The sequence below is a fragment of the Patiria miniata genome, unplaced genomic scaffold (assembly GCF_015706575.1).
Source record: "Patiria miniata isolate m_02_andy unplaced genomic scaffold, ASM1570657v1 HiC_scaffold_7, whole genome shotgun sequence".
In the NCBI taxonomy this organism is placed as follows: Eukaryota; Metazoa; Echinodermata; class Asteroidea; order Valvatida; family Asterinidae; genus Patiria; species Patiria miniata.
The window spans coordinates 6,124,763-6,255,751 of record NW_024037074.1 but is presented as its reverse complement, the minus strand read 5'-3'; the positions used below and the strand labels follow the sequence as shown (position 1 = coordinate 6,255,751).

Here is a 130,989-nt window from a genome sequence, read left to right as displayed (position 1 = left end):
CAATGTTATTTTGGACTTTTTTTTCTTGGTGAAATATAATTTTTTGTTTGAAAATTCTACACATTTTCTAGTACAATCTGCAAGGAGCAAATAGCAATTGGAAACTGAAAAGTAACCTGAATTGCATTTAAAAGAAGAGCTTTGCAGAATAAGTAAATTTGCCATGCACCAAAAAAGCAGAAACACGAACTGTCCCCCCCCCCCCCCCCCGGCAGATCGGGAGGGGGGGGCCAACGGGGGCCATGCCCCCCCCCAAGAAAAAAAGAACCAAATTTTTTAAGTGACGTGACACCACCATCTTTTCCTCAAAAGTTAATTTGGTTAAGTTGCCACAGATCGCACCACAGAGCATCTAGAATCCCAAAAAATTCGGGGCCAAACCCCTTGCTGTAATTTGACCCACTTTTGGGGGTTGGCCCCCCCCCAAAAAAAATGTGTTCTGGATCCGCCCGTATGCTCCCCTCCTCCCCCCCCCCCCCCAGGCTTCCCCACCAAAAGTTGTACAACTTATTCCCCCATGGCCATACCCCCAACAACGTACAGTCATTGTTACAATGTTTTCCTGCTAAGAGATGATGTAACATCGTATGATTAAATAGGATTCACTGTTGTGTTATAAGCCTAGGTCTTTATGGTAAGTCCACCAGGCGACTTGCAAATTTTTAGGGAAAGATATCTTTCGAGATGGCACATCACTACCATAACTAGGGTCAAAACTCTAGGGGCTCCTGGGGGTGCGCAGATTTTTTCAAGGGGACACTAAGGCCAACAAAAAAAGTCTCCGGTTTCTGGTATGCGCGCGCGTCGCCGTAGCCATGCGCGTCGGCAAAATGAAAAAAAAAAAATTTCAATGAAAGATGATGTCTCAAAACCGCCAAACCCACTGTTTTGACTGGAATCCTGCTGCTGCACCATTTTAACGTGTTTTTAGATTGGGTTACGGTCGAGAATAAGCTTTATGTGGCCTCTCTGGACTCCCATATATTTGCACTAAGTTTAGTCGGGCACCATTTGCAGTCATCAGCCGACATTTGAAGCAAAAAAAATCAGGTAAAAAAAAAAAAAAAGCCGCGTCGCCGCACCACTTTTTGGGCAAGCTCCATACCAGAAACCGGAGACTTTTTTTGGGGGGGGGGCCTAAGAGCAACTTTTATATATTTCCGCTCATATTTATTTATTTCTGACATCCAGTGGGTGGATGGGGTCGGGGGGGGGGTGCCCAAAACCCCTTGCTAAGGACGTCTTTCAGAAATATATCACAGAAAACGTCTTTTGAAATACAGTTTCAGGGGAAAGACATATTCCCATGTTGATGTTGATCTCTTAAACTACGAAAGCCTTTTATCTGATTATCCCGCCTAAAACTCGTGGAATCTTTCCTCAAATAACATAAACAATGCTGGCCAAAAGAGGGCGCTGTGCTACAAGTCCGTAAACTTTTTTGACACTTGACAGATTTCTGTGCACGTGTTTGATTTGATCATGCACTGTCATGAGAACGTCGGCGAAGTTTGGATGTCTTTCGCTTCAATATCAACTTCAAGTATTAAAAGCAACTGTTCCCTTCTACCTATAAGTATAAGGTAAGCTATTGCTGCCAAGTTAAAATGGTTTATCAACTGAAATAATGTTTGTCAGATGAAATGATGGTTATTATGACATTGTTGACAAGCAACGAAGTGAAGCAGTGCCTGTCATGCCTGTGTGGTGGTTCACATAAAACATGCGTACACAATGGAGCATAAACCAGCTCCACGTGCATGCTGCTATCGCTAACGAAGTGGCTATCGTTACGGCACTCGTTGTTTAGCGCCCTCTACGATATTTTTTTGAAACGCACGCAGGTATATAATTATTTGTTTCCCCATGTTTTGTCTAGCAGTGCGCCAGCTCAGCCGATAGAGGGTAGGATTTTGCACCGCGAGGTTGCGGGTTCGAATCTCAGTTTTGCACTCGAATTTTTTTCCTTTTCTAACCTGAGGCTTTGGAGGATTTTTTTTAAAAGGGAAATAAAGTCCGAATTTCATAAAGTTCAAATTCACTTTTTTCCTTCTAATTTTATATTTTCTTGTCATGTTTTTTTATAAAAGTTGCCAGGTTGCAGTCTACCGTAACGATAGAAAATGGGAAATGCGTTACGGCTGCCGTAACAATAGCCACTGCGTATCGCTAAAGGCAGTATACGCGCGGGTAAGGCAAATTTAAAGGGAATATACATCATTTGCTTTTGCTGTAATTTTCAGATATGGATGGAATTGGGGGGTTAGAAATATAAAGCAAATATACAGTCAATTGACCGGTTCCGCAATTTGACCAGTTCCGCAATTTCGGAAAACTAGCTCTCGTTTTCAGGAAGACAAAAACGCCAAAGACTTAAACTTTGGTACCGATGGAAAGGTTATTCAATCTACTTTTCAAAAATGGTTTTAGTTTTAGGATACTCACTTACATTTAAAAATAAATCCCCTACGACCGTCACTTGCCGTTAACGAACTGCCGAAATGGAACGCGCACGGAAGCGTGATTTCATGTTTGTCGGCCTGCTACACGATTGTTCAGGGGAATTAAATCATGGCAATAGATGCAACTTGTTCGGAAATTATTCATTATTCCACCATACAAATATAAGATTTGAAGTCTTTGAATTTTTTTTTCTATACCCACCAGAGTAACTGCTGGTCGTTTGGCCGGTTCCGCAAACGCATTCATACTGCCTATACAATACACTGGCCATGGTGTGACTGTATTAACCAGTGCTGCTATTGACAAGTATTGTTGATGACGGCCCCCTAGCGCAGCGCACTTTATTTATTTTGCCATGAATCTTTTTTTTTTTTACAACTTACAAAGAAATTGAGAATTTCTATTAATCCTTGTTTAAAAATGTCGAATTTGATGATCATTTCTGGGTGTTTAGTGCAAAATTGAAAACAAAATTGAAACAAAATGATTTTTGTTTCTGTCCAGCTTCCGGATAGCACTGTAGGTTTTGGATAAAAAAAAAATCGGACTTCAAAATTTAAAATACAAAAATCTTTCTTAGTGAGCAAAATTCCCACTAAACATTTTTCCTTTGCTCTAAAAAAATTCACCCCATACTTGGTGTTGAAGCGGTTGTGCCTCAGGGGTTTGGATTCATTCTAGAGTTACAACTCTCCACATCCAGGGTGCATGATTCAGCCCAGGCTAGGAGGTGAGGTTTGTGGGGAACAATTAAAAATAGTGCATAATAATATGGAAAATAAAACGCAGGTGTGTTTCTAACCCAAAGGACATTTCCAGTAATTTAGTAAATTTAAAATTATCATTTTTTTCGGTGGGTTCTAACCTTACTCTTTACTCTTTTAAACAAAAAGAAAAATAGGTACACTAATATTTCATAATGAAGACCAGTCTCTCGTCAGTACAGAGACACAAATTTTGATTGTTTTCTTGGAGCACAAAATTTGTCAAAAACTATAAACCATTACTCAATTTTTGTCTCAACTTGGTCATAAACTAAATGAGTTATATAAAATTTCTGTTTCATACAGACAATGCCAAAGACAAAGAAGAAGATTACGCCAGCCTCCTGATAGGCCATGAAGAGGCCATCAGCACATCTTTTTCAGTTTTACCTGTGAAGGTCAAGAAGAAGTTGAATATTATAGTGAAAGTACATGTAGCTGTGTGTCTTCATCACCATTCCTTTGAATTAATTTATTTATGTGACAAGTTCTTTTTTTGTATACTATAGTGCTAGCTTCTGGAGTGCTTAAATTATTTGTGTATAACAATTAAACAGACATGCAGGTGTCATAAAGGCAATAAATTTAAAGGCGTTACATACATTTTTATTAACCAGTACATGTAAAAGAGAAGTGAGGTGTTTGAAAACTATGCTACTTTGCATGAAAAACCCACAGAACATGTCTATTTCTGTGATTCATCACCATTTATTTATATGACAGGTATATTTTTGGATTTAAAGGGGTAGCTTCTTGAGTGCTTTAGTTTTGTATTACATTTACATTTTACACACGATTATGCAGGTATCACATGTCAATATATTGAAAGGGTTATCGGGATGTACGTGATGAATGTGTTGACATTTTCTTTTAAGAGCATCACCGAACGGTAGATGAGGTTTGCTAATACAGTTGCCCAAGCATGATACACGTACAGAGTTAATATGTGCAACAACGTATGAGGAGTAACTGAACCCTCTCTTTAACTTTCCAACGACATTATAATTAGAAATTGCAATTGCTATGAAACAGCCATAGGATTTATGACATTTTTAACAATTTGTTTCAATTTGTATGTGAAATTTAATTTGAATGTGAAACAATATGTATGTGGCCTGTATGTATCTGGCCTGCTGAGGCCTGTTCCCCCTCCCCTCCCGGCCCCCAGGTTCCCCCTACTGGATGTTGGTGCACACAAAATTAAGCATATTGTGTTTTTACCCCGAAGAAATTGAAACACTCCCCCCCCCCCCCCCCACAAAAAAATTAAAATGAAAAAAAGGGGAGGGTATAAAAAAAAGTAAATAAATAATAATAATTAAATAAACAAATAATATTAATAAACAGTGCTCCCCTGCAGACAATGATTCAGTTCCAATTCATCCAGCCATGCAGTCACTTCCTTTAAGTGTCATAGGAATTAAAATGATCCTGGAGAAAATATTAATTCAAATTCATAAATAGCTGGTCTGTGCTTATGTGAGAAAAAAAAACAACCAACTAGAGCAATTTGGTACAAGGTTTGTGTCTGGTTCTAATTTCTATCCAAAGTCAGAGTGTGTCTAATTAAATAAGAATAAGACAACAAAAAAGAAAAATATTAGTGATTGCAAGATGATTGACAGAATGCACAAAAAGCAAGAAAGCCATTTAATTGGATTATTATTATTATTATTATTAATCATTTCTGGTAATGAAACCAAGGATTCCTCAAAAGCGCCCTAGGCACTGTAGCTCGCAAGCCTGAAGAAACCTGTGGAGAGAAGACAATGAGAAGAAGTTAGGCTACAGATTGAAGCAAGTCAAATAATTATAACCTGATAACGTAGAAAAAGATCCAACAAACCATAACAACTTCATGGAGTTACATTTTGTAAATTTGGACGCATTATAATGTGCAGACCTTGGCTCATGTACAGGGAAATATAATCCACATCTTTTCTTGGCTGGTTTGGGAGCAAAAACGATCTAGATTTGGCCAGTAAACAAGGAATATTTTCAGTCCAGGCTCACAGAGGGCGTCGTTTGCGAAACCGGAAAACTTTTGCGAAACCGGTCAAAGCACCGACCTCTACAAAATGTCCTGGCAAATTTCTCTTTCAAACGATCGCAGAAAACTATTCATATCATGAAGTAGGTGAGTAATTTGCGCATATTTATAGATACGTAGCTTCCTGTGAAAGCGCGTTTTTTCGCCACAAGACGCTTCAGACGATTTGCGATTGCGGAACCGGTCAAACGACTGTAGTTACACTGACTTTTTGGAGGTTTTGGGTTCGAAAATGCTATAAAAACCAAGAAAAACGATCGTTTTCCTGTAGTCTGGTTCCCTGACTCCATATAAGAAGAAACAGAGCAGTTAACATACATTGGGGAATTGTAAGGTCAGGGAACCAGTCTAGCTGGCTCGTACCCGTTCATGGGTTTGTAATCGATTGCAAACAAGTGCAATGGTCAATTGGGGCCAGTATTTGAAAAAAAGCCAGTTGTTTCCAACGCTGATCGGCCGATCAGCGTTGGAAATTGATACAAAAATACCACTTTTCTTGAAAATGACAGTATACCAGGTGCCATAATTTTACAGGATGCTTTAGACTGTCATTTACCAACATCCTATTAAGGTATTTCGCAAAAACTTGGTAGTTTTATTTTTCGATGTTTGCAAATGTTGTATATTCCCTTTAAGGTCGAAAAAAAGGAGTCCCAGTGGTTTCTCGTGAAAAAATGTTCGAACCTGACGCCACTTTTTTCTTCATATATCATCTCAATGAAGGTCATTGTTAAAATGATGATATAAGACATGAATCTGGGGCTGAAAAACATTTCCAATTTTGTTGGGAAATAATTTGAAAATTTTCTTGAATCTCCATGGCATAGACTTTGTTTGTAATTGTACACAACCGCTGAAGTGGCATCAGGTTGCAACACTTTTTCCTTTTATCATTCCAAAATGGCTTTTTCAAACGAAAGCAGACTAATCTTAACTCTCATGACATCATTTGTTTGTTATTTTGAACAGTTTCTTGTGGTAAAAACTGCTATTTTCTTACATGTTTTACGGTTGGTGTCATGCGAATCAACGCTAGCGTGTCCACTGTGCATCACGGTAACTGCCGTCTTTATTTTCATGTTGCCATCTTTATTTTTTGTATTATATTTTGTTGTCTTCATCGTTGCTTTTCCAAAAATTACCTTAAAAAAATTAAAACCCTGCCCTCTATCAACGCATTAATAATACCTGTAGGTTTTTAATGTCTCTAATTTTGGTAAGTCAGATAACCTCTAACCATGGAGGAATGCTCTAACTAAGTGGATTTTTGTTCTTCACATTTACCGTGCTACATGTATGATGTAGTCTCGTAAAATGTCTCAATTAGGCCTACTACTGGTCTTCCTCTCTGTTGACTGGGTTTGCATCGGGTACAAATTTAATTTCACGCTTGTCTAGTTACCCTGTTATTTTCAGAAGAAATTTGAAGAGATTGTCCAAAACGCCTGCAGGGTTTTACCTTTTGAACTGCCCCTGTTATTTGCAAGTTTAAAATGGGTCATATAACAACAGTCAAGGTCAACATTCTTTTTGAGTTTGGGCAAAGTTAAAAATAGACTTTCCTTTCAGTTATACCAGTCCAAAAATGTGGGACTCTCATACTGTGTTACAGTAACACCCTTTAGTACTGCATCAGTCAACTGACTCAACTGTGTCAAAAGTAACAACTGAAAAGTTTATTTTCAAAAAATAAACTCTTCAGTTTTGTTCCCTTATTACATTCATGCTCTCCCCTGGCTGCCCAAAAGCAATTTCAACGGCTGTTATAAACGTAGACAAAGAGGCCAGAATGATGGCACTGTCTTAAATATATCATTTTTTCGTTTTATAAAAAAAAAAAGGGAGGTGGCCTCCAAAAAGGAAGCAGCGTGGACGCTGAACATGGTTTTTTTTTTATTTGCCTTATGTGGCAAAAGTGCTTACTGATTTCTTAGGATGCCCTTTGTCAAGGTCTTGTTTTTGCTCAGCCATTCATAAAATAGTCCTGGATTATGCTTGAAATCCTCCGTACTGCTCCAGGATGTCACTGGCCAAGCCGCAACATATTGACGGTCACTGCCTTATGTGGCAAAAGTGCTTACTGATTTCTTAGGATGCCCTTTGTCAACAAGGTCTTGTTTTTGCTCAGCCATTCATAAAATAGTCCTGGATTATGCTTGAAATCCTCCGTACTGCTCCAGGATGTCACTGGCCAAGCCGCAACATATTGACGGTCACTGCCTTATGTGGCAAAAGTGCTTACTGATTTCTTAGGATGCCCTTTGTCAACAAGGTCTTGTTTTTGCTCAGCCATTCATAAATATAGGCCTGGATTATGCTTGAAATCCTCCATACTGCTCCAGGATGTCACTGGCCAAGCCTCAACATATTGATAGTCATTGCCGCAGTGGTCACCCCTAAGGACCATATTCAACTTGATTGATCTTCTTTTCTTTGTTTTATGTACATCATGCAGTTTTATTTTTTGTGTTCATTTTATTTAATTCCTAGGCCAGGACCACTATATGAGAAACTGTCCTTTGGCCCTGGGTTTGACTATAGAGAAACTCATTTCTCTTTGGTTTGACTGTCCACCTACCAACTTTTGAAAAATTAATCAAACTCCAGGCTGGAGGCATGTTTAGATACTTTGTTTGCAGCTCATTATTATTCATTAGGTTTTCTTATAGTTATTTATTTTTATCACCATGTCTGTTTATGTATAATCCCTGTGTGGTTTCTCAGAAATGTAAGGCACAGCCAAACATCCTGTGGTTTAGCAATGGCCATGGTTTAGCTTAGCTTTGTATTATTATTGGAGTCAGTTTTGTTTTAGCAACCATCCAGAACACATGTTATAAAGTCTTATTGTTGAAGAAAGTTTTTACAGCACTGGCTGCGCACAACTGCCATGCGGCCGCTGAAGAAATAAAGAAAAGAATTCTTCATCTCCAAACTTGAAGAGCCTGTTCTCCCAGATCAGACTTATACACAATTTTGTAATTATTTCATTAATTTTGCACATAAAATAGTCGGCATGTCTGGGTTTGTTTGGGTGTAGGATGTGTTTCCCTGGATTTGAGTGGGTCAGTTGTCACTGTATATGTCTGCAATCTTCTTGTCAAATTCTTACGTATTATAATGTGTCATTTCATTAAAAAAAAAAAAATGGGGGGGGGGGGTTTGATTTAACCAGTGAGAATAATAATAATCTTTAATTGAAGTAAAAAAATCTCAAAAATGTGGATATATATGTGATTTTTGTTTTTCATACAAATCAGTGTACCATAGATGTTAAAATATGAGATAAAAAAATCTAATACTTCGGACAATAAACAACAAAATTGGTATTGAAAAGTTTTGTCATTCCTCGGCAAAGTTAAAAAAAAAATGTACTGTAAGCTAAGCTCCCCCTTCCCCCTCCCAGACAAAAATAAAATGTCATACCCCCAAAATTTGCCTTTTTTGGGGTGGTCAGGTTGGCGACCCATTTTTTATTGCCCCTGTCTTGGACTTGACCTAGCTGTTTGACCCATTACATTTGGGATTAGGACTTGTGTTGGGGGGGGGGGGGCATTCTCACTACTGAAATTACCCTCATGGTAATTTGGTACTAAGATTCAATTTATTATTTCTACTTGTTTAATAAAAGTTGTCCATTCTTTCTATAACTTTGTTTATTTTTTGAGGATTATTTCTTATTTAGGTTGATAATTCATCTGTATTATTCAACGTTATTCACAGAGTACTTGTGATTTTATTATTGAGATGATATATCATCAATTCTTAACTTGATAATAATTATGTAGTCATAGTATGTTTATCTGGTCTATACTGACTTTTGGTCTTTACCATCAAAAAGACACAATAAGATACAGGGTTTACTATTAATTGAGAAGTATGTGGGGGTTTTTTCCCCTCACAATTTCATTGAAAACTTCTTCAGCATAATCATTTCATTTGACTGATAATATTCTGTAACCGGGAGAATTCTAAACATAGGGAGTAAGAAGTAAGGCAAGTGACCAGTACAGTTCATATGCATTTCTTTAGCAATATATAAAAGTAAAGACAAATAAAGGGAACTAGTGTGATAGACCTTATACTTTAGAGTTAGTCTGGTCTGTAGAGAGGTCATGTTAATTCCCAAAAGAGGCAACTAACTGCTGTTCTTGAAGGATAGTTGATCCATTTCAAGGTTGATGTGAAATTCCTTTCACTTTGGTTCTTGGCTGTGTGGGCAATTTGCCAAAACACTCTTTGTTTTTCTGAAGATTTTTGGTTGTTTTCGGTACACCGAAAGAGCTGTTGCTAATGTTAATTTTGTTAGTTTTTTTCTCGTCTGTTTTCCCTTTTTTTTTCTTTTTCAGACTCCTTTCCATAGGTTTTGTATGTACATTTTTATACACATTGGCAAAATCCGATTCACTGATTACATAACGTCTGGTGTCAAGTTACATAAATGTACATCATCACATTAGGTGCATTTATTGGCCATAGACTTCGTACACATTCGAAGGCATGGTAAGGTCATTATGCTGAGGGGAACAGGTCTGACCACAAGGTTCCCAAGAGGCCTTGGTCTCAATGGTCATAAAGTTAATTCCCAAAAGAGGGAGGCAACTATAATAGCTCTAAATTACTATTAGAGCCATTCATGGTTGATTTGATATCACTTTACTTTGGCCTTATACTCATTAATATGATTGAATTGATCCAATTTCCTTTATTTTAATGGACACTTTTTTGTTGGGGAGCTAGTTCTTTGCTATATGTACAGTAGTTCTTCAAGTATAGGCCTCAGTGAAGTGACTTTTGATTGAACTGAAGGCATTGGTATTACTTTCATTTTGGTTTACTTATAAAAATAAGATAATTTGGTAGGTTTAGTTTTCTCTTATAGTTAGTGAATATTTTATCTTCTTTTTTTTTTTGGGGGGGGTAATTTTTAGCTTCCTCTCTTTCACCTTGTTCTTGGATGGGCCCTGCCCTGTGTGACATGTGAGTGTCCACTATTACATACTGTGTTGGTTTAAGGTTTCAGTCTTTTATGTGGTCATTGGTCTTCGGTCTTATCAATTTGCTGTTTCAGTTTTAAGTCCTTGGTCCTTTTAATTGAAGTTTTAGTTTGGATTTTGGCTTCAATTGGTCTTTCATATTGAGTTTAGTGCTGGTTTTGGTTATTGCTATAGTTTCTTCATCTAGTCTTGAATTTTTGTAAATAAATTCTTTTTCCCCCTTTTTTTGTTGGAAATCCAGAATGTGGTGTCTTGTCTCTATTATTAATTCAATTTCCTCACAACTGTTCTCTTAAAAGATCCCAAGATTAGTCTAGTTTGATTAGAAAAATCCCTATCTGAGTCAATACAAGTCTACCTCCATGGTCTATTTAGTGCAAGTTCCCCCATATTGTGTTGTTTTTCCGGGTTGCATAAGCTTGGCCCTCCCCCCCCCCCCAAAAAAAAAAAAAAAAAACCAATAATAATAATAAAAAGATTTGCAAATTCTACATGTATGTTTTTCCACAAGAAAGGAAAATATTAAGTGAGGGTCATTTTCATAAAGATAATGAACAAGATGAAATAGTAGGAGTGACTGATACCTAGGTGGTTGGAAAAGTGTTTATCAGGATACCTTTGTACATGTTACCATGGAGGGATAAGTTACCATGACACATTCCAGACTTCAGGACAGGTGTTCTCTATTTACACCTGTGCAACCTGCAAGTGGTGATTGTAGTAAGTGGTGCTCCATCATGCATGTAATGCAATGTGTGTCCAAGGTCATGCAGTTGTATGCAGGGAACAGTGGTATGCAGCACATTCACACAAGTCCCTACTGCTGCACAATGAAAGCATTGTGTGTGGTGGTTCAAAGTTATATTGTAGCTATGGTTAAAGGGAATATACAACATTTGCAATCATCGAAAAAAACAAAACTACAACATTTTTACAAAATGCCGTACTAGGATGTCGGTAAATGACAGTCTAAAGCATCCTGTAAAATTATGACACCTGGTGTGAAGCCATTTTCTAGAAAAAAGGTATTTTTGTATAAATTTCCAACGGTGGTCGGCCGACCACCGTTGGAAAAACCTAACTATTTTCCAACTACTGCTCCAAATTTACCCTTTTTTCAGTCCAAATTCTGATTGCTATTGGCTACATGTTCATGACCGGGTGCAGGCCAGCTAGACTGGTTCCCTTACCTTACAATTTTCCGGCATCTATAAATTGATCCATTTCATCTTTAGTGGAGTCGGGGAACCAGACTACTTGAACAGTTTTGTTTTCTTGGTTTTTCCAGCATTTTCGAAAACAAACCTTCAAACTTGTCAGTGTAACAATAATTTGATCTATTATACTAACCCCTCAAATAGTTCATTTCTGAAAATTTAAGCATAAGCCAATGATGTACATTCCCTTTAAGTTTTCTGTAAGTATTGTTAAGGACCCTTTTGAGTCATATTTTGTATGCCACAGGCATTCAAGTTTTCCACGAAGCAGCTAGCTGATCCTCTTTTTTTCACTTCATATTAAATTTCAAATTGAAAACTACTGTATAATAAACACTGCAGTGTCTGGAAGGGCCTGTCAGTGAATTAACACAGTGTTATACAATGTAGTACAGTTGCTAATCAGTCGGATAAACTCTTAGACTGTAAAGCTGGGATTGTCCTTTGTTTTGTTACTTTCCTGTTGTGTGTCATATAATATAACCAGACAGAAACTTGAGAACTAAAAGGTATTAGCAAAGGCCAACCCTTTTTTGAAGTTACATGTTAGCTATAAGTGATGGATTAATTTAATTGCCTCCAATGTCTTCAAAGTCTTTGCCTTTAATAAGCAACAAATCTCAGTGAAAAAAAAGTTACATACATAATTGGTTTACCCCATCATAATATTATTTTCTTTACAGCGGACATTGTCAACATTCTTGGACTGAAGTCTCCAGGTAAACCAGCATGGCATCTGAGATACAATCCCAGGCCTTGCAAGTCTCTCAAGATGGTCCCTCCCACATACAGATGCTCCCCTCAGAAGTGTGGCTACAGGGGCAGGACTACGGGACAGACTTCCCAGAACGTCATGCAGGATTGGAGACCGAGCAAATACAGCTGAGGTACCCTTCCCCAATGAGATGGCAGACAGATGCTCTGCCGGGTGATACGGAGGACACAGGTTTAGGGGATTCGGTGTCAGCAGGTGGGATGTGTCAAAGACCATATCCTGTCTTGCTCATCAGAGCCAATCCTGTCTCTGATTCTGATGATGAATTGGAAACTCCCTCATTGATGCCATCGAGTGACATTCTCCAAAATCAGGATGTTGTTGAGGAAGCCGGCCACATCTCTCCCAGTTCTGGATCAGCATCACCTGGCAATTTGGCAGTTTACATAAACTGTAAGCCGGCCTTGCTTTCTTCCTTAAAAGACCCTACCTTGGAAACCACATCTGAGACAGAAAGACAACAGGCAGAGTCTAATACTCTCTCAGTGCAACACACTGAGGCTTTATCAACCTTGGAGTTTTCCTCCCATTTGCAGGGTCATTCAGCTTCCCCAAACCAGAGTATTGCCTACCCTACCTACCAGTACCTTATGACTAATGAGCCTCTGACGATGCCTCCAATCTCACCTGAAACCTGTGACGATTTATCCACAACCTCACCTCAGGCATCCAGGCAGACAATTGCTGGCATCTTTCAAGACACGTTGCAGTCTCTCAGAGCGAGATCTGCATCAGCAGAGATGGCTTCCGTAGCTGAATCACACCCCTTTACTTTTCTCAGGGACAGCATCTCTAACAAATCTGAAATGGGCTTTCCTAGGACAGCATCAATGGGCTTCTCGAGTGAACCAACTCTATCCAACAAAAGAACGATCTATGATATTAATGACAACCTGTTGCCTTCTAGTGAATCTCATATCTCAAAACAGTTCTGCTCGGAAACCAGGGAGGCTGTTGACAGGCACCAGCACAATTATGTCCAGAGTATGAAGCTGCCAAGGTCTGAGCCACAACTGTCACCAAGCCCTAATCATCACCTCAATTTTCAGACAAGAAATGCGACACAAAGAATAGGTTCCTGTCACCCTCAAGAGATCCAATTTCAAATGTGTAACTCTATCAGTCTTGCCAACAAGTTTAAGCTTCCCTCGCCAGAAAACGCAAACACTCCTACCTACTCATCAGGTATCCATGCACGTGCTGTTTCAACTGAAAAAATGCCTCGGTCTCCCATTCCATACTTCTCAAATGTTGCATATGGTGGAACAAGCACAGTTGTTCCCTCCCTCAAACACTTGACAAATCATCATCCTCATTCTTGTGTCTCATCACTGCCAAGACCGAAATCTCTGGATGCCCAACGTTTTCCATATCTGACCTCTGAAATCCCAACTCCATTCTGCCTTCCATCACCTTCATCACGAGTGCCAGGTGCTCTTCCAGCCAGAGAGACTCTACAAATGTCACCTTTGCATCACACACCTAATGAGCATGTATCTGTAGGTGCAGTACAATCACCTGGTCTTGCTACAGATGTTCCTTCGCCCATAGCTGTCTTCCCTTTTGATGCAACACCTGTGCCTTGGCCTTCATTGCCACCTGTGAACTCCAAAGGTTCAGCTATTGGTTCAGCTGCAGCTCGTGCACCTGCTATGGTATCACCTTTGCACGAACCTGCAAATCTGCCAACGCAACCCTTTCAACCCAGTCTTCCTTATCTGGCAAGAGTTCCTAATGCTGCGCCTGACCATGTTCCATTTACAAATCATTGGTCTCCCATTGACATCCTTGGTGCAGATAAACCTGTGGCACCCAGCAGTAGACCACAGTTTCGTTTCTTTCCTGTGAGTGGACATATGGATCATTCATTCTGTCCCCCACCTGCAGTTAGTTTGCCATCCATGACATCAGTTGCAATGCCTGTGAGCTCATCACCCATGCACTGGCCACCTGCTACCCCCTCTCCCACAGGTACCTTCCAAAAGTGTGTTCCAAGCTTTCAATCATCTACAGTACAGTGGTTGTCTGTACCAACATCAAAAGCTTGGCGACCTGCAAACATTTCTAGATCTTCTCATCTGCCGTCATTTGGTAACTTTTCCCTGCAATCACCTGAAATGATGCCACAGACTTCATCTGTGGGACCTGCTGGATTGTCCTACACAGATCTCTTCCGAAATGGAGATACTCTTCAACCTTCAACGCCTTATCAAAGGAAGCCTCCGCCACCATATCCAGGGGAAAGGCCTACCCAGCCTGTCCAAGATTCGTATCCCTACACAGAAAGTTTGAAAAAATACCAGATTCCAACCCAGAAGTTATCTCCAGTGAATGAGCCTGTTCATCCTTACTTATTAAAGGAGCTTCTGGTAAATCCTCCACTTGTAAACCCCTTCCAGCATCCTGCCATGAATACCTACCCTCATGTCCATTGTTCCTCCAAGTACACTCCTGGAGCAGCTACTCAAGAAAATGTTCCTCCAGAGCATGTTTCAAAACGATCGAGGAGTAAAGCTCGTAGGCAGAACAAAGCTCTTAAAAAACGTGCAGCTTCAAAGACTTCTAGTTCCCAGCAAAGTACTTCATCTGATACAATGGGCAGTTGGGTAAGCAAGTTTATTCAAACCTCGTTCGACTTTCTTCGAGAAACGTCCCTGCAAAACCCTACACCAACTTTATGTTCTGAGAAATGCCTTCCAGCATCACACCAAGGTGAGGAAGTCCGCTTGGCCTCTCAACCAGGTGCAACATCAAAGGAAGGTGATGGTTTGCCTAAAGCTAGCCCAGTGGTTCAAACAGCAGAGCTTCCAAGTACAGTACCAGAATCTGCAAGAAGTTTTCCATTGCCACACCGACAAGAAGTTCCATTGAGATCTTTTCAACAGAACCTGAGTTTCGAGGTGAAGGAACCCCAGACAAAGCCAGCTAATGAGTTCCTTAAAGTGTTTCTGGCCTGGAGAGCCAACATAAGAAAATGCTCTGAGCAGACTAAAGATAATACCATTTCAACAACAGCAGAAGTGGATGCAAGCACTGTACCATTTTCAGACAGTGTACAGAGTCTTCATAACTCTCATGGGAATGACAGTTCGAGCAACGAAGTATCTCAAGCTCCAACAAAAGAACTCACTGGGCATGGATTATGTGACTCTGTTGAAAGCCTTCCACAATCAGATCAAAGTTTCAAACCTGCATCAACTCAAGATGCCATGCCAGCTTCATTGGGAGAGGTCACTGCACATGGATTATCTCACTCTACTGAAAGCCTCCTACATGTACACGTAGACCCAAAGTCCAAGGCTTCAACAACAACCCACGAAGATCTAAACGCAGGACAGAGGTCGCAATACATGGGACCATTTCAGGAGCACTCATCACCTGGCAGAGCAGCCAATAAAGTACCCGATGAATCTCCATTGCGAGAACTCATTGGGCAGGGATCATCTAACTGTGCTGAAAACCTCCAACAAATTAACCCAAGCTCCAATGCTTCTACTGAAAGCCTCCAAAAGGTAGACCAAAGGTCCAATGCTTCCACAGAAATCCAAGGAGTTGCCAACCAAGCACAGACATTGCATATGATGCAGCCTTCCGAGGAGCACTTATCACCACTGGGCAGAGCAGCTGAAGAGAAGGTAACTCTTGGATCCTCTACACAAGGATAAACGACTCATCTGAGCTTGTGTACCAAGTGCACGGAACGGTTTGTCAAGAAGCGTGATAACGGCCTGTGGGCGTATAGAACATACAATGCGCGCGCATACGCGAGACTCGGCGCGCATGCCCTACATGAAACCCAATCGCGGGAGACTTGACAGAAATTCAACTGCAGCCGCGTGCCGACTCTAGTCTCGTGCACCGGCATTGAATGTTCTATACGCACACAGGCCGTGATCACGCCTCTAACCAGACATTTTGGAAGTAGTTCATCCTTGTGTAGAGGATCAGTGGGTAAATGTTGCGTCATTATTTGTTGCCATAAGAGTCTGTTTCAGGCTTACGCATGTCTTGGTCTCAAGTGTGTATGTAGTCTATGACTTGGAATTCCCTCAGAGTCGGTGGAGTGTCAATGTCAATGCAAGCATGGGCCATATCGGAATCCCTTGGTTATGGCTGGACGTAACGCATGCGCCTTGTATAGGCTAACTTTCCTATACCAGGCCATAAATAGCAAGGTAGCTTTCCAGGAAGATAAACTACCCAAAACATCCAATAGATCAACTAGGAGCTGCACACCAAACTCTACGTTTATCCCACTAATCATACCAAAAAGGACTGTTACAAATATTCCCTCATCCCACGTACAATCCCAGAGTGGAACCTTCTTCCACTCTCCATACAGGAAGCCACTTCTGCTGACACCTTCCAATCCGACCTGTTAGCCTTGGACGTCAAAGACCTCTTAAACCGCGCTCACCCTCTAAACTAGTTTCTCTTGCTACCAGCACTACGCTTGCATGTTAATACATGTAACTCTCTAGAGGGTGTTTACGCAGTACTGAAGCAGAAGCAGAAGCACCTACATCGTATGGAAGCCATAGGCTAGCGGCTGCAGCCCCTTCCCATAGACTCGTGTCATATTGCCAGCCATAGCAAAGTGTTTCTAACACCAACTTCAAACACCTATGGTTTTAAATAATGAAAGGTTTGCGGAAACACCATGTACAAATAATTTCTCAACTAAGAGAATGGTTCTGAAAGGAACCAGAGGTATAAACTCGACGTTCCGGTCAGTATGCTCTGACCGTCTTCAGGAGAGTGCCTAAACTATGGTTTTGATACACTCAACCAAAAAAGAAAGTCCCCCTTCCAATACTTTTTTGTGTAACTCAAAAACTACTGAGCTTCTCTCACTCAAATAATGACTAATCAATACAGAAATTCCTTAGCAATCCAGCCTTACTCTTTATTTGGCCCAAAACAGTGATATATGTACAAATTCGTGTAATTTATGACAAATGATACCGAAAACAGTTGTCATTTTGTATACGTGCAAGTTGTGGTTCACACTCACCTTGCATGTACACAAAAGTGCAACTTTTTTTCTGTACCATTTGTCATAAATTGCATAATTGTGTACACATTATCACTGTTTTGGGACAAACAAAGAGTATGGATGGATTGCTAAGGAATTTCTGTATTGATCTGTCTTAATTTGAGCAAGATATGCCCAGCAGTTTTTGAGTTAGAGGCTTAGACAAAAAAAGTATTAAGGGAGGACTTTCTTTTTGGTGGAGTGTACTTGAAAGGTCCTTTCCAGATTTGTAAATAGTTTGTAAGTAGCATTAACACAATAAATTGCACTAAATTAAACAAATAAATGCTAAATTATATTTTTACCAAACAGGTATTGGGTAATATCTTCAGGTGCATAAACTGCAATCAAGTCACTGCGTACATCCGAATCAACCAGCTTACTCGTTGCGATACTGAAGTCTTGGCAAAGCTGAACTTGTTCATTGGTGAGAAGCCTGAGAAAATGTCAGGACTTCTCATGTGCGAGTCCTGTTTAAACTCTCTTCGCCTTATCGGCCTCGATCAGCAGAAACTTGAAAGAGCCAGGGCCGATTTCAGGCGAGAAATCTGCAAGGATACCTTCCTCATGACGTGGGTTTCGCACTCGCTGAGGAAGAACTACTGCGTGCATTGCGGCTGCACCTTGCTCCCGCACCCCCACCGGACGGACATCTTCCGTGAGACAAGTGATGGTTGGGTTCCGGCTGACGTCATCATCTCGGAACTGAGCGTTCTGAGTCCCATGAGGGATAGACACGAGTTGTATCTGTGCATGCCATGTTTCCGAGACTTGGCATCGATTCGCGAAGCCCTGACGTTGATGAAAATAGACATGGCTAAGTTCTTGGAGAAGATGTCACAAGAGAGCGTCATGTACTTTTATTGTTGCAAAAAAGTTGTTAAAATATCGTAGTACAAAATTGTTGACAGTATTTTAGTTGTGCTGCAGAACACATTCAAGTGTATTAGAAGGATAAAAGAATGTGTTAGGCCAAAAAAAAAAAAATTCGGTCTCTGGTCAGACCAAAGTTCCGGAATTGATGCGGCGATGCGTTTTTTGGGGGGTTTTTTTGGCCTTTTTTTTTTTTTGGAAGCTTGGATTGTACAGAAAAGGTGGGTACTATTTTGCTTTTGTTGTGTCCTCATATACATTGGGGACGTCCATAATTTGCCTTGGTGCAATTTGCCCATTCCTTGGTACAAAAATTTGAGGAGGTGCGGCAATAGAGGGCGCTGCTGTAGCTACCGCGGACAAAAAAAAAAGGTTGACGCGCATGATTAAAATCGACACGCGCGCTGACCAGAGACCGACTTATTTAGTTTTTTGGCCTTATGCTTGTTTGATTTGAAATTTATAAAGAAAAACTACACTTGTGAGACATGTACTGTTGAAGGTTGAGCAAACACTGTAGATCATGAGTGTGTACATTGCAAATCACTTGACAAAATGTCAACAATGTACAGTCGACTCTCGTTTTTAGTACAAACTCTGTTAATACAATATTCTGGTTATAACAAACATAAAGCCTTGGTCCCGACTGTGCATTTATGTGCACAATGAATGGGACTGATGTTCCTCTTAATACAAAATTCTGATATAACAAACAATTTGGCTAGGTCCGAACGAGTTTGTTATAACGAGAGTCGACTGTAATTGTTAAAAAACGTACTCAGTACTGTTAAAGGGAATATACAACATTTGCCTTTGCTGTAATTTTCAAAAATGGATATATTTGAGGGGTTAGTATTACATAGTTTATATCGATACACTCACTTGTTTGACCTTTATGGGTTCGCAGATGCTGGAAAATTCAAGAAAAAACAATCGCGTTCTTGTAGACTGGTTCCCTGACCTACCTTATGATGGAACGGAGCAATTTATAGATGTCAGGAAATTGTAAGGTCAGGTAACTAGACCAGCTGGCTTGTACCCATTTATAGGTGTGCAATGGATTGCAAACAAAATGCGGACTAGCTAAATTTGATAAAGTGGGAGCAGTATTTGCACACAAAAAAACAAACAGTTTTTCCCAATGCTGTTCAGCTGGCCAGCTTTGGAAAAAATACAAAAATGCCACTTTTCTTGAAAATGTCAGCACACCAGGTGCCATTATTAAACAGGATGCGTTAGATTTTCATTCACTAACATTCCAGTAAGGTGTATTTGATAATTTGGTAGTTTTGTTTTTTGGTGTTTGCAAATGTTGTATATGCCCTTTATAAACAATTTGTTTGATTCAACATGTTTATTCTGGACCTTGATTACAGAACAATTGACTAAAAGATTCTCAAACATCCAAATAAGCACTGACTTAAGTAGAAAATGGTGTGAATGTTGAGGCAAAGGATGTGTAAACATTCCTTCCCACGAAAAAAAGTATCCCATTTTCTTCTCTCAAGAAGGAAATCATCAGCTTGAGACGTGTTTCTGTTTAGGAGTTTGCTGTTAAATCGTGTTCCCTTTTCTGAATTTTAAAGATATCTCCTTCAAAGTGGTTATAGGTTTTTTTCAGCTCCCCGTTTTCGGGCCTTTATCATCTTCAAAATTTTCGTGACGTTTCCTAAAAGAACTCCTGAAGAAAGTAGAAATTGATATCATTGAAAGTGAAATATATTCTAGCTTCTGATGCCTAAATCTGAATTTTTATAATTGTTTTGTACAATGTATTATATATCGTTTCGGTTTGCGGTAACACCATGTGGTAATAACTACTGCTTAGAAGATATTAGTTCTGAAAAGAACTTGTCCTGCTTATTATCAACTTTGCTAAGTAGTTTTTTTGTTCTGATAAGAACGGTCCTGCTGTAAGTTCTAAACGAACTTGTCTTTGGTCTCAACGTTTCGACTAGCCTGCTCTAGTCATCGTCAGGAGACTGAAGATAGTTGGAGATGCTACTCCTTAAGTAGGATGTGTTAGGATTAGAAGTGCTTGCTGGGCATGCCCTGCTCGCTCGGGTGTGTCAGTTGGTTGTGAGCCATGGGCATTGTGTTGAGGGATGCCCGCTGTACTTCTTATCAGAACAAAAAAAAACTACTTAGCAAAGTTGATAATAAGCAGGACAAGTTCTTTTCAGAAGTAATATCTTCCAAGCAGTAGTTATTGCCACATGGTGTTACCGCAAACCGAAACGATACCAATACTCCACCATGCAAAACCTCAAATCTTGTAATGTATTAAATGCTGTAGATCAAAATACGGCTGTGTTACTTCGGACTGGTTTTGTGCTGGTGGGGCCGCAAATGTCAAACTTCAAAGTTCATCTTGGGAAGAATTTTGTTCACCACGACTGAAATGGGTGTGAGAGTTAAAAAAAAAAGGATTCGAAGTTTTATTCTTGCCATCAACTACAGAACGTAGATGTACTGTGCAGCTACTTATTGCAGAATTTTGATACATGTCTTTCTACTTGAACTTGAAGTGCATGTAACATTTCTTTTCTTAGATTTCCTTTTCTATCCCTTTGTGTAGCACGTGAGTGGCCCTTTGGGTCTTGTGATGGTAACTCATAAAAGGAAATACAAAAATATTGCCAGTTATTGAACTTTTTTATAATATGACACAGGTGCTGCAGTATGATGTGCCAAAAGTAAAAACTCAACATTTTAGGTTAAGAAATGACAAGTGTAATGACACTTAATCATAAATCTAAAAATTAATGTGGCCTGACGTTGCGAACTTAGCAAGTTCTTCTTCAGAGGCTAAAACAGAAATGACAGAGGTACATACATTAACATGGGGGTGCACACAAACATGCAGGGCTGAAAGAAGAAACACAAAAAGGAGGATTAGGGGTGAAAGGTGTGGAAAGATGCAGGGGAGGGTGGATGAGAGAACAAAGAAACAAAGGGAGATGGCAAACCACAAGGGGTCTGGTATGAACAGGGGAGGGACCAGAAAGGGGAAGGATCAAAGGTCATGTACGTTTTGACCGTGATATTGGAAAAAAGTACTTTTATCTTTGTGTTTTCATACCCCTAGCATTATGTAGCCTTTTATTTTTAGTTGTTTTCACATCAGAACTACAGTTTTTGTGTTGCAGAGGCCATAGTAAGTAGCGTAAAGCTCACGTTCATTCAAAGTTATTTAAAATATTCTTTTGATTCATACCATTTTGCTGTAGTTACTGGCCTGTACTCATTTGCACATTTTTTTTAATTTTTTTTTTTTATTTTTTTTTTTACATTTAATGACTTTTTAACATTATACCCATTTCTTTCACAAAACTAAATAGCCAAGTTTTGCCTCCTAAAAAAACAGGTTTTATGTATTTTTTTGTATAATTTATATTAGCTCATACCAGTTGAAACAGATTATAGAAAGTTGTTCTTGATTAAAATGCAAAGTTAACCTTCCACCGGAGGAAAATATGTCTCTTAAATTGTTGTTTTATTTTGGGGTAAAAATTTTGACCAAAAAATTTAATTCCTTGAAACTTGCTAGAAAGATGCCTACGGGACCCCAGAACACATTCCAAATCCATTTGTAGAAAGATATGCTTTTCTAAAGAAAAAAATTGGACAAGGGGAAAATAAGTCAAAAATATTAATTTATTTCTCACAAAATCGAAGGTTTTTGCCCAAATCTTCCAAATATTGGGTGTTTGAGTATTGTTTGGTGCTCCTCTGACTTCCAAAGGAAGTTCTGCATTGTTTTGAGAAAAGTCAATTTTTTGGCCAAATTTTGATAAAAATGCAAGGCTAGCCCCTTGCATTTTTTTTCAATTTTGACCAAAAAATTAAATTCCTTGAAACTTGCTAGAAAGATGCCTCAGAGACCCTAGAACACATTCCAACACAATTTGGAGAGAGATATGGTTTTCAAAAGGAAAAATTTGACGAAAATATGGGTTAAAATCTATCAAATATGTTAATTTATTTTTCACAAAACCGATGGTTTTTGCCCAAATCTTCCAAATATTGGGTGTTTTGAGTATTGATTGGTGCTCCTCTGACTTCCAAAGGAAGTTCTGCATTGTTTGGAGAAAAGTCAATTTTTGGCCAAATTTTGATTAAACTGTAAGGCTAACCCCTGCATTCTTTTCAATTTTGACCCCAAAAAATAAAATTCCTTGAAACTTGCTAGAAAGATGCCTAAGGGACCCTACAACACATTCCAACTCCATTTGTAGAGAGATATGTTTTTCAAAAGAAAAAATTGGACAAAATATAATGGGGAAAAATCTGTCAAAAATGTTAATTTATTTTTCACAAAATCGATGGTTTTTGCCCAAATCTTCAAAATATTGGGTGTGTTAGTATTGATTGGTGCTCCTCTGACTTCCCATGGAAGTTCTGCATTGTTTGGAGAAAAGTCCATTTTTGGCCAAATTCTGATAAAAATGTAAGGCTAACCCCTTGCATTTTTTTTCAAATTTGACAAAAAAATGAAATTCCTTGAAACTTGCTAGAAAGATGCCTAAGGGACCCTAGAACACATTCCAACTCCATTTGTAGAAAGATATGCTTTTTATCAGAAAAAAATAGACGAAAATAGGGGGTAAAATCCGTCAAAAATATCGTAATTTATTTCTCACAAAATCGGAGGCTTTTGCCCAAAGCTTCAAAATATTGGGTGTTTGAGTATTGATTGGTGCTCCTCTGACTTCCAAAGGAAGTTCTGCATTGTTTGGAGAAAAGTCAATTTTTGGCCAAATTCTGATAAAAATGTAAGGCTAACCCCTTGCATTTTTTTTCAATTTTGACCAAAAAATGAAATTCCTTGAAACTTGCTAGAAAGATACCTAAGAGACCCTAGAACACATTCCAACTCCATTTGTAGAGAGATATGGTTTTCAAAAGAAAAAATTGGACGAGAATATGGGGTAAAATCTGTCAAAAATGTTAATTTATTTTTCACAAAACCGATGGTTTTTGCCCAAATCTTCCAAATATTGGGTGTTTGAGTATTGATTGGTGCTCCTCTGACTTCCAAAGGAAGTTCTGCATTGTTTGGAGAAAAGTCCATTTTTGGCCAAATTTTGATAAAAATATAAGGCTAACCCCTTGCATTTTTTTTCAAATTTGACCAAAAAATTAAATTCCTTGAAACTTGCTAGAAAGATGCCTACGGGACCCTACATTCCAACTCCATTTGTAGAAATATATGCTTTTCTAAAGAAAAAATTGGACAAGGGGAAAATCAGTCAATAATGTTAATTTATTTCTCACAAAATCGAAGGTTTTTGCCCAAATCTTCCAAATATTGGGTGTTTGAGTATTGACTGGTGCTCCTCTGACTTCCAAAGGAAGTTCTGCATTGTTTGGAGAAAAGTCCATTTTTGGCCAAATTTTGATAAAAATGTAAGGCTAACCCCTTGCATTTTTTTTTCAAATTTGACCAAAACATGAAATTCCTCGAAACTTGCTAGAAAGATGCCTAAGGGACCCTAGAACACATTCCAACTCCATTTGTAGAAAGATATGCTTTTTATAAGAAAAAAAATAGACGAAAATAGGGGGTAAAATCTGTCAAAAATATTAATTTATTTCTCACAAAATCGAAGGCTTTTGCCCAAATCTTCCAAATATTGGGTGTTTGAGTATTGATTGGTGCTCCTCTGACTTCCAAAGGAAGTTCTGCATTGTTTTGAGAAAAGTCAATTTTTGGCCAAATTCTGATAAAAATGTAAGGCTAACCCCTTGCATTTTTTTTTCAAATTTGACCAAAACATGAAATTCCTCGAAACTTGCTAGAAAGATGCCTAAGGGACCCTAGAACACATTCCAACTCCATTTGTAGAAAGATATGCTTTTTATAAGAAAAAAAATAGACGAAAATAGGGGGTAAAATCTGTCAAAAATATTAATTTATTTCTCACAAAATCGAAGGCTTTTGCCCAAATCTTCCAAATATTGGGTGTTTGAGTATTGATTGGTGCTCCTCTGACTTCCAAAGGAAGTTCTGCATTGTTTGGAGAAAAGTCAATTTTTGGCCAAATAATGATAAAAATGTAAGGCTAACCCCTCGCATTTTTTTTCAATTTTGACCAAAAAATGAAATTCCTTGAAACTTGCTAGAAAGATACCTAAGAGACCCTAGAACACATTCCAACTCCATTTGTAGAGAGATATGGTTTTCAAAAGAAAAAATTGGACGAGAATATGGGGTAAAATCTGTCAAAAATGTTAATTTATTTTTCACAAAATCGATGGTTTTTGCCCAAATCTTCCAAATATTGGGTGTTTGAGTATTGATTGGTGCTCCTCTGACTTCCAAAGGAAGTTCTGCATTGTTTGGAGAAAAGTCAATTTTTGGCAAAATTTTGATAAAAATGTAAGGCTAACCCCTTGCATTTTTTTTCAATTTTGACCAAAAAATGAAATTCCTTGAAACTTGCTAGAAAGATGCCTACGGGACCCTAGAACACATTCCAACTCCATTTGTAGAAAGATATGCTTTTTATAAGAAAAAAAATAGACGAAAATAGGGGGTAAAATCTGTCAAAAATATTAATTTATTTTTTCACAAAATCGAAGGCTTTTGCCCAAATCTTCCAAATATTGGGTGTTTATAAGTATTGATTGGTGCTCCTCTGACTTCCAAAGGAAGTTCTGCATTGTTTGGAGAAAAGTCAATTTTTGGCCAAATAATGATAAAAATGTAAGGCTAACCCCTTGCATTTTTTTTCAATTTTGACCAAAAAATGAAATTCCTTGAAACTTGCTAGAAAGATGCCTAAGAGACCTTAGAACACATTCCAACTCCATTTGTAGAGAGATATGGTTTTCAAAAGAAAAAATTGGACGAAAATATGGGGTAAAATCTATCAAAAATGTTAATTTATTTTTCACAAAATCGATGGACTTTGCCCAAATCTTCCAAATATTGGGTGTTTGAGTATTGATTGGTGCTCCTCTGACTTCCAAAGGAAGTTCTGCATTGTTTGGAGAAAAGTCAATTTTTGGCCAAATTCTGATAAAAATGTAAGGCTAACCCCTTGCATTTTTTTTTCAAATTTGACCAAAACATGAAATTCCTCGAAACTTGCTAGAAAGATGCCTAAGGGACCCTAGAACACATTCCAACTCCATTTGTAGAAAGATATGCTTTTTATAAGAAAAAAAATAGACGAAAATAGGGGGTAAAATCTGTCAAAAATATTAATTTATTTCTCACAAAATCGAAGGCTTTTGCCCAAATCTTCCAAATATTGGGTGTTTGAGTATTGATTGGTGCTCCTCTGACTTCCAAAGGAAGTTCTGCATTGTTTTGAGAAAAGTCAATTTTTGGCCAAATTCTGATAAAAATGTAAGGCTAACCCCTTGCATTTTTTTTTCAAATTTGACCAAAACATGAAATTCCTCGAAACTTGCTAGAAAGATGCCTAAGGGACCCTAGAACACATTCCAACTCCATTTGTAGAAAGATATGCTTTTTATAAGAAAAACAATAGACGAAAATAGGGGGTAAAATCTGTCAAAAATATTAATTTATTTCTCACAAAATCGAAGGCTTTTGCCCAAATCTTCCAAATATTGGGTGTTTGAGTATTGATTGGTGCTCCTCTGACTTCCAAAGGAAGTTCTGCATTGTTTGGAGAAAAGTCAATTTTTGGCCAAATAATGATAAAAATGTAAGGCTAACCCCTCGCATTTTTTTTCAATTTTGACCAAAAAATGAAATTCCTTGAAACTTGCTAGAAAGATACCTAAGAGACCCTAGAACACATTCCAACTCCATTTGTAGAGAGATATGGTTTTCAAAAGAAAAAATTGGACGAGAATATGGGGTAAAATCTGTCAAAAATGTTAATTTATTTTTCACAAAATCGATGGTTTTTGCCCAAATCTTCCAAATATTGGGTGTTTGAGTATTGATTGGTGCTCCTCTGACTTCCAAAGGAAGTTCTGCATTGTTTGGAGAAAAGTCAATTTTTGGCAAAATTTTGATAAAAATGTAAGGCTAACCCCTTGCATTTTTTTTCAATTTTGACCAAAAAATGAAATTCCTTGAAACTTGCTAGAAAGATGCCTACGGGACCCTAGAACACATTCCAACTCCATTTGTAGAAAGATATGCTTTTTATAAGAAAAAAAATAGACGAAAATAGGGGGTAAAATCTGTCAAAAATATTAATTTATTTTTTCACAAAATCGAAGGCTTTTGCCCAAATCTTCCAAATATTGGGTGTTTATAAGTATTGATTGGTGCTCCTCTGACTTCCAAAGGAAGTTCTGCATTGTTTGGAGAAAAGTCAATTTTTGGCCAAATTCTGATAAAAATGTAAGGCTAACCCCTTGCATTTTTTTTCAATTTTGACCAAAAAATGAAATTCCTTGAAACTTGCTAGAAAGATACCTAAGAGACCCTAGAACACATTCCAACTCCATTTGTAGAGAGATATGGTTTTCAAAAGAAAAAATTGGACGAGAATATGGGGTAAAATCTGTCAAAAATGTTAATTTATTTTTCACAAAATCGATGGTTTTTGCCCAAATCTTCCAAATATTGGGTGTTTGAGTATTGATTGGTGCTCCTCTGACTTCCAAAGGAAGTCCTGCATTGTTTGGAGAAAAGTCAATTTTTGGCCAAATTCTGATAAAAATGTAACCCCTTGCATTTTTTTTCAATTTTGACAAAAAAATTAAATTCCTTGAAACTTGCTAGAAAGATGCCTACGGGACCCTAGAACACATTCCAACTCCATTTGTAGAAAGATATGCTTTTTATAAGAAAAATTGGACAAGGGGAAAATAAGTCAAAAATATTAATTTATTTCTCACAAAATCGATGGTGTTTGCCCAAATCTTCAAAGTATTGGGTGTTTGAGTATTGATTGGTGCTCCTCTGACTTCCAAAGGAAGTTCTGCATTGTTTGGAGAAAAGTCAATTTTTGGCCAAATTTTGATAAAAATGTAAGGCTAACCCCTTGCATTTTTTTCAATTTTGACCAAAAAATGAAATTCCTTGAACTTGCTAGAAAGATGCCTAAGAGACCTTAGAACACATTCCAACTCCATTTGTAGAGAGATATGGTTTTCAAAAGAAAAAATTGGACGAAAATATGGGGTAAAATCTATCAAAAATATTAATTTCTTTTTTTCACAAAATCGAAGGCTTTTGCCCAAATCTTCAAAATATTGGGTGTTTATAAGTATTGATTGGTGCTCCTCTGACTTCCAAAGGAAGTTCTGCATTGTTTGGAGAAAAGTCAATTTTTGGCCAAATTTTGATAAAAATGTAAACCCCTTGAATTTTTTTTCAATTTTGACCAAAACATTTAATTCCTTGAAACTTGCTAGAAAGATGCCTACGGGACCCTAGAACACATTCCAACTCCATTTGTAGAAAGATATGCTTTTTGTAAGAAAAAAAATAGACGAAAATAGGGGGTAAAATCTGTCAAAAATATTAATTTATTTTTTTCACAAAATCGAAGGCTTTTGCCCAAATCTTCCAAATATAGGGTGTTTATAAGTATTGATTGGTGCTCCTCTGACTTTCAAAGGAAGTTCTGCATTGTTTGGAGAAAAGTCAATTTTTGGCCAAATTCTGATAAAAATGTATTTTTGCATTTTTTTCCAATTTTGGCCAAAAAATGAAATTCCTTGAAACTTGCTAGAAAGATGCCTAAGGGGCCATTCAGAATTTTCAGTGTTTTAAAATTTCGATCTTTTTTCCAAATTGTGGGTGGGTGGGTCAAGCTAAATAATTGAAAATCGAAATGCACTTTCCATGGAAAAAAAAGATAAAAAAAACAAAGAAAGATAGATCTTTTGACTTGCCTGAACTACGCGCAAACGTTCCGATATCACGATGCGTGTTTCTTTTCCAACTTCATCATCCCCTGTATGTACTGTCAGTGGCATAGCCAGGAATTTTTCAGTGGTGTGTATGGGGGGGGGGGGGGGGGGCTTGAACATTTCATGGGGGGGGGGCGTCATGTAGATCAATGATAATTTTTTTCGAAACTCAAAATCTCAGTGGGGGTGGCGACTGGGGGGTGGGCGACAAGGTTTCATGGGGGGGGGGAAGCGCCTCCCACCCCCCCCCCCCCCCCCCCCCCCGTGGCTACGCCACTGCAGGTCATACAGTTAAAGTTTATGTAAACTTGTATCATTGTATGAAAAGTCAAAGAAAAGTAACTCTCATGATCTATTTGACACCAAGTTTGTGTTAACTTGCCGGTAACGCCCTAAAAAAAATTATCCAGACAAATATGTTTATTTTGTAACATTTTATGTTCGTCTGTCGGTCTTCTATGCTGTTATGTTTACTTTTAGGTACCTTCAATGGTACTATGTTTAATTAACCTGTTCATTTGTTTAATAAACTAATAACGCACATATAGTTGCCAAATATGGCACTAACAAGTTTGAGGTCGGCAATTTCGTCTTTACAAATCTTGGTACGTCGGGTTACCGTACACACCATTGTCCTGGAAACAACAGTACCAAAGTACAGAAAGTCGTACGCAAGAGCTCCCCAGCAAGTATCGCTGACGCAATTAGGCCTATGATTCCAAAAATTTTCACTGTGTCACACAGTGAAATAACTAAGAAGCGTCGTTGTATTGTGGACACATAAAGCATTCAAGTCGCGTTCTTGCACACTTTCTGCAGGTCGACTGGATATCCTTGAACCACTGCCCCTGCTTTGCATAACAAGTGCACATGAATGAACGATTCGACTTTTATTCAAAGAAATTTCTATGTACAGTCACCAGACTCTATTCAGTAAAGTCCCCGTCAAAACGAAAGTAAACAATCCACGTGCATAACGCACGGCTACACCATCGTACAGTGTGGCAGGGACACCAACAAGTAAAACAACAATTAAACATTTAAAAAAAAAAAAAGGATAAATATTCTGATTGAATTTCGTTAAAAGATACTTGTTGGTGAGGTATCACATATTTTATCACATAAAAGAGGATGACCAACAACTTCACGCCGTCACTGAACTAGACACACATATACATGGTGTTCAAGTACATGTACATGCAAGTGCATGTACATGTACAGTCATGTTCAGTTTTTTATTAATCGAAATTAGGGGTGGGTGGGTGGGTCAAAATAATTTGGAAAAAAAGTCGAAATTTTAAAACATTGAAAATTCTGAATGACCCCTAAGGGACCCTAGAACACATTCCAACTCCATTTGTAGAGAGATATGGTTTTCAAAAGAAAAAATTGGACAAAATATGATGGGGTAGCAAAATCGAAGGTTTTTGCCCAAATCTTCCAAATATTGGGTGTTTGAGTTTTGATTGGTGCTCCTCTGACTTCCAAAGTAAGTTCTGCATTGTTTGGAGAAAAGTCAATTTTTGGCCAAATTCTGATAAAAATGTAACCCCTTGCATTTTTTTTCAATTTTGACCAAAAAATGAAATTCCTTGAAACTTGCTAGAAAGATGCCTACGGGACCCTGGAACACATTCCAACTCCATTTGTAGAAAGATATGCTTTTCTAAAGAAAAAATTGGACAAGGGGAAAATCAGTCAATAATGTTAATTTATTTCTCACAAAATCGAAGGTTTTTGCCCAAATCTTCCAAATATTGGGTGTTTGAGTATTGATTGGTGCTCCTCTGACTTCCAAAGGAAGTTCTGCATTGTTTGGAGAAAAGTCAATTTTTGGCCAAATTCTGATAAAAATGTAAGGCTAACTCCTTGCATTTTTTTCAAATTTGACCCAAAAAAATGAAATTCCTTGAAACTTGCTAGAAAGATGCCTACGGGACCCTACAACACATTCCAACTCCATTTGTAGAAAGATATGCTTTTCTAAAGAAAAATTTGGACAAAAATATGGGGTAATCAGTCAAAAATGTTAATTTATTTCTCACAAATTCGATATCACAGTCTAAAAATATGATTAAATAAACTTTTCTGTTACGGCGAGACTTCAATTTTTTATCTCATATAAACATCAATAATTCTGTTGACATTTTGTAAATAACGAATTAAAACTTTACAAAGTTTGAAATGAAAAATTACTTTCCTATTACAAAAATAGATTATGCAAATTTTAAATTCAGAATTTTTTAAAGTTTATTATTGTGCAACTGAATACATACAAATTTACCATATAATATATTAATTACTTAAAATATGATCCGCTATAGAAAAATATAAGGGACAATTAAATGTGCGCAAAACTCATCTCAGAAAACGGGTGCAACAATACAACTGTCATAACTAATTTTCTTTTTCTAACAAGTAACAAATAAGATACAATGAAAGATGGGAATGATTTAAAGGGAATGTACATCATTGGCTTTTGCTGTAATTTTTAGAAATGAACTATTTGAGGGGTTAGTATAATAGATCAAATATTGTTACACTAACTTGTTTGAAGTTTTGTGTTCGAAAATGCTGGAAAAACCAAGAAAAACAAAAATGTTTAAGCAGTCTGGTTCCCTGACTCCACTCAAGATGAAATAGATCAATATTTATAGATGCCGAAAAATGGTAAGGTAAGGGAACCAGTCTAGCCTACCTGCACCCATTCATAAAAATGCAACCAATAGCAAACAAAATTTGGACTGAAAAAATGGTAAATTTAGATCAGTAGTTGAAAAATAGTCAGGTTTTTCCAACGGTGGTCGGCCGACCACCGTTGGAAATTTATACAAAAATACCATTTTCTTGAAAATGACTTCACACCAGGTGCCATAATTTTACAGGATGCTTTAGACTGTCATTAACCAACATCCTAGTAAGGTATTTCGTAAAATCTTGGTAGTTTTATTTTTCGATGTTTGCAAATGTTGTATATTCCCTTTAAGACTTTTGGCATGTACATGAACATGCCATATTTTAAATTAAATATACACTGCATAGAAATGAAATGACAGATTATTTCCATCACAGTTAATTGAACTACCGGATTTGGCCATAAGCTTGTAACTAGTGCACGTATAAAATACTAAGTTACTACCTGCCCATTGAACGCTTCACACAAACGTACTGTTTAGAAGTAAAACAATTTGCAAGCCCTACTCTAAAATTAATTTACAAACTTAAATAATCTCAGGAAATTTTGAGATTTCGTTTGCCCTGCAACAATGTGACTTTTAAAGGAGCACTGTTAATTCAGTGCTTTGTGACAGCTTACAAGAATAGTTCACTAGTTTACTCTGGGTGGGACTCGAACCCAAGACCTGCTTTTAAATCAAATTAGGTTTTGCCCTTCACCGACGTATAAACACTGTATACTCAGTGTGTTACCTCCCGAGTGAAAAATGGAAAAATTGAAAAAATTCCATTTTATGAATAACCTGCTTTGAAGTCATCCCATTATTGTTGCACGTCCCATGCCATTTTCAATTTTCATCACAAATAGATTCCATTCTTACATCACTATTTGTGGGGTTAAACCACTCCGCGCGAGGCAGAATAACTGTTGGACCACAAGTAATTTGAAATTTGTAAAGTATTAATTAACTAACTAAACACAGAGTGATTTTTTTTCCGTCGATGGCTCATTCAGAAGTGAATAACGTTATTAATATTCCTGGAAAAATTGCAATTTAGAAAAGGATTTTTTTTTTCTGGATGAAACTTGAAGATAGCACAGGTAATGCAATTTTAAGAGAAAATAATAAAACTTGTTGAACGCATCTGGGATAAGTTGATGACAAGTTTATCCGTAATAGACCCGTTGTATCAGGTATTACTTGCAGGGTTCTGATGAACAACGACCCTGTTATCTTCCCGCAATATGCCGTAGAAGTGTGACGTCCATGCGGGGTCGTCTCCAATAGTGATCGTTCCGAACAATTGTCTGCCATTTTTACCATAGGACTTATACGGGCAATTAAGGTGAACATTTTCTGGTTAAAATTGCGATGATTCCGGGGAAGTTATTCAGAATCCTGCAAGAAACACCTGTTGTAACGTCCCAATTTTGTGGGTTAATTTGTCCTCAAGTTATCCCAGATATTCCAGGAGATATACAGGGTGACCCCCCCCCCAAAAAAAAAATGCAACCCTAAAACATTTGCCTTTAAAAAAAAAAAAAAAAAAAAAAAAAAAAAGGGATCGGTGGATTTTTATGTTTTGGGTATCAGATTTAAAGCTGAGAGCTCAGTTTTTCTTTCAAATACTGAAAAAATCATAAAAATAGCAGTTTGTGTTGCTGAGAAAATGCCAATGATGTAAAAGTATGCATTTTTTATCCTGTACACAAAACATTACCACGGTAAGGGATTTTCACTGTACCTAATTGTGCATGTCCTAAATCCTTACAAAGAACATGGCACATAATATGACAAGAGTACAAATGAATTTGATGGAAATACCTTTTTTTCCCACCTGATCAGGTACCTTTTAGTCCTATTCTAAACCCTTTCAGCATCATAAATATGTCAAAATACTAAAGAAATTGCACAAATGAAGGATAATTGCACAGTAGGCTTACAGTAAAATGTTTCACTGTTTGAAGTACTTGTGTACATGATGAAAAATGACTACTTTTACATAGTTGGCATTTTCTCAGCAACCCAAAGTGCTATTTTCATGATTTTTTTCAGTATGTGAAAGAAAAAGCTCTCAGCTTTAATCTGATACCCTAAACATAAAAATCCATTGATCCTATTTTTTTTTTTTTTTTTTTTTTAGAAAAGGCGAACATTTTATGGTTGCATTTTTTGGGGGTCACCCTGCAGGTTTGAAAGGTTTTCCAAGTGCCAAAATATAATTGAGGGTGCAATTTTTCAACATGAGGTAGCAGAAATACAGTGAATCTAATACCTCAAGTTCTCCACACTAGACAAAGTTACCTACATGTAACACCAATAAACACTCTGTTGCAATTATAATAACTAAATTGGGGGTCAAATTGATGTTAAAACTTTGTAAAAATGTATGGCAGAATACAAATATAGGTTTTTATAGGTTATGGATTACTTTAATATTTTTTATAATAATAATTAGAAAAAAACCAGGCTCCAAAGTTGAAATAGAGTTGTTTTAGGTTTTAAGGGATTTGCCGTGAGGCCTGTTGTGCACTCTTCAATCCACTAACCCATAATCTGTTTCGTCTGCGTTGATATTAAGTAACGGTTTGGCTTCCTCATTTAGATCGTCCCGTGCCGGCGCTTGTCGGGAGTCGGTGATGTCAGAATGTGGCTTGAGACGTTTCCACGACAGCACATTCATGCCCTGCAATACAAAATGGTGAACAAAACTGACCATGATAATGTATGTTATCAGTCATCCAGTAGTAGTAGATGATTTCTTAATTGAATCGAATACTGGAACTTATCTTTTGCAACTGTGCGACGTTGCGTCCGAAACCATCGGACTTCGTCAGGCAACTGGTGACCCGGTGGGCTGGTCACGTGAGAGACGGCTAGGAATTTCTTGAATGGCCCAAGGGCAGATCCGGGGGGGGGGGGGGGGGGGGGGGGGGGGGGGCCAAAGGGGGCCATGGCCCCCCCCCAAACAAAACCTATTTTTAAATTTTTTTTATGTGACATCGCAATAAAGACAGGCAATGAGTACACCACCATCTTTTCCTCAAAAAACCATTGGTTAAGGTGGTCAGAAATTGCCTCAGATCTCACCACAGAGCATCTAGAATCCAAAAAAATGTTTGACCCACTTTTTTGGGGGACCAAATTTTTTTTGACCCCCCCCCCCCCAAAAAATTGGGATCTGGATCCGCCCTTGGAATGGCCCGGTCCCATGCATGTGATAGGTTGAAGCGCAGCCCCCCTCTCTTGTTCAGAGTTGGTTGTTCGACCCTTTCCCAGATGGCTTCCTTGATGCCTCTTTAGTGCCACTGCTCTTCCTTATCAAGGATCACCACATCCTCATTTCTGAGAGTGTGACCAGAGTCTCGTAGATGTAAGAAGACAGCAGAGTTTTGTGCCTCGTTAGTGCTAGGCCGCCGATGTTGGTAGATCCTGGATTTTAGGGATTGTTTGGTTTCCCCAACGTAAGACTCCGATTCAAGGGATTCCTAGCCGTCTCTCACGTAACCAGTCCACCGGGTCACCAGTTGCCTGACGAAGTCCGATGGTTTCGGACGCAACGTCGCACAGTTGCAAAAGTAAGTTCCAGTATTCGATTCAATTAAGGAATCAAAACTGACCATGTTACCTACCAGACACTGCTGAACGAGATATTTATCATCTGGTTTGAAAACCAAGCAATGAGAGTGTGTGCAGTGAACAAAAGTAATACCCGTACGTGTATGCGAGCGATGTGCCAATCAAAATGTGATGTCATGAAATTTAGGCTATGGTCAATTCCAGCAATATGGAAGAAAGTGTAATGTTTTAATATCTCATGACTTAAAGGGAATATACATCATTTGCTTTTGCTGTAATTTTCAGAAATGGATGGAATTGGGGGGGTTGGAAATATATAGCAAATATAGTTACACTGACTTTTTTGAGGTTTTGGGTTCGAAAATGCTATAAAAACCAAGAAAAACAATCATTTTCCTGTGGTCTGGTTCCCTGACTCCATATAAGAAGAAGCAGAGCATTTTACATACATTGGGGAATTGTAAGGTCAGGGAACCAGTCTAGCTGGCTTGTACCCGTTCATAGGTGTGTAATCGATTGCAAACAAGTGCGATGGTCAATTGGGGCCAGTATTTGAAAAAAAAGCCAGTTTTTTCCAACGCTGGTTGGCCGATCAGCGTTGGAAATTGATACAAAAATACCACTTTTCTTGAAAATGACAGTATACCAGGTGCCATGATTTTACAGGATGCTTTACACTGTCGTTCACTAACAGTCCAGCAAGGTATTTCAAAATGATTTGGTAGTTTTATTTTTTGATGTTTGCAAATGTTGTATTTTCCCTTTAAGTGAAATAATCCAACACTTCTACTGGTAGTCATAATGTCCTTGACTATTGCTACGTGATGGATTTACCAGATTTGAAAAATCCATTTTCAGGTTTATTGACTGAGCCCTTAAAATATCAAAAAAGTCTGATTTTTAATGTTCATGATGCTGGAACTGCCTTGAAATTCACCTTGAATATTAAACTCTAATTGATTTAAACTGAAATGAAAATTCTGCCACAAGAAAAACAAAACAAAACAAAACAGGAGACATGACTTATTAAACTAATGTATACAATTTGCACTATAACCAACCCAACCCATAGTTTTAAGACTACATGTATTCCTATCCAACGCTGGTGTGTTTCTACACAAAATTATGAGGGACTTTTCAGGGAACGAAAGTTTCAATCAATAAACCCGAGACCTAATGACGTCACGCTTTGTTTAACTGTGCGCTTTCCTATGTAGTAGACGGTCCCTACTTCGTCTAGCGTCCCATCTTTGCTCCCGTAGGAAAGCACATATGTAAACAAAGCCATTAGGTCTGAGGTCTATTGCGACAATTTTCCCTGGAAGTGTCTTTTCTGCAGAAGGAAAGCAACTTTTTTTTTATGGCTTCACGGCTGTCCAATCGACTGAAGTGTTATCTTACCATGACCAAGACGAACAGGGCCAACATGACAGCTATCGTCTCAAACGGCCAGTTAGCGATACATCCCGCCCACAGCGGGCCCATGATGGTACCGATTCCACCCACTGCTCGACGGATTCCCTGAGCGAAACCTGCGCAAGGAAGAAAGGAAACTTGGCCAGTCGTTTCCCAAAAAGCTTCACGTCGTACTCGGGAATGCAGGGTTGCTGACTTGTGCATGATGCATCTCCAACTACATGATCGTTAAATTATTCAAGTCTTGAAAATTCACCCACTTGTGTCTGGCAGAGGGACGAATTTCCATCTGCCCCCACCCCCAAGACAGCAATTTACCCAAAACATTGAAATTCCTAAAAAAAAAACACCTTCTATGTGGCTCACACTATCATTTCTTCGTGTTACCTCCTACTTCCATAAAGTTCTGCTGAACAGTGGAAAGCCGCTATAACAAACATCGTGGGATCCACAGAAAGTGTTCGTACTAACGATCGTTCGGTATAGCGATTTTGAACCACCGGTACCGTCTTTTGACCAATAGTGAACTGGCATTTCTCACATCCCACGGCCGCACGAGGAGTCGTCACGAAACTTAAGCAATGATTTTCCCTTTTATTCCTTTGGGAAATAATAGCCATCTATCGCTCTTCAACATTCGAACACAATGTAACTATGGGTCGTTTGATGTTCGGGAATTAAAAGTGGCCCAAATAGTGTTTAATACACCCATGTACATTTTACAACCGGTAATTTGTGGTTAATCTGTTGACTTTTTTCAACAACGATGTTCGGTACGTTTTGTACATTAAAACTGGGAGCCAAGGATAATGTTCGATATAGCCGAATGTTCGATATAGCGGTGTTCGGTATAGCGGCGTTCCACTGTAGTGCTGTGTGACATCATAAAATAGGATTTTTTTATATTTTTTTTTCACTACGAAAGACCCTCCTTAACATTGTCACCTGTGTCGTCATGCCTGTTGGTTGCCAACATGCAGACAGCCACACAAATATTTTTCCCTTGTGCAGTAAACAATAGTTTGGACCCTGTGCACAAACTCTACGAGACTGGTCTGAAAAATTCCAAGTGTTTCTCGCTAAATACTTCAATATTTTCCCTGCTAAATTTGACTTTTTAGGACATGTTATTGCTTTCAGATGGTTGATAGGTCACTGCAGAGAAAAGTGAGTGATGTCCATGTATGGAATTTTTCCTGTTACTTTTACACCACTCACATTTCCTTTATCATGCTGCCACCATTTCAGTCATGTTCCCTGTATCCAATGACAGTACTGAATGATAATGTTTCTTGTGCAAAAAGGAACCAGACTATTTCTCCTTCCAGCCTCGCTTTGGTTACATTGATTTGAAAGGGAAAAAAATCAAGACGGCCGCAACATGATAATGGTCTATAGGGTTCTCAAACTCAGAACATGACTTGCGACACGAGTATGATGCTCCTTCTGTAATGGTAGCCGACGTATTAGTCTGTGCCTCACCTTGCATTGCACCTGGAGTGACTTTGGAGAACAAGGATACTAGTCCAATGAAGAGGAAACCTAGACCAGAAACTTGGACGATGAAAAGGGTTGCAAACCACCACAGGTTTTTGTCCCTTCCTGGAAAACGAAGCAAGATTTAATCAAACTGTTAAAGCTTCCCTGTCAGTGATTGACGTCATAGATGGTAAATGTTTAACATTTTTACACTTGCCATGGTGATGTTTCCTTAACAAGAGCCTTCCTATGCTGAGGGAATAAATGTGTGCTTGGTTCAGGGAATGGACGCTGATACTCAGCTCAAGCTATTATCGGCAACCAGGCCCCGAGCCGATGTTGGTCTTCAATAACGGCCAACCATAGCTGTATCAAGTTACAAAAACAGTCACAGCCAGTCAATCCTGCTTTATGTGGGCTGGGAGCTTTAAATGTTAAACACAGTCACTTGTTGATTTTGACTGAAAGCCAAACTTTGCGCAGAATATATGTTTGCATAGGAGGGTTAAAGATGCATTTGATTAAAGGGAATATACATCATTTGCTTTTGCTGTAATTTTCAGAAATGGATGGAATTGGGGGGTTGGAAATATCTAGCAATATATAGTTACACTGACTTTTTTGAGGTTTTGGGTTCGAAAATGCTATAAAAACCAAGAAAAACAATCATTTTCCTGTAGTCTGGTTCCCTGACTCCCTATAAGAAGAAACAGAGCAGTTTACATACATTGGGGAATTGTAAGTTCAGGGAACCAGTCTAGCTGGCTTGTACCCGTTCATAGGTGTGTAATCGATTGCAAACAAGTGCGATGGTCAATTGGGGCCAGTATTTGAAAAAAAGCCAGTTTTTTCCAACGCTGGTCGGCCGATCAGCGTTGGAAATTGATACAAAAATAACACTTTTCTTGAAAATGACAGTATACCAGGTGCCATGATTTTACAGGATGCTTTACACTGTCATTCACTAACAGTCCAGCAAGGTATTTCAAAATGATTTGGTAGTTTTATTTTTTGATGTTTGCAAATGTTGTATTTTCCCTTTAATGCACATCCAAAATGGTAATTCTGACCTGGGGTGGCATGTGGATAGAATACCAACAGCAGAATATAGGGCACTATCTCGACAGTCAGTGCCCCGAAAATCATGGCACGGTCTGAGACCACCTTGCTGATGCACTTGATGACGACGAAACTGAGGAGAAGCTGTGGCAAAAGAAGAAGAAAAGAAGTCAGGTAGGGGCTCCATGCGCCAACAAAAGAGGGCGCCTTTTTACCTAGCAACGACGTCCCATGGGTGGGACACGTACATTTCGCTGGTTGACGTGCGCGCACCGTTGCTTGTGTGTAACGCACGTACACCAGGGGATTTGTGCTATGCCGGTGAAGGGGTACTTGTGAGCGGAGCAGATACAACTTAAGTTTTACCAAACCTAATCATTTTCAGAACCTCAGCAACTCACAAAAGAGATTTGGCACAATGGTGCAAACACAAACTTATCTAACATAATCCTCACGAGTCCTTTACAATCCAACAGATTCAGAGATCTTTCAAACTCCTTCATAATCCATGTTTTGGAGAATTTTGCAGGATTGAGGAAGGTATCAAAGGTTGATGTTTCAAAGTTGAATACTGGTGCTGACTGAAATGTAGAATAGATTTGGGAGTATTCAGGAAAGTTCTTATAGTGAAAAGTAACTGAGAGCTTTAGAGTGAATGTTGGCCTAGTTTAACCCCAACTCCCTACTGTCTTTTACTAAGTACTCGGCCAAGTCCGCCAAAATCCATCAATCACACTGCTTCCAATGCATGCTTTGCTTTAGGCCTCCAGGCCCAAGTCCATCATAATCCATCAATGTTTAGTCAAACCAGGCCTGCAGGACCAAGTCCCCCAAAATCTACCGGAATGGGAGGATGAATTTTGATAGGGTTAGAGAGGATAGGATTGAGACAGTTCCTTTGAAGAGAACTTTGAAAGAGAAAATTTGACCCTGTTAAGTAAATGCAATTTAAAATTGTAACAAAAAAAGTAAAAAAAGTCAACTTCTAAAATCAACTTCTAGTAAGTCACCTCGAAGCCAGCAACAGCATAGAGGATACTGTTCTCCACACCGCCGAAGTCAAGTAACCTCTTTGTCATCACTGTTACACTGGTCTATACACATGAAAAAAACAACAACAACAATAATTCAGCAAAAATGAGAGAGTTGTTCTTCCTTTCGAATTTCAAAATGTAAAAACTAACTACCTGTGAAAACACACTGTAAGAAAACTGTGCTCTAAAACAAAGTTCTCTTGAATAGAAAGTTATCCCATAAACAGCAAGATTGGCTTACCTCAAGACATGTTTGGTTGAACAAGAAGACAAACTGTGCAGTCAGTAGCACCAATACTTCTTCCTTCAAGAATACTGCACAGGGAGAAATAATTATAACAAAGTTAAAGGGAAAATACAACATTTGCAAACATCAAAAAATAAAGCTACCAAATCATTTTGAAATACCTTGCTGTACTGTTAGTGAATGACAGTGTAAAGCATCCTGTAAAATCATGGCACCTGGTATACTGTCATTTTCAAGAAAAGTGGTATTTTTGTATCAATTTCCAACGCTGGTCGGCCGACCAGCGTTGGAAAAAACTGTTTTTTTCTTCAAATACTGGCCCCAATTGACCATCGCACTTGTTTGCAATCAATTACACACCTATGAACAGGTACAAGCCAGCTAGACTGGTTCCCCAATGTATGTAAACTGCTCTGTTTCTTCTTATATGAAGTCAGGGAACCAGACTACAGGAAAATGATTGTTTTTCTTGGTTTTTATAGCATTTTCGAACCCAAAACCTCAAAAAAGTCAGTGTAACTATATTTGCTATATATATTTCCAACCCCACAATTCCATCCATTTCTGAAAATTACAGCAAAAGCAAATGATGTATATTCCCTTTAAAGACCCTTCAATGGTAAAATGCAAAGAGAACTATTGAAAGACACTTGAGCGTCATTTTCGCTAGGCACCCTAGCCTCAAGTGTGTATTACTTTTATGTGAAGACGTTTCCAACAAGCAAATGCTTAAAGGGAAGATACAACATTTGCAAACATCTCAAAACGAAATGATCAAATTATCACAAAATACCTTACTGAATTGTTAGGGAATGACAGTCTAAAAGCATCCTGTAAAATCGTGGCTCCTGGTGTGCCAACATTTTCAAGAAAAATGGTATTTTTCCAACGCTGGTCGGCCAACCAGTGTTGGAGAAAACTGGCTTTTTTCAAAAACTGCTTGCAAACTCTTTGCTGCAAAAACTGCAAAAACTATTTGCGATTGATTACACACCTGTGAAGGGGTACAAGCCTGCTAGACCGATTCTCTGAACTAACAATTCCCCCAAAGTCTATAAATTATCCCGGCGTTTCATCTTTAAAGTGGGGTCAGGGAACCAGACTACAAGAAAATGAATGATTTTCTTGGTTTTTCCAGCATCTACAAGCCCAAAACGTGAAACAAGTCATTTTAACAATATTTGCTATAACATACTAATCCTCCAAATCCATTTGTTTCTGAAAATTGAAGCAAAAGCAAATGTTGTACATTCCCTTTAATTTAAAAACCCTTCAAACTTTTTTATTTTGACTTAACACTATAGGAAATCTCACCATCAAGCTTTGAAAAGGTCTTCTTCTCGTCGCTGCTGCTAGTGCTAGTTTCGTCAGACAGTTGGACAGCATTGCACACTGCACGTCCACTATTCAGTCTTTGGCATCTACCCTGTGAAGAGTCCGTGGTGTGCGAGTCATAAAAGCCACCATTGACAATGTCCCTGTTTGCGCCTTCTTGAAAACAAACTGAGCTTGGATCACAGGAATCTGATTGGGCTTGTACACTTCCGACAACGACGGGGTCCGATTTGCCGTCTTCATTTTCACACTCTGTTTGTTCTTCGAGAGGTGGGATGTCGTAGAAACAGAAGAAGATGAGGACTTGCATGATGATGAAGAGGATGCACATCAAAATCTGGAGAAAACATTTAGATACATAAAAATCTGACTGCCGAGCTAACTGAAAAAAATTTCAATTTTTTTTCCCGTTTTCCAATTTTTACAAATGTAAGAAATTGTAAAAACTGTAAACAAAATATTTATTTTTTTAAACAATTTGTAATGTATTCCCCTGCAAACCTTGAAGGTTATTCAGTTGTATTCTGGACACTTTAGTTTAAACAGCCATGCAACTGTGAAGTAACTAAAAAAAAAAAAAAATCCAATCTTTACAAGACTTTTAACACTGTTTTTCCAATTTTTAATGGCATAAGAGTGCAGTTATATATGAGGAAATCAGCAGATCCAAGAAAACGTTGCATGCCTGTTTATAACTTTAAGGTAAGAAAATTAAAACAATTCCATGAAATTTCAGGGTTGGTGAAAAGTTACAAAAGTGTTTATTAACCAGTTCACATCGGATGACGTGTATACACGCAAAGGTTTTGCGGTTTTCAGAGCGGATGACGGTTAAACACGCAACGAGCGAGGCCAGAAATATCTGTCTGCGACCCGCTCGTAGCGAGCGAGGCCGGAAATATCAGGGTGTGCTACCCGCAGATGACGGCTTGAACCCGTCTGGCATCGAGGTTCGTGAAAACAATCCCGCGCCTGGGTCCAGTCAATGTCAAAATAATCCCGGCGAGAACTGGTTAACAAGGTGGTAAGTGGACTCTGACATTTTTGCCTGAAATTTGAGGTACACGTATAAAGGAGAAGTATACAAACATGTGGTGCCAATATGCTATTTACAATCTAAAAAAAAAGACCGCAGGAGGACTTACATCCCTGTATTAAAGTTAAGAAAGTTCTTCAGAAAATTTTTAAAAGTTGAAAATGTTTGGGCTAGACGAAGTGATTACTAGTGCAACCACTGTAAGGCCAAAAAAAAAAAAGTCGGTCTCTGGTCAGCGCGCGTGTCGATTTTAAGCATGCGCGTCGATCTTTTTTTTCCCCAAAATGTTCCGCGGTAGCTCCAACAGCGCCCTCTATTTCCGCACCTCCTCAATTTTTTTTACCAAAGAGCACAAGGAATGGGAAATTGCACCAAGGCAAATGATCGAAAGCACCAAGGCAAATTATGAAGGACATCAATGTACATGAGGACACCAAAAAAGCAAAATAGTACCCACCTTGTCTGTACAATCCAAGCTTGAAGAAAAAAAAAAAAAGCCGCGTGGCCGCGTCAATTCCGGAACTTTGGTCTGACCAGAGACCGAATATTTTTTTTTTTTGCCTAAACTCTAGTAAAATTGATCGTGAGGTGCTGCAACTTACCCCTGGTCCGGTGAAATTGTTGACATGGAACGGTCCGATGTAGAAGTTACAGATGTTGAGTGGTAGATTGAGGGCTGGACCGAGCAGCAGACCGATTTGCCGAGCCGCTGACGCAACGGATAGGGCTGAGGCTCGGTCCCTCTCTGTGGACGTTCGAGAGATTTGTGCAAAGATGGCCGATCCGACACCAGCACCAAGTCCTAGAAGGAGGGGTAGGGGTTATTACCAAACAGCCAATACATGAATAAGGAGCCTTCCATTGTTTATGTACGTTCCCATCCAGAAATACACACCACTGGCTCAGGCTAACACAATTTTCTGCTTTATCTTCGTCTCTTTCAAGAAGACCCCAAATGGTAAAGTAAAACAAAGCAACGAGGGCAATTTAACCCTAACTCCCTAGGCCTTTTTGCTAGGATGTAGCCTCAATCCTGCAAAATCCTACAATTGGCCTCAGGGAAAAATAGCATATAGCCTCAATCCTGCAAATTCCTCCGTTGTTTCTTGAATATGGTCCATGGAGGGGTGACCACTGCCTGAATCCTGCAAAATCCTCCGGCTATGACTGTCAATAGGCTGAGGCAGAGGCAGTGACATCCTGGAGCAGTGCGGAGGATGTCAAGTATAATCAAGGACTAAATTTATGCACGGCTGAGAATAAACAACACAAGGTCCGGCCAAAGACCTTGACACAGTGCGTACTCCGAAATCAGCAATGCACTTTGGCCATGTAACCTCAATCCTGCAAATTCCTCCAATTTGCAAAAAGGATTTTGGAGGATTCAGGGCGGTTAGGGTTCAAGAGCATGTTCAGTCGATGTCCCCATGTAGGTACAAGCAAATCCAGGTCTTGCAATAAGCTTTAAGAAAGCTTCTGGTCAGAATGTGACAGGTGAATGTTGCAATGGACAATGAACTGAATTTTTTCTTACCGCAGAGTAACCTACTGCCCAGCAGGACGTACTTGGAACCTCCATAAAAGTACAGAAAATTGCCTGAAACACAAAAAAGAAAGAGGCTGGCTTGATTGGCTACATTGATTGACTTGGTTGGGATGGGTATGTATGGCTGGGTTGGGATGGGCTGCGGGTTGGGTTGGGATGGGTTATGGAGTTGGGTTGGGATGGACTGGGCTGGGCTGGGCTGGGCTGATTTGGTTTGGGTTGGCTGGGCTGGGCCGGGCCGGGCCGGGCTGGGCTGGGTCGGATTGGCTACATCGATTGACTTGGCTGGGATGGGTATGTCTGGGTTGGGCTGGGTTGCGGGTTGGGTTGGGATATGTTATGGGGTTGGTTGGTTGGGCTGGGCTGGGCTGGGCTGGGCTGGGCTGGACTGGACTGGGCTGGGCTGGGCTGGGCTGGGCCGGGCTGGGCTGGGCCGGGCCGGGTTGGATTGGCTACATCGATTGACTTGGCTGGGATGTATGTCTGGGTTGGGCTGGGTTGCGGGTTGGGTTGGGATATGTTATGGGGTTGGTTGGTTGGGCTGGGCTGGGCTGGGCTGGGCTGGGCTGGGCTGGGCTGGACTGGACTGGGCTGGACTGGGCTGGGCTGGGCTGGGCTGGGCTGGGCTGGGCTGGGCTGGGCTGGGCTGGGCTTGGCTGGGCAGGGCTTGGCTGGGTTGGGCTGGACTGGGCTTGGCTGGGTTGGGCTGGACTGGGCTGGGCTGGGCTGGGCTGGGCTGGGTTGGGATGGACTGGATTGTGACAGGCTGGGTACTAGTAACATCATTCATCAAACTTACCCCCTATTTCCCACAGATTTGCAAACAAAATAAGAACTTTTGTTTTATGAATGCGGTCCTGGATAAGACCATAGAGCGGTGACACTAGCACTCCACTGAAGCTAAACGCAGCCATGACCATGCCAAAGAATAAGGGATCGCCATCCAGATGGCCCAAGTACTCATTGAGTGTTGGCAGAACAACGGCTGTGAATCGAAAAAGAGAAAGACAAATTCACCATCTTTAAAATGTTGCACGATCATGATTCAATTCAGTATCCAAAGACAATTTTTTTTTTTTTACATTTTTAAAAACATTCAGTTACATTGTACACTTCCTTAATATTGCTATATGCAGCAACTATTTGTTTGTGCTCTCAAAGCTTTGCAGGGGAGTTACCTTAATCAAGTAGACGAAGAATTGAGGGTGATCAATCATGATTTTATCCTTGAATAAATGCGGTGTAACCTTTATTGGTCTTTCAGCATGTGTTAAAATATCACAGCTATAAAATCCACCAGTACCAGCTCAAATATGACAAAACAAACCTTGTTATCAACAGTGCATGTAATAGTAAGATTTAAAAAATTAAAAATTTTTCGAGCTCTGCTAATGAAATGAATATTTTCCAAAACTGTTCTCACAAATAATCCTCAGTTAAGATCAAACATCTACACACTACACAACTCCATTTAACTACACCCCTCGAAGACAAAAGATTCAACAACAAAAAGTTGTAAAGTTTTTAAAATTATCTATCTAAACAAATCGAGTCCAGCTCAGGTTACTGGAAGGTCATCCAACAACAAAGAATATCTTATCATATTAAAATCCCTGATAAAACACCATCAAAGATATTATCAACTGACTGCTGGCTGGGGTTGCATGAGGCCAATCGAGTTTTCAAATGTTGAATCCTGTACTGCATATAGATTTTGTCGAACACTGCATGAGTGCAATGCGTACATGATTACGTTTTCCATGTACGCATTCCAAATACTACACATGTACTATTATCCCTCACCTTCCCAAATCTGCCAAAATCCCTTTAGCAAAATGGAGGATTTTGTAGGATTGAGGCTACATCATGGGAAAAAATGTGTGGCTGATTTTGCAGGATGCACTGTGTCAAAGTCTTGGGCTGGACCTTGTGTTGGTTATGGTTGCAGACCAGTAGGCCTAAATAAACTTCCATAGACCCCAATGGTAAATGCTCCCACTTCAGAAATTCAGGAAAAATACTCACAACTCTCCAAGGTGTTCGGGACACACATCAAATTAAAGCTTATTTCATCATCTTTCGTTTTCTTTTCAATTCGGGGGTCAACTGATGACTTTTAGGAGAAATTTCCATCCGAAGATGATCACCCCTGAAAACAGTCCAGAAGCCCATCGCCATTTTGAAAAACGATGCCTACACTCCATTTCAAAATAGAGCGCTTTAAGGGCCCCAATTTCATCCAAATTGAATGAAACTACAAGTTCACAGTCCTGTGCACGGCTTCCACCCATATTTTTTTTTACAAACCCTCAAGTTCATGGCCCACAGCATGCTCAAATACTGAAGATTTTGAGGGCATGCAAATCGTGATTTGGCCGGCGCAGGCAATTTCGGACCGATTTACTGGTCTGCAACCTTAAGCTCAGTGGTACATAAATCCTCTGCACTGCTCCATGATGTCACTAGTTCTGCTTTAACCCTAACTCCTGGGGCTCTTTTACTAGAAAGTATCCTGAATCCGCCAAAATCCACCAATTTTGTCATGCAAAAAATGCTGGTATCCTGAATCCATCAGAATCCCCCAGTGTAGATACTGGAGGTATCCTGAATCCGCCAGAATCCACCAGCAAAAGTCTTGATGGATTCTGGCGGATTCAGGATACCATGGTGGCATAAAACAAAATACAGCATGTTTTTCCATAGAGTCTTCAAAATCCATCACCTAAATTTCTGGTGGATTTTGACGGATTCAGGATACCATGGATATTGAATTCAGGATACTCGCATGAAAATTGTGATGTGTGTTGTTGCATAGGATCCATCAAAATACACCAATGCATGGCGACCCCAGCATGAAGTATCGAAGTGAATACGTCTCGCGCACAAAATTGGTGTGAAAGACATTAGCGCGTGTTTCAGCCCGTAAACCATAGATATAGAATGAAAAGACTAGATCGGCAGCGCGTTGTGCGCACACACAACCGGATATCAGTTCGTGAAACCAAAATTGTTGTAGGCGGTTTTCACAAACTGACACCCAATAGCGTAAGTGTCAGCTCATGAAAACGGTGACAAATTCTTTGCACTGTGTTTAATTAAATTCATTTTATTTATCAGAGCAGTCTTTGTAATTAACTTTATTTCCAACTTTTTAATTTTTTCCAACGTTCACTCGGGAGGTAACACACTGAGTATACAGTGTTCACATGAATGTCGGTGAAAAGCAAAACCAATATTGAGTAACTTCATTTTGTTTCTTACATTTCTACTCGCAAGTTCCAAAAATGAAGATTTTACTTCGCTTTCAATTTAATACGGCCGACTCGTGAATTAAGTCCATGGGGACAATCCTAGGTCAATTGGTTTTACAGCAATTTTGTTGTTGTTGATGTTTTTACATGAATTTGGACTGAACAGGACTGAATCAGATTTGGCAACTAATACTAATGACCAACGTATATTTTAGGGGGGAAATACTCTCAGAACAGCAAAATGGCTTTTTAAATGTTCGTTTAATATTCTGTTCCATTTCTTGGTTTAATAAAGGTACAAAAAATAACCAAAAAATGCATTCTTGTACTATGCTACAAATTTTTTTTTCATAAACTCAACCGCTTGTTTATATACACGTGCACAATCCCATGACAATCACGTGCATGACTCGGTTGATTAGGTCAAGGACTTCAAAATCAACAAATTTTTAAGATAGTAATCTTGAAATTTCCTAGTGATAACGTGAAGTAAATATAGCCCACACACAGCGTAAAAATACCGGTAGGCCTATGCCCTTTGTGCATAAAGACCAAAGTACCGGTACCTTTGCACCACTTAGTTTAATGAGCTTACACTTTATAGTGATCCGTTTCTCTTTAAATTTAATAGGTTTTTGTGTAATTTTGTATAAATCATATATATTTTTCAGATTTTAAGTAACAGCACGGAGAAAAGTATGAAAAAGCATAAATCAGAAAGAAAAGATGAAGGTAATGATATTTAATTTAACACAATTTAGAAAAGGATGAAAATGTATGTTCTTGCAAGTACAAAACTAATGTTTTTAGTAGGATTAGGTTAATAATAATTTAATACAGAGAGGAAATTGCTAATGACTGTTCATGGTGTTAATCCACACTGTCTTGACTCGGTAAAAAATGTGCCCCACAAAACAAGTTTTGATTCGTTGGATGTATGTGCGTGGTGTTAAAATGTACTCCGAGTAACTAGGACTCTACGGATCGCTTTTTTTAACATTTGGACATGGTCAGGTGATAGTCCGACCATGTCCTACCACTCCAATTTGGAAACCCTCCGCCCGATTTGTGCCCAATTTCCGGACAGAAGGTTAGGCCAAGGATTTTCGAACTAGGCCTACATGTAGGCCTAAATAGTTTAAGCGAAAATTCAGGTCAATTAAATTATCATCAGATTTTATTAGCAAATTTTCTGAAGTTTAGAGTACCAACATTCATTCTACTGCATGAATTTGGATGTGTCAACTAGGAAGTTTGGCTAGTTGGAGTTGGCGGGGAGGGGGGAGGGGGGAGGGGCGGGATCGGGAGTCAACTCACATGACTCAAAGCGCAACGTTAATGCAGATAAAGTGGCACAAAATGTGAAACATTTTCAACTCGGTATGCTTACCATATTCTATTCCACCAAGTAAAAAGAAGATGGACTGTGCGAAGTTTGTGAGTCGCTTCTTGGTCTTCAAAGTCAACCCCATGGCTTACGGCTGGCCTGGGAAAATTTACGGGAAAGGTAGCCACAATTATTTTCCGAGTGTGGCCCGAGGTTTAACATGTTCAATAATCTGTTTTTATGTAAACCAGGCAAGTTTTTATGGAGTCGTCCAGGAACAATATTGAGGGCGCTGTTGAAGGACCACAGTGTCAAAAAAAAATTTTGCCATGGAAAAGATTCACATATCTTGCCATCACTAATTTTTTTTTTCCTTCAGTGACGTGACCTATCAGCCATCAGAAAGTGATATGTCCTAAAAAATATTGTTGAAAAATACTGAAGTATTTGCTGAAAAAAGACTTAGAAATGTTCAGACTTAAGGTTTGTGCATAGGGTGACAAGTGATGGCCAGATATGGCAATCTTTCCTTTGCCATTAAATTGGTTATTCTCATTTGCTGTATCAAATAAAAGTTCAATGTTTGATGGTGGCCCTAAAAGAACCACATGAATTACTTATTTTTGATGCCGATTTTTTTTTACACAAATATTCAATCGCTCACCCACACCACCTTTTGGTGCACTTTGACATCCTCATTTCTTAATTTGTTTTTAGCAAACGTGATAATAATAACGAAACAAAAGAAACTAATGCCATAATAAATACAATCCATGCATTGTATTGGTTTATTGGAGTATTAAAAAATGAACGACAATGCAAGTGCACATAATGGAATTGATTATAATCAAAAATAAAAGTTGTAATTATCATGGGAAAAGAGAGTAAAATCGAACTGTCCAATTATCCCCAAAAATGGAAATATCTATAAAACTCAAATCTGCATATATTTACAAACTGAATTTCAAATCGAGTGACATGTGAGATAAACAAAGCCGACTTAAAATAGTGAAACTTGATAAAATTGACATTAGTTTTGCAGATGTTATATTTTAAATAAAACTAAAAGAAAATGTCTCAAAGGAAAGAATGAGTAACATAATTATCTTGTACAAACTGATAAAACATGGAAATGTTTTAGGGTTTAAGCATCACATAGATTCTCATTTGTAGGTTGCATTTCTGTCCCCCGCTCCCCCCCCCCCCAAAAAAAAAATTATTTGATCTTAAAATGAAACAATACCATGTATCCTGCAAAAGCGAAGAGCTCTCAAGCAATATTTCAATATGGAAAAATCCAACAGTAGACCCAGTTTAATGCTGGAATATTGTAAACATGTTCAATATCGGAAGTTATTTTTTTTACTTGAAGACTAGTTAATAATACGCCAGGGCTGAAACTGCCATTTTCTTTTAATATTTTTTTTTTATAAAATGAAGGAAAATTATCCACGTATCAGACAATCCAAAAAATAATCTCATATTATAAAGTCAATATTACTGCAGCACTCGATCCAGAGGTTCAATGGGCATTCCTCTTCCTAAAGTATGTCCCTATAAATTGGGCTAGTGTGATAGACATTTTCGGCTCTGGAAATGAAAAATTCAATACTAGGTTTTGCCATTCACCGGTGTCAAGAGCGAGAGGTATTAAAGTGAGATTTGCAAGATCTGATTCAAGGTTTTGTAAGTTCATGTTGATGATTCAGATCCCTCATAAAAGACTGAGATCTCTCACAGAACAAACTGATCTAAGATCCCCAGAACTTTCAAGCTCCCCAGTTACACCCCTCCCTACACCTTAGCCTAGTTATACCCTCCATTTGTACACCCATTGTTATAAAGTGGGTACAAAGAGTCTAATCTCAAACGGATCAATTAACATCTTTTCTTTTTCTCTTGCCGCCGGCTGACGCCCCCGTACCATCACTGCCTCGTTTCTTCTTTTGTCCAGTTATTTTGTCCCTAGCACCTGGGGGTTTTGGAGTAACACCCTTGGGCGATTGAGTCTTTTTCTTCCCTTTCTTCTCCTTGACTGCCGGAGACGTGCTTGCCGTTTTGAGTCCGACTTTCCCCCAGAATCTCCTGCCCCTCCTTTTGACTTTTTGTTTCTCTTGCCGTTGAGGTTTTCCTTATTTCCGGCTCCCCCACTGCCCGGGCCCTTCCGTTTCCGGCGGGCGAAAAACCTGCTCTTTTTATGCCCTGGTGTATGCTGCACTTTGATTTCTGGCTCGGGTGTTGCTGGCTCTGCTTCCTCTGGATTTTCAACAGCCTCTTCTTTGTCTCCATTGGCTGTTTCTTTCCCAGGTTGCTCTTCAGTTTCCTCCTCATTTGCATCCTCTGTGATGAACCAAGTGAACAACAGTCAAAATTATTAAAATGTGACAAATTTCTTTTCATTTTTTTTTTTAAATTGGTCATATATTCCCTTTTTAAACTTACTTTGACATCCTGAGTTTGTTGGAAAATTTTGAAAATGACATGAGATTCTACATTAATGTGTAGATTTTTTTAGCATTATCCTGATTTGTTCAAATTTGTTCCATTAAAACCAGGCACTTTTTGACCAAGCTAAACTATCTTGCCATCAAACCTCATTGGACCCATTAACCAAAACCTTAGTGAAATGATTTGCCTGATCATTGTCAATTCATTGAATTTATCACAGCAATTTTGTTTAATAGGGATCCGAGAATGCTTGGCTCACGTTTGTCTGGAATCTTGTTGGAGTATTTCTTCAGTTTGGCCACAAAGAATCCGTCCATGTTGTGGGTGTGTGGGTAGAATCGACGGGTCAGCTTCAGTGACGGATGGAAATGTCTCTCCCTGATCCTGAAGAAGAAATTTCAGAAGCCCACAAAAAAATCATTCACTCTTATGCCCTGACTGATTGATTCACTGACTGAATGACTGACTAAGTTACCGAGTATAATTAATGCTCTAAACTGATGCTTCGGGTCCAGCTGACTTCGGAGAGCCCAGTCTTGTTTGAGCAGCAGGGAATATGGGATGCAATCAAATGAGTCGTTTGTCGGGAATTTTCATTTGGAGATTCAGACCAAAATAAAGCCACTTCATCACATCACATCATCACATCTCTTGGTGTTCCGACTTGCACAATTTTTGAACTAAAGATGGTATCAGCATGTGGTTTTCACAGCAGTAATGCTGAGATTGTGCTCTTTTCAAATCTGTAAAAAAATAATTAACAAGGGTCGACTAAAGACTCATTTAGCTTGATCGCATCACATATGCTTTGCAAAGAGAAAATGAGTTGGCCCATAATGTATGGGATAGCTAAGTTACAGCGCTGTTTTTTATGGTCTGAGCTGCAGGTCTCACAAAGGCACTTTTAGGGCTAAAGAAGAGTAATCTCATCAAACGACAGGCTTTAAATAGATAAACATTTCCTTCCTTTTTTTTTTTTTTTTTTCATTTTTGATTTGATTTATTTCCATTCAACATAACTATAATAATGAACATTGCAAATTAACAGACTTTACAACCAAAAAATGGGAAAGACAATTTACAATATAAATTTAAATTCTGGTTAACTGTTTGAAAGATATAAGCCTACCATAAACTTATAACTACCTACCTTGTGAAGCCCTCTTTGCCAAAGTCCAAACCAGTGGGTACCACCTTGACAGAACGTTTCTTCAAAGCATAGTCCACTACGCACTCATTCTCCTCAACCTTAAAAAAAAACAAAAGGTAAATTTGTTGTCAACTGATGAGCTTATTGGTCTGGGATAAACATCACTGGATCCGCACAGAAATTTGCAGTTTGACACTATGGGCTCCGTGCACAAGTACCCCTTCAACGGCCAGAAAAGGACAGTTGGGGGAGACTGGTTCCCGGTCCATCCACTGCGTATTTCAAATGATCCAAGGTTATTGGGGTTGGGAATTAGTCTGGGAGACCATCGCAAGATCGAACGCATACACGCGCCGATGATGCCTGACGCTCATGCGAAGACCCCTTGGTTGATAGCTTTGGCGAATTCAGGAAGTCGAGCGCGAACAAGTTCAGTATGCACACGTACATACGTACGTGGAGTGTCCCATCCACGGAGCCCTCAAAAGTGGCAACAAAAGCGCCCTCTTCTGTTGGCGCATGGAGCCCATAGTGGCTGTTTGGTATGTCAACAAATAAGCTTGCTGTAAACTATCTTTATCAAGAATACTAATATTGAAAACTAAAATCTTACATATGAGGAACAATTAGACTACCCATTACCCTAGATTTGGTATCAATGTTGTAATCGGATAAAGGCAGGGGACAGGGCCTTCTCAGTGTCTGGTCCCCGATGCTGGAATTCCTTATCACACAAGATCCGCAATATCAGTTCTCTTGACAACTTTAAGGGCAGACTGAAAACTGTCTGTTCTCTCCACATAATCTGTAACTTTGTCTTCTGGAGTTGTCCTTAGTCGCGCATTGTAACTTGCGAAAATGTGCGCTATAAATAGTGTTATTATTATTTCTATTGACTTGTTGAAGAACACAATCTTTGAAATGCAAACTCATAGAGTAACAGTTCACCTACATTCGCAGAATTATTGTGGTAAACTGAATTGCCTATGGACACAGGTGTTGGAAAATGCCAGACTCACCAATATGGAGCATGTTGAGAAGACAATGTAGCCCCCGGTCGATGACTTAGCATCCACTGAGTCAATGGCTGCTAGAATCAGCTGCTTCTGGAGATGGGCACACCTCTGGATGTCCAGGTGGTCCTTGCTTGACTTGACCGCCTCGTCCTTGGAGATGACGCCCGTCCCGCTGCAAGGAGCATCTAGTAGGACACGGTCAAAGCCACCAATGATCTGTAGTGAACAAGGTCAAAGTTAGATTGACAATTTTTTTCAAATTAGGTGTTGAACATTTAACAAAAAACTGTCTTTCTGAAGATGACTAAATATGTTAACTGGATCAGCCAAAGATTAATTTCACTATTTTGATAATATGATGGCATTTGCCAACCATCTTTGAAATCTCTGAAAATCGTCCAGCAGAGGTACATTAAAAACAAAAACATTGCAGTGAAAAAATAAACAGTGAAAACATGACCTTTTAAACCAAAGTTTTACTACAAAAAATAGAGTGTCTAACGCTCCGATCCTAGCGTTACTTTCTCAAAAGCCTACCTCAGAGAACTTTATGTTTATGTTTATAGGATCGAAACACAAAATCATCTAACCTTTAAGATTAACAGTCTGTGACAGCTTTTTCAATGTCTTACAACCAACCTACTTCCAACTGGAGATTTCATCGATTTAATACCAGTCAGAAATAGGGACATCCACACAAAATATGGTGGAATGTGACATTCATTTCAACAGCCCTTAACCCGCCTGATATCTGAACAGTCACAGTCAAAAAAGATCGTCCCCTGCCATGCCTTTTACACAGGCTAGTCACCAACGTCAGATCACATTTCAAGCAAGCACTGTGCAGACTAAGTCAAATTCAGTCAACAGACAAAGGCAGACAAGTGGTAGGCACAGCTGGCTTATCAATCACCTACAGTAAAAGCACAGCTGTATCAAGTTACATAAACAGTCACAGCCAGTCAATCCTGCTTTATGTCAGCTGGGAATTCATAACTGTTGAAAACAGTCACTAAACTGATTTTTAAGGGAAAATACAACATTTGCAAACATCAAAAAATAAAACTACCAAATTATTTTGAAATACCTTGCTGGACTGTTAGTGAATGACAGTGTAAAGTATCCTGTAAAATCATGGCACCTGGTATACTGTCATTTTCAAGAAAAGTGGTATTTTTGTATCAATTTCCAACGCTGATCGGCCAATCAGCGTTGGAAAAAACGGGCTTTTTCCAAATACTGCAATCGATTACACACCTATGAACGGGTACAAGCCAGCTAGACTGGTTCCCTGACCTTACAATTCCCCAATGTATGTAAACTGCTCTGTTTCTTCTTAAATGGAGTCAGGGAACCAGACTACAGGAAAATGATTGTTTTTCTTGGTTTTTATAGCATTTTTGAACCCAAAACCTCAAAAAAGTCAGTGTAACTATATTTGCTATATATTTCCAACCCCCCAATTCCATCCATTTCTGAAAATTACAGCAAAAGCAAATGATGTATATTCCCTTTAACTGAAAGGACAACTTTGCAAGGAGTGTATGTTTGCATAGGTTAATCGGTGACTCACCTTGGGAAATGACCTGCCGTCTTCATTAGACACCACGGTGTTAGTGATGCCACATCTGTGGATGTTACCCACCACCGCCTTCACGCGGTCCTTATTGGCATCGTTGGCAAACAGTAGACCGGTGTTCTTCATCAGAGAGGCTTGACAAGGAGAAACAAAAAGATTCGGTCATCTTTACGTATTTTCAAAAAGCTGATTACTTCTGATTAACCAGAGACTACTAAGAGAGTCTGCTCGCTCTGCGTCAAATATAACCATTACATGTTTTGACCACTCAGTCACTGCACTGCCCAAAACTTCATCAGAAAATAAATACAATGTAATACAATGTAATACAATGTAATACAATGTAATACAATGTAATACAATGTACTGGTACCAGGGTTCGACTTTAACTTTTTTTTTCACTGGCCAGCCAGGCTAGTGAAACAGACTCTTAACTAGCCCGCATGCTTTTCTTTTACAAAGTGTCTCATAAACAACAATGTGCATACAAACGTGTATCCTGAGGCAAGCTTGTCAGAGTTTTTAATAAACAGATCTAGTAATTTAACCCTAAACAGTTTATAAAATTAGACACAAATTGATACATGTTTGCTTTCTGATTTTAATGATTTATTTCTTCCTATCCTTTCATCTTTGCCGTAGCCCAACTATTTATGACTCGCCAGCCGGGCTACTTAAGGAATAGTTTGACTAGCCCACCGCTATTTTGACTAGCATTTGGCTAGCGGGCAAGCGATAAAGTCGAACCCTGCTAGTACTAATGGGTTGATATTGGGTTTGCTCTTTCTTGATGTATTAACCCTAACTCCCTAGGCCTTTTTGCTAGGATGTAGCCTCAATCCTGCAAAATCCTCCAATTGGCCTCATGGAAAAATAGCATATAGCCTCAATCCTGAAAATTCCTCCATTATTTCTTGAATATGGTCCATGGAGGGGTGACCACTGCCTGAATCCTGCAAAATCCTCCGGCTATGACTGTCAATAGGCTGAGGCAGTGACATCCTGGAGCAGTGCGGAGGATGTCAAGTATAATCAAGGACTAAATTTATGCACGGTTGAGCATAAACAACACAAGGTCCGGCCCAAGACCTTGACACAGTGCGTACTCCGAAATCAGCAATGCACTTTGGCCATGTAACCTCAAACCTGCAAATTCCTCCAATTTGAAAAAGGATTTTGGAGGATTCAGGGCGGTAAGGGTTAATCTAAGCAAGGTAGGTCAAAATGAGTGTTTGCTGGTATTTGGAAAGAGAATAAAAATCTAAAAGAGAGCATAATTCTCCTTACTATACCGTTTGTGGCACTCCAATCGAACATTCCATTGACAATTTATGGCTGTTTACAATTTAAATTTATTGACATTGCAAAAAAGTAATAAACAGAGAAAAAAGCCTTTAAAGTTTGAGTTTTGTAGTCGTGAAAATAAAAGATGCCCAATTGTTTTCCTCAAAAAAACCCTTTATTCCACGATTTGTATACTATTTCTTTCAGGCATGCAACTGGGAAAACACAAAAAAAAGAGGAAATTCAAATTTTTCCCAGACTTTGTACAGTGTTTTTCTATTTTCAATGGCACACATGGGAAGCAAAAAAAGAGAAAATCAGCTGATCTGAGGAAAACTTGCATGCCTGTTCTTTAAAAAGTGTGTAGTAGACAAATCAAAGTTTACAAATATCAATGAATGTAAAAATCGAAGAAAAAAATCACCCCCATTCATTTTTTTTTCTTTTTTTTCTCCACTATGGTTTTTGCCAGATTGCCTCACATATGTTCCACAAACAATTGCAGTAAAACAGTTGCTCAGGAACAAACTGTGAAACCCCCTAACTTGCTCAAAAAAAGTGTACAACCGCTGGACTACAAGACTCACTGTCTTACCAATGTAGGTTGTTTTGCCGCCAGGCGCGGAACACATGTCCAGGATTTTCTCCTTTTCTTGGGGAGCTAGGGCCATGACTGGAAGGAAGCTGGACGCACCCTGCAGCATGTAGTGACCCGCTAGATACTCTGGCGTCGCACCTGTTGTATCACGAGGTCGATAATGTTAACAATAAAATTGGTCAACAACTGAGGGTTTAAGGTCATAATACCCATTGTATGAAAAATTGTTAGAGTTTAGAATAACAATAATTCTGTGAAAACTCATTCAAACTGTTTTTTTTTTTTAGTGATATGTCAATACTGCCTTTAAACATAAAGACAGAATGCAGTTTTGTATGTGGTTTAACTCACCAATTGGAACAGATGAATCGAAGATGACCAGTCCGACCTTTGACCACTTGGCTAGGGGGTCAAGGTTCACGCCCCTGTTGATCAGTGCCTAAAACAGGAAACAATGTAGACGTGTCAAAATTGGGAATACTTATTCAGTTTATTTAATGTGTGTATTTATAAAAGCGCACCAGTATTGGTGCTTTAGGTAGCGCCTATGATTATTATTACCCTCATTATTACCCTGCTCAGTGCTCACTAGGCCAACGAAACATTCCAAAGACAATCTCAACTCCCTGGGGAGTATACAGCTCGATGCAGCCATTTTGGAGCAAAGCCAGCTTAAATCAACCACAATAACCATCTCTGCTCTTACAGGCACCTATTTACTCCTGGTTGGAGAGAAGCAATGAGTGACAAAGTGCCTTGCCCAAGGGCACAGGCACCATGACCCCAGGCTGGACTCGAACCCACAACCTGCAGAATTACCCGCAGACCACAAATTCAATGCTCCGGACCACAAGGCCACTACACTCCACTCCTTTGTGGAAAGTACTATAGCATTATTTCCTACACTAAATCTCAAAATTCCTGCCCCCCAAGACATGAAGACGTCAATAAGCTTTTTCTATCATACAGACAATTGAAAAATGTCCCCTCCCAACAGTAGTACACTTTCAACAGACTTGCAATCAGTTAGAATATAAGAGCCACCAGTAGTTAAAAAGCTGCAGGATAGGGTGGGAAAAGAAGATCAGTTAACGAAGAACACTAACAATTTCAAGAATTTTCCGCAAATATTGTGCGGGAGTGTGGCCTACTGGTTAGGGTTCGTGACTCATGATCAGATAGTCATCGGTTTGAATCCAGCTGCTGGCCGTACGTTGTGCCCTTGGGAAAGCCACTTCAGCCCCACTTGCCTCTCTACCAAGGAGTAGAATGGGTACCGGCATTAGCTGGGGAGTAACCTGCGATGGACTAGCATCCCATCCAGGGGGAATAGAAATATTCTCAGTCGTTTCATACTACTGAAACCGGAGATAAACGCCGGCCTGATGGGCCACATTGGCTCGTGACAGACTTTACATTGAATTAAAAAATGAGGACATTGACTAATTTGGAAAGTCTGAAATGGGAAAGAAGAGGGGTTTAATTGATACCTGTGCCAGATCTCTTCTTCTTGTCTTCAGAGTATTGGTTCGTATCGTGACTGGACGCTGGACCTCATTCGCTTCAAGAAACTCAATCAGCTGAAAATAAGATAAGAGTAGGTCACAACCTTTACAAATGTTTGAGAATTTGAAATAAATATGATTTGAGGCGGTGCGTGGTGGAGGGTAACTCCCAAATCTACAGAAAATTGTGTTGTGTAAACAATGTGATAGTTCACAAGCAGATTGTTTTTGTTGTTATTGTTGTTGTTGTTTACCTCAGTCATGGGGAAGATGTCCATAATCTTGTCCAGGAGATATTCATTGTAGCTGTAGTACGTCATTAGATCCTGCCGCAGGACGGAGATATACTCAACACGGGATCTGTGGGCAAAACAGACGTCTTAAAGTACATGAGAAGTCACTTTATCCGTTGGTATCTCTTTAGTCGAAAAAAAAACTAACAGCAGTCTTGTTGATTTTGTACTCAAGTTATCAGTTTTCCAGCCTGTTTCATTTGCCCACATTAGAGGTTTGCATAGTGACATAACCACCATTCTTAATGATTGCATAAATCGGAAGCTCAATAGCTTTGAAAGCTTGGCATCTGAGGAGGAACTTAACCGCCTAACACCTTGGGTGGTTTTACTAGAAACCTTTTCGAAAGGACTTTCTTGCTTGACGATCAAAGAGTGTGCATTCACCAATCAGATCAAGACTTTCAGTCAGGTGACCATGGTAGCTTAGCCACAAGCACTGGGAGAAATGTACACAAAACCACTAATGGACTGGGCTTAGGGTCTAATTTTGAACGATCCGTTTGCCATAATCCACGGTCCACCACTCTGCAGCAACAGTAACCCTAACTCCCTAGACGTTTTTGCTAGGATGTAACCTCAATCCTGTAAAATCCTCCAAATGCCTCCACGTAAGAATAGCATACAGCCTCAATCCTGCAAAACCTTCCGTTAATTCTTGAATGTGGTCCTGGAGGGATGACAACTGCCACAATCCTGCAAAATCCTCCAACAATCACTGTCAATATGTTGAGGCAGAGCCAGTTACATTGTGGAGCAGGGCGAAGGATTTCAAGTATAATATAGGCCTAAATTTATACACGGCGGCTGAGCATAAACAACACAAGGTCTGGCCCGAGACCTTGACACAGTACATCCATCGAAATCAGCAACACAATTTTGCTATCTAGCCTCAATCCTGCAAAATCCTCCATTTTGCAAAGGGTTAATGGCACATTCTTTCCCCCAGATATGAATTACTGCCAGTTGTAGACTAGGTATGCAGACGAGGATTCATTCTCGGGAGATTCCATCATCATTTCATATTCTGATCTTTTTCACTGACCTGTCTGGTTCCCTTCTCGTCTTGAAGTCTCCCAGCACCTCCATGACTTCCTTCATCCTCTGGTGCACCTGACTCATATCAAGAGGTCGACTACGTATAATACCGTTAAGGAATTCCCAAACAACGCTAGGACTTACAGTTTTGGATGATGCATACAAGTACTAAAACCCTAAAGTTTTTCGTTGATTTACATTTTGAGGACTATGTGGAAAATTACAGAAGAATACTCCACTATGAGACTGTTCCAATGCGAATACAAAACTTTGTTGTTCAGAATTGTTCTTTTACAATATTCTGCGTTTCAGAATGGGACTCACACTACGACAAATAACCAAAAGACTCAACAGTGACTAATATTAGCTCTGGAGGCAGCATGTGTCCCAAATCTTTCGTTACCAATTCGGGCGATTCACAATGCAGTGCGCCACCAAGAGTTTGCCACGGAGAGTTCATTTTTCCCAGTGCATTGTGGGAGATGGTCGACAAATTCGCAGCGCGGGACATTTGAAATTGTTAGTTTTTCCGGTCAGTGGTTTCGTAAGCGTATGATTCGAGGATCTGTTTGCCCAATTCTTTTCTTGTTATCAATATGGTGTTTTTTGTAAGGCGGCAGAACGCTATGCCCCAATCTATGACATATTAGCTCAAGTTGTCTACCAACACTCTTTCAAATGGGCCATGTTTTGTCGACCGTAAACTTGAAAAATGGACTCTCCGTGGCAAACTCTTGGTGGCGCACTGCATTGCGAATCGCCCGAATTAATCGATATATCGACACATTTTACTTCAAACCACCGGAATTCTTCTAAAAAAATAAGATGTTTTTTCATAGTGGGAATGATGTCACGCATTCGCAAAATCATACCGAGTCACGAGTCACCATGCCACATAAAAACACACAGGTCAGAGTATGTGCACGAACGATGGCGACAGTCGACTGTAAAACATTGATGATTTTTAAAGCCTTATTTTTTAATCTAGCATGTTCATATTAACAGACCAATCACTTTTTACATCATTGGCAGGGTATTTAAAGGGAATGTACATCATTGGCTTTTGCTGTAATTTTCAGAAATGAACTATTTGAGGGGTTAGTATAATAGATCAAACATTGTTACACTGACATGTTTGAAATTTTGTGTCCGAAAATGCTGGAAAAACCAAGAAAAGCAAAAACGTTCAAGTAGTCTGGTTCCCTGACTCCACTAAAGATAAAATGGAACAATTTATAGATGCCAGGAAATTGTAAGGTAAGGGAACCAGTCTAGCTGGCCTGCTCCCGTTCATGAACATGTAACCATTAGCAAACAAAATTTGGACTGAAAAAAAGGGTAAATTTGGAGCAGTAGTTGAAAAATATAGTTAGGTTTTCCAACGGTGGTCGGCTGACCACCGTTGGAAATGTATACAAAAATACAATTTTCTAGAAAATGACTTCACACCAGGTGCCATAATTTTACAGGATGCTTTAGACTGTCATTTACCAACATCCTAGTAAGGTATTTCGTAAAAACTTGGTAGTTTTATTTTTCGATGTTTGCAAATGTTGTATATTTCCTTTAAATCCACCAATGCAACAAAAGGATTGAAGCTTTTAATGACTACATACAAAAAGCAAAGGATATTTTCTAATTCCAGTTCTTCATCTGTTGGCAGGTGAAACATGTCGTAGAGTGCCGTGTTTGCTCTCAGCTCAGCCTCAGCTAGTTTCCTGACAAAAACGGAGGAAAAATATGAAATAAACAACATATATGAACAGAGAACGGACATATCGGTGCTGTGCAATTCACAGGTATGCAACTGGGTCATTCTATAAATTTAGGGTCCAAAGTGTGACATTTTTCCTGTCCCTGTTACCTTGGTACTTTGTAAGTTGCCATTCAAGTATCATTAAGAATGACTTCAAATGATGTTTTATTTGTTGGGTAGGTAGTTTGCTGTTCATAATCTTCTTGGAGAACGACTGCATTGAGGAGTGAATCAGAATCATTAAATCATAGATGTCAGATGTAACAGGGACAGGAACAAAAGTGGACCCCAAATTTATAGAAAGACCCAACTGGGAAGTCACACAAAAAAAAGAAGAGGAAAATCAAATCTTTCCAAGACTTTGTAAAGTGTTTTTCTATTTTTAATGGCACACATGGGAAGTAAAAAAAGAGGAAATCAGCTGATCCGATGAAAAGTTGCATGCCTGAATGCAGACAGATATCTTTTTCCCAACCTTTTTCTCTGTTAAACCAAAACTTCTCAAATCCCCAAACAAACACACAAACACAAAGGCAACAAAAACAAACAAACAAAATGGCTGAAGCCAGACTGTAACCTTTGACCTCTGGAAAACTGCAACCGCGCTCTACAACAAACCTACCCAGGCCGATGTTGGCAGAGGCTCTCTAAACTGGTCAAGATCTATATCACTGAGTTGAAATCAAAAGCCATAACAAAACAAGACCCATAAACAATCCACAAACCATATTCTACAGCCCGTCCAAATTTCCTCCAGTCATATAATTTTTCATTTTTGACAAATATGCGTACTATTGTGAGTTGGTGAAACTTCAAATGAAGTAATTTGAATGAACTTCAGTCTGGTGTGGGAAAGGAGAAGTTCTATACACAGTCTGGTTTTGGACTCACTTTTGTTTCTTGATCTTCTTGTCCAGCTTCTTGGAGGCCTTCTCAATGGGGAGCAAGTCACTGTCATCTTGGTCGTCTTCTGCCTCATCACTGTCGTCTTCATCAGAATCAGAATCAGAATCAGATCCCATCGGTCCAAAGTCATCAGCAGGCTGCATCAAGAGAAACAGATTGACAGATTGAAAAAAAACATAGTTGTCTAAGGAAGCATAGCCGACTGTGGTTCAGCATCCCAAATCCCACAACTGTGACCTGGTCTATAAAAAGGAGACATTGACATCTGTGTTATAATCACACTTTCAGTAATCAAATGATCTTAAAGATATAGTCCATCATTTGTAATTTGTGCATTTTGTTCGTTTGAAGCAACAAAAGTGTTCAAAATCTAATGAAGGATACTGAATAACTAATCTGATGAAGTTTCAGCTCAGCTTCAGCTGTATATTCCGAGAAAAACAGCATTCTAGGATCTCAATTTCAAATCAACAGTTGCTGAATCATGTTGTGAATTGTTTTGAATTGCAGCTATACGCGATGTCGCGCACTGATCCGACGAATTATAGCAACCACGCGCGCATCGTGCCAATGCTTGCGCACGCTTCGCCGAATAACAAAACGAACTACTAATTCAAATTTCCTACGGTGCGTTTTAAGACGCACCGTTGGAAAGGCCTTCTTTCGTTGATTACTTCAAAATGACAGCTTGCCAGAAAGAATAATTTCACAGGGAGTTTAGTCCCCTTACTATCTTTCAACCAAGTATGTTTTTCAACAATGATTATGCCAGTTTACTTTTCGGATGGCTGCAAATGATGGACTATAGCTTTAAAGATAAGGTGGTTTTCTAGTAGAAACAAAATTCTTGTCTTTGCTGTGAGAGACTAACCACCTACATGTATTTAAGTGCACTGATGATGCGTAATATCTTTAAGCTCCCATTTGATAGACTTCGTGGAAATGGTGATCTGAAACTACCCTTCAACATGCGCAAATTAATTGACTTGATCATGGCAGTACACTCCTCACAATGCTCTGCATTTCCACACAATACTTTGTAACAGAGATTGGCTGTTACAAGCAAATGTCACTGACTAACCATTTCATCATCAGAGTCATCTTCACTATCAGCTTCATCATAGCTGTCATCATCTTCCTCTTCAACTTCCTCATTTTCTTCGTCTTCATCGCTGTCTCCCTCCAGAAGATCCAAAGGAGCTTTCTTCATCTTGGGCGTACCCTTGGCTTTTTTGGTGGATGCAGGAGTCAACCACTCTTTGTTATCATCAGTGTAGCCTTTAGCAGCATCGTCATCTTCACTTGAGGCATCACTGTCTCCCTCCAGAAGATTCAAAGGAGCTTTCTTCGTCTTTGGAGTAGCCTTGGGTTTTTTGGAGGATGCAGGAGTCAACCGCTCTTTGTTGTCATTGATGAAGCCTTTGGCGGCAATCTCTTCCATGTCGTCGCTGTCGGCAAATTCCTCTTCATCACTTTCTCCTTCTTCAATGTCTTCTTCATCATCGTCGTCATCATCATCATCATCGTCGTCAAAATCATACTCAATATCTTCTGCAACCAAAGGATGATTAAAACATTTCACAAATGAAACACATCTGGCATGTTTTGGGTGTGATGTCATACATACAGTAGCTGAGGTCGGGGTTCAAATGTCATCAACAACTGACCAGGTCAGGATGGCTGATATATCTCTTTGACCCATCTCCTGTTTGAGATACCTATCTTTAATTCGATAACAATTAGGGATAAAGACAAGTCCATCACAAGTCCCTGCACGTCCATCACAAGCCCTCCAATCCCAATTCAACTCACAGGCTATCCAAACGAGTTTTGACAAAAACATTCTTTTGTTATTGTTTATCCACTGTTACTTGTGACTGGACTTATGAATGGCCTTGTGATTTACTTGTGACTGGACTTGTTTTAGAAAGGGGGAATTTTGTGCAAAGTGTAAAATCTGAGTCTTTATTTTATCCCTAACCCTCCAGGGTATTTTTGCTAGAATCCTGCCAAACGTAGCAACTTGCAACACTTGTCCAAGTGACCAGCCTGCCAAATGTAGCAAGATCCATCAGGGAAAAAGTCTCAAGGCCACACTGCCTCATAGTCCGTGGTCACCGTATGCAGCAGGATACAACTGTGGCATGTTCAATGGGACTAGCTCTCATTGTTTAAGGGCTGGCCATTCATGCACTGGTGTTGGTATCTGAAAGCATCAAAGTGCACCAGTTATTTTCCACTTGATGCAATGTGTTGCGTCTGGCAGGGTTAGGGTTAATTAAGAAAGAATTTTAGCCTTAACCATTAGCAAAAAGAATCTTTGATTCATCTTGCTGATAGCGCCCCCTACTGCTAGTGCCAAGGCAGTTTAGCTGCACTGCCAAGGACCTGCTGCATTAACCCTAACCCACCTCACTCCTCCAAAACCCTCCTGGCGGTTTTGGAGGATTCTAGAGGATTGAGGATGAATGGTGATTGAATCAAATGAGGATTCTGGAGGATTGAGGATGAATGGTGATTGAAGCACATGAGGATTTTGGAGGATTGAGGATGAATGGTGAATGAAGCACAAGAGGATTTTGGAGGATTGAGGATGCATGCATTTTGAGGCAGGACTGTCTGATGATTTTGAAGGATTTGGCGTTGGTTATCCTTCATTTAAACACGAGTGCAAAGTTTTGGGATGAGGAGGATTTTGGAGGATTGAAGATGAATGCATTTTGAGGCAGGACTGTCTGACAATTTTGAAAAATTTAGGCGGAGTTGAAAAATTTTGGAGGATTTTGGAGGATTGGGGATGGTTGTAAGCAACAAGGGCCTAGGGGGTTAGGGGAACATAATCTTAATCTGTTCTTCTGGCTGAGACTATACCTTCATCTGATTCCTTCTCACTCCCCTCTTCGCTTTCCTCCTCTTCGCCTTCTTCTACCTCATCATCTAGCCACTCTCCATCATCGCTCCATCCCCCGTCACTTCCCTCTCCGTCACTGTCCATCTCGGTCACAGGTTTCTTTCTGGCGCTGCCTGGCGTTGCCTTCTCCACTTTTGTTTTCTTCTGTTCTTGCTGCTGCTGTTTTTGCTGCTGCTGTTTTTGCTGCTGTTCTTTTTGTTTGTTCAATTGCTGACGTTGTTGCTGGACCCTCTTGACAACTCTGCAGGTGAACGGAATATTCAAATGAATTGAAATCATTCAATGGCAAAAAACCACCTGAGGATGCATTAAATGAACATGTCTTAAATCTTTGACAGGGATTTCCATACTGGGGAAGGGGGAGGGGGTATTTCAATGTGAATGTTGCCAGTTTTATTGTGTGTGTGTGTGTGTGTGTGTTATTCCAAGGGTAGCCGGCACAATTGCAGAACACCCCGCCACTCAATCTATGCACCTCGTAGCCGGCTACAAAGTCACGGTTGGTTGGCCTCAACAAACCCTCTCAGCGCTACCTGTACCCTTTTCTTTTGTATTGCTTCATTCTCAAGGGGACCCCCACTCAGTATCCGCGTAGCTGGCAATGGACTTCAATTGTTTCTTTTCCAGTAATTCCAACCACGTAGCCCGAGATTTTAGGGGTGCATTTCCGAGTGGCGGGGCATTCTGCAATTAATACTCCAGGTAGCAATTCATGATTTGAGCCATGTTTGCGCAACACTAGGCTTACAACTACATGTAGGCCTATGTAGTCCACACATTGAAAGGAGGCAATGGGAGCATGGGGAGAGTGCGATCAAACCTTTGCTTTTTTGGTGGCCATTGTCAATGTCACAATCGTGGGGGTGCGCAGTGAATTTATAGAACACCCTGAGCCAGGGATTACAAAAATGATAACTATAAACAACTCTAATGTGACATATTGGCATTTTTGTAATCGGTCAACTTCACCTTTGTCGCGATCTACGGCCAAGTCGTTTCTCAGATTCATCATCTGAAAAATTAATAATAATGCAAATAATATAATAAAGATAAAAACTGTTATTGTTAACAAGAAAAATGAAATATAAGTTTAATGCTTCATATACACAATGGTAAGTACAGTTCTAATCATTCTGTGTTTAGATTGGGACATAAATGATCTTACCATACTAACCCTTACCCTACTTGACCCTCCAACGCATGCCAATATGTGCCTCAAGAAAATCTCCTATGTTTTTTGCATGGCCCTCCAATATCTGCCATGTCATTTCAAGGGTAACTGGACAGGCACTCCAATACATGCCACAGAGAACAATGAGAGTCCTCTGATAACAAAGTGAGTGCCCCCAGCTGGTCAGTATCAGGCACCCTCCAGGGCCTCCAACTCCTGCCAATTGGAGCCTTCACTGTCAAGATAGTTTATCTGCCAATATACTGCAGCTGGAGGGCATTGGCATAACCAACTGACATGCAGTAAACTACCCTCAGAGAGTAAGGGTTAATATCGCAACAGGTTAATACAATTTTCTCACCTTGACTTTTGAGATATTGTGGCATCTCTGGCGCCCCTTGTTTCTTCGATTTTCTGCCAGGACCACGTTTACCCAGCTCGTTCAGATCTTTCTTCCTCCCCATGTTGAAAATTGAACTCGTTCAGTGGTAACTTCAAATGTTATGCTCTGTTGAAAACTTCGGAATTCTCATGTGTTTTAAATCCCATGCACAAATCCGAGCACGTGGTATTTCAACATGTAACTAATTGTCTAGTCTGATACCCACTCTATCAGTAACTAATTTAAGTGCATTGGGAGTGCAGGTACCGCACAGGGTTATCTGCTAAAAATGGCGTCGCCCGTGTGGCCCGAAATAGTGCAAGCTCAGAAGGAAAACAGGCGAGAATTGTTACTTAATGGCCCTGAGATTGCAGAGCGAATAACAAAATCGGGTCTAGATTATACACTGTATTCCCTAGAGCTTTTGAACTATTTAGAAATTGCTGATGCATCGCTTCTAAAGCTGTCAAAAGACATCGGAAAACTCGCGAATTTGGTCAATCTGGTTTTGCGTGGTAACAAATTGTCGAAACTGCCCTCAACGGTGGGAAACCTGAAGGCTCTCCGGGTGCTTGATGTGTCCAACAACTCGTTACAGTCTTTACCAGATGAGTTTGGTGAACTCTCTGAATTGCACACTTTTGATGCAAGTCGGAATAACTTGACGTGTTTGCCTGAGTCGATTGGCAGACTGCAGCGTCTGTCATTGGTCAATATTTCAAGTAACGACATAGAATCGTTGGCGCCCTTATGCACCGATCAGTTGTCCCACCTCAGTGAGCTTGTCGGAGTGAAAAATGCCATCACGGCAATCCCAGATGCCGTAAGTCATCTTCAAGCCTTGAAGAAACTTGATCTCAGCGCTAACAAGATCACGGAGGTTCCAGCATCGCTCGCGGACTGTGGCAAACTGAAAGACTTGCTGTTGACGGAAAACCCATTCCGCGATCGCCGTCTCGGTAAACTGGTCCAACAGTCGCGCGGCACCAAAGCCACGCTGGACTACATCCGCAACCACGGCACCAAGACATCAGCACCAGAGGAGAAATCCGCAAAAGCCAAGAAAAAGAAAGGTCGGAAGAAAGCTGCGTCCACCGGAAGCGACCTGAGCGAGGACTTGGACAAGTTGATGCTGAGGGTTTTGAACTTTAAGGACTCGTCAGACGGGGGCGTGGAGGTCGTTGTCAAGGAAGGCGTGGCAGATGTCAGGCCGTTTATTGTTTGTTGCATACTCAGGGATGTCAACTTGCAGAAGGGCACCAGATTCAAGAGATTTATTTCAGCGCAGGTTAATAAAGAGACAAATCAAATTAATTTTTCTTGTCACAGTTATTTTTTTGTAAAAGATTAAACAAAACAAAATGTACAATCACTACATGAAAATTGCCAGCTTTACTTGTAAAAAATGTCTGTGGTATTGTCTCAAACATTTTATTGCAGAGTATTACATTTTCTTTTTCAGATTTGTGGCTCTGGAGGATTTTTTTTAAAAGGGAAATAAAGTCCAAAATTATAAAATGGTCTGAATCTCGTCTTGTGAATACAAGGTTACAACGATAATATTGGCATGGAGCCAGACTAAAATTTGTAACCGGAAAATGTTTAAGTAAAAAAAAAACAGTAACTGCGCATGTTCAGTGCATATCCGGCAAACTAACGTTTACTAAAGGTTTGCCGTCTCCGGCAAAATATACACTGCCTTTATAAAAACAGTAAAATAAAAACTCAACCTAAACTCTGTTTTAGGCATTCTTTGTAAATGTAGCATTAACTTTAATTTCACATTTTTGTTAATTCTTTAAAATTAGCGAACAACCATCCTTTTGAAAATTTCTCATTTTTAAAAATAAAATTCTTTTTTGGTGTGAGAAAACTATAGGACAAATTAAAAGTTTCTTTGGTTGTGCTGTTGAATTAAAGCGAAACAATGTGCAAATGTTAAAAAAATTTGAAAAATCTTTACTTTTTCTTCAGACTAAGTTACATGATGGACCACTCTGTGCCAAACGAACCAAAGCCACCATCGCGACCCATGACCTCAACCTTGTCCGGTTCCCACTCACCTATGAGGTCAAAATACCCCCGGAAATTCAGGTCTGCTATAGTTTTCTAATTCTACATTAATGTCATTATATTTTTCCTTGTTTTAATTTTTGGGTTGAAATGTTCCGAATCTTGTAAAATCTTGTCCAAAATGTGAGCACATGATAAAGGAATTACAATGTATAAGATTTTTTTTTGGGGGGGGGGGGAGGGCTTCATGAGTATGTATGATTTACTTTATATCCTATTGCTTAGTCCATTCTGAATTCATTGAAGATGATCATCGATTATTCTTTTGGAGTGTTATGTATTTCTTCAATGTTTTCCAGATTACTCCCCTGGGTCGAAACAAGATCACTTCGGCCAATGCCTTGATGACCCAGCTGCACAAAGAAGCGGACGACCTGCGTAAGGAGGCCAAACGCAACGCCATCTCTGGCATTCACAAGTGAGAGCAATTTAACCCTAACTCCCTAGACCTTTTTGCTAGGATGTAGCCTCAATCCTGCAAAATCCTCCAATTGGCCTCATGGAAAAATAGCATATAGCCTCAATCCTGAAAATTCCTCCATTATTTCTTGAATATGGTCCATGGAGGGGTGACCACTGCCTAAATCCTGCAAAATCCTGCGGCAGTGACTGTCAATATGTTGAGGCTTGGCCAGTGACATCCTGGAGCAGAACGGAGGATTTCAAGCATAATCCAGGCCTATATTTATGCATGGCTGAGCAAAAACAACACAAGGTCTGGCCCAAGACCTTAACAAAGTGCATCCTACGAAATCAGTAACGCACTTTTGTCATGTAACCTCAATCCTCCAAGTTCCTCCACTTTGGCAAAGAGGATTTTGAAGGATTCAGGGCGGTTAGGGTTAAGGGCAAATTGAAAATAAATTGGTTCAGTAGTCTGTTTAGTAGACAAGTAAACTTCAGATAGTGCCTTGTAGGCATTTAGTATCTTTAGCGAATCTTATCTAAGTTTGCCAAGACTCGGTGTTACTCCTAAATTGTGTCTTCCCGATTCCTTTGCTTAAATTTTAGATTTCTCCCCGGGATTTCTGCATTAGTTCATAATTTTTTTGCATTAGTTCATAATTTTTTTAAGTTAAAGAAAAATAACGCGCAACATCCTAAAACAACAGTTTAGTGACTGTAAACTCAATCTGACCAAATTTTGTTGCAGTGAACTGTCAACATTTTATGATTTGAAATTTGTGGTTTCTCATTTTTAGAGTATTGACAACGAGAGGAAATTTGCGGCCAAATTATCACTTAAAAGCATAATATCAAATGTACGTAATTAAAATCTGTGGGTTTTTTTTTTTTATCTGCCTGCTTCATGTAGATACCTTGAGTTGCTGGACGGACATCGAATGTACCCATGCCTTTGTGACAGAGAGGGTCAGGTGATCTCTTTTCCACCAATCACAAATGCCGACATAACCAAGGTGACTGTCATATTCTCATACAAACCAATCTTTCTCTTTGTCCACAAATACTTGATAAGCATAAAAAAGGTTAAGCTTAAACAAGATAATTAACCAGACGACAAGCAAAATTCAGCTGAAAAGCAGTCATAAGCAAGTTAGTCACATGGCATTTTGACTAGAAATCTCTGCAAATTTCTATGCACCCTCCTGCTGTCTAAACAGTCAAAAAATCAATCCTCTTCCCCTGCCATGCCTTTTATACACAGGCTAGTCACCAACAGTCAGATCACATTTCTAGCAAGCACTGTGACTAGTCAAATTCCATCAACAGACAAACGCAAGTAACTGGTAGGCACAGCTGGCTTATCAATCACCTACTGTCAAGGCAAAGCTGTATCAAGTTACATAAACAGTCACAGCCAGTCAATCCTGCTTTATGTAGGCTGGGAGCTCTTTAACCCTTACTCTCTGAGGGTAGTTTACTGCATGTCAGTTGGTTATGCCAATGCCCTCCAGCTGCAGTTATTTGGCAGATAACAAGTCTTAACAGTGAAGGCTCCAATTGGCAGGAGTTGGAGGCCCTGGAGGGTGCCTGATACTGACCAGCTGGGGGCACTCACTTTGTTATCAGAGGACTCTCATTGTTCTCTGTGGCATGTATTGGAGTGCCTGTCCAGTTACCCTTGAAATGACATGGCAGATATTGGAGGGCCATGCAAAAAACATAGGAGATTTTCTTGAGGCACATATTGGCATGCGTTGGAGGGTCTAGTAGGGTAAGGGTTAAGTGTTAAAAACAGTCACTTGATTGATTTTGACTGCTGGGATAGCTGTGTTGAATTTGACAGCCAGAGAGGGATGCTCAAGCAGCACTAGGGAACCATCACAAGGTTTTTCAGCCAAACGGTTGTGCCATTGTTTGCTTGGAGTGACTTACTGCATGTTTTAAGAGACCATTAAACACCGGAACCAATTTTCAGTCAACTTATCCTTACAAAATGTGTTTGAACCTTTTTTTCAGATTTCCCGCTCCACCGAACACATCCTCATTGAGGTGACCAGCTCAACGGATCTTGCCGTTTGTAAGAAGGTCATGGATGCCCTGATCCACCGCAGCGCAGAAATCCTACTGGACCCGCCGGCATCCGGTATCTCTGCATCTGGAGACCCAGAAGAGGATGTGAACCAGGAACCATCTGATGAGGAGGCGGTGTCAAAGGTCACTGGAGGTTCAAGGTCACTGGTGGTGGAGCAGGTTCGGGTCAGCGCGGCGGACGGCGGCCTGAAAGTCTTGTATCCCTCCCGCAACGACCTGCAAGATATGACGGATATTAAAGTCATAAGGTCGTAGGTTTAAGGTCATAGGTTAAATGTCATATCGTGATGCTTGTTTGTTGTTTGTGTCAGCTGGCTGTCAAAGTTTTGTACACATTTTCCAGTCGAGGACGTTCTCGATTGGACTCCTGTCCTCGATTAGAAAAGGATGTTTCACTTGTGTGTCCTCATTTTACACCCTATACATAAACATAAAATACACACAGATGACAAATTCTATGCCTAGAATTTGTCAAATTCTATCCATGAATTTTGCCCTGTAATGTGACACCCTTGGCTTCTGCACCAAGGTTTTCCCAGGCTAGGATAATATGCTGATTGCTGCAAAATATGTACATGTAGTCATCTGTACATGTAGGCAAGTTCGATCAAGGGCCATAGTTCACCATAGTTCATCTAACTCTGATCAAACGCACGCGAGTCGACGATGGTTGGACCAGTCAGGACCAGCCTACCTCGATTAGTCGCACAACAATTTATAGCTGGTTATCAGTGACAATTTTCATAGCATACATGTAGTGCAGAGGGTACCAACTATCGCCAAATATGGCAGAATAATGAGACTGTGAGTGCAGATAGGCTAGACTGGTTCCCTTACCTTACAATTTTCCGGCATCTATAAATTGATCCATTTCATCTTTTTCCATTTCAGTTTTTCCATGTTAGTTAACAATTCTGTCACTTTTGTCACTATTGTTCAATAATAATGGCGATTATGTATTTTATGTCCTAAACTACACAATCGCTATCGTTTGTGTCAGTTAACAGAAACGTCAACACAATAGTTTGACAAGAGTTGCTCATACTTCAACTTCAGCGTGCATGCGCTAGGTACGTCACAAACCAACCACTACTTAACCACTGATCTTTGATCGAACTTGCCTTGCGTATGTGTGGCATTATGATTGATGACGGTCATGTTATTGGATGCCAAAAGAGCTCACACAGTCAAGCAGACAGTATTTGTATAAAATGTAGTTTGTGAGTTGTTGCAGTATTTGAAAGCCTTGCTATAGAAGATTCTATTTCGTTGCAGTAACGTGCCCATGATATGACGAAATGACAACAACTGTATTTAGTAGTGGTTATGTGCTCAAGATTGCTCCTGTATTTACTCATTCTGGCAAAAGTGAGTCTGATAGTGCCAACAACTATTAAAATGACAATATATTGATATTATAACAGCTTAAAGTCTTTCTGCTGTCTAAATATAATGTATAGCCAAGAATCAAATGAAATTTATTATGCGGACTTGTTTATGTGTTTGTTAATTACTAAGCCCTATTAATTGCCAAAGGCAGCCGATTCCAATGATAAAAATCACCTGGTATACAGGTAATACAGTAAATTGACCAAACTAGTTAGGTAAAAGTTTCCTTTAAAATCAACATTTGTTATAATCTAACTGACCTAATAATTGGTGTCACTTGTTTTGGAAACATAAAAGAAGTAGCATATTTCAGACAGAATATAAAACTTGAATAAGCTTTGTTTTTAAGCCTTTATGGCTGCATGTTTCATGGTGGACAACAATAACAATAAAAAAAAACCAATATGTATAGGTTAAGTAAATTGTCATCAACTCTGTCGTGTGTCATTGTGTAGATCAGTTTTATTGATAAATAAATATCATAAAGACAGCTCAATCTCCTGCAGAGTGTAATTTTGTGAAATTTCTTTAATAAATTTTCTTTCATGAATTGAACAATATTTAAACGTTCATTCACCTGTTGAAAATTTCGAAATGTCCTGTCAAATTTATTATGCACTTGTGGATAGTGTTACAGTCGAGTCTCGTTAATACAAACTTGTTCGGACCTAGCCAAATTGTTACAAATGTATATCAGAATTTTGTATAAAGAGGAACATCATTCCCATTCATTGTGCACATAAATGCACAGTCGGGACCAAGGCCTTATGTTTGTTATAACCAGAATTTTGTATTTACAGAGTTTGTACTAACGAGAGTCGACTCTATTTTTTTTCAATGATAGAACACCAATAAAACCATCGAAATATAAGACTTTTTTTTCACTGAAATTTAAGACGAAAATATTTGAAGAGACTAGAATTAGTCGGACCCATTATACATGGACATCTTACGGTGGAAGTTAAAGTTGCACCAAGCATGTCAGCGATAACAAATAAGTGAACATTTTATAGAAGTTGAGCTGGAGTGCAATTTAGGTGTGAGCTACAGTACGACGCACACAAATAATATAAATTTACACTAAATTATATACATTCAACGCATTTAAAGTACATTCACTTCAATTAATACCTAAAATGACAGTGCCTTCGGTATTGCTTGACCATGCGGGCAAGGATCCTGGCCAGAGCGCAGAACAAAACACCATTAGCCTTGACCACTGATCCCTGCCATTAGAATGCCCAGTGGAGACTGACCATTAATTAACTGACCATTCGCCGCAAATCCTTGACCTTGTGAGTTATCACCATTAAGGATTACCTGGACTTGAGAAGCGCAAAAAAACCTGCAGGGACTGGATAAAAATAGATTGCTTCGTGTCATATCAAACTCGGTGCAGCATGGGTGGTTGCATATTAAGCGCTTTCGGGTTTTTTTCCTCTGGGGATGATGGGTATGGAAAATTACACCAGAATTTCATTAACATTATCTCTTCTGTGTCAAAAAAAAATCTTTCTTAAGCCTAAAGGGGAGGCACACTGCTATCTCACTGGAAAAGAAAACGCCTGGATGCAGTATTTTTTTAAGCAATTTCAGCCAATAGCCCCAGTCTGTTAGTCCCAGCCCCACCCCACCCAGTGGCCGCGTATGGGTGTGCCAGCGAGTGGGGGATGACCCAAATCCCAAAATTGCCCGGCCGTGGAAATTCAAAAAGGGGGCTGGGGGGGGGGGGGGGGCTGGACGTACACCATATACTAGGGGCGCGCTTCAGGATAAAGATGTATATCAATATGTTTACTTGCGCTTACATTTTTAAAGCTTTTGTACTTTGTTTCTCCACTTTTCAGTGCTATGAATATATTTTAGTTGTTGGGACGTTCGGAAAATACCTCAAAATCCGCATTTTTCCATCACAAAAAAAGTGTGTGTGTGTGTGGGGGGGATGATTCAATAGCCCATTCCATCTGGTAAAAAAGTGTGTGTGGGGGTGTGGGGGGGGGGATAAATACACCCATCCCCCGGGATTTACGCCCCTGAAACCCCCTCCCCCCACCCCCGCCCCCACCCCGAAAAAAGGGAAGAACGTGAAAAAGAACAAGAGATAAAATAAAAGAAAAGAAAACGGCTCAACAAGGCGCGCTAGATTTCGCCTGTAATGTTTCAAATTAGAAACTTCAAATTAGGTTACATTGTTATTGTAAATGCCAGAAAAAGGTGCTCGCAGTAGAAAGTTTTGTAGTAACATGAACGGCGCCCTCTGTCGACATTTTTAACACCGAGCCAGTGCGTATACATGTACAATAGGAAAACAACAATGTGTGAAATGTGTTGTCGAGTTCTGTTGTTCCTCCTTAATAATACATGAACTAGGTTTGATGAACAAAATAGCTAGGTCTTCTCCACGACAAACTGTTAACCATGATATTGCATAGTTTTTTTCTGCAAAGGTAATAATATACGTTGACAAGAGCAAGAATTCGTGACGATAACAAACCTTTAACTGACTAGTCCCAATTATGAGTGCGTGTCCCTTTAATGACCCTTTGGGGGTCATGATAACCCAAACGAAGGTCAGTGATCATTCAGTCACGTTCGTTCCGCATGAACTCCTAGTCAACGGCTGATTCATGTCGCAAAATTCGTGCCTCCTGCGAAAACAGGTTTAGAGATGTCGATCTATTTGGCAATTATAATTAATAAGTATAACATATGGAATTAATGCATTTAACAGGCACTTTTCTATCTGTTCAGAGTTCTTTTCATGATTGCAATATTGTATAAACGTAGCTTTTTCTAAAAAAAAAAATCCCCAAAACGGTTCCTAATTAGTATATAGCTGGATCAACTAATTACAAGACTGTCCAAATTATCTAAATATCTGTTATTAAAACATACCGTAGCGAATAAATAAAAACTACACATTTTCCTGAAAAAAATCTCCCTATATTTTTGCAATAAAATGTGCAACAGGAACCGGGCTTGCATGAAAAACGCAAAGAAATCAATGTTGGTATTCGAAGAAAACATATTTAACCTTAATCTGAGCTATACGCGATTTTTTTCCGGGAAAAAATAATACCGGCAAGTGATATTAAAGGTAACATACAACATTTGCAAATATCAAAAAACAAAACTACCAAATTACTATGAAATACCTTACTCGACTGTAAGTCTCAAGCATCAGGCCTGTGAAATCATGGCACCTGCATGGTGTGCTGTCATTAATATTTCAAGAACTTGTTGAATTTTTGTATCAACTTCCAACGATGGCCGGCCGACCATCGTTGGAAAAAAACTGTGTATTTTTTTTTTTCCAAATAGTGCCCCCGTTGCAATCAGTTACACGTCCGTGAACGGGTGCAAGCCAGCTAGTCTGGTTCCTTGACACTGACGATTCCCCGGCGTCTATAGATTGCTCCGTTTTTCTGAAGGTTCAGGGAACCAGACTACAAGAGCAACATTTCTTTTCTTGAGTTTTTCCCAGCATCATGAAAACAACACTTTAAACAGGACAGTGTAACAATATTTGCTATAAATTACTAACCCCCAAATCCATCGATTTCTGAAAATTACAGCAAAAGCAAACTAATATGTTGTATAGTGAGGAATCAGTCTGTTTTAAATTTCCCTACCTCAAGATCTACGTTTCTCTGCTGCTTTTAGTGTAAAATAAAGTTTAGAACTTAATCCACCAAGTATTTCGTTGCTTGTCCATACCATATGTTGCCTGCAAGTTTTTTGGACGGTTTAAAAAATATAACATTGTATAAATTTGTGCAAGGTGAACAGTTCTTCTCCACCAGGGCATCAAGCTATATTATATATTATTATTACTATCGAGAGGACAAGTCAGGAAATAGGACGGAAATAGATCGTCTCAATATTTGTTCGTTTTTTATTGATTGATTGATTGGTTGTTTGTTTGTTTCTTTCTTTGTTTGTTTGTTTGGGCGTTAAACTATTTCAGAAAGACCGAGGAAAGAACAACAAATTAATCGAGCATAATTTAACTATTTGCCAGATGTTCACTTGTTGATGGACTAACAATGCAGCTTGCTACAGATGTCAAAAATAATCAATATCAGGGAAAAAAAGTCAATATTTGGACCTTCATATAAATAATAGCCTACAGCAGTAATGTGTTACCAGGCTCGATAGACATGTTGAATTTTGAAAGTGTAATTTTGTGCATGCGAAAAGTAAACTGGAGGTTAAATTGTTTAATCTCCACACACACACAATTGGAATTATTTTCAATGGATTATAGCATTGGATTACGGATCGAAACTGTCAATTTGGACTGAACTTGCATGCGATTCGATCCAGGGGTACCCTTTAAAGTTGCTTCTCGAAGATGACATTGGCATAAAACAGCCGTTGAGTCCACTGAGTGGGCAAGCTTTAAGATAGCCGTTCCTTGGTGCGGTCACGGGGATTGTCACGATCACTGCAGTCGTAGTAATGCAATCAAACGGGCTCAGGTAATTCCTCCAATCACAAACCGTGTGCGGACCTCAAGCGCGTATACAAAGGCGCAGGTTGGACGGGAGTTCAACCAGAGTGCACCACCGCTGCGCTTACGTGCCGGGTTAATGTGTAATTTTCTCTCTGGTTCTGCAGTGTTTCCCTAAAATTAAACCGGGGACCTCTGAACCGCAATGTAAGCGCTCTCTGCATTGCCCTACCCGGCCCTTATCGTCGCTGAGTAGCACGCATACACTCCACAAGTTCAATTTCACCGTCATCTGCCAACACGCACGAATTTGCGGTCACATCATTTTGTACGCGGTGAGCACGGAGCTCAAATGCATGCTGTGCGCCATCTATAAAATCGGACCTTTTCCACATTTTTCTTTTGCCGATTCTTGCGTGCGGTTAGGTTCATTCATTCTTGTCTTGTTCATTCAACTCCTTTTTGGTTGGAATTACTCTGGTGGATTTGCAAAGAAGACGGAAGCAAAGGGACTTCACTACTGAAGGTACATGTAATTAGTAGGTAATTCCTTTCATTGAATTTAAGTATTTTTGTGAATGAATTTTTTGGACTAAATCGGCAGGTTTTTTGGTGGAGTGTTGTCTGCGGCGGCCGGCTGTGCGGAAATGGCGTCTGTGCTCGACATCAACGCCGCCGAAATATGGCCGCCGCTCTCCTTTGATTTATTGTGCTCTTTGTCAATGCTTTGTATGGCATTTAACAAAGATGTGCCTGAGTGTGCGGTAAACTTCAAGATTATTCTTTTATTTATCACCAAAAATATCTTGCCACAGAATGAACAAAATTATTTAAAATTTAGAAACTAGTATACTTGAAAACATTTTGTTTAAGTTACACATTTTTGATCAGTAACGGAGACAAGAAAACGTTATCTTTATGATTGGGACAAATTAATGAAGCAAACCTTAGTGGGTCTAAAACTGGTTATTATAGGCCTAATTTTTGTTTCAAATCTGTTGCAAATTTTAAACTTTAACTTTTTATTTTGTGCGTATTTTGTTTCGTTTGATTTGTGTTTGGGAATAGAATTATGTACCTCAAATTGAAATATCCAAGCATTGCAATTAATTATCAAATAATCTATATTTCTAATTAGATTACAGATAAGCATAAACAAGGGACGTAATTCGAAAGGGACTAAGCATTCGTTTCGCAACATGTGGAAATATAATTCATCATGTTGCGACGTCAGCACTGTGTCGTAAACGACACCCTAGTTGAAAAACAAATCCCGCAAAAATAAATAGGGATTTCCCACTGTCTATTGTGAAATAGACTTGTTGAGATCTTGATAAAAAATGACGCAATTTTTACAACATTCTTCAATGAAGGGTAAAGACAAACAAGAAAACAAGTCTTTTCAACGTACATAACCTTCCGTCAATTTAATCTTGTGAATTTTCTGGCATAACTTGTAATGATAGAGAGTAATTTACAAAACGTCTGCAAACAACAAAGTAGCGACATTTCAAATTCTTCATGCACATTAACATGCTAAAATACAGACAGGTTTCTAAAACGGCGTATTCGTTGTTGCTCTTTTTGAAATCACTGTAGATTTACAATAAATATATTAATGGAAAAAACAACAAACGAGCAAGTCCATACATGCTCTCATTGAAATTGAAAATGCACACCATATTATTATTCATTATATCATCGTTACGCGGATGGGAGCGAAAAATTCACATTTTTCAATTATTCCCATCACACAGTTACGGTAGTTTTAAATCATTCGCGTACTATTACTGAGTTTCAACTTCACTTGCGAAATGGGAAACAAAGTTTGAAAAACTGAAGAAAATTCGGCCACGATTCTTGTGTAAATTTTTGTACGATGAATATTATTCTGTCATTAGAACCGTGTGCAGAACATTAACCCAGGAAAACAAGGTGTTTTTAAATTCATTGTCTGGCGCACGGCGACGCAAGGTGAACGAAGCGAGTGCCCTTGAGACGAGCTGCCGTCCAGAGCGCGCTGTGGCCCCGGCGGCCTTCCCCACTCTGCTCCGCTGAAGGTCTTTTTAACGACGATTTCACGGGGACCGACTATTATTATGGTCGGCCTCGCTAGTCATACCAAGGACTCCAGCATAAGGCGCGTAAGAGCCAGGGCCTTGTTTTCCGAAGGAGATAGGCAGTTCGCGAAAGTCAAGAATGTTTTTCGCCCAATGTTTCCGAATTTATGTTTTATCTACGGAAGGTTAAATAAAGAAGACACACAATTGAAACGAACGTCACCATAATTATAGGTCTTGTTTGATTATGCACACGCCTAGACAGAGATGTGAACGAACTGGGCGCATAAAAACCTCGTACATTTATACTTCAGAATATATTTTCCAGCTTGCAAGGTTTTAAGACTAGGTAGAGAATGAGCGCATTATGCGCAGACTGCTCGTGAAATCTGTGCACTTACGATGTCTTTGTGTGTTGCCACGCTAAGGCGAGTGGTCTGCGCGTTTGCAATGCCCAGGGCAAATCGACGCCAAGTATCGCATGCAGATCCCAATCTATGTCGGGAAAAAAACGCATAAACCACGGCAAACTGGTCAGTGTTCACTGACTGGCAATTCAGGCATTTTGACAGTGCGACTTATGGAACCGAGACTATTATGTGCACTCATTATAATAGTGAGTTTTTTTATGAGTTTAAAGACACAGGAAGTTAATGCCAGGTAAAACGGATAACGGTAAAAATTACTCATGGCAGTCTCCAAATTTAATGATGCCAAAGGTATGAGTGCAGCTATCTTTTTTTTCCAACTCCCCATTTCTAAAAATAAAATATAAATGCATCTATCGAATGAAAGAGAATACGTCAGTATTAATACTGTTTCCGGCGTCGTACGTCCCTCCAATTTCAAACACTTCCCGTTCAACAAGTCCTGTCGAGCCCCACCCAAAACCTCAAAGGTATACCCTCCAAATTATCTTCAAAAACGTTATGCGGAACCCTCTAAAGCTCAGATGGTTGGCACATACTCTATAACGCATTAAAAGCTCGTTTAAAATGTAATTAATGAAACCGCGGCTTGGAAAGGCCTTGGAACTATGCGAGCTTCGGCTACTTGAATGGATTCCTATATATAATAGCCTATAAGCTGCATAGTCAACGCAAAGAGTCTGTTTTTGCAAGTCAAGGTAATTGCTTATACTTAAGTCACACCCAATAGACCCCTTGCACAGACCGCCATCAATGAAGACAATTCTTTGCTTCTCTGTGAAATGCACACGCCGAGCGGACATTGTACTTTTATTGCCATTGACGAAAATAACAACACCATGTCCTCGATGAGAGCAAGACGCGCTGTGCATGGGGTCGATATAGCAGTATGGACCTTTTGGGTGCAGTGAACTAATTCAAGTGAGAATTTCTACGCGAGGTGATATGATTAGCATAAAAAGTGACCCCACAGTTTCTTTTGAAAACGGAGACCGTTTGGCTTTAAAAACGGTGGAATTGTGTAAATAAATGTAGCCAAGGATCAACTCCCCGGTTTTTGGGCTTCCATCTGAGGGCAGGCTTGATAAAATTACGGTTGAAAAATGGGTCCTATTTGCCTGAGAAAGTGGAAAGTCACGGTGGAAGGCTGCCACCTGTAAAACGGCTACATGCAGGCTTGGGAACTATCACTTTTCGGGAGGTGATTTTGTTTTGGTGTGAATATTTAAAAATGTAATCGGCTAGCACCCAAAATTGAAAAGAAATGAAAAGATGAAGTACAAGACAATAATTTTATTTTTGTTTGAGAAACCCCAGTGATGTCGGCTTGCATGTTATTTGGTCCTGAACTTTGTGTATTTTACACTGTTTTCAATGGGGCGTGAATTGGTTCAGTGCACCCTTAAGCGTAGCAGCCATCTTAGAGGGCAGTATGGCTTTGTTTTGCTGGGATATGCGCGACTGAATCTTTTGTGCATTCATTTGTTAGTGTTACAGAATTAAAATTACAGAAGGTGCCCGCTCAGATCATGGCCGCTGGGCATAAGGTCTATTGCTATGCATGTGCTACACTAGCCAGAAGTGTCATTTTGCTAAGAAAACACCAAGATGACAAATCGAAGATATCTTATCCAAATGGGAATATTTACCGCCAAAGACATTGGGCTCACAGACTCTTGGGCATCGTTTTCTATGAAGCTAAGCTATTTCGAACTGAGACCTATTCAAAGGCCCGAGTTGAATTAATCATCATTTTCAACCAAACCTTGCACCCAATGGCGGAAGGGGGGAGGCCAACGGGGGCCACCCCCCCCCCCAAAACGAACGCAACTTTTTTTTGTTTAGTGACGTCGCTATAAAGGCAGGCACTGCGTACACCACCATCTCTTCCTTCCAAAAAAAAATGGTCAAAGTGGTCAGAAATTGCCTCAGATCGCACCACAGAGCATTTAGAATCCAAAAAAATTTCGGAACCCCACGCCGTAAGTTTTTTGACCCACTTTTTGGGGGACACATTTTTGGGGGGCACCCCCCCCCAAAAAAAAAAAATTGTTTTGGATCCGCCCTTGCTTGCACCCCTCTTCCTCCAACACAACAACGACATCCGTGCTACAACCGACCAATCACAAACACGAGCACGCTTCAATGCCCCCCTCATACCCACTCAACGAAATAAAGATCCGTCTAGACATGATTGCGTAACAGTTAAGTGTTGCTCGCCAAGACGTTATTGAGGAAGTAACAAGAGAATGCACGTGGGGCACCTGCGGTGCTCAATGCTCGTCCGAGAAAATGTTCTCTTCCGTCCACCCCTGGTTATACCCGATGACGCAAATTAAGATAGCACATAGGACTTCATGTGATGCAGGTATAAACCGGAATGTTTCCCTTGTTTTGCGGGTGCCCCGGCAAATGATACCGTTATATCACACAACCCGTTAGATAGCGGTAGCGTCATTAAACAGTGCCCGATCGCCAAGGACGCAAAGATAGGACATAACGTGTGGATGAACGCACGTACGCAACCCTGTTGTGATGTGGAGGACGTCATATTAACACAATGATAGCATGCGCTCAATGTGGTTGATGTCCGAGTGGTCACTTCATCATTTTTTTTCGGGAGTAAAATATGCTGTAAATGTGGTGATATTTTCAAACGGAATATGCGACACAAGAAAGGCGGATGTAGTGGGATAGACCCACGAAAAGGTAGGAACAACCAAGTTAATTTTGGGGGAAAACATCAAGCATGCAGCGTTCGGACAATCTTTAGTAAGGTCGGCTGATTGGTCTGAAACTATTTATCACATTTTCTTCTTATACGTTGGTGTTCTGGTTAGACCGATATGTTTGTGGTTTGTTTATTTGTTTTCCGGAAACAAACGAGTCAATGCATTTACAATGCATTTCAAAGTGTTCAAAAATATTGAAGTCTGGTAAAACTTTCGCTGAAAAACGACTAAAAACTGCCATGTCCGATGCCTGCGAAAATACTGGTTCCAACCCGTCCTAAATTCTGACGTAATTCTTCATCGATTTGTCCGTCGTTGTGTTTGTTTGCATTGATATTAATGATGCATGGCAGTCGTTTATTGACCATTTCCGTTCTCCAGTTTGTTTGTCTGTAAACTGCATTCAAGACATGTCTTTGCAAATATGGATGCCCCACGATAGTTACGATAGTAAAATGTTATTGTGCATGACGCTGTATTTAAAAAAAAAATAATATTAATAGTATACCTTGCCTCCATTTTATTTGCTATAATATTTCCTATATATCCATATTATTCACCAATCTTTTTATCTTCATAATTTATGCCTGCTGGAGTAGCTACCAACTCTTTAACATTTTCTCGCTAAATTTGGCGCAAAATTGCAGGAAAAAGGCCCACAATTCCTTCCTGTTGTTAGTTTCAACGACTCTTTCCTGCTGAATTTAAGCTTGCGACGCAACACGTGGTAGGCCTATAGCTCCACGATATAACACAGAAATGATCCAAATTTGTGTTAATTAAGCATTGTTAAACAAAACTGTATCTGTAATTATAATTCGGATTATGGCCTAAAAAAATCTTCAGTACAAACAATGCTAGGGTGTGTTTAATAGCTAATGCGATTATGTGATTTAACAAAAAAACACTTTCATTTGTTCGATTTTCTTTTGTTTACCCTTCACACCTAAAAAAAAGGACCTTCATCCGGAAAAAAAAGTTCTGGTGAAATAAAAGTTCTGATGAACACGTATTTTTTCCCCCGCCATTTCCTCGTGCCTCCACAGGTTCGGTACCTAATTGAAGAACAGAAATTAACGTTGAATTGCTGAATTGTGACAAAACCAAACTCTCATACCAATTTGTCTCCAGCACAAGAACGATTTACTACAAACAAAAGCTGGGACCAAAAAGTAATATGCCCACATCATGGCCATGGGCGTTCCCCGTGGACATAAGGTCCAATATTTTGACACTTTTTGTGGAACATTTCTCCGAATTCCGACAGTGCTATAATTTCCCCAGTGTTTTGCGGTAATTTTACAAGGGTAGATCAATGCAACGGTAGACCTATAGTATGAAGAGTCATGGTGTTTTCAACAGTCAGAATATGTTGTTGCAACAAGAACACTGTTTCATGATACACGATATGTGCGACGCGTGCGTTGTCTCATTATATCAATCTTAACCGGTAGAGAATTTTTTTCTGCACCGATTCGAAGTCCAGCCACTTACGATAGCTACACTAAAAAAAAAATTAAAAAAAACCAAAACAAAAACGAAAACGAAAACAATCAATCCAACTAAACAATTACAACAAAACACAGTTAAAAATTCTGCCTGGAATTTCCACCAGTTCCATGTTCTGACAAACAGTGACTCAAATTGAAGTCGATACGAAAAACGCTTCAATCGTGCTTTCGACTTTTCCTGTTGATTGGGTTTTTCCAGTTAATAATTTGACAAGAAATATACATGTATATGGACTGATTTTTTAGTTGCACTCCGGTTTTTTTATGTCTTGTTAAGAATGACTGTTTTCGGAATATCTGTCTAAACAGCTTACTCTACTTCTTAAATTTATCTTATGATGTACTTTTAAAGCTGCAAGCGAGTATTCTTAAAAATCGAAATAGCAGAGGATTGTCTTGTGTATAGTGGTAGTCTGTACTGTCGAAAATACACGACTAGAGGACCCCTTTAATGCAGGTAGCATTTAAAGCGTTGTACATTGTATGAAGCCAACAATGACACAATGCTTTTCCGTACTACTATGTTGCCTGAATAAAAGATAATGTTCGTACTGTATTGTTAAGGCATGCGTGCCTTTATTACGCGTCGGGCTTTTTCAGAACCATTCTCTGACCTCCTGTCACGACGCTTATGTATGGTAATCACTCAGGTGATCTTAAAGGTGCAAACTATCTCTTAAAGGGGCAAACGATCTCTTAACCCCTAACCGCCTTGGCCCTTTTTGCTAGGATGCATCCTAAATCCTTCACTATATTTGTGTGTATATCATGTTCCTAATTGTAAGTTTTATCATAATTTTTTTATTGTAATATACTCAGCCTGTATGACTGGCGGTTATCCGCTGTTGGAAATAAAATATATAAATAATGAATTAATTAATTAATATCACCCAACTGCGATACAGCCTCAATCCTCCAAAATCATCCGGTTTTTTTCTTGAATTTGGTCGAATGAGGGCTGACAACTGCCTCAATCCTTCAAAATCCCCCAGCAACCACTGCACTACATTAAGGCAGCGCGTATGATATCCAAAAGCAAAGAGGGTGGCGTCTAGTAAAATGCAGGCCTCAATATGTTTAATAACACCCTTACATGTTGCATCCTTCAAAATCAATTGCCATTCAGCCTCAATCCTCCAAAATTCTCCAAAACTGCCTGGCTGATTCTGGAGGATTGAGAAGGGTCATAGTGAGTACAATAACAAAACAATTTGGTTGAAACTTATGTGACAGCTGTAGGTACGACCATCATCCCTACATGTATAATAACATGTTATTTACAAAAAACAAGGATATAAAACAAAAAAATAAGATCACCATATATTTTTCTTGAATATTTCCTTAAATGTGCAGACTGTTTAGATATTTCCCCTAAAATTACCGGACATTAATTTTATTGGGTTTTTTTCCCTGTTGGATCCATGGCCTCATCACGAGCGTGCCAAATGGAACGAACTGCTATCAGTCATGTAGCCATAAAATTCTTTTCTAGATCAGTTTAAAACGAATCTGAATCTGAAACAGTTTTCCAGTTCATAAGGTGTCAGCCTTGGATGTTATCGTGACAAGGAAATCTCAGGTTTCGTTCAGCACGCTTATAGTTGATTATAAGAAAAAATATCGTTGCCCTAGATTTGTTTTGCCCTCAAACGAGGACGAAAGCAAGCGTCGCGTTGTCTGGCGGGGAAGGAAATGCTTCGGTTTCATACCTGCTAATTAAAAACAAAAGCAAAATGAAAGGGAAACAAGGTGGAGATTTCGTCAATATGACAAAAACAATGTACTGACAACCAAAAATGGGAAGAAAAATAAGAAACGAGTCTCTAATATCGGTCTTTGTTGAAGATATACTATTTTGGCTACTCGGAACCTTTATTATTCTCCTGGAATCTTGAGTCGGTCGTCTTCCCATCTTTTCTTTGAAACATTTTCTAGGGTAGTGGAAAGTGTAGTGCGGTCGTTAGATCACTTCAGTTCAGTGTCCCTTGACAAGAGTAACGATTTGTTTTTCAGGATAACAGGTTCGTTCTTTTGTCTAAATTAATGCCCACTAATTTTGATAAACAGTGCTTCACTTGTGTGTTTTCTTTTCAGACGGAATAATCATGCAGCACCCAGATGCAACACCGGTGGACAGACATGAGGACACACGCAGGGAGTACATACCCGGGAACCACCTGCCCACCAATCTGTCCAGCGGTCTGTCCCGGCTTCTGCAGGACTCCCCTCCCTCGTCTCCGACCGACCGAGCAGCTACCGCCACAACTGCGACCACCACGGGAGCAGAGTCGGCACCGCCTCGGCCCCTGATCGACCCGAACGCGGCCGGCACCTGCCCGTGCCGGACCCCAGTCTTGTTGGACATGACGCGCTGCGATCAGACGGACTTGGACTTACTGGACTGGCTCAATAAAGCCGTCATGCTCGTCAAAACCGTGCCTGGTCTGTCGCCCCTCCCCCAGGCCGACCGCGTACTACTCCTCTCCGCCGCCTGGAAGGAGCTGGTCATCCTGTACATGGCGCAGAGCCGCTTTGACTTTGAGTATCTCATACCGCAAGGTGGCTTGGACGACCTGGCTCAGAAACTCTCGGGCCCCGGTTCGATTCCCACCCGTCACGGCCAGTGCTGTATACACTGGAGCTGGATTGAGGGGATTCCTACGCTGAGGAGCGTGGAGCAACTTAGGTTTATCTTGCACAAGTTTCGTGAGATCAGGCCCGATGATAAGGAATTTGCGCTGCTTCGGGTGCTACTACTGTTTAACGCTGGTAAGTCCTGACTCGAATCTGATCAACAAGCCAATAAGATTAGGTTTGGAAACCCTCAAATCAAAGAGTATCCACAAGACCACAAGTAAGACCTGAAAGGGTCCATCAGGTGTTGAAAGCTACACTGAAAAGAAAATATAATGATCATATCACTGAAGAAATAAGAGTTATATTGGTCCTGTCTCCAACTATTGCGCTATAAAACGGATGCTCCAACCACTAGTCTTGATCCATGGTAGTCAAACAATGTTTGCTATCAGGGGGACGAGTGCAGAAACAAAGTGTACCCAAAGTTTGATTTATAGGGGATCAAGAACGAGTTTTACAACCTTTTTGAACCAGTACATTTTTTTTATGACGAGTTTGAGGAGGCCGAAAAAACACGAGTCAGTAGACAATAAATACTTCAGAACCGAATATTGGTCCAGTTATTCCACGTATTATGCAACTTGGACCATACACTTCTTTTTGTAGTGGGGTGAATTTTCAGGAATGACTTGTGAAGACGTCAACTCCATCTTTCTTTGCAGCTTTGTCTTGAAACTCTTCTCTTTTCTCTGCCTTTTCCGTTTTTCTAGATCTCCGTGGTCTGAGCAACTCGCCGGCCGTCGAAGCAGCCAACGAGCGGGTCCACACCGCACTGATGGAGTACGAGAACGCCTGCTACCCCCGCGACCCGCTCCGCCTGTCGCACCTTCTCCTCTTACTCCCCGGAGTTCGCGGCTTCAGCACCAAAGTCTTCGAGAATCTCTTCTACAAACACCTGACGCGGGATATAAACGTTGAGGGCGTGCTCAGGGATATGCTCAGGGACTGACCCTTGACCTGACGGTCGGGTCCCCTGCGCCCTTAGCTGTACACAACCGGTTTACCAAAGGTTAGGAACGAGACCACGTTGGACTTTTTGAAATGTTTGAAGTGTGGGGCCGGCTGGACGTTACGCTTACTACATACTACCAAGAGGACTTTGCCCCTATGACTTTCATTCCAAATATGGTGCTCGGAATTTATCCATATTTTTTTCTGAACTTAAATCTTGAGAAATGTCATTCTCCGGACTACTGAAGTGATCTGATATTCAACAAATATTAGCACTACAAACTGATGCCAGATCAGTTTCAATAAACGCCAAATAAAAACACTAGGTCCAGCAGTCAAACGAAATACATACGCAGATTCTCCTCAGTAGCCCTACAGGAACAGTGTACAAAAGTGCCATTTACTCTAATGATCAAAGACGAAAAAAATGCTTGATAACCAAGACGTGATCTCACCTCAGTAGTGAATGTTGGAACTTTAATTGACAAGTAAATTCGCAATTCCTTTGCGAACGGAACAATAATTTGAAAACCTTCAAGAACTGACATCCGATCATGGTGAGCCGTACATTGCTTTACTTGAGACCCCGCAAACTTTATGATACACTGATGGTACCCGGCAAACTGGTTCCGTCTTTGAAGCAATGGACAACGTACGCTGACAACTCACACAGCTAAAAACTTGATGAAATCCACTGGTTAAGCTTAAGTTTCCCCAAAAAAGAAAGTGTATAGAAAATAAACCCACTTATTTGCATGCCATTGTGTTTTCATAATGTCAGTGCACTATCTGCAACACAATTGATTTTTGGACCGTCAAAAATATCCCGACACCAGAACAAAAAGCGTTTGTATTTGCTGACGAATACCAATCTACAAAGAGTTTTTTAATCTGCCGCAGATGTCAGTGGGTGACACAGTTAACTCTGTTCACGCGCGGAGTGCTATCAGATAGAAGATTAGTGCATACATAAATCGATTTTCTGAGGGTCCAAATTTCGTATTTTTCCATTTACCTTGATAGCTTGTGAAATTATAAACATGATGGGACAGAGTCCCTGATAACTTTTAAACGCTGCGGCTGTCCACTTCCGACATTGCCAACCTCATGAAAATTGTATTCTGCACAATGGGCGCAGCCATCTTGGATTTCCCAGTGTACCGTCCTAGCCGTCGAGAGATTGAGCCCGAGACGCGTACTGAGGGAGTAATGGCATATTTTGCCGGCGACGTCAAGGTACAAGATCGTTTACCGTGGCTGCAACAATACCATTGTTTAAGAAACCCTTTGAGTAAGACAGTGACTCAAAGATACAAGAATTGACTGTCAACGTTTCGATCAATATGCACTGGTCTTCTTCATGACATGACCCTGGCCACAAATGTCACTTGACAGATGTTTTTTTTTTTTTTTAAGTTTATTCAGTCACTCGAGTTTGAACAGTGAAATTCGCAAATTCTCAATTTTCTTCGAGACTCAGTTTCAGAATATGGCATTCCATTAAAAATGAAAAAAGTTATTCCACATGTTTGTACAGTAATATAGGTCCACTCTCCCTGCATTTCAGTTTAGTATATTTATTGACAAATCACGCTAGACCAGAGTAGTATATCAAAAACTAATTTATTACAAAATGGCCACACGTACTGTACTTTCTCCAACCGAAGTGCTGCGTCGGTGTAAGAAATATTTCTAACAGCAATAATGCAAACGTGTTCCGTCTTTTGAAAAAAAAGTGCCAGAGCATTGAATAATAGCAAAGTCGATGATTTTTGTGTTTGTTTGTTTGTTTTAGTACGCATAGTTAAGCCAGTTTATATAGATTACTTAAAAGTTTGTAAAATTTCCTGCGATTTAGCGGCACCGTCATATATGGTTTTAAAGGAAACGAGCTTGCCATGTTAGTTCACGAAACATTGTTTGAAAACAGTTGTGGCTTTAAATAATCTTGAGATTTTTGTGCTGCTCGTCATAAAATGATGTAGACAGGTTCTAAATTATTGATTATTGTTAAATCGCGAAGTTTCAAAAAAGAGTATAAAAAGATCAAGGGTTAATTGTATGTGCAGATGTACCTTTTCCGATCATTGCGCAGCGGCCATCTTGGTATAGTACCCCGAAGTCTTACACGCTTCACAATTGGCCATTCAATGACCAAATCACTCTTAAAGTGAAACCGTTTCCTCTGTCTCAACGACATCTTGTGGACATCATATTTATTTTTAAAGGGGGATAAAGATGGTCGCTCTGTTTGTTTTGTTCATCATTTATAGTAAAAAATAAATCCAGTTTCAAACCAATCAGAATGCAGAGTTGTAAATTTATCTTAGCGTATATCTTCTCCATGCTTAACAAGAGCTTGTCATAACAATGCTTGGCTAATCGTATCAAATACAGAAGCCAGATTTGGAAAAGAAAACTCCTTTGTTTTGTGTGTGTGTGTGTTATTTCTGTGTTTATATATAAAAGACTAAGATCTGAAATACTTCGTTAAGGGGAAAACATGATCCAGAACCTCTTTGGGTTTTTATAAACGTCATCCCTAGGTAATTTTTGAACATGATAGTTCGGTGCATGGGGAAAATGAAAGGATGAAATTTTGGCTTGTCTGGTTTTTTTCTCTGCGTGAGATGAGGGGATTGTCGGGGCTTAAATCGAGACGTGTCTCGGTGTAATGAGGTGAGACAAGTAATTTCAGCCAACTGCTTATCCGATTGGATGAGAGTACCCCGGATGAAATCATTCCTTGACAAGTAAAGCAAAGATGAATATGAAAACATGTAATTTTAAATCCAAAATCTTCGAAATGACTGAACTCAGTTTGGTTGCGAATTGTTGTTTCAGACACAAGATACATTTCTCCATACTAAAGACGATTTTTAAAGTCTTTGGGTTTTTCGTTCCAATCATAGCCATTTATTTGAGTGGTTTGCCGATCTTACGGAATCGAGAAGCAAGTTTCTAAAATGGCCACTTCCTTGCTTGAAAGGTACTCTTCTTCGTAAATATCACAATACACACCACCAAACAAACAAAAAAGAAAAATGCAAACAGAGGAAAGAAAGTGAGGTATAAACAGTTCACCTTTATTCTCAAAAGTTCAAGGAGGTTTTTTTTCTTCAGACTTTTTTGGTGACGTTGGGGCATGTTTGTCAGTTGGTTTCTATGGTGATAAATTTATGGCTTTTTTATTGTTGCCGGCTGATTTATTTTCGGATTTTACCACCTGCAGTTTCTACGACATTTTATTTGAAGGTTATTTTCTAGTGGTTTTTGAATTGATTAAATTATTCACTTTTGGGTTTCTATGGTGATATATTGGAATGCAGTTTAAATCCTTTCTATTTTGGGGAGTACCAATTTATTAATTTGAGGGCATGGTTGTTACACGGTGATTTAATTATTTGGGGCGTCATCGCTTGCTTCTCTGTTGACTTATTTTAAAGTGTTTATCAACAGCTTCTATGGAACTGTAATGTATAACTCGGATGTTTTGCAGGCCAAGAGACGTATATTTCCGACACCGAATCTGTTACTGCTAAAAAATCCGAAGTGGATGATCGATGCACACACTTGACATATCCCGTCGCCTGCGCATTTCACTCGTTTTCGGTATGCTAGAAATTATCCATGGTCAAGGGCGCATCACCTCTTGCCATGGTGTCGTAGAAAATCGGGTCCCGGGGGACAATTAGGCGAATTACTAACACTCGCACCGGCCTGTCGGAAATTATTTTTTTGGCGCGAACCCGGCGTTTCATCTTGAGTGATGCCATATGCTGAGGGCGAATGGTTGGCAGGCGCAGAAGGAAAGGAAGATTTACGGCTGCAAGGAGGGAAAATTGGAGGTTTGAACTTTGTGAAACCCTCGCATCATTCACAATTACCCTTTTTATATAAGGTCAGTATAAAGTTGATGATATGAAAATTGATTAAAATGTATCTACTGATAATGTCCCAAAATGTCCATCATGATCTCGTCAAACTAGAGCAATTTTCACCAAATGGGTATAATCCCCTGAGCCCCTTTTCACACTAAAATAGCTTTAGGCCATTTGGGCACTAAAAAGCAACGAATGCGAAGTTGTTTTGTTTTGAAAAAAAGAGAAGAACAATTTGTTTTAAAAAAAGAAGTTCAAATAAGAATTTGATTTTTAATATAAAGTAGTGTAATTATGCAGAGATACAACCATTCCCCAATTCCCCATAATCTAATTTCATCTAGTCTCTCTATATTTTCTTCTCTGTTTTTCTATTTATTTTATGAATAACCTGTTTTGTACCGTTTTCAAAGTTTTGACACTGTCATTAGGAGAAGCATAAAATCCGCTCGACAACTATCCGCGACCAACCGTCAGATCTCCTGCTCAGCTGCACTTACTGCTAAGTTAAGCGCGACAGGATTAGTAATTACAATATCCCCCCCAAAAAGGATCGAGTAAATACATAGTTCATTTTGTAGTATATTTGGCGTCAAAGGGAAACCTAAACAATGGCGTAATATAAAAAAATCAATGACATGGTTGCGCGGATCCTTGCAACAAGTACAAACAACCACACATGACCTGGCCCAGATACAACTCATAAAAATGAAAAGACAGAGAAGGGACCAAAAAATACCACAAAGCGATAAAAATCCTTGGCCCCTGCCCGGGCCAAAAACACCCCAAGGCCCACCCGGGCCGTTAACTTGTGGTCTCAGCTGACTGTGACGAATCAGCGGGCGATGGTGGGTTGTTTTTGTGGGGGAGACCGGAGCGTGCGGCCGGCCGGTCTGTCTGCGGTGCGCGGCGCGCTCTGCTTGACCGTGACCGTGCGGTTAGTGTGAGAACGTGAGGTAGGAGTCCCAAGCGCGCAACCGCGTTGGTACGGTATGGAGGCGGGGAAGCGTGAAATTATCGCCGGTTGGGTCCGGTCTGGCTGGGGTCGGGGTAAATTATCCAGGGTGGTGGACAGGGGGCGGGGATACATAGTGAATCACAAAGGGGTAGGGGATATCTTAACAACAAATCCCCCCTCCCCACCGGAAAAAAAACAGCTAGAGTTGTTTTCCAGTTATACACTTATTAGCAGATAAGACATCCTCAGAAGAAAGAAATAAGCACAGTTTTTGAACCAAAAAATGTTACTCAACTTTTTTTCCAAAGCAATAATACCGGTACACAAAGTGCAATTTCAGTGATTTTTACCCTGTAAAATGCATGTTCTGTCACTATCACCGTGTGGGATATCCTATCAAGGAGTTTGCACAGTATTCTACAGATATTATACAGATATAATTATAAAGGTTTGCTTAATAATATCACGGAATTTTCAACCTGTTGCTTTTTTGCATGCAACGAGTATAGGGGCGTATACATTCAATTCCCAAGTCCGAATGTGTGACCATTTTAAAATCCTTTAGATTTACAGAACAAGTAGAATTCTTTACCTTCTCTCTGGTTAATTTCATGAATTTCAAATTCAGACCCTGAGGACAAAAGAGGTGAAATATCTGACATGTTCGCTTGGTTTTCAACCGTTCAAACCACAGTTTTAATAAATAACGAATTTTCGAAGATAATTCTGTGCGAGAATCGTTCCCAAAACATTTTACCGTTAAAGAAAATGATGAGTTTGTTTAATCTTCCGGAGGTCATTCTGATCATGTATAGATAGTAGACAAATGTCGTTGAATCAAGCAAAATACACGTACAGAGAGTTAATCATTGACTAAAAATAACTTTGGACTTTATATATTTTTGTTTACAGCACTGCGTCAACCGCTAGCGTCATAAGCACAATGACGGGCGGATGAAGATCCAAAGTACAAATAGACATAACCGCCTTCCGTTACGCACGTACGTCACGATGACATCACTTAAAGGGTGGTGCAAAAAGAAGGAAAGCCACTTTTTACAGGAATTTTAACCTTCTTGCTTAACGTATTTGAACTTCTGGGTTTTTTCGTAATGTATATAATTTATATAGTGAAGCATAGCTTTTCAACCATTTGTGGTAAAAAAATCTTTAAATTAATCGCAAGAATAGTGTAATTATGCTAATTTGAATACAAGTCACCAAAATCACTGTTGTCCATGTGTTTAAGTCTAGGGTAGTGTTTTTTTGTCTTCATATCAAGCTGCGGAGCTCAGTCAAGCGGATGGAATAAAGCCGTCCGTAGACAAACAGGTTTGGCACATGTACATTTTAAACTGCCAATATCTCAGAGACAAAATATGCATTTGCAATATTTTTTTCGACACTTATGTTTAAAAAAATCAATATTTTAATACCATTAACTTGAATTTTTGGAATATGCTCAACAAGTAGGTGAAAATTGCTGTCAAAAGTGAGTTTCCTTCTTTTTGCACCACCCTGTGTAGTGACAATAAAAACAGGCGATGTCAAGAATTTCGGACGGAACAACAATACATGTTTTTGTTTTTGAATCCATGAAATGAAAGATCGAGCGAGAGAAGCGTAAACATCGTTATGACAACAGTCACAGCTCAGCCGAAAATTTACTACAGGAATAAGGAAACAAAGAAAACATAATGGCTTTAATAGGCATTCCGAAATTCCGAATATCCAGCGTACGGCAAATTCGTGAAAACACCCTAAATTGGTTCAAAAATAATATAATCATAATGCAAGATAATAATTCGCAGTTAGGCCTATGCATGCAAGTTAAGACAGAATATTTGCGTGATGTATACATGTAATAAAAAGGAAGTTTGCGGTAAAGCGCCAAAAACATTTTTTATCGACTCTGACCTTTTTTTAAACTCTAAAAAAAGGTCCGAGTTTACGAGACTTTTCGAAAGAACAAATATGCTATATAGGACTAGATTCTTATAATTTCTCTTACTTTTTTATTTTATTTGAATTTTAACCAATTACTTTCACCTACCGTTGGTGATTTCAAGGAACATACGTTGATTCGGATGCAATTTAAAGTTTCTGATAAATCAAGAGAATGACTGGGAAAATTGCTCTATAACGCAGCACGTGACAATAAACATCACACAAGAATGACGAGTCAGAACAGGTGGAGGCATCGGAATAACAAAGGAGAAATAACAACATCAAGGTGAGTCTACTGTACATGCTGCAATTCACTATTACATCGCGAGTATGGTGCAGAAACACTCAGGTAGACAATTCGTACAAATCAGTTTGTCGCTGAATTGAATTTTAAATTTGAACAATAACATAAAATCAATCAATCCAAATTAATACATTAGTTTATACTGCTGAATTTTCTTGCGTTTCATACTGGTAGAACATTTATTCAGCCCAACAAAGGGTGGTAAAAAAACTTCATATACTTCCACTATTCACAGTCCTATACACTGCAAAAACTGTAGTGTTAATTTAACACCATTCGGTATCTATATAGGACAACACCAGTAAAATTTAACACCAGATGGTCCTATAAAGATACCAACAGTGTAAATTTAACACTGCAGTTTTTGCAGTGTAGTATTGATATATATGGGTTGGAAATTTTGTTGGAATTAAAGGGAATATACATCATTTGCTTTTGCTGTAATTTTCAGAAATGGATGGAATTGGGGGGTTGGAAACATATAGCAAATATAGTTACACTGACTTTTTTGAGGTTTTGGGTTCGAAAATCCTATAAAACCAAGAAAAATGATCATTTTCCTGTAGTCTGGTTCCCTGACTCCATATAAGAAGAAACAGAGCAGTTTACATACATTGGGGAATTGTAAGGTCAGGGAACCAGTCTAGCTGGCTCGTACCCGTTCATAGGTTTGTAATCGATTGCAAACAAGTGCGATGGTCAATTGGGGCCAGTATTTGAGAAAAAGCCAGTTGTTTCCAACGCTGACCGGCCGATCAGCGTTGGAAATTGATACAAAAATACCACTTTTCTTGAAAATGACAGTATACCAGGTGCCATGATTTTACAGGATGCTTTACACTGTCATTCACTAACAGTCCAGCAAGGTATTTCAAAATGATTTGGTAGTTTTATTTTTTGATGTTTGCAAATGTTGTATTTTCCCTTTAAGGAAAATGATAAGAACTCCCGATTCGGTTCAGGAGTTTTGATCCTTTTTTTTTGACCACCCTGTAAATAAAATACTGAGACAAATATGTAAATTATTTCATTCTGCATGCAGTATCACCTGTTATACTCTCTACGGTGTAAAGTATAATTTCAATCTTTTCATACATTTGTATTGCAAAATATATGTAGAATACAAACATTTGCCCTAAAGCTGAATTCATTATTCAAACGATCAAATTTCAATACCGATATCAAACCACAACAAACCCTTGACAATATACGCTGATCAAAAAGTTAGCTTCTTTTTTACATCAGAAACAAAAACACCAACACGGAAACAACCGCCAAGCGCCGGGCACAAAGTACAACACTTCACAGTCACACCAGTCAAGGACAGCACTGACGTACTCTCGATCTTGGAATTTCATGAATCAAAACTCCTCAAAAGTACACATTTCAGGGTATGGGTTAAAAAATTCCCGATTCCTGGTAACTGTCGCCGTGGGCTGACCCAAGTCAAACCGCGTCCGTTAACCGTGACCGACCACACTGCGAAGGTCAAGTGAGGTTAATCAGAGGTCGGGAGGTCAACTCTAAGCAAAAACACAAGTCTTCGTGTCCGGAGGAAAATGGTCAAACCCTGAATCACAGTTTCTCCCAGGCCAAGAAAATATACGATTTTGTACACCGCTTCTCATATATTCATACCTGTTGCTTTAATATTTGCACGGGAGCCATTAGGACTCAGCTGTGGCTCGATCTCAATAGAGTTCTTTTACGCCGGGCACCGAGGCTATGATGTGGATTTTTTTTTTTAGTTTAGCCACACCAATAACATCTGAAGAGACATAGCGAAATCTAGAGCGAAGCCGAGGTGAATTGCTAAACATACATGTATATACGTCAATAAAACTTAAAAACACGAATGCACCACATATTCTGTTGCGTTTATTCTTTCTGAATTTCTTCCCTTAAAAACGTAATTTTTTAAAACATTGAGAGCGTCCACATTAATAAGCAAGCACGCACGACCAAAAATGTGAGTCACTTAACATTTCGGCGACACCGCATTAGACTTTGCCTTTCGGCTAACTACGTTTATGGTCTGAACTCTGAAGTGTACACCATCATCATGTCTCGCTTCCGTAAAAAGGAAAGTGGATATAAAAGCTGTCCTTTAAAGTAAAGCAATCTGACAAACATTAGCTCGATACTCGGATTATGGTCTTTGCCAGATATCACTGTGGGAGCATATGCTTTGAGTTATCATCCCCTAGTTTACGCAGGATCACAGGGACGTGCGATCTGCCTACTCTCTATAGCTGGCTTAAGAATGATTTTTTTTTTCATAAAAAGTGAATCGTCTGTACTACGAAGCAGGAGGTCGTGGGTTCGAGTCCCAACTGAGAGAGAGTTATATTTATGACAACTCTCGGAAGGGCAAAAACCAACCTTAATTTGATTTAGGCCTACAGAAAAAACAAAGAACATATCAAAACAATGGAATTAACATGAAATAAAGAAACGAATGCAATACAGAAAAATACGCAGAACAAATTGAGCAATCATTCTTCTTCAATTCTGTATTCAATTTTGAAAACCCAATTCAATGATTTCCAGGGCAACACACAAACTAACGATGAGTCTCGTCTCAACATCGAGGTCAAGACTAGCTTCTAGACTTCAACAGCCTTCAAGGTGTACAGACATAACGATAGTATCCCAGGGTCATTCTAATTTCGGATTACAAGAAGACACGAGGGCTATTTTGGGGTCGAGGCTGATCCCATTTTCTCCTCGTTTAACGCTACCGCTTTGCGCCGCGCAACAGAGTTCATGACCCTGTCTAGCACATAATACTACGGGCCTAGTACACGGTGGAAAAATGCGAATGACAAATTGCTAAAAGCAAGACATATAGTTATCATTGACCGAGTAGACAAAACTGAACGTTGACAGACGTTGCACACGTTATAACAAGAATTTTGTCAAACTGACAAGGTGAAAACACAGGAAAAAAATAAGATAATTTGGGAAAAGGGTGTACATTGTATAAATATTTAAGAACGGAATCACATTCTTAATTTCCATTTAAGAATTAAACAAATTAGCTTGCGAATGAAAAGGCAGAGGTAGCTTATATCCACAAACTTTAAATATAGTTCAGGACGACTGTTTTACAGAAATAGTCGTTATCACAGAATATATCTGTAATATGTAAGTGTTGGAAATTAGATATTTTTTTCTTGTATGAATAATGCTGCGCTGAATAACAATTGGAGACCTTTTTTTTCTATATGCACGTCACCATCGACCTTCGAAGCGAACTTTGGATTTTTGACCGCGAAACAAAAAAAGGCAGATCGATCATAATAAAAACAAGTGCTGGCGGTTTTGTGTCTCGTTTATGGGCGGGTCTGGCGCGAAATGCACTCGAGATGGCCATGATCTACAGCCATATTGTACAGTACATCTAGACAGTTTTAGGTTTCGACTCCTAAATAACAAAACAATATAGGCCTATTCATAGCCATAGAGTGACTATTTTCGAGTTTCACCCCGAAAATAGATGTTGTTTTAACTTTTTTCCCCCTAAAAAACATTGAACAAAAACAATCCACCCACGTTTATTTAAAGAATATTAACTGTGCAGATTTCTAATTATTTAAATTTGATGCCCCACAATATCGGGCGTTATCTTTTGTGTGTTATATGGGCGCAAGATGCAACCCAAAATAAGAGCCTATATTCAGAATATTGAAAACGTCTAAAATATATAAAAACACTTTTCCGTTGAAATACAACAAATTTAAACTCGTGAATAGAACAAAAATCTGAATGTGTTGAAGAGAATTGTTGGATATTTTGATGTCGTAAATTTTCTTTTCTTTGGTGATTTATCGTTTCAGTACATGACAGTAAGCCAATGAGCACAGTTTTTCTCACAAATGTTTTCAATGAGCAAATTTTGGGTTGACAATTTGAGCATAAAACCCCTAAAGTCAATTGAACAGTGTCTTCCTGAAATGACATCACAGCAACAGCGCCCTCATTTGCCAGGAAAAGCATGGACAATTTTGAAACGTTTAAAAAAGTGCACTTTTCAATATAAATTAACCAAAACGGGATTTGAAATAGTTTTCATACGTTTAAGAGGAGTAGAAAGTTGCACAAAATATGTTCCAAAATAAGATCCATGTCATGATCAGCCCTTTAAAGATAAATCGTACATTTGTATTGCTTATATGAAATTCTGGCGTTCTTGTACATTACGGATATACGCAACAGGTGGACTGCCAAATGAACCATCAAATTTCGGCTTAGTGCCCGAAGTTAGAAGATAAAATCCGTAAAATATTGATGGGTATTCTGAACTGTGAGAGGCGATTGCCGTTAAATCCTAACTCTTTATTCTTTACATACAGTAGAGGCGAGACGGAATCATCCGGGCCAAAGATGACAGTAAAATTGGCGCCAAAAAGGTCAGATAGGTTTAAAATAAAAATGCAATAGTGAGTGATGTTTGCATAGCCAAGTTTATCGTTTCTTCTCGTTTGATCCCCCTCATATAAAGGCTTAATATTTCATTGGATGTTTTTAAGCAGCGGTCGTTAAAAAAAAATCTATTGTGACATTGGTGCCAAGCTAGTCCCTACACAAATGTCATTGTTCGTGGGTATATTTTAGGGGGGCTACGGTATACATTCGCCTTTCATAGCAACCGATATTCGACTCTCCTTTAAAGGGAATATACAACATTTGCAAACATCGAAAAATAAAACTACCAAGTTTTTGCGAAATACCTTAATAGGATGTTGGTAAATGACAGTCTAAAGCATCCTGTAAAATTATGGCACCTGGTATACTGTCATTTTCAAGAAAAGTGGTATTTTTGTATCAATTTCCAACGCTGATCGGCCGATCAGCGTTGGAAACAACTGGCTTTTTTTTCAAATACTGGCCCCAATTGACCATTGCACTTGTTTGCAATCGATTACAAACCTATGAACGGGTACGAGCCAGCTAGACTGGTTCCCTGACCTTACAATTCCCAAATGTATGTAAACTGCTCTATTTCTTCTTATATGGAGTCAGGGAACCAGACTACAGGAAAATGATCGTTTTTCTTGGTTTTTATAGCATTTTCGAACCCAAAACCTCCAAAAAGTCAGTGTAACTATATTTGCTTTATATTTCCAACCCCCCAATTCCATCCATTTCTGAAAATTACAGCAAAAGCAAATGATGTATATTCCCTTTAATATCAAATGCAGTTGGCATTTTTTTTTGCTGATCCGAGAGGCCACCGCATGTTGCCACCATTTCTAGTCATGACCAAAAGGTCATGACTAAATTCTGCTAAATGCACTTCAAAAATCTGTCAGATTTATCAAAAATCTGCCAAACTCCCCAGAATTACTCGAAATACACTAAAAACACTTTAAATCACATGCAGATGTTGTAATATTGCCTTAATTAATGTTCAAATTACATTAATCTATAGCCACATAAAGATAATATGAAATTGCGTAAATTTCAGGCAAAACGCGGTTGCCTCACGACGAACTCCGGTTTCCAGTGAACCTCAGCACCTAGACCAGGCAACCTATCCTATTTTGCAAGGGTTTTTTTGAAAAGATTGAAGCTTTTGTAACCAAATGTGCCATTTTTTTTTGCAAATTTGCTGTTTTTCTGTCAAGTAACCATTTTTCAGAATTCTGCCAGAAATCTGCCCAAAAAATCCATTGTCAAATTTTCTGTCAAACTCGTTTTTTAACAAAAAATCTGTCAAAGGTAGCCGAAAATCGGCTAAAACGGTCACTATGCTCCCTGTATCCAATTACAGTACTGAATGATCATGTTTTTTGTGCAAAAAAAGGAACCAGACTATTTTTCCTTCCAGCCTCGCTTTGGTTACATTGATTTGAATGGGAAAAAATCAAGCTGGCCACAACATGATATAATGGTCTATAGCTGTCCTCTTTCAACCTCGCTGTCTGACTATCAGTTGTGACAAAAGACTAGTTGTTGACTGGTGAGTCGGGCAGTGCTATTGTATAGGATTACACTTTAACAGCAATGACTGGGCTAAATCTGATCCATTGTGTAGACCAGACACAGACAAACATTTCCAGTGAAAAGCCATTCTAAATCAGTTGAATACATCTTATTCACGAGTCTGCCATATTAAATTGAAAGCGAGGTAAACTGTTCATTTTTGGAATTTGTGAGTAGAAATTAAATCAATGAAATAAAAGTTCATTACGAATTAATACCTGTCTGCTCTAATGAATAATCAAATTTGTGATTTTTGATTTTCTGGGCTTTCCTAGTCAGGAGCGGATCTAGCTTTCAGGAAACAGGGGGGGGGGGGGGATTTATATGAAGTTTGTACGCCTTTGCTAAGGGGGGTCCGAGGGCTTTCCCCAGGAAAATTTCGAAATCTATGATGCTTTCTCCTGCATTCTAAGGCAATTTGAGAATAAATTTAGGAACTTTAGCATTGCATTTCATATTTTTGGCCCCATTTTACTAGTCCAACAGTAGTCAGCGGCTGAACGGGTGGGGTTTGGGGGTGAACCCCCCCCCCCCCCCCCGAACCGCTACTGCCAGTTAATATTTCCTCGAACCAGCCGTATAAAACCACTCAGAGTTTGTGCAGTTCTACAAGTGTACCATTGCTCATAACGCTCTACTCAAAGTTCAAAGGTACGAGGGACCACACAAAAACACTCCCATTCTCAAAACCACACAGGATTTTGCCCATGCCAAACACCAGAAGTGACCTCACTTTTCCCTCCCAAATGTTCCAATTATTTCCCCTTTTTTTCAAATGTATCTTTTTTTTTAACCAGGAACAAAATTAATAAAATAACTCTTCTTTTGCATTTCGCAACCAGATTTTCCCCTTATTGTGCAAACAGGATGTTTCACAACATCGACAACAAAACCAAACACGGAAACAAAACAAACGAAATCAAAATTAAGCAAAAGACTAAAAAATGTGCGTTTAAGATTTCATGATATTGTGTTTTAATGTCAAAAGCAAAATTACTACTTAGCATTTGATTCATCTAACATGCTTACAAGTACATCAGCCTGATTTGTCATAAAAAGTACCCCCCCCAAAAAATAATAATAAAATAAAATTAACTCATATAAGGTTTAATTAAAACAAACCGAAATAATTATTGATAGAGACCTTTGTATTTTTGTTCCCTTATCATTAACAAAGTGGTAATATGTCATATCAATCTGTCTATAGTTTCCTCCATCAGTCTATTTTTGAGGGAATTATCGTACTTCTCTGATGCACTGGATAAAAAAAAAACTAAAATAAAATCAACTTATTGTCTTAACCACTTTTTATCTTGTGCATAGGAAACCGACAAGATAAGGTTTGACCTAGAAAAGCTAACATGTACAACGCAAAATTATTCCCGCAAGTAAAACAGACAACTGTGTTCCCAGTACAGGTTGTGTGCATAAAAATGCTTGGATAAAAATTTGTCCACTGCAATGATAATTAAAATATTGAACCAATTAAAAAAAAAATTGTGACAGCATGAAAGACCACAGAATAAATGTGTTCATTTGCTATGGAAGTATTATTCTTTTGGTGTTAAAATTCCATTCCATAAAGTGAATTTTGTTCTAGTTTAAGTTTTTGGTGCAACACGCGAATTTGTGTGCAGTACGTTCAGAGAAAAGGCGGACGGTGAACATTTCACATTTTTGGGGGTTTTAATATGCGTTACCTGCACTGATTCATGGACACTATCTCTTAGGCCAGTGATGTCTGCCTCTTGCTCCCCTGAAAAGATAGAAAACCGAAACAACAAAATCACAGGAAAATCAAATAACATGAAATCAAACCCTCTGTGCATTTTGCTAGCAATGGCCCTGAATCCTCGAAATTCATCTCTGCTTTTGTTGTAAGAATGCAAAGAAATGTCCTGAAACGTTGAAAGCTGAATATGATCTTGCCTACTCTACTGCCTCGAGATACAAAACCAGGCCTGAACTTACAATATAAAAACAAACACCAATCTCACATTTTATCTCAGTATCTCTGACTAAAATTGAACTTAATGCGACTCAAAATGAAATGCTGAAAAAATTAACTCTAAAACAATGGAGCTAAAAATTGAAGGTTTTTTAATGGGTCTTATTTCTAGTTAAAACCCATCCCCCTAAAAAAAAATGAAAGGTTTGGGGCACAATATTCCGCAAAATTACTGCAGAAGTTTATTTATTTCTTATTTTGACTGGGTAGCCCATTCAGTGGAATCCACTGATCTCACATGGGGCCCAGTAAAGAGAAGACAATGTGAAGAAATTACAGTTTTAGAGGTGGGAGGAAACATCCCAGAAGAACATTCCAAGGAAAACCCACGGAATCAAATCAAATAAGGACTGAAAACCCAATCCACATGTTGGCCCAGGGAGAAATCGAACCCGGGTCACAGCGGTGGAAGGCCAGGGAAGTACCGCTACGCCAACCTGACTCCCCTAGAATTGAATGTAATTCAACAAGTTTTGAGCCTCTGCCCCCCCCCCATGTTTATACCACCTAAAAAAAGTTCAAAAATTTAGACAATAATCTAATTCTTAACAAAAATGACTCACCTTCCGCCATCATGCTTTGTGTATGTCACGCTGTGCTGGCCAGAACCGCGAGGCATCTTGGGTCGACCCTTGTTCTACATTTTTTTTTTAATGGTTAGAAAAAAGTTTTGAAAATGAACAATTCTGCATGAACACTTAGGAAAATCGCACACTTTAACTGGAATATTTGTTGGTTTGCACTTCAGGTACATTGAATCTGAACTTGTGATAAGACATAAAGACACAAAAAGGGATTCAATTATTAGCATATCTGCTTGAAGTTAGTTTTCATTTAAAATTCATTTCATAGGTTTTACGTAATTAAATAAAAAACAAGACCCATGTCAAATTTATAACCCGTGGCCAGCAGTTATTTCTACAAATGGGAATACAAGATTCCAAATGTGAACATAAAACTTCTCAATTCTAATTTGGTAACAACATTGCACAATGCCGCCAGCTCACGCCATTGTCAAGGACAATGCATTGTGTGTGGTCGAACAAAACTGATTACAAAGATAAGCCGGCTATTTTTGAACAAACTCCTACCCACTTCAGTTGTGATAATTTTATTATTATTGATAAAGACTTTTTTCTTGGCAGCGACATTACCAGACACAAAGATAAAACTACTAATTATCAATCTAATTAGAACACAGTTTCATTCCGAATCTGTCTGAAAATGTTGACTTTTGGGCCAACTTTAAACTCTTGTTATTTTTAAACTGTGATATTCAATTGGGAGCTAGACGGTAATGTAGTCAGTACTTGAGATGGATTGCAAGTACATCACAAGTCCTGTCACAAGTAAATCACAAGTTCAGTCACAAGAAACAGGGGATGAACATCATTTGATGTAACTTTGTTGTAACTTGACTTGGGACTGGGTGACTTGTGACTGACTTGTGATTGACTTGTGATTGACTTGTGATTGACTTGTGATTGACTTGTGATCGACATGTGATTTGACTTGTGATTGACTTATAATTGACTTGTGATTGAGTTGTGATTGACTTGTGATTGACTTGTGATCGACTTGTGTTTAACTTGTGATTGACTTGTGTTTAACTCAAGGGCGGATCCAGAACACAATTTTTGGGGGCCAAAATTTTTTTTGGATTCTAGATGCTCTGTGGTGCGATCTGAGGCAATTTCTGACCACTTTAACCAATGTTTTTCTTTGAGGAAAAGATGGTGGTGTACTCATTGCCTGCCTTTATTGCGATGTCACATAAAAAAAAAAAAAATTGGTCTCGTTTTGGGGGGGCCATGGTCCCCTTTGGCCCCCCCCCCCTGGATCCGCCCTTGGTTTAACTTAAGATTGACTTGTAATTGACATTTGATTTAACTGCCTTGGTGTGCAATTTCCGTTACGGCTATCCAACGTCGACTTATACACTCGTACATGCGTATTGCATAGCACCTGCCACAACGGCTTGAGTAGCGTCAACTAGAGAGAGATATTTGATTGACTTGTGATTGACTTATGATTTGACTTGTGATTGACTTGTGGTTGACTTGGGATGGACTTGTGATGTACTTGTGATGGACTTGTGATGTACTTGTGATGGACTTGTGATTGGCTTGCGATTGACTTGTGATGGACTTGTGATGAACTTGTGATTGACTTGTGATTGACTTGTGACTGACTTGTGATTGACTTGTGATTGACTTGTGATTGACGTGTGATTGACTTGTGATTTGACTTGCGATTTACTTGTGTTTGACTTGTGATGGACTTGTGATGAACTTGTGATTGACTTGTGATTGACTTGTGACTGACTTGTGATTGACTTGTGATTGACTTGTGATTATAACTTGTCCATTGAGTTGTGATCGATCGTAAGTACCTTGACTGCAACATTGGATCCTGGAGAAAATTCTCACCTTAAATTCAGGACGTCCGCGCGTAGATGTGTGCGAGAAGGGATCAAAGTGCTTGGCCACTCCCCTTCCTCGGTCGCCCCTCCCTCTACCTTGGTTGCCCCACCCTCTTCCTTGGTTGCCCCGCCCCCTTCCTCTACCTCTATCTGTGAAATTCAAATGAGTGTGGACAGGGGTGAAATTGAAGGTAATTAAAAAATCCACGAAAAATATATTTGGGGTCCACTTACTCCTGTCCCAGTTACATCTGACATCTATTTTTTTAATATATAATTCTGATGCACTCCTTAATGCATTCCTCCTCAAAGAGTGATTATGAATAGCAAACTACCTACCTAACAAATAAACAAACAGTTTGAAGTCATTCTTAATGACACTTGAATTGTAAATTCCAAAGTGCCAAGGTAACAGGGACAGGAAAAATGTCACACTATGGACCTAAATTTATACAATGACCCATTACAACTTCAATGACAAAAACACTCACCACTTGTTGCGGCCGTATTGACCATGCTGTAGTCAAATGGTGTGAACGCCCCTGGGTCCGTTGCCCTGTTTGTGTGGGGGTTTGGTCTGCGGTCGTCTGACTTCTTTTCTCGTTTGGCCGGCGGTCGATATGTCATCGGAGCGGCTTCATCTAATGACGAGGCTGCCTTGCGTTTCTGATGGGGATTCACACAAGATTTGTCTTATTAGGATACAGACACATTTTTAAAATTGTTTTCAATTTAAAAATTACTGTCATAATCCTAAAACTTTTTTGGAGTTTATGTATTTTTTTTTTGAAGGGGGTGTTTCAATCAGGCATGCAACTGGGAAGAAACCAAAGAGGAAATTCCAATCTTTATAGTTTATACAGTGGTTTTTTCCCCAATTTTTAATGGCATAAGTGTGAAGTCAAAAATGAGGAAATCAGCTGACCCGAGAGAAACTTTCAAGCCTGTTTAATGAACTTCATATTTTTTCAGACTGAAGCATTCAAGTTTGAACTTTGCATACATTAGTTTTCACATTTTTAAAAGACTAATCACTCGTGGTCTATCCTTCCCTATTTAATCCGTCCTTTGTTAGTCCTTCCACTTCATCCTCTGTGATCTCTATCTACACTGGTGTGCCCACACCCAATTAATCCCTTTTGTGTTTCTCCTCCCAACCTTCCATGTTTGTGAGTCCCTACATGTTTGTTTCTTGTACCTCCGTCATGTTGCCTCTGAAGAACTTGTTAAGATCGCAACATCAGGCCGCATGAATTTATTAGATTTTTAAAAAAAGGCAGCAATAACAGACATTGTGCTAATAGATTTTCCTTTTCTAGAGTTCCAAGCTAGGATGCTTGCTATTTCAAAGGCCCCCTCCCATCTTTCTGATACCTGTTGTCTCAGAGTTGTTTCATCCTCTGTCGCTGCTGTCTCCTCCGTTGTGTCACCCCTTGTGTCACCCTCAGTCTCTCTATTATTGTTCGCGTTACCGGGAGTGGTGATGTCAGACTGGGCCGGCTTTGGTGGGGGCCTGGGACGTTTCTTAAGTTTCCACATGCTTTGAGTTGTCTCCAATGGAACCTGTTAGTGGTGGAATCATTGATAAAATTTCATGGAATGTGCAAACAAAAAACCCCAAAACAATTCATTTTCTGCAAAAAAGAGTGACAAAATTAAAGTTTCACCGTTTGCGAGTTAGCCACGCCCCTTAGAAAACCCTGCGGAATTTTGTACGTTAAGTTTTGTTTGTCTCAGATTTTGCGCGTTCTGCGTCCATTTGTATATCATGTAATGGGACAATATTTCACAAGCTGCGTTGACGCAATTCTACAGCGATAAGTTAATTATGCAGACGCTGAGTAAAAAGTGTTTTTCCGTATGCATGCTTCAAGTTCATTTTAATAATAATAAAAATATCGGAATCTTATATAGCGCACGTATCTACGAACTATTAGGTACTCAAGGCGCTGGAGATATGTCTATTATTAAAGAAAGGTAAATAAAGTTTATGAGAAATATGACACCCATTATGTAGCACCTTTATAAGGGTTTACAAGGTGCTGCGGCGCATATTCCAGCCACTGCCAGAAACACCGGGGCAAACCCCTTCTCTGTTTTAGCGATAAGTGTTACTGGTTTTTTTAACGGCACACGAGTCGAACACTATAACCATTGGACCACAGCACCCCACAAAGTAGTGGGATTATTGGAAAATTTCCAGTAGTTCTATGAAAATATCACTGGAGGGACTTAAATCAAGTTTCAGCATACAATAAAAGACTAGGGAAAAAACAACAAATAAGCTTTTACTTGTTTTATCATGCACAGAAAACAAACCCCAATGTTTGGAAAGATGATTTGAAGAGATGATTTGAAGATTTGCATGTTGTGGTCCACAGTAAGTTTACTGGGACACCAAGCTGACATTTAACGCATTATGTCGCACTGTAATAAACACATGCAATGCTGGGGCTGTTTGGGGCGGTATAGGGCTTAACAGGCGGGTCGGCTTGGGGCAGTATAGGAACTATTAGGTTCATTACTTTGTGAGATGTCAGTGAGAGTCTTAGAAAAGTGGTAGGGAGTTCTTAAAGTAGATGAGTCATGAATGAAAAAGAAAAGCACTAGATTAGGATCAAAGAAAACTCTGCAAGATTTTCCTCAAAAGGTTTTCCTCTTGGTTTTCCTAAAAAAGTATTTAACTTCTGAAATATGGAAACTTCCAAAGATCTATGGAGATGCCGTCAGATTTTCAGACATGTTGGAGATTTTATCTCTTACCTCGGTTGATGAACTACTCGATGCAGTGCTCTTCTTACTTCCAGCAGGTGTCAAGTTGATTTTGTCAGCTTCAAGCAGGGCTGGGGCAATCTGGACTAGATGCTTCGGAGGAAGATACTATTGGAGGAACACAAAATTAAACGTTTTTATTTGAATCAAACATTACAGTAAAACATTGCTGAAACTTTGCTTGACTTTTGTACAAACTTAAAATAAAGCAACTGTTCTGATGAAAATGTCTAGGCACACTAAATGAAACATTATCTCTTGAGATTTTCAATTGTTTAAAAAACATTGTAAAACCTCTTGTAACGTATTTTCTTGCTTAACCCTAACCGAACTCAACCCATCAAAGCCCAAACAGCAGGATTTGTTTAAATCTGTTGGAATAGGTACAGTAGTACAGTACCCCTAAACTGATGGTCTTTTACATTGGGTTTGACATACCTCCAGAAACTAAGTCCAACAGTGTGTGTGTACAATTTCCCATGTGGGTGTTGGAATTTGCCTGAATGGGTATGGTTCCTAGTAAATTATGCTAGGGAGTTAGGGTTAATAGTAAAATGAATAACTCCTCTTAAGGGCCTTTCTACACAGAAAACAGAAATGGAAAGCAGAAATAAAAAGCCGCAGATCACAAAGCAGTGAACTTTACACATGGTTGGAAAATATTAATTTATACAAACTAAAGAAAGGTTTACAGCACAAATTGAGGCCAACTACATGATGTCATGACCACTAATGACGCTGATTGGCTAATAAAATGCACATTTCTCACCCATTTTTGTGGAAAAATTGCTCCTGTTTCTTACGCACGGTGGTTTATTGCTACCAAGCAGTTGCTTACATGCTCAGTGAAAAGTGGCCCATTCGAGCGAGCACATCCTTATTTTTACCATGTGGAATCCCATTACTGCACACACTGTAAACAGGCCGTAACATGGAGAAAAAAAATCCACTTACCATTTCAAAAGGGTTGACGAACAACGCTTTGAGGCGGGCCACTTTCTGCTGTCCTGGCGTCGGTTGCGTTTTGTCGGTCTCTTCGTCTGAGCTGCTGTCAAAGGCTGTGATTATGGACCGGGCGGTACGTACGATGCGAGGGCGCTCTTCATCACCAAAGAGTGCAGAGTAATGAGCAACGGGAACGGAAGGATCTACCAACGAGGAGGGCAAAGTTAAGGATTTGAGTTGAGTTTATTTTTTAGTAATTGAACGTCCAGCACAAAACCAGTTACTTTGACCAATTTTGTGAAATCTGGAATTTTTGGCTCATTGGAAAGGACATTGAATAATCTTTCCAATGGGAATCGGGCAAAATCTGACAGTTTTGAGGGTAATTTTTCAGTTCACAATTTCAGGCGTTGGAAAACTTAGAAATCGAAAAATTTGTTGTTAAAGTTTCCCATATCAACTTCTTACAAAACTTACAAATTAACTAAATCGCCTTAAACGCCTAAATCTGAATTTCGATAGTTGTTGCCTGTACAAAGTACATGTATTATGGGCTGTATCTCAAAATATGGCTGTGCGACTTTGGACTGGTTTTGGGTTGAAAGGTCACACATGCTATGAACCATTTTGCCAACCTCGTCCCCAGGGTGTCGAGCAGTACGCGCCCACCACTACCTGCTCTCTCACCCTGGTATTGGATCATTTGCATGTGCAAGATTTTTGAACACGTATGCAAATGAGGAACAGTCTGGTGCCTGGATATGCGTTACACATTAGCGTTTGTTTTCGTATGCGGTGTCTGGGGTAAAAACAGAGTCAATTCGTAGCAGCGCGAGCACGGCGTGAGTTACGAAAACACGATTTTTGAAATCAAACTGTTACGATCTTATCGAGACAACATGCAGTATCATATTTCATATTAATATGAGCAAATTGGAAAGGAAATTAGTATTTTTGAGAAGGCGTGGACGAATGATCGCGAAAACACGTACTGCACGTTGTGAATAATAGCACCAAGTACACGATAAAAATCCATTACTAGCCAATTGCGGTATCCAATCAGGATACAGGAAGAAAGTTTCCTATCCAGGGTTTACTATTGGAAACGCGGTTGGAAATAAAGTAAGCACTGGGGACGAGGTTGCCATTTTGCATTTTTGTGCGCCACAAGGGATCCTTCCTGTTCAGGTCACATGACGTGATGCCTACCTGACCTAAGATCTGTCAGAATAGTCAGACTCTTTTGGTCTGGGACCAAGAACACCTCTCGCATACCATACTCACCATGGCTTTGGTCTGGAGTAACGTGCTGGGGTGTAGGGTCGTGGGGACAGTACAGGAGGCTACTGGGTGTTTTAGGGGTGAGTTTGCCAGGGGTAGGGGTCTCCATCGGTGACGAGGATGGTGAGGCAAACGTCTTGGGACTTGGACTTGGGCTTGGCTTCTGTAAAAAATATTGATAAAAGTCATCAAAGAAGTAGCGAATTCAATAATGAGATCTAGTCAAAACAGCAGACTTCACATGCATTTTTTGCTGGTAATCTATTTTTTGTTATCACCAAAAGTTTTTCCCACTTAGCATGTTATTTCTAGCGACAACACCATATCTCACTAAATTGCCATCGAAATTGCAAAAACATCAGCACCCTTCAAAGGCCTGGACAAACAGGTCTTTGGAAGAAAGGAGCTGAACATTGAAGATCAGGATGTTACAGGCACTTTTAATGCCAATTCTTCTATATGCATGTGAAACATGGACGCTCAATAAATGGCACAATTCCAAATTCAATGCCTTTCAAATGAGGTGCCTTAGGAAGATGATGGGAATTTCGTGGAAGGGACAGAGTCACAGATCATGCAACATCTGCTCAGCAACATCTGCTCAGCGACATAATCAACAAGCGCAATCTTACATGGCATGGGCATACTCTGAGAATGCCTTCTGAAAGATACCCAAACTTGATAATTAGAGGGCAAGTCGAAGGCAAAAGACCAAGAGAGGCTCCAAGAAAAATATGGTTAGACCAAGTAAAGGAGATGGACATCTCTATGGAGAATGCACAAGAACTTGCCAAGGACCGAGGGAAATGGAGAGTACTGGTAGCTGCAGCCCTACCCATCATGACTAATGGTGGTAGGGTGTAAGCATGTCAGCATGTTTGCTTAGAAAATCTATGAAACTGATACGAGGAGTGTTCCAAAATTTTCAGCAACATTTTCTTTAAAGCATAAATTTCATTCGATGCTATGGGCCGGTTGGAAGTTGAATCTGTTAGTATCACACATCTCCACAAGTCAATCACAAGTCAATCACAAGTCAATCACAATTCAGCCAGTTCAAAGTCAACTCACAAGCTATTCAAATAAACTAAATATAAAACAAAAGCACTCCTTTGTCGTTCATCGTCCCCTGTTACTTCTGACCGGACTGGTGAATGGACTTGTGATTTACTTTTGACCAAACTTGTGATAGACTTGTGATGGACGGGCCTACACCATTTGGTGAAGGTTGCTCCTACCTTGGTTCGGCCTTGGTACATCCTGGCTCTCAGAATCAGTTGATGGACCTCGTTGAGTTGCTGTCTCACTAATGGAGGGATGGGATTACAGCAGGCTAAGACGCCATGGGCCTCTCTGCCAAAACAAACCCAAACAAAATACAGTTAAAAACCCAAACAAAATACAGTTAAAAACCCAAACAAAATACAGTTAAAAACCCAAACAAAATACAGTTCAAACTGGCACCAGGAATTTAAGGGCACTGTGAACAGGTACCCCCAAGAAAGGTCGTGTCTGAAACAGGCGTCCAGATCTATGGTTAAGTCTCCTGTCGGCATGTTCCCACATAGTTGTAATTGACGAAGAGAAAGACACTAGCTCTAGACAATAGATTCAGATGCCGCTCAGACAGGGTAAGCCAGGCGCCTATACAGAGTCTCTAGGCTTTGTCAATATAAAGATGCAAAATTAGCTGTGCTGCTTCAAGCCACATTGGTCATTCCATAAAGTTGGGGTCCAAATTTTTTATGTCCCTGATACATTTGAAATAAGATTTTGTAAGATTCAGGACGCATTCTTTAATGCCTTTTATCTCCGAGAGTGATTGTGTAAAGCAAAAATTCCTGCCAAACAATTAAATAAAAAAGTTTGAAGTCAATTTTAACGATACTTGTATGGGCAATTAAACACACCTCAGCTGTAACAGGGACACTAAAATATCACACTTTTGGACCCCAAATGTATTAAATTACCCACAAATGCATGAACTATGAACCAAGTTGTCACAAAAAAAAAAAATATTTCCAAGTTTGCGACAAGGAAAAAAACGTAGAAATCGTTTCAATGTTATCAAACTGCATCATCCTACCTTGGGAGATTCTCGGCAATTTGGAACATCATGTGATTTGGGAGGATGTAGCCTGTGCTTTCATCTTCTTGCCTGGCTAACTGGTCTCTCCAGGCATACAAGAGCTTCAGGGCTTCGTACTGGGGAACAAAAAGAATAGAGATCTACCAAACATGCTCCAACAGAAACGTCCAATGATTCAACTGAAGTGTCGGCTGCAAATGCTGCGGGATGTCTGTATTCATTGATTGGAGATTACTGTCTACGAAAATTGGTAGCCTCTTTATATTCTGCAGCTTCACAATTTTTTTTTTTTTAAATCTGTGCAACCTATGACTTGTTTAAGTTCTGAAAAAGTTGTATAGAAGTATGTAGGGTGGTGCAAAAAGAAGGAAACCCACTTTTGACAGCAATTTTCATCTACTTGTTGAGAATATCGCAAAAATTCAATTTTAAATATTGATCTTTAAACATAAGTGACGAAACAATGATTGCAAATGCATATTTTGTCTCTGCGATATGTTAGTTTAAAAATTGCATATGCCAAACCAGTTTCTCCAAGGATGGCTATAATCCATCCACTTGACTTAGCTCCTGAGCTTGATTTGAAGACAAAAAACACTACACTAGACTTACACCACGTATGTTTCAGCCCCATAGACCGTGCGTGCATTTAGTTCGTCTTCTCACGCATGTGCAATGGTTTCCTCCGCGTCGTCGGCTTGCAAACAGCGGTAGCAGACGACGCACTGAACGATTGTCTGGTTTTCATGTCTTAAAATGTATCCTTCTCAAACGTACTTAAAAGATGATTCAAACCAAAAATTATCAGTAGACCAAGTGAACAAAGATATAAATTGTCTCTACAGTGTGGTAACGGCGCTAAAAACCTTTTCAAATATTTAAAAAAAGCAATAATTATGGACAAAAAACGTACAAAATGAAAAGGAAAAACATCGTTCGCTTTTGAGTTTGGTTTACACATTTGGACAATTTGCCGGGTTTACCTTAGATCAGCCGTAGTACCATCGGAAAGGATGATAGATTATTTTCATTTTACAGGTGATTTGATGTAAGAAGGAAACCTGTAGCTTATAAAAATCGTCAGTTTTCGAGTAAACCCATTTTGAAAGCTTCGTGCACAATTACACTGGTCCCAGTGCCCTCTATGATCGTACTTAACTGCATTTCAGGGCCGGGAACCAGTCAGTTGTAAATCGTTTCAGATAAATGTATACATTTCCAACGCGTCAAAAGACGGATTACAAATGGAGCGCTGCGGCGCGTGGCGCGTGGCTAGCCATGTTTTACGGGCCAGATTCCAGGGTCTGTGTACAGGTACGTGCACACTCACGTTACGTTCAACGAAAAAAACGTATAACGTGAGACCTTACTTTTCTCATTGAAACGGTTTCCGACTTAAATGATATTTATACATCGCACTTTCCGTGGCATCCTTTACCATTTTTCAGTGAAGACAAGTTTACAATTACTCGGCAAAACTGAAAAATTATCCCCTAAACTGTCGCCTGTTTTGAATTTGTGACCCAATACTTTTGTACTACACGACACGGAAAAACAAAAAAAATGCATCAAATACTCTCTGTATTTTTGCGCTAAGGTTTGCAAAAGTGACTTTGATTGCCTTAAATTCCTGTCCACGTGGAAAGAAAAAATTATCAAAGTATTTCGAGCGTGATGTTGACCGATACTTCAGTGGGTCAAACTGCGACTGCAAACATCCATGTTTGCTGATTATCAGTATTTCATATTTTGAGTGCGCATGCGCGCAAACTCAATGAGCGGCTGAAACATACGTGACACATGGACATCAGTGATTTTGATGACTTGAATTCGAATTAGCATAATAACACTATTCTTGCGATTTTTTAAGGAGTTTGTACCTGTTTTGGGTTCATGGGCTTCTTGTTGCGTCTTCGCAGAGCTAGGTGGGCATCATCCGTGAAAATTTGCTTTTTGTAGCGCTATATAAAAAACAAAAAAAAATGAACAGACCTGACGTCAGCACTGAAAAGAGAGACAAATCCTTTCAAATGGATAAAAACAGCAATGCAGTACTAGCACTTTATATTTACCTTTTTTCAATATTCCAGCCGAAGCACATTAATGCGTCCATAAAATCCACAACACCTCATGAATAACAAGTGAACCGCAGATCGCCTCTTTTCTGCGGTCGATCCTTATATGTTTTGTGATCGTAAGAAAAAGGGAAATTCTGTGCATTTTTAAACGACCATAAATGACCCCTAGATGACCTATGACCTCCAATTTCCGAAGAGTTGTGATGAACCCCCACACGTTTCAAAACATTTGCAAGACAAAAGCCTAAAATATTCCATGCATTACGAAGGAAGCCACATCGCCGCACCACTTTTGGGGCAAGCTCCATACCAGAAACCGAAGCCTTTTTATTTTAAACGAAAAAAAAATAAATACTTGTGGGCCTACTGAGCTTTAACCCTAAAAGGGCTTGGGGGGCCGCCCCCCCCCCCTTAACTTTTTCCGCGATAGCCTTGAAATTGTTTTTTCCGCAACTCGAGCTGTTATGACTTTTTAGCCTCGAGCCTTGTGCATCTTTTGATACCAAAAACGTAAAATCGGACCACGCAACCAAAAAATTCTCCGGCGCTACGCGTCGTGTGAAAACTAAATTTTCCCAAATACGTCGTGTACACAGAGCAGAATTACCATTAATTAGCCATAATTCCAAAACCCTTTGACCTTTAGTCATGAAATTTCTTGGGTATATTCATGATGAGTTGCTCTATGCATGTACCAAGTTTCCGAATTTTTTGTCACTCAATGGCCGAGATCAGGGGGGGGGGGGGGTTAGAATCCGCCCCCCCCCCCCCCCCCCCCTCAGCTGAGAGATGGTCAAAATAACCCAGCCCTTTTAGGGTTAAAAACCCTGCAAAGTTTGGTTACTTACCCGGAGGCAGACCTGCCTGCTCTGCTGCAGCGTCTGCTGCAGCAGGTTGTTAGCCTCGTTGCCCCTCTCGATCAACTCGTTCTTCATACAGTGATACACGTACAACAGGTAATGGGTGTCGGAACGGCTGTAGTTGATCATCTCCTGGGGCAGAGGTCTGGAGAGGTCAAAGATCAGGGGTCAAAGGTCAGGGAAGATTTTGTTTGAAATCATCTTATTGCGGCTCTCTCAATATATTGTTTAAAGTGCCGTACACTCTATTTTTGGACACCTGAAATCTCTCCAAAGATCATCTCAGCTCACTGGGGAGAATAAGCTTCATTTTCTGCCTATATGAATTAAGGTGCCATTCAAACACAACCACCATTTTTAATGAGTTCACTTCTCATTAAGTTTGTTTCATTGTTTTAATTTTTAGGGAACAATGATGTAGATTACTTAACCTTAAATCCCTAGCCATTTTTGCTAGGATGCAACCTCAATCCTGCAAAATCTTTCAACTGCCTCCATGTAAAATATTGCATACTGCCTCAATCCATCAAAATCCTCCATTATTTCTTGAATGTGGTCCTTGGAGGGGTAACCACTGCCTCAATCCTGGGCCTAAAATAATGTACAACTGAGTACATAAACAACACAAGGTCCGGCCCAAGACCTTGACACAGTGCATCCTCCAAAATCAGCCACACATTTTTACCATATATCCTCAATCCTGCAAATAGCCTCAACTTTGCAAAGAGGATTTTGGAGGATTTGGAAAGGTTTGGGTTAAAATACAACACGCAGGTACATGTATAACTTGCAGATGAAAACAAATTATTAAACTCAAAAATGTTCTCAATGTGCATTCGCTTTCACATACATGTATAAACTGTGTCCGCTATAGTTCAAGAACAGAGCTAATACCTTATACTCTTAACAGCAAGCTGGCAAGCTGTATTCCGTAATAAAATCAAAATGAACCATCTAAACTAAACCTATTAACTAAATCAAGCAATCTAATAAACAAGCTCTGTATGTACCTAACACTCATCTTCAGTGTTAATAAATAGCGCCCTCGCTCATTCACGCACACAGCCATTACCTTATCCTCCAATCAGCAAGCTGGTAGGCCTTGTCGGGTTCCACTCCGCAGTAGAGTTGTAGCAGGTGCGCCAGTGAGTGACGGGCGTGGCCCAGGATGCGTGAGGCCTGGTGAGTGTCAAACATGTTGACGACGTACAGACCCAAGTCTCGCTGCAGCCACTCAATGTCCATGTCGGCGCCGTGGAAAACCTGGTAAAGACGAAAATTGATTTTCTTATGAACTAATGCTTTGAATCTTCTACGGGGTGTGTAAAAAAAAACGGAACCCAAACCTCAAAAAATATATTTTATACATGTATTAAAAAAATGTTGCACCATAAATAAGAATGACTGGAAAGTCAACTTCATGAACTACTTTTAGATGAAGAAACTTACTTAAATTGCTCAATCCGTTCAAAGTATATCACCATTTCAACACAATGACCCTAAAACCTCTTTCGTCCACAAATGCAATTTCAAGAATCGTGGTCACAATTGTCTTCAAACATCACCAGCAATAAAACCTCATTTTAAAAGTTAAAAATATTCACCAAATTCGTTTTGAAGGCCCGTCTTTTTGAAAAAAAGTGGATTCTATAAATCATGTTGTTTGCCTAAGCAGGGTTGGTAATAAAGATATTGTGTACTACAGTTGTTGACATTTGTTGAAACTAGTATTCTGTGTCATTTTATTTGTTGTTCCAAACAGTCAGAATACACAATGAATTGGGTTTTTTTGACGAAACAGGTTTTAGGCTCATTGCGTTTAAATGGTGATATTCTTTGAATGGATTGAGCAATTTCAGTAATTTTTCATCTAAAAGTAGTTTGTGAAATTGGCTTTCCGGTCATTCATATTTTTGGTGCTACATATTTTTCTAAATATGAAATATAGTTTGGGGGTTTGGGTTCCGCTTTTATGGACTCACCCTGTAATTCATCATTGGAGTATTGGGTAAGATCCCAAGGATGGATCATGCTTTACAAACAACCTCCGCTCTAACCATTAACCCTAACCCCTGGAGTGATTTACTAGGATCCTTCCTCACTCTTGCAAATTCCAACACCATATGGTGAACTCAACATCCAAACTGTTTGACTCTGATTATGGTGGTATGCCTGACCCCATGTAAAGCATAATCAGTTTACTAGTGCAGTACTCACTCCAACAGATTCCAACAAACCCTGGTGTTGGAGTTTGACTGGATGGGGATTGTTAGGGTTTATACTGAATGAGTTTGTTTTGATGAAAGGGGCTGCAATTTTTGCTGCATCAAGATTCTGATGCTGTGACAACGCCCCAAAATAACATAAATATGGCTTCATCTCAAACTTCAGAGGCATGTTTAAGTCCAAATCAAATGAATACTGTACATTTTGTCGTAATGAGACACAAAAACTGCTCAAACAACAGAGATTGAGAACTTTGAAATCTAACTGCCACAAACACATGGATTAAGCTTAAAATTTGTTCTGACAAATATGGTAAAATGGTCACCCAAAATGTGGTGTCAACCTGTGTTTAGACTTTTGAATAATGAATGCACTTCATTAGTTCTCCTTTGTGGTTTATTTGATGATTTGTAATATAAAAAGGTGTATGCCATTTCCAAGGTTTGCAGCATTGTTAATGCTGCTAGCATCATCTTGGCTCCATGGTATTATAGGTACATAGCTTCTGACTAGCACCCATGAACAAAGACATTGACAAGATGGGGAACCGCCAACATAGGGCTGGATAGCTCAGTTGGTAGAGCACCGTTCAGTGTTCTGAAGGTTGCGGGTTCAAATCCCGCCCCAGTGAATTGTTTTGTTTAACTTTTATATAATTAACGTTCTAGCCAACTGGACAAAAACGATTAAGCACAATCAATCTAAATTGTTACATGCACTTAGGATGCTCTTAGCGAATAAAACGCCTGCACATTATTCCAACGCTTGTGTCAGAGTATGGGAAATTAAATAGAGAAAGTTCACCTTGACAATATTAGGGGATAATAGGTCTGATCATTATTTCAACGTCTGTGCCAGAGTACGGGAGTTAAATCAAGAAAGTTCACCTTGACAATAGCTGGGTTGGTGAAGGAGTTGTTGAGGCTGCGCAACTCGCTCCTCAGGGCTAGAGTATCAATGATGTAGTCATGACAACCTGTCGAGATCTGCATGAGGCAGGTGAAACCCTGGAAGGATCGGTACGAGTGATGCTGCAAGAAATGGAAGAGGAAAACAACAAAAAATTGTGGAAATTTGTCAAAGTGCTTCACAATTGTTATCCATGTTCAGCAGACACTAAGAAAAGTTTTATGCACGACTTTGAGATCTGTAGCCGATTCAATGAAATTACACAATGGCATGAGTCCAGTCGCGCCACAATTTATTGCGCAAGCTGCACAACTTTTCGCGCTGGGCAACATTTCAGCTTTGGCAATTTCACAAAAGTTTCATAGTGCGCAAGTCTGCGACTTCCGCAACAAATTATAGCGTAATTTGCGCAATCATTTTAGGTGGCGTAAGTGGTGGCGTAGCTACTGAAAATGACCTATTCTACCAGCAAATCGTGATCACTGTGGAGCCTGTTATTGCACAACTTATCAAGGTTGATACAAGACACTCAAAGCTTTGCGTTTGAAGTAAAAGAATTGCTAATTTACTTGTGACAGAATTTTTAGAGTTCCCCCATGATTCCGAACAAAGTCAGAAAAAATAGTTTCAAAATGGCGGGCGGAGGTGATTCAAAGACCGTTTCATAAACGAACAAAATCATACACAAACAGCTGCTGTAAATGCTGTTATTATTATCCTCATCCAAGATGTTTACATTATTTAAAACGTTGTGCAGCTATGCCAAGTTTCATGAAATCGATCATAAGTTTATTGCGCTGCTGCACAACAAATTTGTTAGTTAAGTCCCATACCCATGGCGTACGTTATGCAACGGTTCATGAAACCAGCTGCAGGGGCCAATCCCATGGTGCTACTACACACAGAGATTTGTTAAGCACAAAATACATTGGCTTAACAAAAAAGGTAACCAGCCAAAATATCATGCATTGTATATTGCTTGTAACTGGTTCCCTGCTCATATTTGCCAAGCAAACAAAGCTGCTTACCAATATTTTCTGCGAAGGAGATTCATGAAATTGGGACAAAAGCCAAATTTTCTCTACCCTCACAGAGATTACAAAGAAAGATTGGCGGACAGACTGAGTGAAAGAAAGCTTTCACACGGGAAAAGTTTGCACACCTCCAAATCGACGGCAAACTCCTTCAGGGTGTCCAGCGCCTGGCCGAGTTCCTGCAGCTGCTCCGCCGTGTCCACCAGTGTCAGAGGGGTTGTGTCCAGGGGTTTGTATGAGGGTGCAACCACGGGGAGCAGCATGGTGGGGTCCGGTACGAAGTGGTCCAGCTCGTATTGGTAAGGATGGGCAGTGCTGGGATGAGGACAAACAGAGATGTGCATGGTTAGATTTAGCTGGGATCAGCAAGGACAAAGTTCACTTCAAAATGACAGAACTTTGGCGAACAGCGGATTGATGTAACCATTCATAAGATGGAATATGCGTTGGGGTGATGTAAATTCAATATTACGTTTTTGCCCTACACTGACGTATAAACACTGTACACTCAGTGTGTTACCCCTCGAATGAAAGTGTGTAAAACTGATGTAACCACTTAACAACTGTCCACTCTTGGAAGAAAAACAAAAACCCAAACACAGCTAACTTTTTTGAAAACCTGGGCCATTTCTTATAAACTCGGCTTGGCCCTATGTTAGGATTTCACTGCAAAACCATTTACAGGCCCATGATCTGATGAAAATTTTTTATATTAACGGACTTGATGTTTCAGAGGAAGACAAAGGAGTATTTTGACCCAGAATACCCAAATAAGTACCTGAATCAGGAAGCAGGTGCCGAAGCCAAAGATACAGCCAAAGTTTGAGAAATGGCCACAGACAATTTGAGTAAAACGTCTTGCCCAAGGACAGAAGCACCCCCGACTGCATTCTAACCCACAATTTTGAGCAAATCTGATCAAGTGAAAACATTTGCTCAACTTGAATGTTCCCACCCTCCCCTAAAAAAACCCAAGAAATTCAAAAGAAACCTTTAAAGCTTACATGTCACTGCTTTCCTCAGCTCCGACTCGCTGTTGATGGATGAAAGACGAGACTGCGTCAGGGACATCCCTGCCTCCTTGCTTGCTCTTCCTTGGTGAAGAGAGTGCTGGGTGAATATAAAAAAACAAGCATTGTACTAATATGCAGTTCTGACTAAATGTATGACACAAGTCAAAAGAAGCAATGCAAAATGCTATTTTGCTACAATTAAACATCTCCCCATGGGCAATTCCACGGTTACTCACGTTACATTTTTTGATGTATTTTTGAGTTTCCTTGGGCTGTAATTACCTTACTGAAAAGGTTTAATAACTGTTATCCCCATGGTAGATAGAGTAGACCTAGACCTACCTAAGCACCAAAGATGACATCCAGAAAAATGTGTTATGTATGACAAACAAGACGCACAAAAACGGTTACTCACGTTACGAAATGTCAACTTGACTCTGGTGTCGTTTTGAATGACTGCATATAGTTATACTGTTGTCTCTCTGATTCAAATGTTGAACTTAGTTCTAGTCTTTGTAATGTTTTGTTCAGCATGACTCTGGGACTTTCCTCGCCTTCCACCGATGTGACCCGGGTTTGAATCCCACCTGGGCCAATATGTGGATTGGGTTTTCAGTCCCTACCTGATTCCGTGGGTTTTGCCCAGAATATTCTTCTGGGCTTTTCCTCCCACCTCTAAAACTGTAATTTCTTCTCATTGTCTTCTCTCCACAGGTTTCTTCAGGCTTGCGAGCTACAGTGCCTAGGGCGCTTTTGAGGAATCCTTGGTTTCATTTCCAATAATGATTAATAATAATAATAATGAAAGTAAAAACACCAGCCTGAAACAGGTGTAAGCTTTTTGGTAATGAATTGATTCTTGTACCTTTATGGAGAGGTTTCAAGGCGTTGGGTTTGCTCGTAATGATCGGGACAAATGGCGTGTTGCTGTTGTCGATCTTTTCCTTGAACTTCAGCTGTGGCCGGGAGATGTTCTTGGCGTGCATGAGGTGGAATGCTCGGCCCTTTCCCGAGTCTGTGGAGCTCTGAGTAACAGAAGAGGTGGAAAGAGGCACTAAGTAAAAAGTTGTTTTCCACTAGGAAGCTTCTAAAAAAAATTTAAAACCCACAAAACCATCCCTAACCAGTCTGTCAGTCCGTCTTTCTGTCACTACCTCGATTAACTCTGAATATCTAAATAACTTACATGTTCATTATCAATGATAGCCAGTAAGCATTACACATGGGAGGGGGAGTGTGGCCTTGTTGTTAAAGGGAAAATACAACATTTGCAAACATCAAAAAATAAAACTACCAAATCATTTTGAAATACCTTGCTGGACTGTTAGTGAATGACAGTGTAAAGCATCCTGTAAAATCATGGCACCTGGTATACTGTCATTTTCAAGAAAAGTGGTATTTTTGTATCAATTTCCAACGCTGATCGGCCTTTTTTCAAATACTGGCCCCAATTGACCATCGCACTTGTTTGCAATCGATTACAAACCTATGAACGGGTACGAGCCAGCTAGACTGGTTCCCTGACCTTAAAATTCCCCAATGTATGTAAACTGCTCTGTTTCTTCTTATATGGAGTCAGGGAACCAGACTACAGGAAAATGATTGTTTTTCTTGGTTTTTATAGCATTTTCGAACCCAAAACCTCTAAAAAGTCAGTGTAACTATATTTGCTATATATTTCCAACCCCCCAATTCCATCCATTTCTGAAAATTACAGCAAAAGCAAATGATGTATATTCCCTTTAAGGTTTAAGACTCATGATCTGAATCATGTTGTGTCCCTTTACATGCCACTTTACTCCAACACGCCTCTCTCCACCCAGTATAAATAGGAACCTGTAGTAGCTGGGGCACAACCTGCGATGGACGGCAGCGCCAGTATCACAACTCCAGCTGCACCACTTATGATAATTTATGTTTTTCAAGTGAATCATTGCAAGACACTTAGGTTCCTCGTTCTCTTTTTCCCTTCAATTAAAATTATCTCGACGATAAACTCAGAGAAGCAAAATAGTCGATGAAAATGCGCAGCGACGACGTAGATTCCAACCAGGGATCTTTGTATCCATAGCTCATCTCGCTATAGGCTACTGTGGTAGCTCGATGACGACCGTACTTTAAAATGCTTTAATGTATTAAACGGGTTGACAAAATAACAACAATGCTCTTGATATCATTGTTCTGTTCTCATGAATAAACATACTGGCCCGCTGACGTAAGAATAAATTATCATAAGTGGTTCCACTGGAGCTGTGATACTGGAGCTACCGCGATGGACTGGCATCCCATCCAGGGGGAAAAGAAATATTCTCAGTTGTTTCATCACAAGGAAACTGGAGACAAATGCTGGTCTGATGAGCTTAAAGCTATAGTCCATCATTTGCAGCCATCCGAAAAAGTAACGGGCGTATTATTGTTGAAAAACATACTTGGTTGAAAGATAGTAAGTGGACTATAAAACTCCCTGTGAAATTAATCTTTCTGGCAAGCTATCATTTTGAAGTAATCAACGAAAGAAGGCCTTTCCATCTTAAGACGCACCGTAGGAAAATTTAAATTAGTAGTTCATTTTGTTATTCGGTGCAGCGCACGCAAGGATTGGCACGACGCACAGGCGCGCGCGGTTGCTATAATTCGTCGGATCAGTACGCGACATCGCGTATAGCTGCAATTCAAAACATGATTCAGCAACTTTTGATTTGAAATTGAGATCCTAGAATGCTGTTTTTCTCGGAATATACAGCTGAAGCTGAGCTGAAACTTCATCAGGTTAGTTGTTCAGTATCCTTCATTAGATTTTGAACACTTTTGTTGCTTCAAACGAACAAAATGCACAAATTACAAATGATGGACTATATCTTTAATTGGCTCAAGACAGACTTGATAAAATGATGTGTACATGTACCTGTCGGTTCCAGCTGGCCACCATGAGCTTCTGAGGAGCTTTAGGCTGGGAGCCAGGGGGAAGCACTGCCTTGCCTGGCTTGATCAGACCAGTGGCTTCATCCAGCAACAGACCCTGGTAGACAAGAAAGGCATCAACTCAAAGTGAGAGGTTGGAAGAGGGATATGCAGACATGTAGAACTTGGTGGTCTGGTTATCAAATTGTTACTAACAATCAAGTGTTACTTTCCTAGTGTAAATCTTGCTGGCTTGGGGGATTTTAAAGACTTCCTGAAATGCACATATTGAGGTTGACATATTTGATATAGCCCTAAAAGTTGTTAAATTTTTTTAAGATTTTTTAATTTACTTTGTAACATAATTAACAATTTCGTGACAAACTTTCCTTATTGAGAGTAAAAGCTCCAAAAATAAATGTTCAAGATTTCAACATCACTGGACGGAAGAATAGTGGAATTACATTTCTAACGATTTCTAAGAACTGAGTTATGATATCTGGTAACAACATACTTAGCTGGTGCAGGTAAAACTTGTGTCAGCTTTTATGGATGTTGGGTATGTGATATGGTGTGTTTATTTATTTTTGTTTGTTATAAACCACATACCACTTTCTCCAGAATGACATCATTCGTTTCGATGATCGCATCCGTTTTGTCTTCAAGCTCGGGGGCAGAGCTTCCTCCCGTCAGACACGCCTTGCTTCCTTCGAGATGCAGCATGCCATTGATGCTATAAAATGAGAGAAAACTTTACACATCAAATTTTGAGGAAAAAATCCTTCATCAATCCTTCATAAAAATCCTTATAAAAAGCAGAAGCCTTTTGCACAAATACTCAAATAGAAATCCATGATTTGATTTAGCAATGGCAATTCAAGTAATGGAACTTCAACTTTTTGCCTGCATACATTATTTAGCCTGTGTCATTGTCAAGTGTTAACCCTGACACTCCTCAATCCTCCAAAATCCTCCTGGCGGTTTTGGAGTATTTTGGAGGATTGAGGATGAATGATGATTGAATCACATGAGGATTTTGGAGGATTGAAGATGAATGGTATTTGAAGAAGAGGAGGATTTTGAAGGATTGAGGATGAATGCATTTTGAGAGGCAGGACTGTCTGACGATTTTGAAGGATTGAGGCGCTGGGTATCCTTCATTTGAACATAAGTGCAAAAGTTTGGAGGATTTTGGAGGACTGAGGGGGGGTTCTTGGCAAAAAAAGGGCCTAGGGGGTAAATATACGTCAAGCTGTCACAGAGCACAACTTATGCACAGATAAAATTTTACCAGAAAGTTGTAGTGAGGGCAATTATACAGTGCCAAATTTATTATCATGAAAGGCATCGTTCACATTTATACATCTTTGTATATGAACTGAAGTTACTGAACTAACTTTTGAAGAAGTCTCTCCGACTGGCTGTGGCAGTACTCTCTGAAGCTGTCATAGCTAGAGTAGAAATCGTAGTCATCGCCATACGCTGGCAGGCCATGTGCTGCCTTCGTTGCTTGCATCAGCCGTCCCAGAGTTTGCTGCATAATGACAACCACAAAGTATCACATTTTGATGAGTTTTCTAAGTTTTAAGTGCGCTGGTACTACTGCTATCTTTTAGTTTACCTTTCCATCTTGTGCTTTGCTGTCATTGCCATTATTTAACCATACAATTTCCCTCTAAAAGTGATTTTGCATTCTCTTATTAATCGTATGCATAGGAAAGGGTTCCCCCTAAAACTACCCCCCCCCACCTTAAATATGATACCCTTTTTAGGAAAATTATATATATTTTTAAAAGGACATTTTATAACATTTGCATGTGAGTACGCAAGTGTTTATAATGTGTTTCATGTAATTCTGGGTGATGAGCTGATTTTGTAACATCCGGCAGAATTCTGAAATGCATCTTAAACTGTTCTAGCAGAATTTTGCGATTTTCATCTGGTCACCCGCTGGCCACACGATAAACGCCCATGACGCCCGGGCCGTAGCCGGTCATGCGTCATGACGGGTGTCGGACGCTTCGCCCCATTTCCACGTCGCCCCATGTCACTTCGCCCCTAACCACTTCGCCCCATCCCCACTTCGCCCCATCCCCACATCGCCCCATCCCCGCTTCGCCCCATCCCCACATCGCCCCATCCCCGCTTCGCCCCATCCCCACTTCGCCCCATCCCCACTTCGCCCCATGTACAATGTAGATTGGTTCCTCCAAGAGTGAAATTAGGATGTCAAAGGTATTGTCGTTCTCAGATAAGTGGGAGACAGGTTGGTATAGCCGGGTCTTTTAGGCCAAAAAAAAAATATTCGGTGTCTGGTCAGACCAAAGTTCCGGAATTGACGCGGCCACGCGGCTTTTTTTTGGGGGGGGGCTTTTTTTTCTTCTTCAAGCTTGGATTGTATTACAGACAAGGTGGGGTACTATTTTGCTTTTTTGGTGGCCTCATGTACATTGGTGTCCTCCATAATTTGCCTTGTTCATTTGGTGGGCTAATTCTTTCCGTTGGTTAGCAATTAGTGTATCTGTTGGAATTGTTTTTAAGCCAATAAAATAGATGAGATTTTTTAAAAACTTTTTACATGTAACGGCTGGGGCGAAGTGGGGATGGGGCGAATTGGGGATGGGGCGAAGTGGGGATGGGGCGAAGTGGGAATGGGGCGAAGTGGGAATGGGGCGATGTGGGGATGGGGCGAAGTGGGGATGGGGCGAAGTGGTTAGGGGCGAAGTGACATGGGGCGACGTGGAAATGGGGCGAAGTGTCCGACATTCGTCATGACCGTATTATCAATCATCGTGCACGTGCGGACATGCTGTGTTGATTTTGTTAAGTAATACCTAACACATAACAGTATAAATCGTACACTATCAGAATTACTATTTAGCCCTACCTGTGAGAAAGTTGCCACATCTTTAACACCCGGAAATAACTCGTCATTTGCCGAGGAAATCTCGGCAGTTTTCTGCTCATCCGCCGTGTCACTGGTGGTCGCCATTTTGGTTTGGGGAATGTGACTGGTACCTCGTGTTCGTCTATCAATACAACAATATAAAGTGGAAAGGATACCCGACTGAATAAGCCAGGATAAGAGCGCCCTCATAAGATCAAAATCCTCCATGTGGATGAGTTGGAGATAATGATGTTGTTGACATGACAAGTATTAATATTTTCACTATTTCCGCAGTTGTTCTGCATGTTTTTAAATATTTAATCGATGATCAAGAATCATAGATTGAAAACTTTGCATGAAGCGATTTCAATACAATCATTTCAGAATGTAGTTTGCTTGTCTTGCTTCTTGTTTGGTAAGGCAACGTTTTCCTTCAAGTTTCAACAAAAACAACTCGAGTTGTGTTTGCTAAAATTTAAAATTGTTAGTGTGTAGCGTACATGACTGACAAGGGACAGTAAACAAGTTCTACTAACTATTCACCAGCGCTGCAGTGATGGCCAATTTGAATGCAGATTTAAAGTCGTACCTGTCGGGCTCAAAGAACGGATCGTCAGGGGAAACCAGCAGCTTTGCGACATCAGGGAAACGGACGCTAGACACCGTGACAAACTGGTGGTCAGGCGCCCGGGGGAGTGGTGGTGGAAATGGGGGCGAAGGGGAGAAGATGTTAGGGGGTGACTTGGCCAGTAAGCCGGCCGAGGAGGATGGAAATGGCTGGTTCAACCAGGCGCAGAAGGATCCTTTCTGCCCAACTCTGGTGAGTATTCATCAATGTCAATATGTTTTCCAGATTCCATGTACATGTAATGTTTGTTAACATAATTTAATTCAAATTATTTTAAGGCAGTGTATATTTTGCCGGAGACGGCAAACCTTCAGTAAACGTTAGTTTGCCAGATATGCACTGAACATGCACAGTTACTGTTTTTTTGTTGTACTTAAACATTTTCCGGTGACAAATTTTAGTCTGGCTCCATGCCAATATTATCGTTTTAACCTCGTATTCACAAGATGGGATTCAGACCATTTTATAATTTCGGACTTTATTTCCCTTTTAAAAAAAATCCTCCAGAGCCACAAATCTGAAAAAGAAAATGTAATACTCTGCAATAAAATGTTTGAGACATGTTAAAATAATAAAAGAAGAATATTCCTATTTATTTGGGGATGGAAAAAAAAAACTAAAAAATGTGGCGGGGATCAGGATTCGAACTCGGGACATCCTACCCACTAGAGCAATTGCTTAACCACTGCACCGATTGTGCTACACAACTTTAGTGGGAATTTAATACATATTATAATTCAGCCCTATCTTAAAGAGTACAGCGCCCTCTGTTGATATGGATTGCCGCCGGCAAACCTTTAGTAAACGTTAGTTTGCCAGCGTTACCTCCGGCAAAATATCCACTACCTTATTTTAAAGAAGAGAAATTCTTTAAGTACCCTATGTTTACATGAATTCATTTTCCAAATTTATTTTTAATTTTCATGGTTATTACTCCTTTGACATATTCATCATGGTTTGATGAAGTTGACTATAAATTATTTTGTTCGATAAATTATTTTAGGCAAACTAGTTCATTTAACCCTATCACTATTTTGTACCACAATTATGTCATAAAACTCATACTTCATTGTATTTTGATTTCACAGTCACACACTCTTGCTGATAGTTTAGCCATATAATCACACAAACGTGAAACTGCTTAATGGTGAGAACCTTTTCCTTCCCCTTCCCTGAATTGAGAAATTATTTTAAAAATGCCAAAAATTTAAAGCAACCTCTTCTTTTTGTCTTTGAATGTCTCAGAGTAAACGACAGAGAATCTTGGGTTTCATGTCCTTTATCGTCGCTGGAGCCATCTGCTTTGCCCTGGCTGCCGTTTATGCCCCATTCATCGTCCTGCGAGCACGGAAATTTGCCCTCCTTTACACCCTGGGAAGCCTGTTCACAATAAGCAGGTACACAACGCACCTAGTCCGCAAATTTGGGATGAAAGATTTCCATATAACTTATAAGAAGTTCACTAATTTTCCTCTGTATTGACTAACAAGCCCCCAGATAGCAATTTCATGTCATCAAAGTCAATTTGAGCAGTGAGAAAATACAAGCATTTTCTTAGAAAACACTTAGAATTTTTCAGTCCACTCTCATAGGGTTTGTACACAGGATGTTGAGTGAACTTCTTATATGGAAATCTTTCCATTTGGGACTCTAAATACTGTGTATGAGAGTCCCAAAACTTAAGGTATTGAAAACATGTAACACACAAAAATAGACTGGCACATGAAACAACCAGTCCAACAACCCTTTTAGTACTGCATCGGTCAACTGTGTCAAAAGAAGCGTCTGGTACCGGTCTATTTCTAATACATCTCTCCGCAGTCTGCCACCAGAGTACTTAAGGGCCAATCTTTTCAAACAGCTGGACATGTACCAGTCTAGTCTTAGGCTTCAAATTGAAATCACTTGGCTTCACGCTCAGGTACAAAATGTTGACCAAAAGTCTCCTTTAAAAATTGAATTGAGACTTCAAACTTGGCTGGCGAAATACTGAGGACCTTGTCTTTGCCTAATGAACATTTTGGAAAATTGGTTAATAAGTAAGATTTGAGGCTTTGCATGGTGGAGATACTAAATAATGACAGGTTTGCGGAAACACCATGTGCGAATAATTTCTCAACTAAGAGAATGGTTCTGAAAAGAACTAGACGTATAAACCTTGACGTTCCGGTCAGTATGCTCTGACCGTCTTCAGAGCATACTGACCGGAACGTCGAGTTTACACCTCTGGTTCTTTTCAGAACCATTCTCTTAGTTGAGAAATTATTCGCACGTGGTGTTTCCGCAAACCTTTCATTATTTAAATTGGTTAATGTTACAACATTAGCACTGTGAAAAAAACAGATTGTGTGATAGATAAACAGGGCCCTCTGTTGACTTGAAAATCACCAGTCCAAAATATTTGTGACCAAAACAGATGAATATTTTATGTTTTATTTCTTCTTTAGTTTCTCCCTCCTGTGGGGCCCCTGGTACCACATCAAGCATCTGTTCTCAAAAGACAGGCTGCCGTTCACCGCCATCTACTTCACGTCCATGTTCCTAACGCTTTATTTTTCCCTGGTGGTGAGTTTAACCATTTTCTCTCCTATAACAATTCTCTAAAGGTGGAAGAGAAATTGAAACGCAAGACTCGAACAAAATTGAAATTGTAGAAAAAAACTAAGCATAATTTTCTCAGTTACAAAAACTCAAATTTTGAAAATTGTGAAACAGAGATTACTTGGAACTATGTAAACTTTTTTTCAAATGTAAAGCATGACCTTTCTTTGTTTTCTTTTTCGTTTTCAGAGGCAGGCAACCCTTCCAACAACTCTTTGTGCCATTTTCCAAATTATTGCTCTATTCTGGTGAGAATATGTTGTTATTTTCGTTATTTTTTAAGCATGGGGTGGAAATTTGTATTAAAAGTCCCCTTATGCACTACAGCTGGCAAAACTGAATACCTGTAGGTCGTGGAAAGTGAAGGAAAAACACCATCAGTGAAGGGCAAAATCCAATAGTGAAATTTCCAGTGAAGAACTGTTCAGATATATGGTTAAAAAAGGAAAGAAGTAAAGTCAATCACACCGGAGCCAATGTGGCCCATCAGGCCTGCGTTTATCTCCAGTTTCAGTTGCATGAAACGACTGAGAGTATTTCTATTCCCCCTGGATGGGATGCTAGTCCATCGCAGGTTACTCCACAGCTAATGCTGGTACCCATTCATACTCCTGGGTGGAGAGAGGCAAGTGGGGGTGAAGTGGCTTGCCCAGGGACACAACATGGCCTACAGCTGGATTTGAACCCTGACCCTCTGATCATGAGACCTTAACCCTAACCACTAGGCCACAGATATATGGTTGGGAGGAAAATCCTTGATTTTCCAGGGACAATCTGCAAAGTAAATAGAGTCTCAAAACTTGAAATATTCTTTTTCTTTGGGGATAGCCTCAGTTTGGAATGTATTACATTTGTGGCGGAAACAAACAGCGTCCCAATCAGTAACTAACGGGCAATTTCTAGACACACATTTCCAACTTCATGGACAGTGAAGAGCTTTCTCAAAGTTTCAGTGTCAAAATAAAAACCACAGTAAAATTGACACAGCATCTTCCCTCTGAACTCTATTTTATTCTTTACTTCTGTTTTGCAGGTACATTGTGAGTTACATTCCAGGCGGCCAGACTGGATTGAAGTTCTTCTCCAAGCTGTGCAAGGCCGCAGCCAGCAAGACGATATCAAGTGCCTTGCCGGTCTAGGACATCCTCCTCATCATCATCATCTCAAGACAACTCAGTGGACGGGTCCAGATTAGGCCCTGCCTCTAGGACATCCTCCTCCTCATCATCATCTCAAGACAACTCAGTGGACGGGTCCAGATTAGGCCCTGCCTCTAGGACATCCTCCTCATCATCATCATCTCAAGACAACTCAGTGGACGGGTCCAGATTAGGCCCTGCCTCTAGGACATCCTCCTCCTCATCATCATCTCAAGACAACTCAGTGGACGGGTCCAGATTAGGCCCTGCCTCTAGGACATCCTCCTCCTCATCATCATCTCAAGACAACTCAGTGGACGGGTCCAGATTAGGCCCTGCCTCTAGGACATCCTCCTCATCATCATCATCTCAAGACAACTCAGTGGACGGGTCCAGATTAGGCCCTGCCTCTAGGACATCCTCCTCATCATCATCTCAAGACAACTCAGTGGACGGGTCCAGATTAGGCCCTGCCTCTAGGACATCCTCCTCCTCATCATCATATCAAGACAACTCAGTGGACGGGTCCACATTAGGCCCCGCCCATCTTTGATAGTTGCTCATTTGTCACGGTGCTTGTGACAGAGTATGACCCAGATACCCTGGTCACCTGATCAAACTTTGTGATCTGATTGGTCAACGCGCACTGTTTGATTGACAGGGAGGGAGGGTCCCGTCATGAAGCCAGCTTCACAACTGCTAACACTTGAATTCATTCAACTTGAAACTGAAATGACACTGTGAGCTTTATACATGTATGTATATACTGCTAAGGGAGCTGCAATGGTTTGAGGAATGAAGGAGAAATACATGGGTGGCTCTAGTGCAGACGAGGTCTGCTGTTCGTCACAATAGATTTGACAGAACTTCATATACCTTTGATTTGTTTTGACCCGCACATGTAATGCGCAAAGGGACTAGGGCCGAGTCAATTCGAATTATTGAATATTAGAATATTGGACCTTCCATTCGATCGAATATTCAAATACTCGGTTATACCAGAAGGCGGATTTTTAGTCATCAGATTTCCAGTTAAAAATGCCATCATGAAGGTTTCATCATAATTTATTTCAATATATCATAACAAAGAATGCTTACTTTGCACATTAACGAATTTTATTTGTAAAAAAATCCAATTCCATCTTCTTGGATGGATTCTACATTTTATTGTTGGGAACATACATCACCTACCTTTAAGTGTCTGGAAAAACCTTGAAAGCTTTCAGAATGCAATATTTTTTTTATATAAAGTTTGACCTTTTCCCCTTTTAGTTTCATAGCATTTCGCCTCGGAATATTTGAATCAAAAACTAAATATTTGAATATTCGATAATCGAT

At 39.7% G+C, this 130,989-nt stretch overlaps 7 protein-coding genes across 11 annotated transcripts; 4 read left to right on the top strand and 3 right to left on the bottom strand.

Moving 5' to 3' along the window:
- Window positions 1-1,219: 1,219 nt before the first annotated feature.
- Window positions 1,220-18,365, top strand: LOC119745819. Its single transcript, XM_038222438.1, has 3 exons — window positions 1,220-1,583; window positions 12,175-15,901; window positions 17,614-18,365. Exons 2-3 carry the CDS (start codon window positions 12,221-12,223, stop codon window positions 18,193-18,195), a joined length of 4,263 nt encoding a protein of 1,420 aa, XP_038078366.1. The 5' UTR covers window positions 1,220-1,583; window positions 12,175-12,220; the 3' UTR covers window positions 18,196-18,365.
- Window positions 18,366-32,823: 14,458 nt separating this feature from the next.
- Window positions 32,824-48,269, bottom strand: LOC119746207. Its single transcript, XM_038223015.1, has 11 exons — window positions 48,077-48,269; window positions 44,235-44,420; window positions 43,424-43,486; window positions 42,492-42,691; window positions 40,833-41,190; window positions 39,513-39,586; window positions 39,248-39,331; window positions 38,249-38,381; window positions 37,182-37,301; window positions 35,685-35,815; window positions 32,824-33,390 (listed from the first exon to the last, which is right to left on the bottom strand). The coding sequence occupies exons 1-11, from the start codon at window positions 48,156-48,158 to the stop codon at window positions 33,241-33,243; spliced, it is 1,581 nt and encodes a 526-aa protein (XP_038078943.1). The 5' UTR covers window positions 48,159-48,269; the 3' UTR covers window positions 32,824-33,240.
- A 497-nt stretch (window positions 48,270-48,766) lies between these two features.
- Window positions 48,767-66,244, bottom strand: LOC119744766 (probable 28S rRNA (cytosine-C(5))-methyltransferase). Its single transcript, XM_038220881.1, is given in 17 exon segments — window positions 48,767-50,069; window positions 50,072-50,353; window positions 50,721-50,845; window positions 51,612-51,709; window positions 52,631-52,843; window positions 54,201-54,340; window positions 56,086-56,226; window positions 56,440-56,527; window positions 57,579-57,668; window positions 57,848-57,953; window positions 58,932-59,025; window positions 60,557-60,642; window positions 61,572-61,723; window positions 62,668-63,137; window positions 64,458-64,738; window positions 65,467-65,509; window positions 66,030-66,244. Coding segments are annotated over 17 exon segments (2,694 nt in total). The 5' UTR covers window positions 66,133-66,244; the 3' UTR covers window positions 48,767-49,887.
- Window positions 66,245-66,310: 66 nt separating this feature from the next.
- LOC119744767 (leucine-rich repeat-containing protein 47-like) lies at window positions 66,311-72,499 on the top strand. Its single transcript, XM_038220882.1, has 5 exons — window positions 66,311-67,338; window positions 68,025-68,144; window positions 68,423-68,541; window positions 69,439-69,541; window positions 70,545-72,499. The coding sequence occupies exons 1-5, from the start codon at window positions 66,340-66,342 to the stop codon at window positions 70,872-70,874; spliced, it is 1,671 nt and encodes a 556-aa protein (XP_038076810.1). The 5' UTR covers window positions 66,311-66,339; the 3' UTR covers window positions 70,875-72,499.
- A 3,978-nt stretch (window positions 72,500-76,477) lies between these two features.
- Window positions 76,478-89,199, top strand: LOC119744758 (retinoic acid receptor RXR-gamma-B-like). Of its 4 annotated transcripts, none has more exons than XM_038220867.1 (3): window positions 76,478-76,987; window positions 85,287-85,961; window positions 86,540-89,199. In XM_038220867.1, the coding sequence occupies exons 2-3, from the start codon at window positions 85,298-85,300 to the stop codon at window positions 86,776-86,778; spliced, it is 903 nt and encodes a 300-aa protein (XP_038076795.1). In that variant the 5' UTR covers window positions 76,478-76,987; window positions 85,287-85,297; the 3' UTR covers window positions 86,779-89,199. The 4 variants fall into 4 exon arrangements, with proteins under 4 accessions (XP_038076795.1, XP_038076794.1, XP_038076793.1 ...); XM_038220866.1 differs by having other exon boundaries at window positions 76,479-77,000; XM_038220865.1 differs by lacking the exon at window positions 76,478-76,987 and adding an exon at window positions 81,260-81,317.
- An 11,606-nt stretch (window positions 89,200-100,805) lies between these two features.
- Window positions 100,806-125,453, bottom strand: LOC119744756 (exosome component 10-like). Its single transcript, XM_038220860.1, has 21 exons — window positions 125,284-125,453; window positions 123,794-123,930; window positions 123,006-123,129; window positions 122,401-122,514; window positions 120,361-120,520; window positions 119,487-119,592; window positions 118,611-118,797; window positions 117,427-117,570; window positions 115,386-115,576; window positions 114,302-114,458; window positions 113,256-113,336; window positions 111,373-111,491; window positions 110,525-110,639; window positions 109,290-109,449; window positions 108,015-108,208; window positions 107,052-107,168; window positions 105,663-105,851; window positions 104,780-104,954; window positions 104,296-104,438; window positions 102,430-102,503; window positions 100,806-101,614 (listed from the first exon to the last, which is right to left on the bottom strand). The coding sequence occupies exons 1-21, from the start codon at window positions 125,386-125,388 to the stop codon at window positions 101,578-101,580; spliced, it is 2,829 nt and encodes a 942-aa protein (XP_038076788.1). The 5' UTR covers window positions 125,389-125,453; the 3' UTR covers window positions 100,806-101,577.
- Window positions 125,454-125,474: 21 nt separating this feature from the next.
- LOC119744757 (protein transport protein SFT2-like) lies at window positions 125,475-130,071 on the top strand. Of its 2 annotated transcripts, none has more exons than XM_038220863.1 (6): window positions 125,475-125,550; window positions 125,830-126,103; window positions 127,157-127,308; window positions 128,359-128,476; window positions 128,702-128,760; window positions 129,546-130,071. In XM_038220863.1, exons 2-6 carry the CDS (start codon window positions 125,840-125,842, stop codon window positions 129,649-129,651), a joined length of 699 nt encoding a protein of 232 aa, XP_038076791.1. In that variant the 5' UTR covers window positions 125,475-125,550; window positions 125,830-125,839; the 3' UTR covers window positions 129,652-130,071. The 2 variants fall into 2 exon arrangements, with proteins under 2 accessions (XP_038076791.1, XP_038076789.1); XM_038220861.1 differs by having other exon boundaries at window positions 125,504-125,698.
- Window positions 130,072-130,989: the final 918 nt, after the last annotated feature.

Excerpts from the sequence above, each read along its gene's own strand:
- LOC119745819 (XM_038222438.1), top strand. The coding sequence starts at position 12,221 with ATGGCATCTGAGATACAATCCCAGGCCTTGCAAGTCTCTCAAGATGGT. Across the intron at positions 15,902-17,613 it reads GCAGAGCAGCTGAAGAGAAG|GTATTGGGTAATATCTTCAG; the intron begins GTAACTCTTGGA and ends TTTACCAAACAG.
- LOC119746207 (XM_038223015.1), bottom strand. The coding sequence starts at position 48,158 with ATGGGGTTGACTTTGAAGACCAAGAAGCGACTCACAAACTTCGCACAG. Across the intron at positions 43,487-44,234 it reads AAATCTGTGGGAAATAGGGG|GCAATTTTCTGTACTTTTAT; the intron begins GTAAGTTTGATG and ends TTTGTGTTTCAG. Across the intron at positions 42,692-43,423 it reads GGGCAGTAGGTTACTCTGCG|GACTTGGTGCTGGTGTCGGA; the intron begins GTAAGAAAAAAT and ends CCCTCCTTCTAG.
- LOC119744767 (XM_038220882.1), top strand. The coding sequence starts at position 66,340 with ATGGCGTCGCCCGTGTGGCCCGAAATAGTGCAAGCTCAGAAGGAAAAC. Across the intron at positions 68,145-68,422 it reads AAATACCCCCGGAAATTCAG|ATTACTCCCCTGGGTCGAAA; the intron begins GTCTGCTATAGT and ends AATGTTTTCCAG. Across the intron at positions 68,542-69,438 it reads GCCATCTCTGGCATTCACAA|ATACCTTGAGTTGCTGGACG; the intron begins GTGAGAGCAATT and ends TGCTTCATGTAG.
- LOC119744758 (XM_038220864.1), top strand. The coding sequence starts at position 81,613 with ATGCGACACAAGAAAGGCGGATGTAGTGGGATAGACCCACGAAAAG. Across the intron at positions 81,659-85,286 it reads TGGGATAGACCCACGAAAAG|ACGGAATAATCATGCAGCAC; the intron begins GTAGGAACAACC and ends TTTTCTTTTCAG. Across the intron at positions 85,962-86,539 it reads GCTACTACTGTTTAACGCTG|ATCTCCGTGGTCTGAGCAAC; the intron begins GTAAGTCCTGAC and ends CCGTTTTTCTAG.
- LOC119744756 (XM_038220860.1), bottom strand. The coding sequence starts at position 125,388 with ATGGCGACCACCAGTGACACGGCGGATGAGCAGAAAACTGCCGAGATT. Across the intron at positions 123,130-123,793 it reads TCGGAGAGACTTCTTCAAAA|CATCAATGGCATGCTGCATC; the intron begins GTTAGTTCAGTA and ends CTCATTTTATAG. Across the intron at positions 105,852-107,051 it reads CGAGTAGTTCATCAACCGAG|GTTCCATTGGAGACAACTCA; the intron begins GTAAGAGATAAA and ends CACCACTAACAG.
- LOC119744757 (XM_038220863.1), top strand. The coding sequence starts at position 125,840 with ATGGCCAATTTGAATGCAGATTTAAAGTCGTACCTGTCGGGCTCAAAG. Across the intron at positions 126,104-127,156 it reads ATCCTTTCTGCCCAACTCTG|AGTAAACGACAGAGAATCTT; the intron begins GTGAGTATTCAT and ends TGAATGTCTCAG. Across the intron at positions 128,761-129,545 it reads CAAATTATTGCTCTATTCTG|GTACATTGTGAGTTACATTC; the intron begins GTGAGAATATGT and ends TCTGTTTTGCAG.